At 40.0% G+C, this 114,588-nt stretch overlaps 1 protein-coding gene across 4 annotated transcripts; it reads right to left on the bottom strand.

The window, feature by feature from the left end:
* Positions 1-23,879: 23,879 nt before the first annotated feature.
* PARVA (parvin alpha) lies at positions 23,880-113,322 on the bottom strand. 4 transcript variants are annotated; one of them, XM_065592224.1, is made up of 13 exons: positions 113,051-113,322; positions 56,777-56,866; positions 56,607-56,677; positions 55,362-55,464; positions 52,588-52,728; positions 50,186-50,301; positions 40,501-40,559; positions 39,392-39,411; positions 37,923-37,984; positions 36,928-36,996; positions 34,216-34,317; positions 33,296-33,368; positions 23,880-27,398 (listed from the first exon to the last, which is right to left on the bottom strand). In XM_065592224.1, exons 2-13 carry the CDS (start codon positions 56,781-56,783, stop codon positions 27,322-27,324), a joined length of 900 nt encoding a protein of 299 aa, XP_065448296.1. In that variant the 5' UTR covers positions 56,784-56,866; positions 113,051-113,322; the 3' UTR covers positions 23,880-27,321. The 4 variants fall into 4 exon arrangements, with proteins under 4 accessions (XP_065448296.1, XP_005311082.2, XP_005311083.2 ...); XM_005311025.5 differs by lacking the exon at positions 113,051-113,322 and adding an exon at positions 112,464-112,960; XM_005311026.5 differs by lacking the exon at positions 113,051-113,322 and adding an exon at positions 69,565-69,915.
* Positions 113,323-114,588: the final 1,266 nt, after the last annotated feature.

The following is a 114,588-nucleotide window of genomic DNA, read 5'->3' as shown; positions in this document are numbered from 1 at the left end:
CGCCCACTGTAACCCCTGGGTCCTTTTCTGCAGAACTGTTGCCTAGCCACTCGGTTCCTAGTCTGAAGCAGTGTATGGGATTCTTCCATCCTAAGTGCAGGACTATGCACTTGTCCTTGTTGAACCTCATCAGATTTCTCTTGGCCCAATCTTCTAATTTGTCTAGGTCCCTCTATATCCTATCCCTACCCTCCAGCGTATCTACCACTCCTCTCAGTTTAGTGTCATCTGCAAACTTGCTGAAGGTGCAGTCCATGCCATCTTCCAGATCATTAATGAAGATATTGAACAAAACGAGCCCCAGGACCGACCATCGGGGCACTCCACTTGATACCAGCTGCCAACTAGACATGGAGCCATTGATCACTACCCGTTGAGCCTGATGATCTAGCCAGCTTTCTATCCACCTTATAGTCCATTCACCCAGCCCATACTTCTTTAATTTGCTGACTATGGAAAACTAAAGATACTGAAATGAAATTGCCCATGCTGCATAGTTTTTGGCAGAACTATTGAATTACACTCCTGGTGTGCTGCTAATGCAAGAGTCAGACAGTGACTGATATAAGCGTACGTAGTGACCCTCATGTGCTCTCTGCACTTAAAGAAACATGGGTTTTTTGGGGGGGAGGAGGGAAGGTGGGGAACATTTTACTCCATTATCATCCTGGATACTTAGAAGGGGAATGAAGAAGTTGAAACATTAAAGAACAGCGGGGTTTTCCTAGGATTACTTAGTGCAAATACATTAGATTTCCTTGACAAAAAATTTGAAAAAATATAAGCCATGAATACTAGATATGGAATGACATTATGGCCCAGATTCATGGGCCTGGTGTGGCAGCTCTGTGCCAACTTTGCAGCCATAGAACCAGGAGATCTAGCTCCCCTTTGAGCAGGGGAATCCATGGGTGATGCAGATCCACCATAGTGGTCCCTATGCCACCCCCCATATACAGGCGCACATCCCTATTCCCAGGAATCCACTGGCTGCTGGAGGGGCCTGCTGGGGATGCTTTAATTTATGCTGGAGACCAGACCAGCACCTGTCTGGTTCTAGGATCCAGGCAGCATAAAGTTGGCTTAAATCTTTTCACCACCCCTTCCAGTCTTGCTTTCAACCAGACCAGAGGATATGGACCCTGTGATTGTGGCTAGTGCATTGCACAAACTGTGCAGGAAGAGTTACAAAAATATTACCATCATCTGAGAGTGATTTATACTTGATTTCTCTGTGCATCTTTTACAGAAACTAAGCAAGTTGTAAGTTATTCATGGAGAAAGCCCTAAGTTATGAATGAACTGCCAGCTGCTGTGCCAAATAGCTTGTACCAGTCATTTTTCATAATTGCATTTAGCTAAAAACAAATTTATTATTAGGACTCTTCCATGTGCTGCACTGTATGTATCTGTAGCTCAGAAACAATTATACAAAATACTAATTCCCATACACTTGCATGCTTACAGAGAGGACCTCTGATGTTCTGCGATTACAACTGTTGCACAACTGTGTTTCAGAATCTCAGCTGTCTTTAAAAAACAAATAAATCTAGTGCTCATGGTTGTGGAAAACCCCACTCAAAAACAGAACTGAACGTAAACTGAAGCAATGTCATCCTCCTGAGTCTGCAGACAGCTTGAAACAATGGTTCTAAGTGTGAACTGCTCCTTTCATCTCATGTTTCGCCCCCATGGCCTCGGAGTCCTGGATTTAGCCATTTTTCAAAGTGCCACAGAATTTAGCATTTTTTCTGTGGAACTTGCCATTTCGCTGCTGCCAGGCATCTAACATTTTGTCTCCCTGCCTTGCTGGGACCTATCTGCAACTGCCTCTTACTCTGCGGTTTTCTTCGCAAGGGGGACTTGGCTGAATTACAGACCATATTCCCTGTACTCTCCATTCATTTGAGCAACCTGCATAACTCCTTTGTGGATTTGCCCTTAGAGTAATGTGGCTATACTAAAATTATGCCATTAAAATTTGCATACCTTACCATACCTTCATATTTCTCTATGTACATCCCATATCTATTGCTGATACCATGTGATAAATTGCATATCCAAGGGATAAATGGCATTTTTCAAGCACTTTCAACCACCATGGCTATTTTTAACATTCTCTGAGCAGCTTCAAACAGCTGCCATTAAATACACAAGCCCCAAGCTGCCTAAAAATGCACCTTCCAAATGAGGACTCCTCTCCCCCCCGCCCAATGACATTGTTCTAAGGTGCAAGTTGAGCAATATTCAGCTCTAGCTCAGTGATAGAGTTACGCTTTGATAGCTCATGATCCATCAGGAATAGAAAGAGGAACCTTATCCCATTGGAAAGCCGAGATTCCCAACTTTGTGTCTTTCATTGTTGGGCCTCAGTCCCAGATTGTTTCCCATATCTGAGGCCTGGTTTGTTGAGAGTCATGTCGAGAAGGAACAAATGAACACCCACCCTGAGTTCTCCTAGCTCAAAACCTGGTTATTCGTAAAATATCTCCTTACATATTTGAACAAGGGCTTCCAAAATATGATTAACATATTATAAGCTATTTTTACGAGAGATACAATTATATAAGATTTATATTCAGCTATTGCGACTTTCATGTCAACTGTACTATGCTTAAGGCTACTGTATCTGCTTTCCGAATTTTCTGAGACAGCTAAAGACACAGGCCCCGGGAAACAGCAAGAGGGACAAGTGCCCGTTATTGTATATGGAAAATGAATCCTTCTGTCAACTCCAGACCAAGCTCAGATTAATATGGATTTACAATGAACATCACCAGTGATTCAAGCAGGGTTGTAATTGTTTTGCAGCTAATCCAAAACTTTCTTCTACACAGACATAACCTAATTCTAACTTAGCGAGACAGAACAGCTTGACACATTTGTTATCTAAAGACCACTTCAGCCAAAGAACATAATGAAAAAGCATGGGAACTTGACTCAGGAGCAAAGACTCTTCTTTAATACTTGTTCCAAAAATAAAAATGAAAAAGGGCTTTTATTCCCTCCTCCCCCTTGTTGCTTCTTATTCTTGAGGCTGTAATTTTGCCCCAAGGACTGCTTCAAAAAACAAAAACAAAAAACAAACAAAAAAAACCCAACCCACATTTTCTTCTATGGGATTGGCTAACACATCTCAGCCTAGTGGAAATACAGCCTGCTGGGGAAAGGGACATACTTCTTATTCTTTTCTTGCTCAATTAGTGATAATGACTTCTAGCAACCTTAGTAGACAGTTAACACTCGCCTTGTCTTAGGGCTTGTCTATACTTACGCGCTGGTTCGGCGGCAGGCAATCGAACTTCTGGGTTCGATTTATCGCGTCTTGTGTGGACGCGATAAATCGAACCCAGAAGTGCTCCCCGTCGACTCCGGTAATCCTGCTCGGCGCGAGGAGTACGCGGAGTCGACGGGGGAGCCTGCCTGCTGCGTCTGGACCGCGGTAAGTTCGAACTAAGGTACGTCGACTTCAGCTACGTTATTCATGTAGCTGAAGTTGCGTACCTTAGTTCGAATTGGGGCATTAGTGTAGACCAGGCCTTAGTGTGGCTATTAATAGCTAGACTGTGCCTTTGCTCAGTGTTCTGAGTAGGGAGTAGCAAGTAGGTGCACTATTACATGAGCTTCCCCTGGGAGGAATTGTGGGTGAAATCCTGACCCTATTGAAGTCAATGACAAAACTCCTGTTGACTTCAGTAGAACCAGGATTTGACCTGTTACTCTTGCTCATGGTTAGGTGGGGGTATTATTTGCTATTCTATTCCATTCCATTCCATATCAGCTCTTTCACCACCCTCATCACCATAGTGACTGTCCAAGCACCCGCTATACACCTTTGCTAAGTGTAGCATGTTCCCCCATCTGTCTCACTGGTGTGCATGAGGCACCTTAGCCAAGACCCTGCCCACTCCCTGCTTCTCTCCACCTTGTGGGCAGAGCAGTACCAAACATGGAGCCCCTGCTCTCCCCAATACCTGCCTAATGTAGCTCTGCAGGGGTTATGGAGATGGGGTTTTTTATCCCCTTCCCTCCCTGTATTAAGGCCAGGCACAATCTGTCTTTCTATTGCTAAGAATTACTTAGATAATCATTCTTAAGAGTTATAATTGTAAACTTCTTTATTTAAACCTATAAAAACCATTAGTGAGTAAACAGGTATGGATACTCCTGTTATATCATGACAAATACAATTAAGAGTCCCCTCCTTAATTTGAGCCGATTTCAAAGAAGTTAAAAGTTAAAATCAAAGAACAAAGCCTTGCATCCTTCAAGGTTTTCCTTGTGCACTGCATTATGAATCCACCATGGGCTTCTGTGAATATTTGAACAATGTGCAGTCAGGTCAATTTCCCTGAATCAAGAGAACTGGCTTGAATCTACAATCCTTATTAATGCAAAACCAGCATTGCTGACCCACAGGGTACAAAAATACTGAGTCAGGCCCAAAAAAATCATGAGCTTGGCTTAAAACTCATGATTTAAAAAAAAAGAGTCTATGTGGGATTCTTTTTCTTTGCCTTCCAGTTTCTGAACCTTTAGGATGCACTTGCTTCATGTTTCCAAGCTTTTCTCTGAAACCATGAGGGCTAGAAATGTACTTTTTAAAACAATTGAAAGTTGAGATTCCCAAGTAGTCTTTAGATTCCAGCAGCTGGGCATTTAACAACCAAACCAACCAACCAACCAAAGTGAGACATGCAATAATATAATGGGAGTTGGCAACACTGCAAAACTTCCCTTGACCTCAATGAGGATTGCCCCTGGAGTTTGTGTCCAGTACAGTACAGGAGCGGCTGTGGTCTAGTGATATGTGAGGGAGTTTTGCATTTGGACCAAGGGTAGAGAATATGGCCTGATGAATATTCTTCCAATTCTTCATTTGCTTTGCTGTGTTTGGAGCAAAGCTGTTTAAGAGTCTCAGGATTTCAATTTAAAAAATAACAACAGACTTTATGAAGAGCAAGGGATTAATCAGACTAAGTTACACAGAAACTAAAGAGGGAGTTCTGTGGTTCCCAGGATTGCAGCCCGCCAGCAAAGCTCTTCAGCAGCATATCAAATTACAAACTCATCATCAGAACAACTAGCTCATTGGCTGATCCCTGAGGTCATGACACCATTGCTGATTGCTTGTGAAAGCAGTAGCCATATGCATGCTAAGAGCCAGGTACAACTACGTTAGCAGGATTGCTAGGAGTAGCAAGTCCAATGAACCTACCAGCTCATGTATTTGTAATATCATGCCTGATTCCCCACTGCCTGGGCACCTTCTGTAGTCATTTACACCTGTATAAAATAAGTGCAAGTGAGTATAAAAAGCTACCATCAGGGAGTGGAGAATTCTGATTCGGTAGCATTTTACACTCACTATACACTCAGTGGTCTCAATCTGCCGGGCACAGCTGGGTTTGTTTTCTGTATTTTGTACAATACTAATCGCACTTTGGGTACCCAAATAATAGTAATAATATATAACGAACAAAAATAAATAATAATGTGCTAAGCCAAATTGCTGAGAAATGAAGGCAATGTATGAACATTCAGATTACCTTGTGTATGCAATTAACTGACAACGGCAATCCATCCCAAAGTGATGTATCAAAAAGAAGCAGGTATTACGTGTAAGAGATGTATAGCAACTGAAAGAAAACACTCAGCATTTTAATCTGAACAATCCACTTATGTTCTCATTTTACATTAATATGCTTCTTGTTACCAAGTCACCAGGACTGATAGCATCAGATAAAGCAATTTAAGGGATACAGAAAATGTTATAGACCAAAAAGGCATATATACTTTAAAGTTACTTCATCAATTAAACATACATTAAAATAAACAAGGAAATAAAACCTTTATCAAGTCTGACTCAGTTTAAAAACAGTATGAAACTGGGGGCTTTGGCAGCTGAGCCAGGCTCTGTAACTTTATCCAGTCTTGACCAAAAGAAAGGAAAAAGTCACTTGAGTCCATGTAGAAACTAACAAAAATACAATTACCAGAATTGTTACTGCACAGAAAATAAAGTATGAGTCCTTCTCCTTCTTTCATATAATAGCAATGAGCATATAGATAACTTTTCATCTTCAAAACACTTTACAAACATTATCTAATTAGTCCTCACGATACCCCAAAAGGCAGGGAAGTAAATGTTACAATCTCCACTGCATAGAATCATTCAAGGCTACAGAGCTTGTCAATGGCAAATTTAGGATTGAAACTCAAGACTTCCTGATTTTGAATCCTGTGGTACCCCCCTCTCATTAGTTGCTATGAAATTGGTGGGTGTGGAAGTTGCCTTTTAATTGCTGTGGACATTTATGTCCATAAGAAATTGTAAGTGGTTGTATAAGCTTCTCCACATTGTCCAGCCTATGTGCCTCAACCCTCATCCAGGGGGACCACATCTAGGTGTGCAAAAGTAGCTTAGTTTCCATGTCCATACAGTTCTAATTAATTAGTAGCAATTGTGATGGCATTTGTGTATTGTGGGTTGGGTGGTTGCCATTAAATGTTAACATTTGCCAAGTTACCACATAATGGTATATGGAAAAACCATGTTACTTGACACCTTTATGTAGTAACTGTTGGGAAATGTGACTTTTAATGGAAACGACTCCGCCTTCAACACAAAAATCTGTCTAAGATACTTATTATATACACTAATGTCCTACAGCATCCCTCTGAGGCAGGGAAATATCCTCATTTATCCCTATTTTAAAGATGGAAGATTGAAATCAATGGAAGTTAGCAGACTAACTCCTTTTGAGCGTTCAGCCCTAAGTGACATGCCCAAAGTCACAGAAGAAGGCTATGGCAGAGCAGGGAATTGCATTTACCTCCCAGAGTCCCAAGCTAGTGCTCTAACCACTGCTCCATCCTTCCTCTCTAAAACCACCATCAATTACAACTGTCTGGACTTAACCAACCAAACTTATTTCTAAACATTTCAGTGATATTAACTGACTTGACTTCTCAATTCTGAAACCAGGAACAAACCTGAATGAGAAAAATATCTGAGCTGATTGACACTATAAAATAAGATTGGTGCTGTAATTAAATGTGGAGCACAGTCTAATGATGCAGGTTTGGCTAATTAGTCTTGCTAGTTTTAATAGTCTGGGTTGGAGGGAGCAGAACTTTGTAGAGGCAGGTGTCATATGTACTTTGAGTCTCTGACGCACAGGTTTGTCTCAGTAACTTAAAACCCCGTAGATCAGAAAGGCTTCTTATCTGAAAAATATGAACAAGAGAGGGCAAGTGTTCCATGTGGATACATAGGGCAATAGTGATCATGTCCAGGATTTTTCTTAAACCAAGCCATTTGTGTCTGTGAATACCTGCACATCTATATACACACTGATAAAGGGCTGCACTGATAACCTTGAGGTTTGAATGGTCTCCAGGGTATCTCACAGCAAAACAGTATAATCTGCATTACAACACATTGTCATGCCTTAGCAAATATACTAGAGTATAGACTGCAAAAAAGCCAGCTGTCAAATGGTCACCACAAGATGCCAAGTCACCCAGTAATCGGATTCTAATATTCCATCTGTTTAAATGCCTATCAACATGTATCTGTTCTCCCTAGACATGTTTGTAAAGTTTTATTTTCTCTTGCTTCTTTCCTCCTGTTATTCTTAACCTTACCTTTTTAGGGCACACTGCCCAGAACGAGTCTGCTACAGGCTCATATTGCGGAGTCCCATTTCAGCTGATGTTCTGACTCACCCTGGAAAGATTACTCTGTTCCCCTTCTCATTCAGTAGCATGTGTTCCTTTTTTCTTTTATTTTGTGATCTAAAACCCTGGAGCCAAATCCACCCCTAACAAATTCCATTGAAGTCCACAGAATGACATCAGGGGTTGATTTGTCCCTTGAATTTAATATCATTGAAGTCCCTTATCCAGTATGAAATAGTAAGTGTCATACATATTATTGTTGTTAAATGTGCCAGCCGTCACTGAAAAGTATTGATTCTTCTTATTCTGCATATTGGTACATTTAATCTATATATTGCATTTATATTATGCAAAGAAAGAAAATTCATTCTACTATTCAAGATAGCTCTCTACTGAGACAGCTATCAGCATGCTGTAGTATTGCTAATGTCCTGGTTTAATGAGATATCCAAACTTATAAAAACATTCACCTCTTAAATGATTTACTAAACAGTCTAAAATACATGTAACTACCATGTACTATTGCCATCTAGTGGAAAGGTAAGTAAGAACACAGGTTTCCTTTAATTTAATGAATAAAACTTATCATCCATGATTGTCAATGATGATTATTTTAGATAATTAGGACACCTTTGAAAGACATATTGTAAAATTAATAAATCTCCTAATGGTTACCTTGCTCTTTTCTAATGGAAATCAATAGTCCCAAGTCTATTTCTCAGTATGGTTATAGAAAAAGTGTTTTTTGAAAACTAACTGACATGCAGTTTCTCATCTCAAACTGCAGAAACTTAGCTTGTCCTCCTCTCTTTGATTAAATATAGCATTCACTAATCTAAATTTAAATACAGAATGTTAGTGGATTCACATGGTCTCATGGATGTATTTCAAAAACACAACTATGCAAAAGGGAGGTGGTTAGACAGCAAAAACAGAAATCACATTGTACCTGTGCAGTTTCTCACTGGTTAGTTAAAAAGAATAAAAATAATGCAATTGCATGGAATTAAAAGCATATGCAGGATTTGGGAAGGGTGGTGGATTAAGCCTTGATAGGGAGTTCTTGCACAGTAAAAAAGGGGGGAAAGCTGCAGGTCAGGCTGAGATATTATAGTTTGTTGCAGAAGTTCCTTTAATGAAGCTGCATCTGCTGTAACTTTCAAAGAAGACAGCAGAACTCAATAACTTAACAGCTGTTCTTTGGATGCAAACTGCCATCTTCATCACTGATTTTAGATAAAGAGATGAGCATGTTACAGATACACTGTATCCTATATTTTTACTAGATTCTTGATCATTTACAGTTCACCCTAAAACTCCCACACATTTGTTTCTTAATGTCCATCGTGATCCATTAAACCTCACTGCAGCAATGTTCCCATAGGAATGTGGCCTTTTGCCAGCCTTTCTCATGAACATTTCATTAATCTTCTTGGCTCTCGTATGAACTACAAAACATTATTGGTTAGCAGTTTAACTGTTTTGCTTCCACATGTGCCAAAAATGTGAAAGTCACCAGGCTTTCATTTTTTAAAAAGTGAAGCAAATTATATAGTAACTAAACTGGGATTTTACTTTTAACAAGACAGTCTCAAGAAAGGTATAGATATCTTGTTGCTGAGCTGAATGTATGTGTCATACTTAAAAAATCAGTCTGAAAATGCATGCAATTTCCCCAAGTATTCAGATCATGATCAAATGTGAAGATCTACAGTCTTACAATAGGCAAAATATGTTTTACCTATAGTTTCATTTTACCATGTTACTTTATTCTCTCTGACTTCTTTAATACTATAGGCCATATCCCCTACTCACCTCAGAGGAGCACTTTTAATAAAATGTCCAACACTTCTTTTTTTTTTAAGTTCTACTGCATACTACACTCTGGGCCTGATCCAAAGCCCACTGAAGTCAGTGGAAAGACTCCCATTGACTTCAGTGCACGTTGGATCAGGCCCTTTGTGAGGAAGGGCCGGTTGGGATGGGGACATGGCTGGCCAAGCAGGCGGGAGAGTTGGGTTCATCAAAGGGCTCAATTCTAACTCCAGATACATATTGCTTTGGGGGTTGGGGAGCATCACAGAGGTATCTGTGGGCAAAACTTGGTCCTGTCAGTGACATGATATGGCCATATATGTAGATGAGTGACATTACTATGATACCCTTAATGTCTGCATTGCCTAACTTTTGAGTGTGCAAAATTTTAACCTCTACAGTGATCCATGTCTTCGAGCTAACCTACATAAAAAGTTCAAGTAAATTTTCAAACCCCCATTTTGAAATGTCACCTATTTTTTTTGTTTCTACAGCCATATGAAAGTGAGGTCTTTATACCCTGCCCTTTAAATTCCTAATGAATCTGAAGCACATTCTGGGAGTCGGGGAAAGATGAGGCAAGCTCAGCAAGACGACATGGCCGGCCAGGGGTTCGTTGAAGATGAGTGAGAGGGAGCTGGCTGACATAAAGGGAAAGATAGGCCCAGGGAAAGGGAGAAAGTTGGTTGAACTGAGAAAGAATTAAGAAGGGTGAGAGGGAGAAGGATTCAACATGGAGAAATGAGAAAGGAACGGAGTGCACTTAAGTGATCAAACCTTTGAAATGCAGCCAAATTCCTGCACTTCTGAGGTTTTTCCAACACTAGTCTGGTTTGAAATTGTTCAAGAGTATAAAGGGAAGAAAGATGAAGCAATAATTTCTAGAGATTGGGCAGTCCCTAGCTTGCGTATCTTCCTGGGAGCGAGGGTACAAATGTTTGGCCAAATACTGACTAACTTGGGGTTTCACAATGTATAGTAGGCTAGAATTTTGCCCTTTTCTTAAATAAGCCTAAGGAGAAGAAAATCATCATGAAAATTATGTTGCAGAAAATGGTGCTTGCAGTAGGAATACATTAATTTAATTCTGTCTTTAGAAATGGTGGTGTGGAAAACAGTGGGGGAATGTCACTGGCTTGTCTGTAGGGTTGTGACAGCTGGGAGGTGGATGATGGCAAAAGGAGGGCTGCCAGCTCGGATGTGTAGCAAGTTAGGGAGGCAGTGGAAAGGTTTTAATGTCACTTGAAAAAGCGTAGCAGTAATGTCTTTTGCTGGGATCTGATTGAGGCCCTTTTTTGGGAGGGTGGGCATCGCTGTATGGTTTTGACAGTGAGGAACGTGGTTGGGCACTTCTCCAGGCCTCTAGAAAGTGAGGCAGACCAGAGTGGCAATAGGAAGGTTTGAGCCTGTAGAGGGCTTGGAAATAGGGTTTGTTTGGGGGAGGAGGTGCTGGAAGCAAACAGGAGAGGTTTGGTGGAGTTGCTCCCACAGTTAGCAGGAGGGCTAGCCAGGTGAGAGGTGGGAAGAGTCAGGGGGTAGCAGGTAGGTCTTGGCAGCTAGGGAGTGGGGACCATCACTCAGAAGGCAATGGGAAGATTTAGGCAACTCTGTCGTCCTGGGGTTGAGTATAGCTCTCTGTAGGGGTTAAAACCATCCCCGAGCCAACAAATATTTAATTTGTCATTTGAAATCAGTGTTCTGCATGTAGCTTGGAAAGGACGGTAAATGGTAGTCATAGCGATAAAATAGGAAATATTAATTTAGGTAAAGCTATACTGCTATATTCACTTGCAATCTGTGTGATTAGGAGGAGTCATTAGCAGGGCCAGCTCCAGGCACCAGCCGAGCAAGCTGGTGCTTGGGGCGGCAGATTGTTCGAGGCGGCATTCTGCCCAATCCTAGGGCGGCACGGCCGCTTTTTTTTTGTTTGTTCTTGTTCCACTCTGGCCGCCCTGTAGGGGGCAGTGGCGTGGAGAACCAGAGCGCCCTGCAGGGCAGTCCTCTTCCTTCCCTCCCTGCTGACCAGAGCGGAGCCCTCGCCACATGCGGCAGGAGGCAGCACAGCGGGAGGGGCCGTGTGGCAGTGCCCCTGCTGTAGCCCTGGCCGCTCCCTTCTCTCTCTCTTCCGCCCGCTCCCTCCCCTTCCCCCCCCCAGCCGGTCCCCCTGCACCCGCGCTCTGGCCGCGCCGCAGGTTTTTTTTGCTTGGGGCAGCCAAAAAGCCAGAGCCGGCCCTGGTCATTAGAGTATAACTGACCTAATTCCTTATTTTTACTTCATAACTGAAAACAACTCAAGGGAGTCCTGAACACACAGACCTGCTGCAACCCACACCATAATTGGACTGGCTGGTTAAACTGCTGGTTTACTAAAATTGCATTCTGATTAATTTACAGATTTTTTATTTCCAAATGGGCAAAGCCCTCTTTACTGTAATTCACAGAGCCTCACCCTGAGAATTATGGCATAACAAGAAAGTGTCTCAGGCAGCCACTACTATCCCCAAAGCAAGAAGTTATAAATAAACATACAACAGGACTCTGCCAGAGTGAAAGCCAAGATCAAGGCCGAGTGTCAGAATACTCCCTGAAAGGAATGATGGTATGTAGTACATCCTGCATATTCCATCAATAGCGATGCTAGATTGAAGGTAACAGGATACCATGTACTGGGTATGCTAGTGCAGGCATGTTACTGAATCCTAGGACAATCTAATACAATGTCATGTTAATTAGAAAATGCTGAGTAATACTGGACTAATAGAGAAAGGTAAGTGCTATCAAATGACAATGTGGCAAAAGATTAATAAAAGAGAAGCTGTGTTTGAAATTGTAGGGATATTAAAGAAGGTACTAACAGTGATTCCCCCAAGTGACAGTGACCCCCTCATAATTTGGCCCCCACACTTTAAAATCCAACAGTTTCACCAAGTACAAAAATCTCTTAGGTCTTCTGTTAAAACTTGTAAGCTACTGTCTGTAGAAACCATTGATTATATCTATCCTATGAAAGATATTTTACTACTATGTAAAACTTACAAACAAGTTAACTGACTTTGTTCTTAAAGTAATTGATACAATGTAAACAAACACTATAAGCTGTTAAGTGACTTTCACTTCATTCAATGGCTCCTAGGACAGACCCCCACCCCCTGTGATTAAAGGGCCGGGAGTCTCAAATGAATTAGCACACACTCTGAAAGTGGTGGAGACAGTAAATTAAAATATGGTTAAGGAACGGAATGTATGCTGATGAATGCTTGATATACATGGATGGTTAGGGAGGTGCCAGCCTAGAAAAGGAGTATCCATCGGCTGAAGAATGTGTCAAGTGGATGACCAGAAACCCCCGGAGGGTAAACTGGGACCCACCCCATCACCTGGAAGGATGAGAAACACAAACTTTGGACAGTGTGGAGCCACCAGGAATGTGCCACTTTGGACAGGAATGTGCCATCTGCTGATTGAGTCAGCAACAGCAGGATGAAACAGCTCCCATAAACTAACATAGGAACTAATTCCTATAAGAATGGACTCTAAAGACTGATGACTTTGAGTCTCTGGTTCTGCTGCCAGCCTCCAGGAGCATCAGGTGCATCTGACACAGACTCAGCTCCATCCTCATGACCAAGATACCTGGCCAGTAACTTGGCATGAGCAACTTCTAGGCTGGTAACTATAACACCTATACAGAACTTGAATGAATGATTGTGTAAATGAATCTCTCTCTCTCTCTCTCTCTCTCTCTCTCTCTCTCTGGGGAGGGATAGGGATAGCTCAGTGGTTTGAGCATTGGCCTGTTAAACCCAGGGTTGTGAGTTCAATCCTTGAGGGGGCCACTTAGGGATCTGGGGCAAAATCAGTACTTGGTCCTGCTAGTGAAGGCAGGGGGCTGGACTTGATGACCCTTTGGGGGAGGGATAGCTCAGTGGTTTGAGCATTGGCCTGCTAAACCCAGGGTTGTGAGTTCAATCCTTGAGGGGGCCACTTAGGGATCTGGGGCAAAATCAGTACTTGGTCCTGCTAGTGAAGGCAGGGGGCTGGACTTGATGACCTTTCAAGGTCCCTTCCAGTTCTAGGAGATGGGATATCTCCATTAATTTAATATATATGTATGTGTGTATGTATAAGAAATAAGTAGTCAAACAACGTTGTTTACTTTTATCTTTTGCTTTATCAGTATATTTACAATAAATGTGGCATCTTTGCCTTATCCCTCTTAATAAAATCCTGCTGGTTTTTATTCTATTGGTATAACAAAATAACAGGGATGTCTCTATTCCCTGGGACAAATCTTGTACTTCTCACTCAAAGGAATTCATTTAATGGGAAATTTTGTCTAAATAAGGATAGAAGGATTTGGCCCTAGGTGTTTTGCAGTTTTCATTGTTGGTTGTGGTTTAAATCCTCATACCAGCAGCCAACACAAGAAGCTGGGTACTGAGAAAACGAACGAAGCTGCATGTGTGGGGGAGGGGGGCAGAAGTTAGGGGCTTGATGTGGAAATTACTGGGTGAGGTTCTTTGGCCTGTGTTAGGCAGGAGGTTGGACTAGATGATCACAGTGATCCTTTCAGACTTTACAAATCTATGAATCCTAGTGGGATCCAAGTGGATGGAGCAGCTGTGGGGGCAGGCTAGAGACTAGTTCGGCATATTGGCTGAAATTGCCCCTTAATATGTCTTCTCTAGGAGGCAGACTCCTAAAAGGATCTGAAGAGTGATAGATCCCCTGAGTCCATGCCATCCCTGCCAGGCCCACCTAGAGCAAGGCACTGTGCTGTACCTGGGGGCGTGAACCTTCTTTGTGGTCTCCCTAATCCTAGCTTCTGCCTTAAAGTGTGAGCACGTGGGACCTCTATGACCAGCGAGGAGAGGACAGAAAGTGCCCTTGTTATTAAGTGCACGCTACCAGAAAAACACCTGAGGGGCTGAATGAGAGGTTTGCCTGTGGCCTATAAGGAGGCAGAGCTGTCTCAGACAAACCCATACATCATTATCTTCTATTTACATAGTGCCCTTCACATAGTGCTCTGCAAACTATACATTACATAGGGAACCACTTCCCTCAGGCCCAATTCATAGGTTGGCCATTCTTTAAAATATAAAATAAAATATCAGCATGATTTCTGGGCAACTTAGACAAGCAAGCCTTAAACAGCTCAGGGGGAAAAAATCCACTGCAATTAATAGAGAATGAAATGCACAGTCTAGTTAGCAGCACAAGGAACTTCAGAAATTAACATTAACATCATCAAAGTACACATACCTCAAAATCAGTGCAAGTGTTTGAGAGACCACTGCACACATGGCCCCCACTGCACAGATATCTGGGTCTTGCCTCTGGATAAATGGCTCTGCTACTTTTGGTGGTGACTGTGAAACTCTAATTGTAGTCAATGCTGACCGACAGCTAGGCTTTCACATATACACTGGAGGACTAGAGAGATCCTGGCTCTGAGACACAAAGTCTCTGAAGAGAAGCACTTGGAAACTCTCCAAAGGAATGATGCTAAATTCTGATATGCACCTCTAATTTTTTTGTTTTGATGAAAGATCTGTAATGTCATTAGTTAGGCAGTGGGGAGGTAGTTAATGTTTTATTAGAAGCAGGCAGGCAGAGTTCTAGGAAAGAGATCTTGATTTACTATTCTGCATGGCCAGTGTTACATGCAAGGGCTCTAGATTTTGAGAGCTAAGGGCCTGCACTCAGCTTGCATTCCTTAGTCGAGCTGTGTGAATAACCCCCATTTTTGGCTGACCCGAAAATGAATTTTTTCAAAAATTTTGGTAAGTTGAAAAGTAAAAAATAAATAAATGAATAAATACAAATAAAATTGTTTCAGGTCAAGAAAAATGTTTTGTTCCACACAAAATGATTTTTGGTGACTCAAAAAGTAAAAATTGTTTCGGGTCAAGCAAAATGTTTTGTTTTGTTTTTTGATTTGCCAAAACTTTTGAAAAAAATTGTGTTTGGGTTAACTCAAAATTAACCATTCCATTTAGGTTTTGAGTGGGTTGTGTGACGGGTTGGATCACAGAAACCCCCTTGGGAGCTGCCATCCGATGTGCAAAGACTACCTCTGCTCCTGTTTTCCCTGCCAGCTCAGGACTCCAGCACCCTGTCTTGCTGAGCCGGACACTCCCGTCTGGCTCCAGACACAGACCCAGGGTCTGAATCACTTGTCCCAAAGCTGCAAGTTTACCTGAAAACAGCTCACAGTAGTGTGCTTGTCTTTAGCACTAAGATGCCCAACTCCCAACGGGGTCTAAACCCAGATAAATACATTTTACCCTGCATAAAGCTTATGCAGGGCAAACTCATAAATTGTTCGCCCTCTATAACACTGATCGAGAGATATGCACAGTTGTTTGCTCCCTCAGGTATTAATACATACTCTGAGTAAATTACTAAATAAAGTGATTTTATTAAATACAGAAAATAGGATTTAAGTGGTTCCAAGTAGTAACAGACAGAACAAAGTAAGTCACCAAGCAAAATAAAATAAAATGCGCAAATCTATACCTAATCAAACTGAATACAGATAATCTCACCCTCAGAGATGCTTCAGTAAGTTTTTTCTCAGACTGGACACCTTCCAGTCCTGGGCACAATTCTTTCCCCTGGTACAGCTCTTGTTCCAGCTCAGGTGATAGCTAGGGGATTCTTCATGATGGCTCCTCCCTCCCCTTGTTCTCTTCCACCCCTTTATATATCTTTTGCATAAGGCGGGAACCCTTTGTCCCTCTGGGTTTCCACCCCCCCTCACTGGAAAAGCACCAGGTTAAAGATGGATTCCAGTTCAGGTGACATGATCACATGTCACTGCAAGACTTCATTACTCACTTGCCAGCACACACATATACAGGAAGACTCACAGGTAAATACAGCCATCTGCAGACAATGGGAGTCATCAAGATTCCAAACCATCCTTAATGGCCCACACTTTACATAATTACAATAGGCCCTCAGAGTTATATTTTATATTTCTAGTTTTAGATAGAAGAGTGGTACATTTCTACAAATAGGATGATCACACTCAGTAGATTATGAGCTTTGTAATGATACCTTACAATAGACCTTTTGCATGAAGCATATCCCAGTTACATTATATTCACTTATATTTTTATAAAACCATATAGACTGCACAGCACAACGTCACAGGTTGTTTATGTTTTTTATAGAAAATGTCAAAATTCAACATTTTGACTTTTTCAGATTTTTTAAAAATATGAATAATTCAGCAAAACCAACATGAATTTGTGAAATGTTTTGGTGTTACCAAATCTGCATTTTTCATTGAAAAAAAAATGCAACTGAAAAATGCTGCCAAGCTTTATTCCAGAGCTCTTTGGGGCTATACCAAATTAAGTCCCTCTTAAAACTTGACCCCCCTTCTTCAGTGCCACTCATCCTAATACAATTAAGACATGAAACCTGCCCAAGTGGAAGACTTTCTTGTGTTATTGTTCACAAGATAGCTACTTGAGCTATCTAGGTTCTTTTCTAGATGATGAGCGTACCTTCACTGTGATATATGAGCACTTCACTAATTATAAAGCATACACACAGAGATATATTTCTCTCTCTTTTCCCTGGACTATGTTTATTTTAAATATTTTCAGGATTGTTCTAAATATTTTTCTTTACAGATGGTGTTACTGTGGGAAGCCTCAGTCAAGTATCTGTGGGCCTAGTTCTCATTTATAGTGAGGCCTGCTCTGGGAGTAGAAATATAATTTATGCCTACTTTAGGGCCCCTTTACACTGCTAGAGGGACATAAAGGGGATATAGAGTAAAAGGATTCAGGCCTTGGGTTTTGCAATTTGCTCCGAAAGTGCTAAGGTCTGTGAGGTAGTTAATTGTCCTTTGTTAGAAATGACCTCCTTAATTCTATTAGTGCTTTAGTTCTATTAGTCTTAATTCTGTTGACAAATTATGGTCAGTTATGTTTTAGATTTCCATCTTCACATCTGATGAGTTTGCTTGGGTTTCAGATGTTATTGGTACAGTATTGTCTTTTTAGGAGAGTGCATTCTCACCCAGTTCAATGCCACAATAGGGGTTTATTTTAGCAACATCCTGTCCTCTTAAATCTTTTCAGCCCATCTTTAAAAAGAAAGATATAGCTATTTATGAAAGCAGCCTAAATTCCAGAGCAACTTTGTTATAAGAAGTGTGATGATAATTGTTACCTGGCTAAAACGGTGGTTTTTGCTTTTTGACTCCTCTATGGAAATGTCACTCCTAAGGACTGTTTTTTCCATATGCCAACAAAGTTTGGGTTCCTTTAAAGGACACTGCAGGAACTTCCAGGCTAATAAGCACCTGGAATAATAATAATTGTTCTTTCAAGGGATGCTAGGTGAAAAACAGTTCTGCCTATCTGACATAGCCTTTTTATTTTTTGCAACAGGTATACTATAAGATTTTCTACATTTGTTCTCTATAAATACAAGATCTTGTGTATAAAAGACAAGAAAAAACTAAATTCTAATAAGCCAAATTCTCCAGTCCACACTCTATCAAAAATCCCATGGGTTTCAACAGGAAGACCATAAGACTTGATCCAATGTACTGAAATTATGCAGAGAAAATGCATTTCTTTATTTTATGAATATTACTGAACTCACCCCTGCTTTTGTTTCGTAAACCTAGAAAATGGGAATTAATTATACTGGTTTAACTCAAACTCACTGACATGTAAGGACAATCAATTTGGAAGGCAAACTGTTGCAGCTCCTTCCCCGCTCCCCCATCCCCGGTCTTTCTGGGAATCAGTTTTTGTAACGTGATCTCATAAAAATTTATTGTAGGCTATAACTGATATACTATATTTCACTCGTGAAGAGCAGTGGTGTGGAGGTCAAGTAAATTAAAACCAGAATGTTAATGTGGTAGACTCTGATTTACAATAATGTACATGAAAATAAAGGGGTTAATTTGTCTTGATAATGAAGTAAAGCTGCTATTGTGGAGGAAAAAATGAAGCTAGACATTATGACACTGTCTGAGCTGAGCACTTGCTCCTGACACAGTAGATTGCTATTATGCAATTAAGAGTCCACAGCTGCTTTAATTTTGTCCTTTCTCTGTCCTCAAGTGCCATTTAAAACACCGGTTCAGAAGTATCCGGAGGTTTAGAAGCTTTGAGACACCAGAAGTTAATAACTTAATAGCTTTAATATGCTTTTTTAAACGATATTATTTAATTGTTTTGATCTCTTAGACATTCATGCATGTAGGTGCAGTTCCAGCACCAATCTGAATAGAACCCACCAGGGCATCATCACGAGTGCAGTGGCAGTATTAGACATCCCCCAAGCTGCTACAATGCACCCCAGCCTATATGCAAGTGTAGAACCCCACAGTGATCCCCACGTTGCTGGGGATTCCCTCTGAGCCAGCTGCATGGCAACTTCTCTACTTTCTATAGGTAGCATTGACACTCCCCACTATCCCAAAGCAACCTGGTCATCTGGGTGCACATCTGCGTTGCTGGCTGGATGCATTGTCTCTCCAGCTCCTTATGTTGGGCAGCATAGAGTACCAATGAGAACCCCAGGAACGTTCCCTCAAGTCAGCAGCATTGCCAACCCTCTGCTTTTCCATGGGGACTAGAATTTCACAGGAACCTTGGTATTTTCCTCTCTCCAGTTTCCCGTTTTGCACTGATGTATCCACCACAGCACAGGGAGGTCCAATGGCTATTGCACTGGACTAGGCCTCTGGAGACCTGGATTCTGTTCCCAGCTCTTCCACTGACCTGCTGGGTGATGTTAGGGAAGTTACTTTGCTTCGTTTCTCCTCCCACACCTTCTTTAAGATTATAAGCCCTTCAAGGCAGGGACTGTCTCTGTGTTTGTGGAGTGGCTAACACAATGAGGCCTCTAGGCACCACCATAACACAAATATTAATAAGCACACACCAAACAAACAGCTCACCAGTCAACCACACGGAGTGAATCATATCTGCCTAAAACTTAATATTAAAGTTGAAGGTGTTGCCAACATTCTGTTATTATGCAGATGATTTGCTCTCTTGATCACTAAATCCCAGATCCTAAATAGGACTTAGGTGCCTAAGTATCTTTGAGAATCTGGATCAAAGAGCCTCACACACAGAAAGCATCCCTTGCGCTGTTTCTTCAGCCAGCATGCAGACAAAACTCCTAATGACTTCAAATCACTTCCCTGAATGACTTCAGGGTTGGGTAAAAATAATAGATGGTATGTATCCCTCTGAGCTAATTTATGAAATAACTATTGAGGATACTTTGAAGGGAGCAGGTCTTAAAGGTAACCCAGTACCCAGTAAGTATGGTGCTGTGATGGCCACATTAGGGCCTTAAATCCTAAATATAAGGTGAAAATCCACATACCACATCTCTTGCTAACATACATATTTCTGTGTAACATGGGATCTTACTTATACAGGGTTCAATCCTGCAAATCAATCAAAGGGACTACTCAAATGTTTGAAGTTAAGCATGTGCTTACATGCTTTTCTGGATTGGGGTGAGAATGCTCAGCACCTTGCAAGATTGAGCCTATACACAAAATTATCTGCTATTCTCTTGTACCAGAGGAACTGTGTTGGTATCTGATGGGAAAAAACAATGAGGATTGTTTTTAGAAAATATATTGCATGAACATCTTAGTCGCAGGGTTTTTTCCTTATGTAATTTAATAGAATAATATGTTCACCTAATATAATACTTTGCCTAATAAATCAGAAAAATGACTATAATTGGTGCAGTTAGTTATTCTAAGCATCAGAAGTTCTGAGCAGTGAATTGTGTTTATTAGTGACAGCTGAAAACTTTTGAGTCTCAAAATGTAATAAAATAGTATATTTCTTTAAAAATAATTGTGGTAGCACACAATAGAGTGGTATTAATTTTCACCAAATTTGAGTGGTGCAAGTATCAAAGAAAGAAGATATCAGGTATTCAGTGTAAATCAATTGAATCAGGTAAAAATTAGACTGAATATCAGGGCATTTCTAACCTGAGGTCTGTTAGAATGTGGCATAGTTTCATAAGGGAGGTCGCACAAGCCCATTGTTGGATTCTTTTAAATTTGATTTGGAAATAGAATGGAGGGACAAATCCTGCACTGACTGGTGGATGGAATAAGTGACTTTATAAGAATTTCCCACCACCAGTTTCTTTGCAAAGACTTTAGGAAAAGGCCATACAGATTTGTGATTTTGTTACTATCACTCTGTATTCACCCTTGTGGCTAAAATCACAACCCTGCAGTCCTTTCACAAACACTTCTAAGTCATGCAATTCAGATACAGTTTAATTGCTTGACTGTGGTACAGATGTGTTAGCATTAAAATGACCTACTTTATTGAGAAAGCAATTTAATATAACAGCATGCAAATGGTAAACAATGCTGCATTAAAACTACTGTGTATATATAAGTATCACAACAAAGTTTCATTACAAAAATTAGGTCCCCAAAGCTTTCTTAACAATGCTGAAGAAGAGCTCTGTGTAAGCTCAAAAGCTTGTCTCACCACCAGAGTTGTTCCAATAAAAGATATTACCTCACTCACCTTGTCTCGCTAATATCCTGGGACCAATCCAGCTACAACAACAATGCATTAACCAACTACAGTTACTTTATGTACTGGAAAGGTTTAACTGCAATAGTTTACATATGTTGCTGACACACTATTGAATAACACAACTGAAATATTTCACAGACTATGATATAATACTTCACTGTGAAAGTGTCTAATATGCCAACAATAACCAGGAGAGGCAGGGTGTGCTTTGCCTACACTATTTTGAGTCAGGTACAGCCTTTTCTGTACCCGCTGCTGCTAATAGGCTCAAGCATATGTTTACATGTCTGTTTTATCAACCCACTTTCAGCTGTCACCAACCTTCACAGATAATAATAATAAACACCAAGCACACCCACAAGGAGATAATTGGGAGTGGGGAAAATGCACACAGAGGGCTTGGAGTTCCAGGGATATACAACCACGTAACCTTGCTACTTTTTGCTTCATAAATCATCTTTAGCACAGACAGTAACATGCAATTCTGATTTTCAGGTGTGATTTTTATTGTGTATCTTAATAGATCTTTCAGAAAAAGCACAAGAAATATTGGTAATGTAGTGTCTCTCTTATTTACAGAGTACATAAAATACATGTTTATAAAAGCCATTAAATCTGCAGTTGACGGCATGTGGGTTAATTTATATAAACCAGCACAATTAGATATATATTTTATGAAGCAAGAATTGCAACTCTTTTTTTGTGTGTTGCACATTTAATTATTGTGATCTTGAATTTTATAACCAAACAATGAAATGGGACTAATAATACTGGAAAGCATAGAATTATTAAAACTATTAGACTGCAGACAGGTTGAATATGACAAAGTTGTTTTTAACTAATAGATTCAGGGCAAACAAGCACAGATTTAGACTCAGATACAAAGAATTTAGCCCTCACAAATGTTAAATGATCAGAGGGCATTAGAAAGCAGAACATTTGTGATTCTGATATATTTATTATTTTGGCTCCAATATCTACTTACAATAGACTATTTTGCATGTGAACAAATTTTTTAAAAATCGTATTCTAACCTAATTTTCACTTTACATGAAACATTTAATCTGTGACTGCATTAACTTTAGAAAAATGCAACAATAGTTCTCACGATAAGATGATAAAAGACCACTAGGTAATGCTGTAGAGAAGGCTACAAGTATTATTCAAGGCACTATTCTACTCTGGGATGTTCAGCACATTCAGAGGCTTTGAGTGAAGACAACATTATGAGAGGAGATCAAAAATAAACAAATAAAAAAGGTCTAAAGCTAATATGTACTATATCTAATATTCATACATATTTCTGCCTAATGAAATAAAACCCATCACATTTTAAAGCCATTCCGTTTAACAACATTTGTGGCTTGGAGTAGTATCTGCTAAGTGAATCTGAAATATGAATTTAAAAACATGTCCCTGCAAAATCAATGGACAATGCAAAGGTCAGTCACACTGATCAAGCATCATTTGTCTTAATTAATACAGCTTGTCTGAACATAAAAAATACCCAAAGCCTATCTTGAGACCCTGCTGTAAAACAGAAGGGACCAATGCTCTGCTGGTACATCTCCAATTACTTCAGTGGAGATACACCAGCAGAGAATTTGTTCCAAAGAGTAAACATAAGTAGACTTTACTTAGAATGTTAGGGCCGTATCCAGCAGTTGCTGGTCCACAGAAGTTCCATGAGCTTTCCTGAGCTATGAAGATGTACAGGCTGCTGCTCCCTCTTTTGAGAGAGAGAAGTACCTAGCAACTAAGGAATGCTGAGGATTAGGCATTCTGTGAGCACCCCTTTTCATGGACAGTCCATTTGCAATATATAGCAACCCATCTCTATGGACATGATATTGGAGAAACAGAAGAACTCACTCAGCCCTGACATCTTTTCACAGGCTCATTCTTCCCTGGCTGACTGAATGTCAGTCAGATGGAAAAAAAAATTGGAGAAGCCATAGCCTTAAGATCTTAGAACCTCAGTTGGTGACAACTCCATTTTGGAGGTCTCTTCTGAGAAATAGAGACTACTTGGCTTAGACACTTGCCCTTTCTCATTGTCAGACAAAAAGTAACTGGGGAGGGGAGGCTCCACCAGGACTCTGCCTATTGCAGAGGGCTCCCCTCTACAAACAACCCGAAGGTCATTATGGGGATGGGGAAGACCCACACAGCACTGCTGCATGGCTGTGATGGGAGATAGATGAATTAAGAATTGGGAAGCAGAGCACTCTCTGCTCTCCTAGCATTTGTTAAAACCCATGGTAAAGATTTTTCTTTCTTTCTTTTTTGATCCCTCATGGCACATCAATATTCTCTCAGCCTTCTGTGGTCCGAGAAACCTGTGGACCTTCATGTCACAGAAAGCCAGAGATTATTTTGCTGGATCGGGCCCACTGAATTTCAATGTAATCTTAAAACATTGTCCTTTAAAATTGCTACCATTGATGTGGAAATATTTAATCATTTACAAGAATTATAAATAAAGCCATAATTGACCTAAAACTTAAATCACCTCTAAGCCAATGGGACAAATTCAAGTTCAGTTACACTGCTGTAAATCAGGAGTAACTGCACTGTTAACTAAGAGCAAAATTTTACCCAATTAGCTTCACATAAGTAAGGTGCAGGCCAAATATTACTTGATAAAGAGAAAACTGACTACAGTAATATTCCATTTTTCTATTTTTTCTATATTAAAAGCAATAAATATTAGATATCTATAGATTAGATTTCATATTCATTTTATAGGCTATTTAAATCTATATAATCAGAAATATAAGCAGTAATCCATTGGCCTGTAATACATGTGTGTGTGTGTGTGTGTGTAAACTATTATACTGTTCTAGGTTTATACTACTTGTGTTCTCAGATAGTTATATAAGATTTTAGTTTACAAAAATTCTTGCTATAAAACAGATGTTCATATAAAAGTTTAAATTTTGTTTTGAAAAACAATGAGATTTTATAGTCTTAAGTGTCCAACAATTACTGTACTGTAAGTATTTCACAATTCTATCCATTGATTTGTTTTAGATGGAATTTACTGACACAAAAAATTGGCCAATTACTTCATTAGCAGAGCAACCCATAATAAGAATTAGGACGAATGCACAGATGCAGGAAACGACTAGTTTTGCTGTCCATAATCTTTCTTCTGTGCACAGAGAGCTAACTGTCTTCCTAAAAAAGCGCTCTCCTGAAAACAAAGGCAATTAAAAATATATGCTTTGCTCATATAATATGTTCAGTGTGTGTGAGAGTGCCATGTCTTTCCAGCTGAATTAAATCTGTAAAAAATAAAATAAAGAACTGAGCTGTGGCATTCTAGCAGTTACTAGCCTATAGACTTGTAGATGGACAAAATAAATGCCAAATAACCAAAGGAGGGAAATCTGAAACTTCCTGACAAAGTATGAAAACATACTGTAACTATGGGTATGTACAGAAGAACACTTCTGGCTGACTTTCAAAAAAACCCACCGCAGGATGAGTTCCTATTGTTTATCTCCTCAAAAGGTCAATAATACTGAGATCTAGAACGACATTAACTAATCAGATAACATATACAAATTAGAGCATTTTGACTGGGAGCAAAAAGTCCAATTATTTACCTCTTAAAAAAAAAGAAAATATTTTTTCTTTTCTAAACCTCTCACTTCATAAGCCCTTTAGAAACTCCGTTTAAAAGGAAAAGCTGCCATGCATTTGAAAACCATTACTAAAATGTAGGGATATCCAGATAGTCTTTGGACATTCAGAAAGTAAGTAACAATACAGATATTGAATACTTGGTTCAGTGAACATCCTGGTTTATTGTTCCTTGAATTAAATATTGACGTTATCTTTGCCTCAGTCAATATTTACCTCTCAGAGTAATGAATCTCAATAAGCACCTCAACCAAAGTTAATATCAGCTTATTATTTTACATCACTTAGTATCCATGGAAGAACATCATTGCTTGATTTAACACTAATGACTGCACTGAAAAACAAATGAGCAAAAACTGCAAAATAAAATATTTAGCGCTTTAGATAATGAGTAACATAAACCTGTTATGAATAATTCTTACCAGCATTGCATTTCTTCAGATAAACTGATTCAAGAGACCACAGGCATGGTTCTCCTTTCACCTATACTAATTTTACACTGGTGTAATTCATAGAGTTTGAGGCCAGAAGGGACCACTATGGCCATCTAGTCTGACCTGCAGCATAACACCGGCCAAAAATTTTACCCGGTAATTCCAGCCCTAAAAGATTTTTTTTTTTCTTTTCAACTATTTAAGTGAACACTACTGAGCCCAATAACATGTGGCTGAGTCGGAGCATCTCTCTTAGAAAGACATCTAAATCTTGATTTTAAAACTCTAAGTAATTATTAATTTACTACTCTCCTTGGTAACCACTGGTTTCAATGGCACTGTTCCTGATTTAGACTCATGCAATGTGATCTACTAGCATGGACACCTATGCCTATCCAATTGAGGACTGATAGAGGTGCGAGAGGAGAAGCAGGCCCCATGTCTCCTGTGTGTCTTACAACTGAAAATGTAAAATCATCACAGCTCATGAGTGTCATGATTCGAGCGGAAAAATAATTCTTGTTCATCTAAAACTTCCACAGAATCTTGTATTGTAACAATCTCAGCAAGTCTGAGTTAATGCCAAAAAATGCATTAGAATGTGAAGGGTGGAGGACTGTTTCCAGAAAATAACAATCATACTTTTGCGTGATGTACATTGTACAACAAAACAATTAAATCATGAACTAACCAAGGGGATAGACACTGCCTCCTTTTATGTAAATAAATCTAAACTAGCAACATACAAGGCCTGCAGCTCAATGTATAAAATAGACTAGAGAGAAAAACAGGCACTATTTTATTTTCTATTTAATTTATAGAATTTCTTTCTAAAGTAAAGGCAAAATATCAAAGTAAAAAAAATAAGTTGTTTATCCCGTATTTTTTAGGCTACAGTATTTAAGTGCTATCCCATCTAATAGTTTTACAAATATTACAGTATGACACACTACAAACTTTACTTTTCTTGATCACTCTTTACCACTTTTATTAAAATGTGTATGCTCAAACACGCCTCACTACTCTTACACGATATTAGACTTTTGGCCTAATTTTTCAAAAGTGAATAGTGATCTTGCATGCTTCCATTTTTGGGTGCCTAACTTGAAGCAACCTAAAGAGGTCTGATTTTCAGTAAGTATTGAGCACCCACTTTCTGAAAATCAGGCTTCTTTAAGGCCTTTAGTTGGGAACCCACTTTTTTTTTAAATGTAGGCTTTAATTATTAATTCCTTGTGCCCTTCCAACATACTGCATAATTTATACTAATTGTATTTTTCTAAACTGTTCATTTTAAGTAAAAACAATTCCCTTACTTCAGTTTCTACTGTCCCTGGGCGTCTTTGTAGGATAGATCCTATACTTAAGAAGAGGCTGTATTATAAGGTTTTGACACTACTGAATTTTGTACTTTGCAGTAAAGGTCTTCTCATTGCACAGAATCAAGCATACAAGCTGTAAAGAGTGCTGTTCCGACTGATCGACAATGCACATTTAAATCAGAACATCACATCATTACGAGTCTGAAGGAATAAGTAGTCATATCAGTTAGTACCCAGAAAATTTAAGCTTTGATTTATACAACAACATAAAATAGTTAACCGGGTTTAGTGCCTTTTACAGATTTGTCTTCTTAACTCCAGTGTGAACCATCACATCCTACTTATCCTTCCATACACATTCAGTAAGTTAGCAGGATCCCCTGGTGCATCCATCTTATTATGGATAGAAGACATTGTCTTCTCTCAGATTAGAAAAATAACTGATTTCCCCCCCCCCAATTATTATTTAATATACAGCTGAAGATAACCTCCTACAATTGGTTCTAAAGTCCAATTTAATTAAAGCTATCAAGTCTATCGCTTGTTGCTCTGAGTATTTTAAATAGACTAGAGAAATATTAATCAGAGATGGAATTCCCCAGAAGGTACCTAGTTATCTTCCTTCAAACTTTTTACTTCATCATTTCACTTGGTTTAATATAGCCCTAATTTTAAGCATATGGTATAATAAGCGTAGCAAGAATAATCAGTTCAAAACACTTCTGAGAAATGATTCAGCTCCTTTAAAAAATACAAATGCAAAGGGATGACCATGAAGTATACGATTGTTTGTTGTGATGGGTTGCTTTGTTAACAGACGTTCATCTGTCCCAAATAAATTCCTCACTCCACATTCCGGTATTTGGTAAACAAATTGTACAGCACTCTCAGTGTGGACTTCAAGTCACAATTTACAATATCTAGAAAAGAAGGGGAAAAGGGAAAATCAGCTCTTTTCATGACATCCAGGAAGCCCCAGAAAAAATGCCCATCCTTCTTGCATGCAAGTACATTCTTCTCTCCTCAGTCTCTTCCCCAAATACACAATCACAAACGTAGGAAGCGCGGGTATGGAAGATGGACAAATATAAGAACAATTTTTGACCAGGCCATCAACCCAGCCACAATTTTACAGCCACACTTAATTGTAGGTGCAGATGAATACAGAACACACAACTTCCTGATTTGCAAATACTGTCAGCTAGTTAGATGTCTACATGCAAAAAATTAGCACTCGTGATTATTTGTACCTACAAAATTGCACCCACATTTGATTGTGGGTGAAAAGTTGCAGGTACAAATCTGGAAGCAGTTTTTTTTTTTAAATTGACACTCAGGGCCTGATCTTCCAGTCGGACTGTTCAGATATGGAGGGGCTGCAGGATTGGGTCCATACTGAATAAAACATATTCTGTTAGATATTTATTTAGCAAGAAAATTAAAGCACTTCGACATTCTTAAGGTGAGATTTTTCTAAAGCATCTTGGGAGTTCGGTGTACAAATGCCTCTGAAAGTTGTTGCTGAAGATCTCACATCCCCAGTCCTTAAAAAGTTAGGAACATGGTCAAGTAGATGGCTGAATTGGAGCCTCAACCGATATATATCTAAGCTTAAAAAAAACCCACCTTTGCGAAACAAGAGAGCTAATGAATGTCCACTCTGTATCCGAGAGAGGTTGTTGAGAAAGTCAATGTTATTGTGACAGAATATATATCAAATTAAATGACCCGAATCACTGCTCTGGTCCGTGTAAACAAGTCATCTTCAAAGCATGCAGGCAGTCCTAGCAAATTATGTAATTATCAAAATAATATTGCCATTCTAGTAGTTCTATTGCAGTCTTGTATGTGATTCTGAAGATTACACAACAAATGTCTACGCTCTAATGGTCCAATCCAGCCAAACCCATGCATGGTTTTCCAAGCTATGCAAACTGTAGAAGGCTGTGGACATTGGCTACATGGCAAGGCAGCTGCAGAAGCCATACAGAAAAAAGCTTCATTTCCAGATTTGAGTAATTATGGAGCCTCCTGAGTTTCATGAAGGGACTATTCCACCTAATGGAATTAATGCATCCCTAGGCCCCTTCACTTTGTGGCCCCTTGGAAGACACAGATAGGTTCCAGGAGCTAATAGGCAAGGCTATAAAATGTAAAAAATCCCAAAGCTGCTGGGAATCAAGAGAAGGGCATTTCTACACAGCCCAGATTGCTACAGTTATGGTCTGCCTTTCTACCTCTAAAAAGGGGAGGTTCCCCCATCAAGCCTGGAGCTGGGAATCTTGGAGTCACATGACCCCCTTTATTCCCTTATAGAGGAGTCCTACAGAACTTAATGGAAAACTTTGAACAAATATTTTCAAACCACCCCATAAAATGTATCTGAAAATTTCGTAATCTCTATGGAATTCTACAGGATTACTCCTGAGGGCATTTAAGTGAAGGGAGCTCAGTGGATGGTGGTCTGGGTGCAGGGGTTGGGGTCTGGAGACAGGGGGTCCTGAGGCAGGGGGGCTCCAGATGCAGGGATTGTGGTTCAGTGGGGTGAGATTTGGGTATGGAGGGCTAGGGGAGTTCTGGAAGTACACAGTGAGGCTTGGCAGGGGTGTCTGACTATGGGAGGTCTGGATGCATGGGTGTAGGGTGGATGGGGGAGCAGCTCCCGGTACAGTGACCTCTCCCACCACAGTTAAGAAGCGATGGGGGCAGGAAGCAGGTGAGGATGCTGAGCTTCCTGCAGCTAGGGGAGGTTTCCGGGGGTGGGTCTGAGGCAGTCCCAGACACTCCTTGCAAGGAAAGAGGAAGTCGTGTCCTCTCCTGCCTCCAGCCCAGCTGGGTCTAGCAGCTGACCCCAGCTCAGGTTAGGAGCCACTGGCTGGAGTGTCCCTAGCCCCGCGGTGATTTGCCTTTCCGCCAGCTGCTTCGGGTGCATGAAATGATGTACCTGCTCTGCTAGAGAGTGGTGTGTGACTGCTCTTGCAGCTTCTCTTTGCTCCCCTTTCAGAAAGTCATTTTTCTGCGGGGAAGCAAAGAAATCTGTGGGGGACATGATTCTGCACATGTGCAGTGGTGCAGAATTCCCCCAGGAGTACAGGATGGTTAAAAAAAACCCTCTAGAAAGACTAATCATTTCTATTCACTTCCATAACACTGAATAGAACTCTATTATATTTCTATAGAAACATAATTTTATCAAATTCTTCTCATAATAGCTCATTTCCATGGCTAGTTTCTAAAATGGAGTGTCACCCAGAAGGAGCTTGCACTCGACAATGCTTTAAAATTCTTCACTCAGTCATGGATGAGGAGACACAGGCCGAGTGCAAAAATTCCTATGAGTCCTAGCGGAACTGATGGAAGTCCAACCAGGATCTGGACTATGAGCCATGGAGTTTATCTTCTGCCGGAGTGTGCCCCTTAAATATTAGAGTTGGATGTCCTGAAAAGCTGGCTGCATTCTGGAGACCACAATTTAATTGTGTTTGTGTTCACATTTTAAATTACACCCGCACCAAGTTTCTGCCTGCATTTGTGCTGTAACCGAAGGCCAACAGCCTTGCACCATGCAAGAACTTGCAAGCTCAAGGCTTTCATTAAAGACTGATGAACAGAGTTTATGAAATCACTTCTGCTATATGCAGTTAGGGCCATTTTAGAAAGAAAATCATAATGACTAGTAAAGAAAACAATGATGGCCAAAATTGGGAACCTAAATTTAGGCTCTTCGGTCCATATTCACTTCAATGCAAGCTGTGCTCCTAAATCATTTAGGTGCTTTTGAAAATCCCATCCTTAGGTACGTAAACATGGACTTCAGAGTCTAACTTTAGGCTTTTTTTTCTGAAAATGTTGGCTGATGACATTTAGCATCATATCTGTAGACATCTCTTGAATACAAAGTAGTAGTAAAAGATAAAATTAAAGGGGCCCTTTTAAGCTCTTTCATTGTATATAATTGCAAATAATATATTGCAAATAACAAAAATAAATGGGTGGCCCTGAAAAAGTTAATACCATGCAGATATGCTAATTTATTTACCATATTCACTATTTTTTTCTACATATGTTTTTCATATTCTGCAGCATTTATTCATCAGAAATTTCATAGAAGCTGTGTAGGAATTTTAAGACTATTTAGTATACACATTTATAGTAAGATACTTTCCAATGCTCTTTTGCTCTCTGGAAATTTTAGGCATGGGCATTGTGCCCAATGTAATAACACATAAAACAGATGCATTTTTCCATTCACATTGGGCAGGAAGTTTCATATTAAGCATTTCAATAAATGCACAAGAAATGGCATATATATATATATCTCATATATATAAATCAAGCCATAGGGACATTTCTTGTGCATTTCTTGTGCATTTTTCCATTCACATTGGGCAGGAAGTTTCATATTAAGCATTTCAATATATATATATATATATGCCATTTCTTGTGCATTTATTGAAATGCTTAATATGAAACTTCCTGCCCAATGTGAATGGAAAAATGCACAAGAAATGCACAAGAAATGTCTCTATGGCTTGATTTATATTGGAAAAATTAGCTGTCCCCTAGAGCAGTAAATACCTGAAAAATTAAAATGCCATAAGAATTTTAGACCTCCACCAGGAGTGGGAGATCACAGCTACTCTCTGTTTTACATGAAACCCTGGATTTCACTATTTCCACCACCTTACTTTGATTGCCCAAACATAAGGCCTTGTGATATAGTCACCGTCAATGTAGCTAAAGTAGGCCTGCACGCAATAGTCCCAGCCATCACACGAAGTGAAAAACTCTGATCAATATTGCCAGATTAAGGCATAGGCCTAAAGGTCTGTGCCCGCAACCCCAGCTCCTGAGGCCTATGATTATGTCAGAATTTCAGCTTTTTTGTTTGTTTGTTTTGTAAAGTAAGGGCTTGTCTGTAGTTGAAATGCTATCGCGGCACAGCTGCAGCTGTTCCAATGTTGTGCTTCAATATAAACAGTACCTATGCCGACACGAGGGTTTCTCCGGTCAGCGTAGGTAATCCACCTCCCTGAGAGATGGTAGCTAGGTCAATGGAAGATTTCTTCTGTCAACCTAACACTGTCTACAGTGGGAGTTAGACTGGCTTAACTATGGTAGTCAGGGATGTGGATTTTTCACACCCCTGAGCAATGTAGCTGGGTCGACCTAACTTTTTAGTGTAGACTAGGACTGAGCCTCTAGCTGTTATCATTACAAAGAAATAGTTGAAAAGGTGACCATAGCATACATGCTCTAGTGATAGGTTTCAGAGTAGCAGCCATGTTAGTCTGTATCCGCAAAAAGAACAGGAGTACTTGTGGCACCTTAGAGACGAACAAATTTATTAGAGCATAAGCTTTCGTGCACTTTCCGAAGAAGTGGGCTGTAGTCCACAAAAGCTTATGCTCTAATAAATTTGTTAGTCTCTAAGGTGCCACAAGTACTCCTGTTCTTTATGCTCTAGTGATGTCAGCCTTAGTCTGCAGACAACCTGCAATGATAGGTGTGAAAAGTCCGAACTGTCCCATTCATCTCTATGGGGTGTTACTTCCACACCATACTGTGCTGGAAATGTCCAGCCAACACCACCCAGAAAAGGATTGCGTGTGTGTCGGCAGAGTGCAGTAAGCCCAGCAAACAGATACCCCAACAGCCTGAGTGTAAGTACTGGGGCAGGGCCCTGCTGCCATTCCTGCCTTTTTGAGGGACCCTTGCTCTTCCAAGGGAAGCATGTGTGTATATAAGCAGTGAGGGGTGGGAAGGGGGAGAAGGGAGCTGCCACTCCTGAGAGAATAAGAGGGGCCCAAGTTGCTGTCCCTGTTTCTCTGGGAAGGGAGAGGAAGTCCCTGCCACACTACTCATACTGGGAGATGGAACCATGGCTGGGGCGGGGCTACAGGAGTGGCGCCACAGAGGCACTCCATGTCATATCATGGGGTGCCTCAGGCTCTGGATTGCCTCAATCCAGCCTTGTGAGTGGGACTTAAACCCATGTTTTTATATGAGAGTGCAAGGGTGAAATTCCGGTTCTACTAAAATCAATGGCGAAACTCTCACCATCTTCAGTGGGGCTCAGCTTTCCCCCAAGTCTCAACCTCTTGCCTATAAATTTAGCAGCAGAAATACATAAGACACAAGTCTGAAAATTCACCAGTATAAAAAGTCATCTCATGAAGATGAGGGAACATTGGATCAGATAAATGCAAAATATTTTGAATTTTCACAATTAAATACTGTGTTCAAAGGCAACTCAATGAACATTTGATATTTGTCTTTTCCTACCACAATGAATAAGTCTTCGACACAACCCTTATGAATTATGTTGCACATTTTGGAGGGTTTAGCAGGCGAAGGTGAAATGGGAGGGAGTAGGGTTATCCAGATGTGTGGGCAATACAATTCACAAATAATTTTTCATATTATTAATATCATCATCTGTTCAGTACAGGTGTTCATGATGGATAAGTCCTACCCTGGCCAGAGCAGAATTATCACCTGTTGTGTCCTTTGCAGAAGCACTTTTACTGGCAAAGGCAGGAATTGTCAAGGAGGGGCTGAGGAACACATGCTGAAAGGACTATGCTGCTTCTCTGAGGATCAGCATACACCCCCATGTAGCACTTGATGCTGATTGAAAGAGAGCTAGACACATACCCTAACCACAGATTGCCTGAGCACTACAGACAGACTTGCCTCTCTACTTTTGTCATTTAAGAGGTTCCTTGTACCCTCATCCCACCCGCAACACCACTGCACAGGATAGGATTTCATCCTTAAACTGATAAAAAGATTAATAATAAATAAAGTAGGATACCTTCTGGCCTCGGTTTTGGTTTTTCCAACCCTCCATCTTGCATTAGCTCAAATGAAAAGGACACATTAATGACCTGGTGATATAATGAACACATTCATTATTGTACATTATTTCCTGCCCAGTGTACATGGTCAGCATAGGCTGCGTTTAAGGCTACAGAGCCAAATCCTCAGATGGTGTAAGTTGTCATGGGTCCATACATCAGAGGATCTAGTCCATAGAAACCAGAGAACTAATCATTATTCCAAGTATTTTTTGGTCAGAAATCAAAATATTTGCAAATGGGATTGTCCTGATCGGAATAGGATTTGGGCTCAACTGTCCACTGAGAGACAAGTTAGCTTGGTAAATTACTTAAAAATTAACAAAAATAAAATAGTAAAAATTGAACACTATACAGTCCAGGTACAAATAGACAGCTGAATTGCCTTGGATGAGCATAGAGAATGTGTGTGAAGACTAAGGGCAGTGTTTGGTCTTAAAATTGTATATTGTGCATATAAGGGAATATGCCTTCATATTTTTAAACTATGTGAAATCTTGCAAATGTCCAGTTTTTGTTGTTCATAATTTGATTCCGCCAGCACTCAGCCACAGACGTCCTATTTAAGTCAGTGGTAATACTGAGTATTGCTCAATGGCAGCACTGCAATGGCTGCCAACAAACAGTTAATATTTCCTAGAAACCAGACAGTTAACACAATTTCCTCCTCTACTCAGATGAGGCAATAACCATAGTATCTCAAATACTACTGTGTAGTAAATGCTGGCAATGCTGAATTTTTAATGGTGACCACTGTAGTTCCTTTTTTTTTTTAACCTAGGTAGAGTACATCAGTCTTATGTAAAAAGGTTTGTATGGTGTATTACAGGAAGTGTTTTTCTTTATATAAAAATATAAAATCCAACAACAGAATTACCTTTTGTTCAAAACTATCAGGAGTCAAGAAAAAGCTGTGCAGAGGCACAAAATAGCCCTCCAGGAGACCCATTAGCAGCACTAGGTACACACCGTCTGCAAACTGTAAGAGACCATGATATGTCTGAGTATATATTCTAAAATCATATAATTATTTTGCCTGAGAAGCAAGATACCCTTTGCCTAATAAAGCCTGCTGGTGACACTACTAACCTAAACATTTTTAATTACATCAAAAGATTTAATTTATGTGACTTCTTATGCTTATATCAGGTATTACACTGTGTTATGCCTTCATGGCTAAACTGATCTGAGACTGACATAAACAAGTGGGCGTATAAACACCCTGGAAAGAGGTTGTGGCCAGCAGAGACCTGCAGTTATGGGCATCTTGTCATTGAAGGCTGAGTAGATTTGGTAACTGGGAAGTGGATTCATCACTGGAGGAACAGGGGGTTGTGAGCCCATTTCTGTAGTGTGGGAGCCTTGGGATGGCTGGTCTATGGAACACACTTTCAATTCAAGTATCAGAGGGGTAGCCGTGTTAGTCTGAATCTGTAAAAAGCAACAGAGGGTCCTGTGGCACCTTTGAGACTAACAGAAGTACTGGGAGCATAAGCTTTCGTGGGTAAGAACCTCACTTCTTCAGATGCAAGAAGTGAGGTTCTTACCCACGAAAGCTTATGCTCCCAGTACTTCTGTTAGTCTCAAAGGTGCCACAGGACCCTCTGTTGCTTTTTACAGATTCAGACTAACACGGCTACCCCTCTGATACTTGAATTGAAAGTGTGTTCCATAGACCAGCCATCCCAAGGCTCCCACACTACAGAAATGGGCTCACAACCCCCAAGTCTTGCATCTGAAGAAGTGAGGTTCTTACCCACGAAAGCTTATGCTCCCAGTACTTCTGTTAGTCTCAAAGGTGCCACAGGACCCTCTGTTACTTTCAATTCAGATTCTGCTGGCCCTGTGGCAGAGGCACAGCCGTCTCTTCCGAACTGTTTGTGATATGGCACATAGCCCCAGAGCAGAAGCAAGTAGAAATGAATATGTCATCTAATGATTGCACAAGAAATCTCAATATATTGGAAAAAGAGGAGGGGAATAAAGAAACAAAAGGGTTGTCCAGAGATCAGTAAAGTCCATATTAACCTATTTTTCAGTGTACACAATTATAGGTAGACGGCATCCATCTAACTGCTATGGTGCATCCTTATTTCATTATGCACCATAACTTCACACATTATGCACATGGTTTTCATACATGTTACTTTTAAATTTTAAAACATGTTTCTCAAAAATTTCAGAACAAAATCACATTCCTCAAAGAACAATAAGCATGTCAAGCTTTTTAAAAACATGGTTTTGAGTTCCTTGAGATGACACGAATTCTGTATTTTTTAAAAAAGAAATGTATTCTTTTCACACTTGTGTAACACAAAAGCAGATTAATGGATTTTTTTCTGAACCTGGGCTGAGACCAGGCATGAGCAAATTTTTGCCCAAAGGCAACATTTCAGAGAAAGTCATGAATGACTGTGAAGAGAGGTTTAGAATAGAATGGCCATCTCAATCTTATCTATACATCACGACTATCAATGCTAGAACATAGCCTCACTTAATCAAATTCTGTTTATCCAATTCCCCAGGTTATCTGAAGCAGCTCAGTGTCTCCCTGAAGCTGCTCATCATCTCTCTGCTGTTGGAAATACAATCAACCTTTCAGCTTAGCGAAATCCAGTTTCAATGAATTTTTTAGGGGTCTCTAGGGACGTTGATTAATGAGGGTTCTTCAGTAAGAAAACAATGGAATAAACAAACACACTTAGAAACAAAGCCATATTTCTGAAAGCCTTTATATGTCTTCTCCCATCTAGTTCTTAATTTCACCTGTGCAAAATCCATACCTATTAGAGACTTGTAGACAGTTATACAAGGGGTTCTGAGACTTTTTCGTAAAAAGAGTCATGTCTTAAAGGAAAAAATGCCCTATGGACTTCTCCCCTCTCACTAGTGATCATGCAGACCACCTTCCTTCCTATCGCATCATGTAACTTCCTTGTGGCAACTGCAGCAATTGTTTATATAGAAAAAGAATACTAGGGAAATATTTAATGTATTTTTAGCTTCTTTCGATGCATTCTAGCGACTGGAAACAAGGAGGAGGAGCCAGCACCATGTCACACTGTGGAGCTCTCAGGCTTAGAACCCAGTGATGCAACTGCTTATACACTCAATAACTTTATGTGTGTAAGCAGTCTCTGTGAGAAGTGTCACAGCAGTCCCATGAGATTATTCATTTGAGTTAAGTAAAGATAGCTGGAATGCAATTGCCCAAGTTGGAATTTGATCAGAATACCAGGGCGAAGATTCTGCAAAAACTGCTATGGAATCTCTAATGACCAAAATTGTTCTGGACCCTCCTTATATAGTGTACAGCTAACATTAATTAATATTAATGGTAAAGGAAGTACAAATCTTTTGAGGGAATGTGCTCCAGAAATTCAGTTACTACTAGAATAGCTCATTGTCTTTGCAGTATAGTCTTTATCTTCACATGAAAGCCCTATATAAAATTAAGCAATTCAGAGAGGTTCCTGGGTGAAATATTTTCTTTGAAGATGGTTTAATAAGACTCCAGTGAAACTTTTGAACAAGTTATGATACGTGTATAGTATGGTGCAATTGTCCTCCCACGGCTATGAATTCTTACCTGGGTTTCCAGTTCTGTAACCTCCAAATTCAGTTTATTCAGGTGCTTGTTCACAAAAGTGATGAGGGTCTGAAAAATAAGAACATGTCGATCAAGGCACACTTTTTAAAGCAGCAGTTTCAACTTTTCCCATAAGTTAGACTTGCACGTGCACAGTGTTTAGAGCTGATTTCTAAATGTTTTAAAGTTACAAACAGAAACCTGCGATTTTTAAAGTATTTTACTCCTAGATTGATTGGTTTTCTGAGAGAGGAACAGAACTGACATGAACACTAATCAGATAATTAAAACACATTGTTATAATGTGATTCTTCTTCAGAAAGCTTAAAAAAAAGATTTGTAGCAGTCTAGAGAGTTGTGTTATTAGACTAGGCTTCAATCTGATAGCAGCTGAAATACATGGGGGCAGATAATCCGCTGATGTAAATTGGCATTTCTCAATTGGCTTCAGCGGAGATAAGGATCGACCTATTGAGTTTTCTTTTACATTACATATAGGGTACGTTTACGCTGTAATTAAAAACCCCTGGCTGACCCATGCCAGCTAACTTGGGCTTGCAGGGCACAGGCTAAGGGGCTGTTTAACTGCAGTGAAGACATTTGGGCTCGGCCTGGAGCCCAGGCTGTAGGACCCTGCAAGGTAGGAGGGTCCCAGAGCTCGGGCTGCAGCCCAAAACCAAATGTCTACACAACAATTAAACAGCCCTTTAGCCATGAGCTCAAGTCAGCTGGCACTGGCCGGTTGCGGGTGTCTAACTGCAGTGTAGACATACCCAGAGTTACATGACAAAGTTCTTTACAATGGAGACATCTATATATCTCCCCTATTCTATCTTCTGAAGCAAAATTAATGTTGATGAAAGCAATAAATGTAACACTCAGAATTTATAATCACAGGATTATGACTTTCATTTTCAGTGTAAAGTTTATTTTTATTACATTAAATATGTTAATGTGCTACTTAATTGTATTTCAGAAATAAAGCACTTTCCAACCTTTTTTACAACATTGAGCTTGTCTGGAGCATGGTCAAATAAAGTGTCAAATGCATCCCGTTCTGAAAAAATAGTCAAATCTGTTAACATAGCAAGCAACAGCTATCCAAGTGCATAATAAACACTAATTAAAGAGCATGAATGATGAGACCAACAGCATCAGCAGAATCTTTTAATGTAGTTTCTTTTTACTGCAATTACTGTATATTCTGATTGTTCGTCTCTTTCTATAATCTCCTAGAAACTATTACTGTCTTTTGCCAGTAACATAGATTTTCCCTGGGATTTGGGCTGCTTAATGAAGTGATCTGAACAATGAACTGTAATTTTCTCCCTGAGAATTAACAACGATCAATATCTACCTGTATAAATACCTTGATAACTAGGCATAGGTAGATAGTGAACCAAATGAATTCATGAACAATGTGAACTTGCACCTTCAGTCACTGAGAGAGCAACATTTGTAACAAAGTGCATGGGATGCTTGCATTACATTGTGATCTTGGTTCGTTACCACATTATAACAAGTCCTCATGTCACAGTTGTAAAATGATGCTTGATATAGATGATTTTGTGCCACCGTGAAATGTGTCCTGTGACATTTTAATGTCCCAGGTTGCAGGACAACCCCACTGAAATTAGCGTAATCTCTGAAAGACCAGGACAGATAGCCAACCTACCAGAGGTGGGAGGACTGAGGTAACAGTGGACTCACCTTCTGAAAAGAAAAAGAGACCTTGAATCATCCCCAAGTTACTCCATTTTGGCTAGTAATTGGGGTGGCACAAAATGACTCCACAGAGAGCTGCTTTTGCCCTCCCTAAACAGAAAGAGCTAGAATGATAACTTTACTCAGTCCCATTGACTTCAATGGTGATTTTACATGGAGTAAGGTTCTACTCAATATGAGTAAGAGTATCACAGCCTGACCCAAAAAGCATCTCCATGACCAGCGTTTTTGAACTCAGCTGTGAATAAATTATGTAAGCCAGAATAACATTGTTCTGGTTTTAGTCTCAGTGACATTAAAGGTGCAATCTCAGGATAAAATCATAACAACTCTTTCAATTAAAAGAGACTAAGCGTCTCCATTGCAAGCAAAGAGGAGCATAGCATCAAATGCTCTAAAAGGAATGGCAGTTGTATTATGGAACATCATCTTTCATTCATGTTGGGAACCTCTAATCATTAATATTTTTATATTGAAGTTCTAGGGTGAACTCACCAATCACCTGTAAAATAGCATTTGCTGAGAGGCATAAGAAATAATTTGTTTTAAAAATGGCTATGCTGACATCAATGTTTCTCTTATTTGTTAACTGCCATCCCAATCTACAACACATTCATTTATATATTTATCAAGGCAGCTGCAAATCCTGGCCTGACTTATGGTTTGACTGAACGGATCAGCTGCAGGAGAATTAATTCATGTACACTCAAGAAAATGATAATAATCAAATGAAACTTACCATACCTTCCTGATAATGCCCTATAGTAAAAAGCAAAACACAATTATTATGTATCTCATTTACTTTACTTCATGCTTTTCTTTAAGATGGACAAGAAAACTGCATATATGGCCTTAGCTCTGTGGAAACTGGAGTAGGTTAATAGAGTTCAATGGAGCGCTACCCATTTACCCACTTGAGACTCTGGCTCATAGCATCTTGAATCAACTAACATAGTCTTGCTGGCTTCAATAAAGGTTCATGGTGATACCAAATAGTACACTTCTTACTGCTGAGCCAAATCAACAGCCTTCTCTTGTGGAGAAGGTTTTTGCTATGTTTATTTCATGAACTCTTTTCCCTTTGCCCCAAATATCCAGTTGTCATGGCCACTACAATAAAGTGCTAGCCAAAACAACAATGCCTAGACTAGGTTCTTAAGGACTGCAGAGTTTTGTTTCATTTGATCCTTCATATAAATATCACACTTGTAATAAACCCATAATAATGAGAATTAATAATGAGTCATTAGCCTGAACACTCCTCACTCTATTAGAAAGTAGAATTTTCTGCTGTTGCTTCTTGCTGGACTTGAATAATGTTTCCACTGTACATTGCAGTGTGAGATCACATGTAAATGTTTTACCATGGTCACTTATGCTTCTTCAGAGCCTAATGGCGAATGAAATATTGGGGAACAGTTTTTTCTTTTCTGAGATAATTTAGCACTTCATCAACTAAACTGTGAAAGGTAAAAGCCTAAGACATACCCCTCTTCTTGTCTGTTTGAAAAACGTATTCAGACAATTTTGAATCTATAGTATTTGAAACAGGATGCAATATAGATTTCTTGAAATGCACAAATTTCATACATCGTTGCTCTACCTTTCCTTTAGTCTCAGTCTTTTGGAGATTTGCCGTTACTTTGTCATTAGTAATTCCAACTCGGTAATGTTACATTTTGAGAGGCATGTTTGAAAGCCTTGTAAAGACTAAACTATAATCACTAGCTGAAGCATGATCCCTCCTGGAACCCCAATAATGAAATCTAAATATCACCAAATGGTTGAATTTTTGAGACACATCTGTGTTCAATTACTGAACTGCTGGCAACAGTGGTGTTGACATACTCAGTGTTACCAGTTATTTCCTCTAGGATTTGTCGGGACTGGAGGATTCCTTCTCGTTTCTGGAAAAAAAAAATGGGTTTTTGTTTAGTTTAGTACAGTTTAATGTTTACGGTACTATAAAAATTATCTATGATCTACAAATATCATCAGATAAACATAAAAATAAAAATCTACATTTTTTTTCAAACTTGACTGTATTATTTTATTTCCATTTGTATGTATTCCACAGAATTTAGTCCAGATAACTCACTTGTTAAAATAAAAAGTTAAGAATGCCACCAATGGTATAATACTAAGAGACTTGAAATGTCACTTTGTGTAACAGAGAACCTAAGGACTAAACGATCTGTTTCTTCCCCTTTCTCCATTTTTCTTCCCTCACTTTTCTGTCTAAGGCTCCAGTTCAGCAAAGCACATGAAACAGCTTAAGCACACAAATCGGAGGTTCGCTGAAGAGAGCCGGTGTGCTGAATTGCAGCCTATGTTGAAAAAGCAGCCCAGGCAAAGGGTGCCCCCGTAGTCCCAGTTTTTGCAATCCTTTCCTCCCATTCTAGCTATCCTTTCTTTCCCTGTTCTCTTTCTTCATCCTTATTATTATTTTTATTTCAAACTTGCCATTTTTCGCTCCTCTCTGCCTTAGAGGCTGTGTTTGTTTGGGAAGAAACTCCAAAATGAAGGACAATATACAGGGCCTGATCCAAATTCCAAGTCAGTGTTAGTTTTACTTCAATGTTTTATGGATCAGGCCAATATACAGGAAGATCCTTGCATGTGCTAATTTATAGATTCATAGATTCTAGGACTGGAAGGGACCTCGAGAGGTCATCGAGTCCAGTCCCCTGTCCACATGGCAGGACCAAATACTGTCTAGACCATCCCTGATAGACATTTATCTAACCTACTCTTAAATATCTCCAGAGATGGAGATTCCACAACCTCCTTAGGCAATTTATTCCAGTGTTTAACCACCCTGACAGTTAGGAACTTTTTCCTAATGTCCAACCTAGACCTCCCTTGCTGCAGTTTAAACCCATTGCTTCTTGTTCTATCCTTAGAGGCTAAGGTGAACAAGTTTTCTCCCTCCTCCTTATGACACCCTTTTAGATACCTGAAAACTGCTATCATGTCCCCTCTCAGTCTTCTCTTTTCCAAACTAAACAAACCCAATTCCTTCAGCCTTCCTTCATAGGTCATGTTCTCAAGACCTTTAATCATTCTTGTTGCTCTTCTTTGGACCCTTTCCAATTTCTCCACATCTTTCTTGAAATGCGGTGCCCAGAACTGGACACAATACTCCAGCTGAGGCCTAACCAGAACAGAGCAGAAGAATGACTTCTCATGTCTTGCTCACAACACACCTGTTAATACATCCCAGAATCATGTTTACTTTTTTTGCAACAGCATCACACTGTTGACTCATATTTAGCTTGTGGTCCACTATAACCCCTAGATCCCTTTCTGCCGTACTCCTTCCTAGACCGTCTCTTCCCATTCTTCCTAAGTGGAGCACTTTGCATTTGTCTTTGTTAAACTTCATCCTGTTTAACTCAGACCATTTCTCCAATTTGTCCAGATCATTTTGAATTATGACCCTGTCCTCCAAAGCAGTTGCAATCCCTCCCAGTTTGGTATCATACGCAAACTTAATAAGCGTACTTTCTATGCCAATATCTAAGTCGTTGATGAAGATATTGAACAGAGCCGGTCCCAAAACAGATCCCTGCGGAACCCCACTCGTTTTGCCTTTCCAGCAGGATTGGGAACCATTAATAACAACTCTCTGAGTACGGTTATCCAGCCAGTTATGCACCCACCTTATAGTAGCCTCATCTAAATTGTATTTGCCTAGTTTATCGATAAGAATATCATGCGAGACCATATCAAATGCCTTACTAAAGTCTAGGTATACCACATCCACAGCTTCTCCCTTATCCACAAGACTCGTTATCCTATCGAAGAAAGCTATCAGATTGGTTTGACATGATTTGTTCTTTACAAATCCATGCTGGCTGTTCCCTATCACCTTACCACCTTCCAAGTGTTTGCAGATGATTTCCTTAATTACTTGCTCCATTATCTTCCCTGGCACAGAAGTTAAACTAACTGGTCTGTAGTTTCCTGGATTGTTTTTATTTCCCTTTTTATAGATGGGCACTATATTTGCCCTTTTCCAGTTTTCTGGAATCTCTCCCATCTCCCATGATTTTCCAAAGATAATAGCTAGAGGCTCAGATACCTCCTCTATTAGCTCCTTGAGTATTCTAGGATGCATTTCATCAGGCCCTGGTGACTTGCAGGCATCTAACTTTTCTACGTGATTTTTCACTTTTTTTTTATTTTATCTGCTAAACCTACCCCCTTCCCTTTAGCATTCACGATGTTAGGCATTCCTTCAGACTTCTCGGTGAAGACCGAAACAAAGAAGTCATTAAGCATCTCCGCCATTTCCAAGTTTCCTGTTACTGTTTCTCCCTCTTCACTGAGCAGTGGGCCTACCCTGTCTTTGGTCTTCCTCTTGCTTCTTGATAAAAAGTCTTCTTGTTTCCCTTTATTCCTGTAGCTAGTTTGAGTTCATTTTGTGACTTTGCCTTTCTAATCTTGTCCCTGCATTCCTGTGTTGTTTGCCTATATTCATCCTTTGTAATCTGTCCTAGTTTCCATTTTTTATATGACTCCTTTTTATTTTTTAGATCATGCAAGATCTCGTGGTTAAGCCAAGGTGGTCTTTTGCCACATTTTCTATCTTTCCTAACCAGCGGAATAGCTTGCTTTTGGGCCCTTAATAGTATCCCTTTGAAAAACTGCCAACTCTCCTCAGTTGTTTTTCCCCTCAGTCTTGATTCCCATGGGACCTTACCTATCAGCTCTCTGAGCTTACCAAAATCCGCCTTCCTGAAATCCATTGTTTCTATTTTGCTGTTCTCCCTTCTACCCTTCCTTAGAATTGCAAACTCTATGATTTCATGATCACTTTCACCCAAGCTGCCTTCTACTTTCAATTCTCAACGAGTTCCTCCCTATTTGTTAAAATCAAGTCTAGAACAGCTTCCCCCCAGTAGCTTTTTCAACCTTCTGAAATAAAAAGTTGTCTGCAATGCAGTCCAAGAATTTGTTGGATAGTCTGTGCCCCGCTGTGTTATTTTCCCAACATATATCCGGATAGTTGAAGTCCCCCATCACCACCAAATCTCGGGCTTTGGATGATTTTGTTAGTTGTTTAAAAAAAGCCTCATCCACCTCTTCCACATGGTTAGGTGGCCTGTAGTAGACTCCTAGCATGACATCACCCTTGTTTTTTTACCCCTTTTAGCCTAACCCAGAGACTCTCAACACTTCCATCTCCTATGTCCATCTCTACCTCAGTCCAAGTGTGTACATTTTTAATATATAAGGCAACACCTCCTCCCTTTTCCCCCTGTCTATCCTTCCTGAGCAAGCTGTACCCACCCAGTTAGTGGTCAATGCTGTATACTGGCTAAGGAGTTGACTGACTGTCAGAGAGTCTGAGTTAGTTGGCAAAAGAAGCAGCCTCAGTCTCCTCAGTTCCTTCCCTTACATTGATCACCGCCATTTTGGCCTTGGACTACACATTTCAGGAATGTATTGCCTCTCTCGGTGTTCTCTTTGTTAACTTTCATCAATGGTGGTCGTCAAATTTTGTAGTACAAAAAGAAAAATCAGGCAAGCTCTGAGTGTTACACCATTCTCCACTCTCCATCACACAAGGCAGTGTCAAAGTAATTTTATACTTGTCCTAAGATCACACACATCACCACTACACGAAAGAGTCTAGAGGAGAACAACTTCAAAGAACACTGATTATTCCCCCTCTAAAAAGAGGGGTACAGTGGTCATGGTGGCTACTTAGGAATGAGGCAGTGGTATCTGTGAAGCAGGTGTGCTACTACTCCCTTGCTTGAAGAGAAGAGATGCATGGGCAACCCCAATGCAGAGTCCTGCTGCTCAGACTGCGTGGTGGGATGAGGATTTGGCTTGGTTTGATTATATTACTATCAACTGACATTATACAAATATATAAAATTTAGTTTTGTGGAGAAAGTCATATATCATAGAATATCAGGATTGGAAGGGACCTCAAGAGGTCATCTAGTCCAGCCCCCTGCTCAAAGCAGGACCAATCCCCAGACAGATTTTTGCCTCAGATCCCTAAATGGCCCCCTCAAGGATTGAACTCACAACCCTGGGTTTAACAGGGCAATGCTCAAACCACTGAGATAACCCTCCCCCAGGTTTGTATGTTCCAGGTTTGTTTGTTTTGTAACTATAGATTTAAATAAGTACTAAATAAGTTCTAATTTCTGGTTGAAAGTACCAATTGCACTTAGCTTAAAACTTCATATTGGGGGAAGAGTTGTTACACATTAAAAAACTGCAAACAAAGAAACAAACTGTAGTGTTTGTAGACTTGTATATGTCTCTTAATTAAACATGGCTCAGAAAATGGCTGCTGAGACATGCAGCACTGTGTAAATTACTGAAAAACCACATTTTTTCTGTGTAATGCCCCAATTATTTAGGGCTGGGTTGAAACCTTAAAATGCAGCCGGAGTAAGGGGCAGTATATGGCTGTATTGCCCCAGGAACTGAGGAGGAACATGACTGTGACGCAGTTGCAATCTGGCTCCTCACCCTTGCTCCAGGGCAGAAAAAAACCTTTTTTGCTGGCACAATTTATGGCCCTCTCTGTGCTAGAGCTGAGGTGCAGTGATGCATTATGAGGGGAGAGGGGGAACAGAGCCCAGGCTTTGCCCAGTGTCTGCACCTGAGGGGAGTAGCAGCATAAAAGATGGCAGTTGTTCATCCCTCTTTGTAGGATGGTGATGCAGGGGGATAATCAGGGTCCTTGTACTCCCTGTGCAGGTATGCAAAATAATCTAAGACATGACCAAACAACATTCTCTAGTACAGTATAAGAACAAGTACTTCACTAACTAGAAAATTCCTATTAATGTTAATGGGAGTTCTGAATCTAAATCCCCCATTAACTAATGGGAAAAGAGACATCAGGCAATCTCCAGGAATTCATCCAACCAAACTTGGCAACCCTACAAATGTAGCAATTGGAGAATGGACCTCTGAAAAAGTAATTTAAGAACTTTAAACATGTAGACTCCTTATATAGCACTTGTGTACATTAATAGCTGATCCTGATGGAGAAGTCATTTGTCATTGTGTAGATTGCTTTGAATTAAATGGAAAGTGACACAATATTTAAAAAAAATGGTGGCAGGAGCAATTTTATTGACTCAGAGTTAACCATCCAAAATGGTATTTCAAATAAACAAAGATGTTTCAAAACCTACCCCCATTTCCCAGTAACGCCATTAAAAAGGCTACTACGAATTCCACAGGACGACACAAAATTTAAAAAAAAAAAACTTGTTTTCAAACTCTATGCTGCCTTTGACGGATGTGACCTGTCAGCTCTTCCATATAAATAGAGCTGGTTGGGCTTTGGAATTTCCATTGCACATTATATTCTGATGATTTAAAGAAATTGTTTCAAATGGGAACAAAACCCCCAAAATTTGAAATTATCAGCAAAACAAAATTTTAAAAATATTTTGATTAGGGATCATCAAAAAAGTTCATATCAATAGTGTTGAAAGTTTTAATTTTGACATTATTGTTTTGATTAATTTAATTTGACTTTTAAATTATATTAAAATACTGTAAAATATGTTATATGTATGTCATACATTTACAGTGATGTCTAAATATAATATTAAAATTAAGTCAAATTAAATTAATTGAAACATTTCTACTTTGTTGAATCAAAATATTTTTGCCATTCTCCCATCAAAATCTATACATTCCCACTGAACATTCTGAGTTCTACAAAACTCCGTTATTTGACATAAAATGGAAATAAGCTTGTACCCCTGATATCAACTCATACATTTTTTATCACAGTTCATTGCTGAAATGAAGGCCAAAGTTCATCCTCTTCTATTGAAGACACAGGGAATTAGGTATCAGTTCAGAGACTTCCTTTCAAATAGGGATGTGTGTTCACACCAATGAATTTTAACATACAAGCTACCCTTTGGAAGTTAATGCATTTACAGTTCTGCTGGCGCTAATCAGTAATAACTGTAAGGTTGCATTCCAGGCTACGCAAGCTCCAGCTAGTCACAGATCCTTCTTGTTATAAAAGCCATTTCTGTATTAAAACATATCTTGGAGGGTGGGGGAGAAGATATCTGAAAATAAAAGTGGTTGTGTTGTCTATCATTTGCTGTTTTCCCCTTTCCCAGACTGAGCATTTTGGCAGTGTTTTCTTTACTGTGGCCCAAGGCTGCAGTGCATACTCAGACAAAACTCCCACTAAGTCAATAGGAATTTTGCCTATGCAAGAACTGCAGGATTAGGCCCCATAAATTGAACTTGGTGATGTCTGCTCTTATAATCTGCCCCATGACGCTGAAGTACGGAACCATTCTGTAGCCTCAGAGAATGAATATATCTTTGGAAGTGCTCTTGGGTCCAGGTGATTTAATGAGAGCCTGTAGGCAACGCTGCTTTAAAACTCTTCACTTCTTCCCAGAGTTTCAGAGTTGGTAGAGCTTCCAAGCACCCAATGAACCATGTTTAGGATGGTGCAATACTCTCTGCTCTTTGTGCCCAGACCATGTCCCATAGGGTTCTAGAATGGAACAGTTCCTACACTAAGGGGAATGCAGGGCCACCAATGTACTTGGGCACTATGCATGGGCACCAGGTTTCTTATGCTCTTCCCACAACCCTTGCATGCAAGCTAGGCACAATGTACTCCATAATCATTTGAATATTATACAGAGTAAAGAAATGCAAAATTAAGGCATGATCCAGGTCTCCTGAACACTCACACTCCCTTCAGTGGAAATTTAACAGTACTCTCACTGCATGTAAAAAAAAGATACCTATACTGTCAATAAAAAAAATCTACAGGAGAGAAAGGAGAATAATATACAGAAATGAACCAGGGAAGATCCAAGTGAATCATTTTTCAGAAACCGGCTTATAATCTAGATTTTTAATTACTCTAATTGCTAACAGCTTTTGTGCAAAACAAAGGAAGGAAATCTAGGTTAAAATTACTCTTTCATAAGCACTGTCCTGATTACCTGTTGGGTTTTATCATGTTATTTATGTCAGGAACAAATTTGTATTTCAGTAAACTAACCCCAGCCAACACTGCAACACTATGTTGTGTGTATAAAATCGATAACAAAAACCTGAAACACATTCAGGGTTTTTTAAATGTATTTTTTCTCCAATTCCCACTCCCACCTCCACTCACACACATTCCCTCTATCTTTATCAAATTGCAAACAGTGGCATTTAAAAAACAGGCCTTTTATAGCCTATTGAGCTTTCCTTGCCATGACCTTATTTTACAGAATATATCAGGGTTTGAAGCTACTAGGCTTTCTAATGTAAACAGTGAAAAAAGGCCTAAGGCTGCATTTATTGTTCCTTGAAACTTCCATTTCACTCAAATGGGCATTTCAGGTCCATAAGGAATTTAGAATCAGGCTCACTGTGTATAAAATAACCACATGGATAAAAAAACAAAGATGAATTATTCGAAAAATACTGGGCAGATCCTTAGCTGCTGGAAATCGAGGCAGCTGCATTGACTTCAGTGGAATTACACTGATTTACACTGGATCTGGCTCAGTGGGGCTACATCTCCTCCCACATTGCACTGATTCTATCTCAGTGAAACTACACTGGCCACAGTGCACTTACTCCTGATTTACAGCAGTGTAAGAGAGGAGAAACATGCACATTGACCCAGTCCTGCTTGGTCTGTGCTGGAACAAAACCTGGTTCTCATTCTGCCCCCTACTTAACAATGCTTTTCAGGGTATATCTATAGTGCAGTCACAGGGTATGATTAAAGCTTGTGTAGGGATACTCAGGTACCAGAGCAGCGAAGCCACAGTAGCATGTACTTCAGCATGAGCTAGCTCCCTGAGTAATTACCCAGGGTTCTATGCAGGCTTATACAGCCTGAACTGAAGCCCGTGTTGCTGCTGCTGCTTCACTGCTCTGGGATCCAAGCTAGGTAGATTAAAGCTTGCATGCACACAGACATGTATTAGGTTCACTTTTCAAGAAACTCATCAATCAATTTCAAAAACATTTCCAGGAGTTAAGTTACGTTTATCTTTACCTGGACAACAACTTGAATGGACACATGGTCAGGGAGTCTGGTGCTCAAAATTATTATGAATGGAACCAAAAGAGATGAAGAATCGCTACAAGGCTTTTTGCATGAATCAGTTGTGATGGCAGAAAAGACATACCCTTATAGTCATGTAGCTCCACTGACTTGAGTAGAATTACTCCTGATTTACACCATTGTGCTACATAAGAGGAGAAACAAGCCCACTGACTTCAATGGGAGTTTTGTCAGAATAAAGAGGAATGCAAGATTTGGCTCCTTATGGATATATTTTTCACATTTTTTCCCTCTCCCCATTTGGTCCTTTTCCTAAGGATGACCTGATAGATACATTCTTGGCTTCTTGGATGGTGGTTATTAGCACTTTGAGATAAACTCATCCTTTTAATATTTGTATAACATCCACATCAGGAAGAGAAAGTGTTTGATTGAAAGTAATTTTCCTCTGAAGCCTTACACTCATCAGTGCAGTCTCACCATGGGTCACTTTGATCATATTTGGAGAAAGCCCACCAACTGGAATTTTAAAGCCAACGAGCAGGATTATCAGCTTTCAGCAATCTATCTGCCAGAAGTTCCCCCTGAGCTTTCTTTATTAGTAAATTACAAAATTTGAAAACTTTTCTGACATGTGAATGGTGGAAATAAGAGTTGTTAATTTTTTAGATTTGCCTAATAGATCTTCAAGTCATGCATATTTGAAGAGAGTCTAAATAATGCCTTCTTGCAAAGAGATACTGCAGAAGAGCCCAAGGCAAGCAACATAAACAAACAAACAAACAAACAAACAAACAAACAAACAAAAAAGGTAAAGGCTACTAAGCTGTGAAAAATAAAGGCAGAACAGATTTGTAGACAATGGCAAGAAGCAGAACAAAATATAGCAAGCACAAATAGAATTGAGTCTAGTAGGAAAAAAATAACAAACAGAAGAGCCTGGAAAGTTTAGGCAGATTGGGCTCTAATATGGAGTGTGATTGGCACAGAAAAATCCAGTTGATGGTTTCTTTATGAAAAAGCCAAAACTTGTAATCAGACTAGATTAGTGTATATAAGGCTGAAAAAGAATATTTATTCACCTAACTTGGATTTGGATTTAATAAAGGGTGACAATTCATCACTCAGTGCAAGGGCTGATTTAAATATCTGCACTAGGAAGAAGCAGTGAGAAGATCGTCAGAAATGAGATAAATATTAACTCTAGAGATCATACTGTGTGATAAACAGACAAATACATTCCAACAATAATATTTAATACATCTTAATGTCATAGTCTGGCCACTTTGCAATCAAAATAAGATATTCTGAGGCACGGCTCAATCTGGTATAACACTCGTTCTTTTGCCTTTTGCTTAAAGCACTGTCAGCCAGCAAAACACACGTGTGCACACATAACATGCACTTGCACATACGTGTATTAGGTTCATTCTTCAACAAACTCACCAATCAATTTCAAAATCATTTCCAGGAGCTGAGTTATGTTTCTCTTACCTGGACAACAACAACCTGAATGGACACATGGTCTGGGAGTCTGATTGGTGCCCGAAAATATTGTGACAATGCAACCAAAAGACGAAGTATTGCTACAAGACTTTTTGCATGAACAGCTGAAATAGATATTAAAAACACAAGTTACATAAGGAAAAGTAACTAAGGAAAATATTTATTTTTGTTTGCAGGAACACCAGGGAATATGGGATACTTTTTCCCTTGGCATCTGGACTCACTAGAGGCTGCTATCAGGGTACCTTTTCTTCAACTGCCTTCCTGCTTTCCATAAATCAGCTAGTGGTAGAAATGCAGTGCAAAAAATTTTTTTTGCTTTTGCAATATGTCTGGATGCCATTGGCCTGGGAAGGTGGAAATCTAAACCTGATCCAAAGCCAGATTTTATGTACGGCCGCTGAAACAGCTGTCTATGCACTCCTTTGCTGGTCCTTTACCCTCTTTATTTCAATATGAATTTATGAACTATCAGAAAGATATTTTTGTATTCATAACATGCACTTTATTCATTTTTAAGTGTCACAATGTCTGCAGGATGATAAATGAGCCTATTTTGGCTGAAGCCTTGAAGCAATAACTTACTAAACTCAGTGACTCAAACATTCCTCATGAACTTGTTATAGTTCTTCTTGTTATTTTAGCTTTTTCTCAGCAGGTTTCATATGGGTAGTTAACACTAGCAAGAATTACAAGATATCAAAGGACTTACTGTAGGTAAGCCGTAATCAAGTATCAACCCACTGACATCAAAGGGGAATCTATTTCTAACTTTAGTACTTCCTTTCTTATTATTTTTGCTTGTGTCCAGATTTGCACTGCATTTTTAGGCTTCCTTAGGGCAATGCTCTAAAATGATGGTTGACAGCTACAAAACAATGCTGTACATTTTCCATACATAAACTGACCAATAACTACTAAGTTATTACACAAGTAAAATGGTAAGAGAGTCAATGAAATGTTCTCCTCCGTCATTTCTAATCTAAGTCACAAACATGTGCCAGAGATTTCTCTGCAAAAACACCACATGATTTGGCACAGAAGGCAAATGTTGTTGGGGATACTACTGTCAAGAATGAGGTGCTTTGGCAGAGCTGGATAAGGAAGACTGACTTGCACCTTACTTGCACTACAATTGGCCTGAGCCACTGCTGTTAATCTCCTACCTTAGCACTAAAACTCACAAACACCCGTAACACATTAAAACAAAGACAAGTCAATCACAGGGCCATCCTGCCCCCACCCCTACATCCTGCAGTATAGGAGCAGGACCGGCTCCAGGGTTTTTGCCGCCCCAAGCGGCGAGGAAAAAAAAAAAAAAAAGCCGCTATCACAATTGCGATCGGCGGCACTCCGGCGGCAGCTCCACCGCACCGCTTTCTTCTTCGGCGGGAATTCGGCGGCAGGACCCGCTGCCAAACTGCCGCCAAACAGCCCGACGTGCCGCCCCTTCCCCTTGGCCGCCCCAAGCACCTGCTTGCTGGGCTGGTGCCTGGAGCTGGCCCTCTTTAGGAGCCAGGAGGGAATGGAAGAAAACTATAGGGCAAAAAGTATGATAGGATGAGCTGGAAAGGTAGCTATACTTAATGTTCACCCTGCCTCCTCATACCTACCTCTTTTACCTCCATAGATCTGTGTTGACAATGGACTTTGGGGATGAAAGGGAACGTGGCTCAGGGTGGGGGAAGAAGATAGAAAAAAACCTGCTATAAACCTATTGGCCAACATTTTTAAGAATGACCTTGTGATTCTGGGTGTCCACTTGAGACACTTTAAAGGGACCTGGTTTTCAGAAAGAGCTGAGGTGAAATACAGGCCCCTTTAAAGGATCACAGGATGGGCAAAATCATCCTGTAGCCCCCTCCTGCATTCCTAGCTGTTAATATGTCTTTTTTTTTTAATACATTAAAGGCTGGGGGTGAAATCCTGACCCCACTAACATCAATAGAAGTTTTTGCAATTGACTTCAGTAGAGCCAAATTTTCACCCTAAATATATTCAGTGGGCTTTGATCCAATCTAGCTGTATGCAATTTGTATGCAAGCACATTACCTGCACATAATGTGCAAAAGGATATCTGTGTGCCTAAATATTGCCGTTATGCATGCTGCATGCATACATATGGTAAATGCAGCTGCAAACAGGTAGGCAGGCACATTTCAGTGCACAGATGTCATGTTTTGAAAATCTGGCTCTGAAAGGTTGAGCATCAGTAGAGAATGAAGAGAGAAGTTGCTGAATTCACTCTCATCCTCCCCATACTGTGCAGCTACCACCAGGAAGGGCAGGAATTGGTGGAATTACTATTCTATGTTCATGAATTGCAGTGGGGAACTATACTATCTATACGATCAACAAACGAGCATTCCATTGTGAAACATGCAACTCACAGTCAACAGTCCACTTGATGTTCCTTGGAGGAAGTTTAAGGGTTTCATTAATCTTTTCAAGAACTGTCTGTAACTTCTGCTTCTGAGCAATTTCAGACTGTGTGACTTCAGCAACATTCAGTTTTTCACTCTCAAGTTTCTCTGAAGTGATAATGGAAGAAAAAAAACAACAGCAGCCAGTCTACTCCTTAATCCTAGGTACCATGAGTAATATATGTGAAGACATTCTGTTCCAATGGATTTTTGGAAGATATCAGTCATCATAGTTTTAAAATTAACCCTTGATTTTTCAACCTGTTCAGCGAAGGATACTCTTTTTCCCTTAAGGGGATTTCCAGTCTCATTTTGGAATCCTAACAATATCACCCACATTTTCCCCTTATTTCCCCTAACTTTTTAGTCTAAAGTAGTGAAGGGTTGGATGCAACTCCTTCTAGAGCATATCTCAGGGTTAAACATGCTGATGCTGCCTCCACAGCTCTACCACGAGGGATCTTCTGCACAGAAGTGAATTGCGCTACAGAGCAACAAGCCCAATAGAGACAAATATCATGCTTAAAAAGGTTTGATTCGTCCACTCCAGACCAACAGCTTCTCCCGCAGTGAATTACTGCCTTAAGAAATATGAATAAAAGCCAGGTGTGAACCAATGGAAGTGAGTCCATACAGGGATTTGCAGTGGTTTAAGTAAATCAATTTTTAAAACTAATTTTGGAAACTATTGCAAGTCGTGTGTATAGACAAGGACTTTAATTAATTTAATGCACAGTAGGTCTGTGTAATGAGAAAATGGCACACATATATTTTCAAGTTTAGTGATGATTAAAGATATTTTATCAACCCAATTTTAACAAAATGTATTGGTTAATTTAAATAGTGTTCTTTCATCCATAATTTATGAAATTATCTAATAATTTGGATGTGCATAAGGGTTTAGATGACTGTATGATTTCCATCCATAAATATAATTTCCAATCCTGGAATATCTGAATGCAAAGTTTTTACTGAGCAGAAATTTGTCAGAAGCAATTGTTATTTAAAAAAAAGATAAATATTGCTATTAATAATATTTATCACTCCTATGCTGTAGTTCTTTTCATGTGCAAATTGCTTTATCAGCATTAATTGATTAATCCTCACAACATTCCTGTGAAGTAGGCAAGTATAATTATCCACATTTTACAGTTTTAGAAACTGATACAGTGAAATTAAGTACAGAGAAAATAAGTGGCTTGCCCAAGAGCAAAAATTATAACCCAGGAGCTTCTGACTCCCAGTCATTGCTCTGAATGTTTCATCCTAAACTCTCACATTGTATTATCAATGGAGACGTAATTTCAAAACAAACTTATTGAAGGTGCTTTTGAAAATGATAGTAAGCAATGGGAAAAAATCCAATGGGCCCAATTGTCCGAATTCAGGAATAACTGTACTGATGTCAGTGGAACTGCACGGGTGTAAGTGAGAGCAGAATCAGGCTCCATTACCATTATTAGCAAAGACAATGCTTGATAATGTTTTTGTTAAACTGCCAGGCTCCTCCCAACCACTGATTAACAGTTAAAGATAATTTAGCAATAAAACCACCCTGATACCACCACCACAAATAAAACACTTAATCACCCATCAGTTTAGTTTCACAAAAGAAATATTCAGTTTGTGAGTTTAACTTGCGTCCATTGACGTCAATGGCAAATCTTCCAATGGGAGAAGGCATGGAGCTTAACAGCCCACTCCTGAAAGGATCCACATGAAGTCAATGGGCCTCTTGCATGAGCACTGGGAGATCCGGGCCTTAAATCTTCATAGGGCTGATCCAAAGCCCGTTAAAGTTGGTGGAAGGATTCCTCTTGACTTCAACAGGCTCTGGATCAAGCCCAGGTAAATGAAATATTAATATCTATAGTAAATTAATTAGATTGTGTCTGATGTATGTTTTTGGGTTGCACAGAAGTCAGTGGGGCTCTGCCCACATGGATCCAATACAGGAACAGAGCTATATTAATTGAATCACAATGTGCTCAATTTCTTAATCATTCATAGAGGCAAAATCTCTTTATGGACCTGGTCTGCCTGACCATTATTAGAACTGCTCATAAAATGTTTCAAGATAAGTTTCAGATACTGGATTTTACTGTAATCACCAAGAAAGTGGGTTCCAAGCCAACAGCTAAGTTACATGCCAGCTCTGCTTTCATAGTCTTTTCTTTCTCCCTTTCTCAGTTGAAGCTCAGTTTGCAGCCCACTGGGTATCATTACCTCACTAACATTAAATCAGACCTCAAATCAGATAGAAACTTCAACTTTCCAGAGGGACTTTGAGATTTGAATAAACTAAACTCTGGAACCAGCACAGATTAAAAACATCCACCATTGTAATGGAAATATCCTCGCTTTCAAACTTGGTTTCCACTTGTCACATAGTTGAGTTTCTACAGCACACACGCAGATAATACATTGCAGATAATACATTTAATTGGAGAGAGATTTGCTGCCAAGACTAGAACCCTGCCTCCAGCACCCCAGGTATGCATTATATTCTTTTTATCAACTACAGTGTAACACACAGTACAATGTAGTTGAGAAAACTGTGATTTCTCTATATTACAGGATACAGCCTATTGCTCAAGGGTCTTAGAACACTGGGCTATTTTTATATCATTTTAGTGCAACAAATGTAAAATGATACCAAGCCTCTTCTAACTAGGAATGAGTGGCCCACTTATTGAAAGTGCACCAACAGCATGCATATATATACATATATAGTTTCTTACCAAATAATTTCTGTAATACTTGTCCATCATACATGTCTTCAGCAAGGTCCTTCACAATGATCCTTTCTCCTACCAATACATCATTAATCCAGTCAATTAATACCTATATGAGGAACACAAAATTTGTCAGGATTCTGCATTGTGTATTTACAATGTAAAACATGTCATTTTATACAACGACAGCAAACACTCAGCAAAGAGCACCAGTGCTGCAATGGCAACTGTTGTGGAGTTCCAACAGGAGCAAATAGGAGAGACTCAGGCATAGAAGGGGATAAGAAATTTTTGCTGGTTACACCAATGGTGATTGAGTGCATGACACAGAGAAGATATTGATCTAACCCTTCTTGGAAGGAAGGGTCAGGGTAGCACAGAGCTCTGAGTATGGGACTAATGCAAGCCCTTTTAGGCCAATGCCTTTTCATTGATTTCAATGGGATTTGTACCAGGCCCCTAGTGGGAGGAGAAAGTTACTGAAGTCAGCCTCTAAAAAAGCTACCTACTGATGCTCCTGGTATAAGATAGAGAAAGAAGCTACAGAGGAAATCAGAGCAGTCTTATGATTAGAGGGGGATTGGGATTCAGGACTCCTGGGTTCTATCCTAGACTCCTGGGTTCTATCCTAGCTACTAGCTTTGTACCATTGGGTAAATCACTTAACCGCTTTGTACCTCATCTAAAAATTGATACTTTACCTACTGAATTAGAACATGTGCTGTCGCATTTTGAGGTTCAACCCAAATCAGCAAGAACTTGTGTCACCACCTGCCCTGTGGCACTGAGTGCTCACAGCCCAGACACCAACAGCCAGCAGACACTTCCCTGAGTGTCTGTGTACTGTGAAGTCCTGGTTTAGTACTTTGACCCCAGCAACCTGCCTACAACAAAGCAGTCCCACCCTGGCATCTACCAACCTGGGTTACTACTTGCAGGGTGGCCCCAACACACTCCCAGTCCCAAATTTCCACAAAACTGCCTGCTTGGTCTCCTGCATTTGTCTACTGGCTGTTGGTGTCAGGGCTGCAAGCCACAGCAGCAAAGCATTTAGGCACCCAGAGATACGGGGCAGGTGGTGACAGAAGCCCTCACTGGTTTGGATTGAACCCCAGAATATCACATGTGCGCTGTTAATTGCTCGTACAGTATTCTGAAGTGTTCAGATGAAAGAAGTCAGGTCAAAGGAAAAAAATAGTTTAGCTTTCTTTTTACAGTGAAATCTGAAAGTGTGTGCATGCTTTCCATTACCTTTATTAGCTCTTGTAATTTGGGGTCACTTCTTGAATTTGGATCAATCATTGTTCGGACTTCATTTTCCTCTATGAGTTTAAAAAAAAGTTATTACAAAAATTATACATTTATAACATTATAGTTTACATCAGGCTCTTATGTTAAGATGTAAAATTATTGTGAATTACCCAGCATCGTGTCCTCAGGATCTAGTTCAAATGGAATTGGACTGAGAGGTAAATTAATGGCATTTATTCCTTCTTCCTGTAGTTCAGACACTAGAAAATGAAAAAGAATAGCTTGGTCAAATTTCAGTCCACTTTTACTTACTATTTCTCTCCTGTTAACAGCTTCTTTAATTATATTAATTTATTTGTAAGAACATGAACCCATTGCCTAAGCCTCAGGGCAACAAAAATAAGAGGCACAATCCAACAAAACCTTACTCACATGAGTAGTTCTAACATGAGTAATTACACTGAGGTCAGTTTGCAGGATCAGGTTCACTCCTTGTCAAGTTTGAAAAGGATCAGCTTACATTTCTTATGGTTAACGAACTGGTACTTAACACTAACAAACCATTTGGGCTAAGTGAAATAATCATTTCCATCAGCTACACTACTTTGATCTGTGCTCTTTTCCAGTCTGATGATGAAGCAGAATCAGGACAGGGTGCTCCTGAAGGTACACTCACAGTGCATTAAGAAATGGGGGATGGCACTTTTCTCCCTGAATCAGTACTGATCCAGTGCCCCAACACTGTGCTACTAAAGGTGTTGGCCCAGTTTCTGAGATGTACCCGAAGAGCACTGGACACAACTGGGGTAGAAACAGCAAATGACCCCTTTGCAGCCCCGGTCCTAGGGATGGCCTGTTCACCAGCACAGTTTTGAACAGGTCTGTTGCCAACATACCTCTAGGGGCAGTTTTACCAGCCAGAGATCACCAGGTTGCCACAATGCTCATGTCAAGATCCCCTTTTCCCCATACATGCTCCTATGCCAGGGCACAGAGATCATAAAGGAGCACTATAACAATCCGAATCCACTGGAGTATTCCTTCAACGCTGAAGGAATCATCCACTTGCTGAATCAGCCAGATTTAGGTCTGCTTAGCTCCTGGGGACCACTGCAAATCAGATTAGATTCAAGAACTAGGCCCACTGTCTTTTGGATGAGAAGTAACAAAGTCATCAGCACCTGTGGTCATTAACTTTCCAATGCACTTTCACAAGAACAGGTTGTTACCCGGTCCTCCTGGCCAGAGTTTAATCTGGCTAACTTAATTCTACCTGCCTAAATTCCTCCTGAAGTTTCAACTGGACACAGTATTCCTCGTCCTAAACCAGGGATCGGCAACCTTTGGCTCGCGACCCACCAGTAAGCACCCTGGCGGGCCGGGCTGGTTTGTTTACCTGCGCATCCTCAGGTTCGGCCGGTCGCAACTCCCACTGGCTGCGGTTCACCGTCCTAGGCCAGTGGGGGCTGCAGGAAGCAGCACGGGCCGAGTGGGAGCCGCAATCGGCCGAACCTGCGGACACGGCAGGTAAACAAACCGGCTCAGCTCACCAGGGTGCTTACCCTGGTAGGCTGTGTGCCAAAAGTTGCCAATCCCTGTCCTAAACCAATGTGTAGAATTTATGTTCGCAGACAGAGTTGCCATCTTCCACTTCAGAGGTGGCACATTCCAGCTGTGGTCAGTTCAGTTTCAAAAAAAGCTGTGTGGGGGGGGGAGGAGGAGGAAGAGGAGAGACAGACAACAGTCAAGAGGTCCCAAATTCTACTCCCAGCCCTGCAGTGGGTCTGTGGCCTTGGGCAAATAATTTCACCTCTCTGCTTCAACTTCCTGGGTACAATGGGGCTAATAATACTTACCTACTGACTTCACAGGGAGATTGTGAGCATTGATTTGAAAACATTTATGAAGTGCAAGTATTATTATTGCTCTATCATTTGGGAAATGTTTTGGGACCCTTTGGAGGAATGGTACTGTACACATAGGACGATACTATTAAGACTATAGCAATGATGACTGTTGCAATGCTTATTACACTAAAGTGCACAAAAGGAACTTAGAAGAAGCAGACATCTTTGATATTAAATTAGTAACTTTACTCCATACTCTTACCCTGCTTGTGTGTGTGTGTGTGTGTGTTATATTTTACAGACATATAGAGTGGCTCTGAGTGGCTATTTTAACAGTAAAATAATGCTGACAATAATAGTTCTTTGGATTATTGGATATTGTCCGAAACTGAAGGCTGAGAACAACGGAGCAATCTAATTTCTCACGTGACTCCACTGAATTTAGAAGAATTACACCAAGGCTGATTTTGACACAGCATGCACAATCTCAGTAATTGTTTATACATAAAGGCAATTGTTTTTTTTAACTGCTCATGTCCCCCTGGAGACAATCACTATTGATTTTATTATCCCATTTGATTTTTATGTTCTAAGGTCTTTATGGGCATAAAAACGTCAGTGAATATAAGACTTCCACACAGAGACCTCTGTGTACTGAAATCTTTATGCCCATGAAGGATTTCAGCACACTGTTTTCTAGGTAGAAAACTTTATTCACATACATTCTGATAAGAGAGTATAGTGAATAAAATCTGGTATCAGAGTCTCAGGAAGGTAAGAGCAACCCCCACTCAAACAAACAAAAAACCCCAGCTAATGTTAGTCATATGGCTGATGTCTAACCAATTTAATTATGAATAAAATCTGTAAGGTTTGGTAATTAACTTCAATAAAGACAGGATTTCACTGATAGGCACTGATCCTGCATATACAAGTGAGTAATCCCATTGAACTCAATGACACTATTCACATGCTAAAATTACTCAGATATGTTGTAAATTTGCAATCTTGAGGCTACAGTGTATACCTGCACATGAAATGTGACTCGTCTCTCACTTGTATTGGTTATACACAAGTGTAATTTCAATGACAATGAAGTTACTCCTTATTTTGTGCGCACACACATACACAAACATATAGAATTAATATTGAAATGACCATTCAAAAAAGTACATATCCTGTCACGTTGTGTGTGCTGAGAGCGAAATGTATTGCATAATATAGCAATGGGGTTTCTAAGAATTTCCATTACAGACCACTACTATATGTTTAGGAGATTATAGTTCAACACAAGAATTCGATTTAGGTTATGGCTTTGCATACCACATAATATTTCAACGGAGGAGACCATTTTAAAATTGTATTTTATTAATTTATGTGTTTTAATTAATTTTCATAAAGAATCACTAAAGTAGCTCTAGCACTTTAATAAAAACAGAGGCACACAGGTTTGAGGGAACTTTTGTGATTTAATAGTGACATTTCACAAGTGAATGAGACATAAATTAGCCCAATGTCCTGTAGTATTGTGAGGAAGAAATTAAACCAGAGGAGAGACTGGGGTTTAGAAATGAGATGCTGCTTATGAACAGTGAGGTTTTTGTTTTTTTTAAAGTGTAAAGATTTTTATTACATTCTTAAATACACAGACCTGATTCTCTGACACAAAATAGCTGAGTTATGCCACCCTAGTGGTGCAACACTGCTCTAAAGCCACTGGATCTGACCACTGGAAGATTTCTGCACCCACTCCTCCCAGTCCCATGGCAAAGGAGGCCTGGCTGAAGAAAAGAGACCATAACTAAGGCATCCTGCTTTGCAGCAATCCCCAGATGCCAGAATGGGATCTTTGACAGCTGGGCTAAAGTAGAACACATCCACCAGGCTCTGCTATTTTATATTGAAGACTGGCTGAGTCATTGGAGCAGCATCAGGGCATGAGTGCAAAATGTACATCGACAACGCTGCCTCCTCTTGCTGTGCTGATTGCTGCCCAACTGCAGCCAAGGATCTAGGCTAATTCTCCTCTCAGTTACATTAATGTAAAATCAGGAGTAACTTTACCGACTTCAATGGATTTATGCCAGTTTTATGCTTGTGTAACTAGGAGGAGATTCAGTCCCTATATTCACAAAGTTGCTTATATGGTCATTGTGCTGGGTGGAGGTCACGGTTGAATATACTGCTGCTGTGAGATCACTGAAGTCGGTGGAGTTACACTTGGCCCAGAGAAATCTCTTCTCATACTGACAGTTTGCAATTCCCAGTTAAAACTCCTGCTAAGGAATGGATAGTTTCCTCCTCAGACTTCTGATTATCCCCCATATGCCAAATTCATTGCTAGAGTAAGTAGGCACTGCTCTACAGATATCAGTGGCCAATCAGTTGCATCCAATTATGCCCACAGTGATTTTGGCCCCAGAGCTGTGGAGCTCAATGGCTTAGATCAACAGCAGCCATCGCAGCTATTTACAGCTGGATAGAGTTCTTAACAGTTTAGAAAATCTAGCATTAGAAGGTCATAAACCTATGTTAACAAATCCACGTGAGTGCTATGAGCCAAATTTTACTCTTTGATGCATGTATCCAACTGCCATTGAAATCAGTGGAAGCTGATGAGCACATATGAAAGTGGAGTACTCCCCGCACAGTTTAAATTGGCTTAATTCCTCTAATACATGCACCCTGTTGCTCCACACAGCATTTATTAGACAGTTTCATTTGGAGTTTTATGTATTTATTTTCTCTGTCGAAAGTATTAGACTGTTCTGTTTAGTATGAAGGGTTTTATGGTATTCAGACTTGTAGTCAAACTTCTCTTACAATATAATATAACTGAGCTCAGAAATGCGATGTCATTTGATATGCTCTCTGTGGTTTGATATACAGTACATGCTACAAAAGAATCACAGAACAAATATGTCATGAGGTAGCATTAAAAGTGTTCTCCTCTGTATGCTGCAGCTCTTTCTTTCCAGTGTTACTGATTCTGCACTTACAAAATTAAATCAAGTGTCACAAGAACAAAGGCTGGATTCTGGGAGTGTGCCACTGACTTCGCTGGGAGTAGGTTTGGACTCTAATGTTCGAAGAGCTAAAGTTGGAAGGGTTAGTACAACATTGCCAACCTCAATGTTCAAAATCATAGGTCAGGTCCCAAACAATCATGAGGGTGTTTTATTTATCTTAAAAAAAAATAAAATTGGGGTTCTTTTTATTTGCTCTCTAGGGTTTGAGCTTTTAGGGTTCACATTTTCAAGCTTCCCTTTATAATTATGAGGGCTAGAAATGTACTTTTATTTCCTTGACAAAAGCTGAGATTCGGCTGCCTTCACATGATTCCAGGAACTGGGGCTTTACGAAAAAATACCCCAGTAGTAATCATGAGCGTTGGCAACACTGTCAGAGTTCATTCATACTCAGGATGGTTATGGGCTTCATATGCAGCATGCCTATCTCAAACTATTCTTGCTTGTTGTAGAAATAATTCAAAAACAGTTAGCTGCACAGTTGCCACTGCCAGACTCAGGGTTGCATACACACAGGGTTGCAACACATATGTACCAAATATATACCCTGTGCCCTAAGCTCCGTCCTTAAACTAGAGATGGTCAGAAAACCAGTCAAGTAATTTCAGCTTTTCATGGGAAAGATGTAAATAAATCAAAATGAAAATGTTAGTTTCATTTCAACTTAAAATGTCATTTTGTTTTGGTTTTTGGAAACCAAAAACATTTTGTTTTCCATTTTTGGAGTTTCCTCCTTATCCCCTTTTCCTCTCTTTTTTGGTTTGGAAAAAAGTAAGAAAGTAGGAGAAAATGGGAGGGAAACCTATTTTCTCACTGTTTTCTGATTTTTTTTCCAGTTGAAAAACAGTAAAAGTAAAAAACTTGGTTTCCCCCCACTTTCTCATAGTTTCTTTTTTAAAAACCTTCTCCACTCTTAAATTAACAAAGGGAGAGAAGGGTGAGAAAACCATCCCCGGAAAATCCCCAAAGTTTTCAGGAGAGCCAAAATTAAATGGCTCACTTTGCCCTCCTATTCTCCCTGCTGATGTGCAGGTTTTCTGGGGAGCATCTATGGCCCTAGGGGCTCGATCCTGTAAACACCTGTGCATGGGAACAGCTTTACTTATCTGAGCCATTCCATTGACTTCAAAGTCTTTGATGGATCAGGCACTAAGAATGCAGTTTTAATGTTTTTTGTTGAAGACTAACAAGTGATAAACAGTCTGGGTCACATCCTCATCTGGTGTAAATCAACATAGCTCCATTGAAGTCTATGAGGGTTCACTGATTTACATCAAGTGAGGGCCTATCCCATCATTACTGAAATGATGCAGTGAATATGTAGATGTTTACATGTTTGCAGAGTATGACATGGCATCCACCAGAAATTTGATATTCACAGCAGAAAACAACATAAGCATACACAAAGGGGCCTTTTTATATGGGGATCATGGTCAAAAGTGTTTTCAGAACATAAACCTTAAGTTGTAAATGTTACTCCCCATTCATTCTCAGAGACATAACAAATGAGGGAAGAAAAGCAGAGATATACTTGCAGTTGAAAATGTTTTTCAGGAAATGATCTGCAGAGGAATATCATTCTCATTCCATTAACTGCTGACTCCAAGCCAACCATTTGTAAAAGTAAATATGCAAACTGGGCTACAACGTGTCTCACTTTAATGTTCCTGCATTAATAACCACTCTCTAAAAAGGATCCATTTTCTTTGGATGTTTAATTTCTCCATTAAACAAAACCTAGCAGAAAAGACATGTGGGTGGTGGGGGGAGGGAATCCTACAATTTAATTCTCTTGTATATAGTACAAATTAATTGAACTTTTCTTAGATGTCTAAAGCTATTCAGTGGTACTTAAATACTTTGTTTGATGGTATCTGACTTCCCCCATGCAATAAATAGAAAAAACACAGATTAGACATCATGAATAAGAGAACTTATGAAGGATCAAAGGACTCCTTACAAAATCACTTGTACTTTTCCTTAACCATGTGACACTCAGCCCCACTAAACTTTGCATGCTTCCAAATTTCTGTTTGGGATAAAGGACCCTTCTCAGCATTCCCTTGTGATTTATAACAGGTAAGAAATGATGCAGTGTCAATCTAATGTAGGTGCCAATGATTCCATTCATTCCTTTGGAGTCTCTCAACACATCTATTAAATCATGTCATCTCATGTACGGGTTTTCAATATGCTTGAAAAAAACGTGAGGTGGGGTAGGGAAGACAGGTAGATAAGAATCCAAATTACTTTTTAATTCCCCCCCTCCCGCCCCGAAGGACAAATAGTACCAATCAGAAATTTTACGACTTCTCCAGATTTCTATCAGAACATACCATGACTAATAAAGTGTCTGGTCTAGATGGAAGCTCCTGGAAATAGCCTCAATTTTTAATGCCTTGTTGGCTCTTACGCAATTCAGCAGTGGCAGGGGACAGATGTAAGTTATTATTTGGTCTGCTAGTGATACCACTGCATGAAAAATTAATGTCATAATCGAGACAAATCTATTGCCAAGTAGGACTTATAGTTCTCACTATGCTGCACGCCACATCCACTCAGAACTTCATGGTGACAGCAATGATAGAACTCACATCCGCTCCCCAAAAGCATAGGCTTCTACCACTTGAGCTAAAAGAAAATCTCAGGTAGCCGCCTGCAGTATAGAGTCATAAACAGAGTCAGGAGCAGCCAATAGAAGGCAACCAGTTCATTACACTTACACTATTTGGTTTCCAAAAACTGAGTTAAATTGGGAGGGGGCGGGGAGAGAGTTTATTATATGGGATTGATTTTCCCCTAATGTTCTCTGAATTACCAAGCAATTTATCCAACATCAACAAGAAGCGTTCATGCAGAAAAGACAAAACCAAAGATTTGTTCCAAAAAATCTTTTTCAGTTCAAAAAGTTCTGTCTATTCCTCAGAGAAATCACAAAAATAGTTCTCAGGAATGTAAGGGCACACATTTGTTCTACTAGTAGCGTGACAATGATTTGCTGAATCTATTGCTCATTTCTCCTTGTGTACACAAGCCTCGTTTTCTGAAAGAGAAAAAGTAATGTTAACCCTACTATATTCCCATCATCTGCCTCACTTTTTTTTCAAATGGATTTAGGGAAATGATTGCATATATGTTACATTTGCAAGGGAACTAAAGCTCCTTTTCCAAGACAAATACATAGTGTTTGCACAAAACAAAAGGACTGTAGTTCTGAAATTGCAGCTCCTGGAGCTGCTTCTATCATAATGGACAAACATCTGGTGGTGTTCAAGAAACGTCTTCTTGACAGAAGACCAGGAGTTATGTAGAACTTCCAGATATTTTTACAACCAATGGGAACAAAACAAACACACTTTTCTGCCATGAGGGTCTTCAAGTTCTTCTCCTTTCTGATTTCTTTGGTATAAAGTTAACCATGATAAAACAGGTGGATGATACCAAACTGGAGGAGTCTCAAACAGAAAGGAAGATAAGATCAATGTGACCTGGAGAGATTAGAACAGAGAAGGATACAGCAGACAGGTGTGATTTATTATTAGTAGCCTGCTACACATGCTCATATCCTTCACTCATCCTTCGTCTAGTTGAACATCTAACTGGGGTCTCACGTTTCAGCAATATGATCCCCTTAAATGGGCACCGATTAGTGGACTTACACTGTGAATCAAGTTTTAAAAATCACTTTACATGCATTTAATTTTTGTAAAATGTAATATTTTTGTGTAATCTCCTATGACCTGCCTGCTCTCTACAATTCTCTGGAGAGTCAGGACCTACAGTTTGGGAATCATGATCTCAGACAAGCCACTATGTTTGAAGATACTGAATTAACTGCCGTGTGCTGACGGGAAGAATATATGTATTGGTCTCTTCCTTCTCATCCTTCTCAGGGTAATTCAATGTGAGATCCTGCCTAACAAGTTAGTTCCTGTTTCAAAATTCTTAGTTCAGGCAACTGGTGACTTCTCTTCCACCTCACTGCCACTACCATTTATTCTTATTTACATAGCCTAAGTGCTTCAGGAATTCCCAATTTGATTTTTTATTTTCTTACAGCCAGCAGGTTCTATAATCCATTAACACTTTCTGAATCAACTAGACTTTAGGATTCTATTTTGTAATTTACAAGAAAAGTACATGTCTACATGTTTTAATGTGAGAGAGATAACATATAGTTTCTATCAAAGTATGTTCATTTTAAGGCCCAGAAACCTTGACAGTGTTTTAGATAGGAAAGCCATTGGAAACCTGCATGTTGATAAACCAGACAGATTATAAGCAATTATTACTGTAGCTTCATTGTTGAGAGGCCATGCTGCCTAGTGGTTAGAACAGTACAGGGAGTCGGGTATTCTGGGCTCTATTCTTCTTTGCAGCTTTGGACATCTTTACTCTTCCGCAGAAGAGGCATAATACTACTTACCTTTGGCACAGTGGTGTCATGAGGCTCAGTTAATGTGTGTATAGTTAGAGCATTCAGTTCCTTTAATGAATGGTGCTGCATTAGTGCAAGATGTTGTTAAGAGTAGTATACAGAAAGTATGTAACTTAAAATGTAAAAAAAGTTGGAGCATGTGTTAAAAGATGATGACACAGAAATACTTATACTAAGGACTCAATTGCTTTATACACCTGACAAGGCCAAGAATGCCTCATTTTCAGTTGCCTTTTTGGTGCACTTTGTGAAGAAATCCAAAGTTTGTAAAAACTCATAAGAGAAAGCAGCATGTCAGAACTGAGCTAGAATCTCATTAGCTGGGAATTTCCCTGGCACAAATTTCTCATCCAGCATAGCTCCCATCCTTGTAGTCCACAAGCTAAGGAGCATTTCAGGGATTGGAAGGGCATGGCAGGAGCACATTAGGGCTCCGGCAATTCCTGGCTAGTGGAAAGCCCCTTGAGGGCCCTAGTCATATGACATAGATTAGAACAGCCAAAATGCTCTCTAATTTATGCCCCAGCTGTAGAACCAGCTCCAGAAATCAGGGAGCTGCAGCTAGATCTTTTGTGTCCCCCTCCTTCACAGCTATACTAGGATTACCATATCTAACAAATAAAAAAAGAGGACCCTCCACAGGCCCTGGCCCCGCCCGTTTCCCCACCCCAGCCCCGCACCTTCCCCGCCCTAACTCCGCCCTCTCCTCCCTCCCACTCCCAGCCACACGAAAAGGGTTGCCCGAGCGCTACCGGCTTCACGGTTTGCCGGGCAGCCCCCAGATCCTGCGCCCCCGGCCGGCGCTTCCCCAGCGCAGCTGGAGCCCGGGAAGGGAAGCACCCAGCCGGGGGCGCAGGATCTGGGGGCTGCCTGGCAAACCGTGAAGCCGGTAGCGCTCGGGCTTCGGGCAGCCCCCTTGCCTCCGGACCCTGCGCCCCCAGCCGGGCACTTCCCCTCCCGGGCTCCGGCGGCGCAGGGTCCAGAGGCATGGGGGCTGCCCGAAGCCGGTAGCGCTCGGCTCTTAAACAGAGCCGAAGAGTCGGGGGAGGAGCAGAGCAGCCGCGGCCGGAGGCTCTGCTCCTCCCCTGACTCTTTGGCTCTGTTTAAGAGCCGAGCTGCCCCAGCGCTACCGGCTTCGGGCAGCCCCCATGCCTCCGGACCCTGTGCCGCCGGATCCCGGGAGGGGAAGTGCCTGGCCGGCGGCTGGGGTCCGGAGGCAAGGGGGCTGCCTGAAGCCCATAGCGCTCGGGCAGCTCGGCTCTTAAACAGAGCCGAAGAGTCAGGGGAGGAGCAGAGCCGCCGCGGGAGGGGAAGTGCCTGGGCGGCATTTTCCCGGACATGTTCGGCTTTTTGGCAATTCCCCCCGGACGGGGGTTTGAGTGCCAAAAAGCTGGCCATATCTGGGAAAAAGAGGACATATGGTAACCCTAAGCTATACCTAATGTGTACTAGCCACAGCTGAGACTCTGGGCCAGCAGTTCTCAACCCACGGGCCGCATGTGGCACAATTAGCACACAGCTGCAGCCCAGCTCAGCTGTGTGCTAAAGGCCGGCCCAAGTGCTAGGGTTCGCCAGGTTCCCGGCTGCCTGGCGCGGCACAGTCAGGGACCTGGAGTCTGGGGCAGCCGGCCCACCTGGCGGGGGCAGGGGCCAATGGTCAGGGCAGCCAGCCCATCCCGCAGGAGTGGAGGCCCAGGGTCATGGCAACTAGCCCTCCCCACGGGATCCAGGGCTCCCAGTCGGCCCCGCAGGCCCGGGGCGGACAGCCAGACATGCTCGCATGGCACGGGTCTGGGGTCAGGGTCCAGGTTGCCACTGCCATGCCACCCAGCCCCTGCAGCCCACGTAACACACTGTGGGCTGCATATGCGGCCCACAATGTGTAATAATTTGAGAACCACTGGTCTGGGCCATTGTTACTCTTTTCAATCAGTAATAAGGTTTTTATGCTTTGCTTTTAAAATTAAACTGAAAATTTAAAAAGAAGATATTCTCAGAAAACTTGGAGGCAGAGCAAGGTGCAAGTGGTACAGCTGGGAAACCAATACAAGAGTCCAGGACCTGGCCTGGGGAAACTGAGTTACTCTTCAATTAATAGAGGGAATGAGCCAGCACTTCCCATTTTAACCTCTCAACACACTTTACCAAAGTTAATTAATTTAGCTTCAACATCCCAGGGAAGTAGGAAATTATTACTATGCCCCTTTTACAGATGGGAGAAAGTGATGCACAAAGAGATTAAGAGATACATTTTGAGTTGGGTCAAGACTCAGCCTCTCTATGGAGATAATCTGTACTCATAGAAGGGAAGCTGGGCATTTAAAAATCTATCCCTAGTGACTTGCCTGTAGTCACACAGAAATAGCACCCAAACCTCTTGATTCCCATCCCAGTCCTATGCCATAATCACAAGACCATCCTACCTCCTACATCTCAGCTCTGGGAATTTTCATCATGCCCTATGAATCGCTCTTCATAAACCCTTCATACATCCTCTTGTGCATTCCCAATCTGCAGTAATTTCTTTCTAAACCCAACCGCCTGCTCTAGCTTCCAGTTGCCTCTTCCCAAGGAAGTGGTGTACTGGTGTTATTCGTTTGAGTACAGTATTAGCATGTTGTTAAATTAGAAAACAAGTGGTACACAATATCAGCAACAGCATTATAGGAATAAACTGTCTTGTGAACCGCACATACTTTGCTGTTGTTCTTTCCAAGATACTTTGAACAAGAAGTAGCTCATACAATCACTTGCTACCATCCAGCAGGGCTATAGCACTAGAAATAGCTCCCTACAACATACTGTCTGTTAAATGTACTTCACTCACACTCCTCAACATCCAGCTACTTTTTTCAACATCCAGAATATTGAGACTCATAGTAACTCTAGTGCAGATTCAAAGTTTTGCCACTTTGCATTGGATGAACATTAAAATCTGAGTAAATAATCTTAAATGGATTTTCCTGTACAGCATTAACACAAATTCAGAGGTTTCCGAACATAATTTTCAACCTGCAGATGTTAAAGCCATAAATATTGATTTAATTTCAATAGCAGCTTATTTAAACTGCATTATGTACCAAAAGGGCTTGTGGATTGAAAACAACAATTACTTACAGCTATTCGTATTAAGAAATATTTAGTAAAGTGAAAATAATACAAAAAACTAAAGTACTCTTTTCCACACAACCCATCTGAAAATCCTAATTTGAAACATGCTTTTGACTAAACTAAACAATTTATCCCCATGTAGAAATTCAGACTCTGAAGTTTATTTCACATTGGTTCAGATATTACTAAGAGCCTGATCCTGCACTCACTGAAGTTAATAGTAACACTTGCATTGACCATCAGTGGGTCTAGAATCATGCCCTAGTTAATATCTCATATTGTAGAAATATTTTAGACCCAGAATAACATTTAAAATGAACAAACTACAAAATTGTCTTCCACTGTTAACTGGTGGGAGCTTCACAATGCAAAGTCTGACCAAGGCAACAGGACACTAATCACCCGCCCTCAATTTTAAAATATTAGAAAACAAAAATTAACACCCCTTACAAAAATATAAGTGCAGAAAGTAATACTCAGACACCATAGAAATCAACATGAAAAACAATGACGAGTAGTGTAGGATCTCCTACCTTTAGGGCAAAGGGCTCCACAGCCCATTGTACACTGTCCAAGTCACCCTCATTTTATCTGCACAAGGAGAACTAGCTGTCTGTAAGGTATTTCAAGTCCCTTTCCTTGTAGGCCCCCTTTTTGTTGCTGTTCTGTGAAGCTGTATTCGTAGCTGTAGAGCTTGTTTTCCAACAGAACGCTCCTGATACATCTCTCAGCTCAGTGCATCACTTCAGAACAAATGACTGACTGCCTATATAATTTAATATGATGCCACATGAGACTCATAGACCATCTGCAAAACAAACTAAATCTGCCTTTCGCAGCTTGGCAAGTTGTTGTCTGGAGAGCTAAGATGCAGCTTTGACTATATCTTTTGTTACCTGTCATATGATCGAATGAAAGACTCGAATGGCGTCTGTAAGGCATGTAATTTCATGCAATCTCAGAGTCAAGTTCTAATGCTGAATAACTGGTATTATATCCCCCATACAATTTGGGATAGAACCCTGGTTATCCTAAAAGGATGGAGTAGAGCAGAATGAAGACATGGCAACAGGAAATGAAACACCTTGTTTTTTGCCTGTATTGGTTTTGAAAAATCAGAGGTGCAGAATGATAAAAAACTAAAAATGGTTGAAGAGTGAAAATCAACATAAGCAGCCAAATCATTAAAATATATTTCCAGAATTGAGATGCAAGTGTAATATGGTACAAGGGAAGTTCAAATTCCACTCCTACCCACTGTGCCTCTTCTCCATCTATATGTCCTACTCCCACTGAAATAGATGACAAAACTCCAACAGGAGGAGGATCAGGCCCTAAAATTGAAACAATCACATAAAGTTGGAAGGCAAGGAGTGAGAATGCATGAGACATCAACAGGACAGCAAAACAACTGGGAAAGGAAAACATATAACTCTCTTCCCCTCTAGGGTGATTGTGGCTTAGTAGAGGACCAGATGAAATAATAATCAGTTTTGACTTGGTGTCAAAACTGAATTGCTATGAAGATATTAGAAAAGGAGCTGTAAAAGTTCCTGAACGCCTGTTTCCACTTGGAGCACAAGGAGGAAATGACAAATGACTGGCTCCATCCTGAGCAGCAGAAAGTGGTTACCTTTCTAGTTTCCATTTAAACTTCATAAGAATTACAACTGCCAAAGTCATAAATGGACACTGCGGAGTGCTTCTTACTCAGGGTTATTCAGCTGTGCTACAAACCACCACTCACCCTTGGTCCTGGTTCTGAAGTGACCCATCATAGAAAAAATACAAGTACTCTATAAAAGGCTCTTGCATTGCACCCATCACGGTGTAGCCATGGGGGAGCTTTAGGTGGGGCACTTAACTCACATATGTTCCTTAATGAAAACAATGTGGTTGATGGGCTGTTCACTGAGTTCCAGCCTCCCTCCTGGAAGTTCTGCTGCTGTGTAGCCCTCTACAATAATGAGGGCTATCCACCTGGCATACTGCATCAGCACCCGCTTCCGCACAGAGCAGGAAGGTGGGAGTGCTGCCTTGTTGAATAACACCAGTTAATTGTGGAAAAAATGGGATGAAATACCAAAAGTTTTCTCGGTCTTTCATCTTTAAAACACTGCTTGTACCTACTGTAGTTCCAGGAGGACCCTGTCTAACTAAACTAATGTACCTGGGTGTAGTTACAGTACTATTCAGTGGGCAAGAATGAGAGCTTTGTAATAACTGAAGTGGGGTTGTTTTCTGAGTGGGATAACATTTGCAGGAGTCTAGTTAGTTAGGAAGTTTAGAATTCATGGTCTGAAGCACATGCTTGGGGGTGGGAAGCAAAGTTTTGTAAGCACACCCTCCTGTCAATCCATTTTCGCTTCCCACAAACAACTTCAAATAGGATTTCACTTCTACTTCCTGTAATCTAGGAGAAATTAATCATTTTATTAGTCTCAGATTCAGAAAATGTGCTTCCGCTTGCCCTAAGCAGAAATCATTGCAGAAAAGAACAGCATATTGGTGAGATTCTTTGGGCCTAGGCTACCCAAACTGTCATAAAGGGATGATTTTCAGCCCCACAATTTTCAGCTTTATGAAAATAGGAAGTTTAGCAAAGGGCGGAGGGAAATTTTTTTCAAGTGGTTTTGGCCATCAATATAGGAAACAATTTAAAGTCAACATGATATTGATAGCTTAATTTGTGAAAATGGATAAATACCATATCTGCCACATAGCACATTAACCCATTTAACAAATAAATACAGAAATAGCACTGCAATGCTTGGTTAAAAGGTTTTGGTTCAGAGAGGAGGAAATTTAATTAAAGCATATAATGTCAATTACTGTCATTTGTAATTGTATTATGCCTCCCTAGAAATAATACAGACACAGAATTCTAAAGTTACCTGCATGTTTGATGTAAATGAGATAAAATTATCTAGGTCCTGAGAAAATCCAGATAGTAGTAGAAAAAATGCATGTTTGTCTAACCTCATATGTCATAAAATTTGATGATTTATGGACCATCTTTAAATCGTTGATTATATGAGAAGTGATGTGCTTCCAATTTAAACAGATAAGCCAACAAACCCAGCATTTGGCTTCAGAAATTTATGTTTAAAAAACTTGATGTTATGCCAGTATATTTTAAAAATACTAAGCCAAATTCTGTTACATCAATTTGCACCAGTAAATAATTTGGCCTTCTGTTTATATTAATAAAATCTATCAAAAAATTACAGGGCCTGATCCTGGATGCTGTTCTTTCTTCTTTGCTCTACCCTGTACAAAATGGACAGTGAGCTAGTTGTGTGCAGGGAAATCCCCAGGTAACAAAGCCAGAGTAGTCAGCTCTGCATCACTACCTCTCCCTGCACACTACGCATAAGAGGCATCAGCATCTGTACCAGGGGTGGCCAACCTGTGGCTCCAGAGCCACATGGGGCTCTTCAGAAGTTAATATAGGCACCTTGTATAGGCACCGACTCCTTGTATAGGCACCGACTCCAGGGTTGGAACTACAGGCTCCAACTTTCCAATGTGCCTGGGGGTGCTCACTGCTCAACCCCTGGCTCTGCCACAAGCCCTGCCCCCACTCCACCCCTTCCCGCCCCCTCCCCTGAGCCTGCCATGCTCACTCCTCCCCCCTCCCTCCCAGAGCCTCCTGCACGCCACAAAACAGCTGATCGGGAGGTGCGGGGAGGAAGGGGGAGGTACTGATCGGCGGGGTTGCCGGTGGGTGGGAGATGCTGGGAGTGGGGGGGGGAGGGGGAGATGGTTGGGGGACTGCTGATGTGTTACTGTGGCTCTTTGGCAAGGTACATTGGTAAATTTTGGCTCCTTCTCAGACTCAGATTGGCCACCCCTGATCTATACGTAGCTGTTATACAGCACTTTTTCATCCATAGATCTCAAAGAAGGTCAAAGTACCATTATTGCCATTTTAAGATGGGGAAACTGAGACACGGAGTGGTGAAAGAACTTGCCCAAGGCCACCCAAAACACCACTGGTACAGGCAGGAACTGAACCCCAATCCATTGCCCTCTCCACTAGGCCACACTATCTGTCTCACTATTTCATGGAAGTTACTGCAAGTGAACGTTAAGAAGCCTTGAGGTGTCTCCAGTTTTTATTAGGAGCCCTGCAACTTGCCATCAGGACTGAAGGGTGAAAAACTAATGGAAAGTCCCCCATACTCTACCACTCCCAGGCATCCCTACTGCTGCACCCTGGAGGACGATAGTTTCCTTAACACTATAGTATTACGAAGTGTGGTATTTAAAACACAACAGAATAATATAAGAGAAGCTGTTGTTGTTTTTAAAGTAAAAGCCAGTCAGGCTATTTCTTATAGTCTCTAAGTCCCCTGTATTCTGCCTGTCAAACTCCCCTTCAGGAATTTTAAGGGTGCGTAGATCACAAAAAGATGCAGATTCACTTAAAAATATCTGAAGCTAATCTACTTGAATGGAAAAAGACAGGAATCTTGTCAAAGGGGAAAAAAGAACACACACTGTATAAATAAGAAGAAGCAAGAGGCTAAAATGACCCTTTCATAAAGAAAGATGCCTCAGTGGTCTCATAGACCCTGCTCTGCTGACAGTAGAGTGTTGTGCCCTCTAGCTCCACACCCTGGAATATCTCTTCTTGCTGCTAACATATCCCCTCTCCCAGGGAGGGTGGGGGAGCAGATGGTGTAAAACCTGCCATGGTGGTTTTATGAGTTCCAGTAGGGTTGGTTTAAAGTTATTTTGCACCATTCTAGCAGCCAGTGCAAAGGGCGCTTAAGCACGGTCAAGAATCTGGCCTAGAAAACACAATGCGCTAGATATTCAAAATTCTCTTCGCAATAGCTAAGAGTGAAAGGATAGGGTAGCATTTTTAAAAGCTCTCAACAAAACTCAGATTTCAATGGGATAAAAGTCAGGCGAACATTGAGGGCTTTGGAAAAACCCATTTTCACCGGGAATCTTAAGAGGGAGTCAAATCCACGCATGAATCATACTGAAACAGATTAGCATTTTGCAAAAAGGAGTGGACAATTGTCAGGGTTGTATTTTTAGAAGTGCAAATATAACAAATCTTCAAAGAAAATTTAGGGAAAATGGCAAGTGTTACATTGGCAAGTATCATTCAAGCTCAGCAATTCTAGAGGACTGAAGCCCAGGACAGCAAAACATTAAGAACAACAGATTGGCCATACTGGGTCAGACCAGTGTCCATCTAGCCCAGTATCCAGTCTTCCAACAGTGGCTGATGCCAGATACTCCATAGGGAATGAACAAAACAGGGCAATTTATAGAGTGATCCATCCCCTATCATCCAGACCTGGTTTCTGGCAGTCAACAGTTAAAGGACAATGGGTTGCGTCCCTGGCCATCTTGACTATTAGCCATTGATGGAGATATTCTCCATGAACTTACCTAATTATTTTTGAACCCAGTTATACTTTTGGCCTTCTCAACATCCCCTGCCAACAAGTTCCACAGGTTGACTGTGCACTCTTGCAGGAGTAATTTCTTGTGTGTTTTTTTAATTTTAAACATCTGCTGCCTGTTCATTTGATTGGGTGACCCCCTTCATTCTTGTGTTATGTGAAGGAGTAAATAACACTTCCTTATTCACTTTCTCCACATCAGTCATGGTTTTATAGACCTTTATCATATGTCCCCTTATTCATCTCTTTTCTAAGATGAACAGTCCCAGTCTTTTTAATCTCTCCTCATATGGAAGCTGTTCCATACCCCTATTCATTTTTGTTGCCCTTCTCTGTATGTTTTTCCAATTCTAATATTTTTTTTTTTTAGAGATGGGGCAATCAGAACTGCATGCAGTATTCACGGTGTGGCCATACCATGGATTTATATAGTGGCATTATGATATTTTGTGTTTTATTATCTATCCCTTTCTTAATGGTTCCTAACATTCTGTTAGCTCACTGAGCAAATATTTTCAGAGAACTATCCGCAATGACTCCTAAATCTCTTTCTTGAGTGGTAAAAGTTGATTTTGCATGTGTAGTTGGGATTACGTTTTCCACTTTATATTTATCAACATTGAATTTCATTTGCCATTTTGTTGTCCAGTCACACAGTGAGCTCCCTTTGTAACACTTTGCAGTCAGCTTTGGACTTAACTATCTTGACTAATTTTATATCGTCTGCAAACTTAGCCACCTTACTGTTTACCCCTATGAAAACTGACCAATTATTCCTACCCTTTGTTTCCTATCTTGTAACCAGTTACTGATCCATGACAGTACCTTATCCCATGATTGCTTACTCTGCTTAAGAGCCTTTGGTGAGAGACCTTGTCAAAGGCTTTCTGAAAAAGTCCAAGTACACGATATGCACTGGATCACTCTTATCTACATTTGTTGACCCTCTCAAAGAATTCTAATAGTTTGGTGATACATGATTTCCCTTTACAAAAGCTGTGTTGACTCTTCCCCAACACAGCCTGTTCATCTATGTGTCTGATAATTCTGTTCTTTACTGTAGTTTCAATCAATCTGCTTGGTACTGAAGTTAGACTTAACAACCGGTAGCTGCCAGGATCATCTCTGGAGCCTTTTTAAAAAACTGGCATTACATTAGCTGTTCACCACCCATCTGGTACAGAGGCTGATTTAAGGAACAGGTTACATACCTGTTAGTAGTTCTCATCTTTGAGTTCTTTCATATTTGAGTTTCTTCAGAACTCTTGGGTGAATACCATCTGGTTCTGGTGACTTTTTACTGTTTAATTTATCATTATATTGTCTACTGAAATAAATGACCACTAATACAACATGATTCACTCATATCAAAAATGACTTCAGATTAAGAGACAGACTCTCAGTGGGTTGACAGATCCACAGCTATGCAATTGTTATTTGTTGTGCCTCTTGCAAAGGTCCATGTGTGAATAAATATATGACAAGACCACCAACTTTCATCTTGCAAGCAGCTTGGGAAGTCTAAACACACAGGATGAAAGAATCTCATTCGTTATTATATTTATATTCACGTCTCCAGGTGCCTTACATTCATAGAGATACTCCCAATCCTTACCACAAAATCTGCTTATAAGCTTTTCAACTTGAAAAGCACAACAATATAACTCCCCACTCCAATCCAGTATCTCCCATTGCCGGCTATTAAATCAGGCCATATGCTGGTCTAAAGCTTGACTAACCAGATATACTTATATTGAGAAATGAAGTAGTTTAGAATTATCACTGTTTCATAAGTAAGGAAATTGAGGCACAAAGGGCTTGACTCTGACCTTACTAATGCCAGTGGAAAGGGAGAGAAACTACACTGAAGTCAACAGAGTTCCAATGGTGTAAAACTAGTATGGAGATCAGAATCAGTCCTAAAGAGATTAACTGCCAGATACTGCCATCCTTACTCAAATAAGCAGTATCTTCCTCCAGTGTTACAGTTCCTACTGATTTCAATGGGGCCACTTGCGAAGTAAGGTACTATTCAGTGAGAGTATGTCTAGCAGAATCTGGCACTAGGTAATTTGCTCAGTGTTCGAGATTATGAAAAATTGCAGTGTAATTACTCCTGATTTACACTGGTGTGAGTGAGGTCAGAATCAGGCTCAAGGTCTGTGTGATGCAGCCAGGAATAGAGCCTAAGCCTCTTGACCCTCAGACTTGTACTTGAACAAGACCATCTTTCTTTTCTTGTCCCTTTCTTGTTACTTTCTCTCTGCCTTCTCTTTGTCTCTTTGTTACTTAACTTGGACTCCAATTTCCTTCATCTCAGGATCCTATCTGCTAAACTGCACTATATACTCCACTTCTTTTTTGTTCTCTCTCACTCTCTCTCTAGAATATTACCTAGCTGGCAATAAGTTTCCTGTGAGAGACTACTTTCCTGTCACACAGTAAGCAATTTACTGACAACCACTGTTCTCATACAGTTATGCACCTAGACAGTGAATTGGTTAGCAGTTCCATATGTCAGAGTTGCTACAGTTTTCTGGAAAATTGTATTACTTTGGATAAATAAAAAAAGCTAACAGCAGCAGGAAAAAAATCATAAAAATGTAGCCAAATTTGTTTCATCCTGCCTGCATCAGCAAATTTGGTCAATGACCTCTCTATATGAGTCATGCAAGAGCTTTAAAACTTTCAGTGATTTATATATTCAGGATAGGAAGTTCAAGGCTTACATTTTTATTCCCTAACCATACATTATTTCTCTCTACAAACAATTTCTTGATAATTACCTCTGCCCTGAAATATATAGGCATAATTTTTTCTGCTTCATGATGCATATTAACCAAAACCACTCATCTCAATAACAGTCTCTATGTTTTTGGCTGATTGCAGCAGATGTGTAGGATATTCCTGGAACCCTAACTGGTGGATGCTTTCATTATAGTCTTAGTCATGGAAACAGGCTTCTACCAATAGTGGCATAGTTTGTGAAAAGGTAATTCTGAAAGGAAAAAAAAAACTCTTTTCATTTTTACAGGGTACCAAAAATAAAAAGTATCTCTTTCCTCTATTCTACAATATTTTAAAAATAAAATAATACTACCGAATAGCTCTTATCATCAGCAGATCTCGAAGCACTTTGCAAAGGAAGGTAAGTATTATTATCCCCCTTTTACAGATAGGAAAACTGACTAAGCAGTGAAGTACCTTGGCCAATAACACCCAGCAGGCAAGCGGCAGAGATAGAAATAGAACCCAGCTCTCCTTTTGAGTCCCAGTCCAGTGCGTTAGTCATAAGGCCACAGTGCCTCTCCAGGAGGGCTTTCATTCCCAAGCTTAAATTTAGAGTCGCAGAACTTTTGAAGAAGAAAAACCACCAGAATACAAGATAGAAACTAGTAAAACAAAGTCTCTCTCAAGTCACGTGCAGAGAGAATATTTTGTTACCAGTTCGAGTAAAAATAAGCACAAGTGGCTTTTTAGATTATGTGGTAAATATATATAATGCTGCTTTCCTTTCTACCAGACCTAGTGGTTAACTCTCACTAAGGCAACTCTGAATCAAGGATTACCTTGACTTTTGGAGAGTTATATAGATGCTTTATGGAGCCAATTTGGCTGATTTCATAAGTTTATCATGCTTTTTAACTGATGTCACATACATTTGGGATTGGGGAGATAGAAGGATGACCCTATGACACACAGTATAAAACTTGTACTTGTCCTAAGTATTTAAATACTGAACTGTAACCCCAAAAAGTTTTATGCCAGGGTTCAGAGCACAGAGCCCTTTTAAAGATCAACAGGTACATTTAGTTTATTGAAAAAGTGAATGATTCAGTTTTGGAACCTCAAAGGCCGTATAAAGGCAAAAATGAACATGTTTTGTAGAGAGCTGAGCTAAGAAAGTTGTGTTTTTTCTAAACCTTATAAGCTGGGGTTTGATTTTGTAAAACCAGGGGCAGATTCAGATCTATTTCCATTTGGTCTGAACCACCATGTTTAGAGAGGAGGAGGTGAGAAATTCAAAAAAAGCATGATGCTTTTATCACCCATAAAAAGCAAAGCAGGTATTCTTTATTTTGGAAAGTCTCATTCATAGGTTTTGCCAGACCTGGTATGGTTCAGCTCCTGAGTTCTATTTTATTTAAACCATCAAAGTCTCATATAAGGGTGTGAAGAAATGTTACCAGTTTGGACCCATCTCTAGTTTTAACATCATTCCCTTTCCTTTGTGGACTAGGCATGAGGGAAGCAGGACGCCACAGAACAAGGGAAAAAATTAAATTCCCTTTACTATGACTCTGCTGTGCAGGTTATTATCTTTCTACCCCTCTAATTGAACATTTCTCTAGCGACAGAGTAAGTAATTACTGTGTTGATCTTCAGTTGTAACCAGGGCTTTGGAGAGGAGCCCGGAGCTGGAACGTGGAGCAGCTCCAGAGCAGTGGAGCTGCAGGTTTTTGCCTGGAGCTGAAGAGGAGCCGGAGCACAGCTCCAAAGCCCTGGTTGTTAGTGACTAAGCCAGTAGTTCTCAAACTTTTGTACTGGTGACCCCTTTCACTTAGCCTCTGAATGCGACCCCCCCCCCTTATAAATTAAAAACACTTTTTCATATATTTAACACCATTATAAATGCTGGAGGCAAAGCGAGGTTTGGGGTGGAGGCTGATAGCTTGCAACCCCCCATGTAATAACCTCGTGACCCCCCGAGGGGTCCCGACCCTCAGTTTGAGAACCCTTGGACTAAGCCATCATACTGAGGGTATATCTTTCCCCTTTCTTTTCTGCCAGTCCTAGTATATTAAAATCCTTTCTATTAAGCTGTGTGATGATACTTATTGTGAACCCACCAGATGCTAGTGTCTACATGGCCTAGAAGCTAACACGCCTTCAGCACTTGCCCCTGAGCTTGTAGTATACCTGGCATACTACCAAATATCTGAGAAAGTTTGGTGTGCTATAGAAATGGCTCTATAAGGCACGCTAACTACAGTAATTCTCTGTTCATCCTCTCACCTATCAGCTCTAGATAACGAAGGTGATTTATTTTCTTAGGTCTGTAGTCCACTAAAACTTTCCTGCACCCAATGGACCAGCCGGAGACTCCTATGGGCTGGGTGTAACAGAAAATTTCTCTCCTGGTGCCATCCTTCTGGAGCTACATGATTTTTTTAAAAAAATCAATTACCTAACAGGCATCCAGATTAAACTACAGAAACTTTGTGCCAACCCTTGCAAAACCCTGCTTTAAAATTCACTACATTTCCAGGTCTAAGAAATTAAAACCAGAACACCCAAAACCCTGGAGTGATTCCAATCTTTTCTGACAACACTAATTTGAACAAGTTAAAAAGCAGGAGAAAGATATCAGCCTTGCACAACTGTCATGAAAAATACCCAGTCCAAGCACAAAATCCAGTTGTCCGTACTTTTCTCCGGTAATTATGACAATATGGTCAAATCTGGGGTTTTGTTTTGAAACCGTCACTGCTTATCAGATTTTACAATGTACTATTGCAAAATGTTGCATACATATAAACTAGCTGATTTTAGTTTTTTTAATGGCCAGCTCTCCAAACTCAACCAGGAATCACTAAAGCTAGCTGTTTTCATTCTGGCTTGTCCATTTTTAGCAGTAATAAAGAATCTGCCAGCCATATCCTGCCCTCAATTTCACTTCAGCAATCCCAAAAGGGTTTCACAGATAACAGAGGGTAGAATTTTGCCCTGCAATATTAATTTAGTAAAAAAGTCTGTTGATGATATATTAGCCTGAATAGCATCAAACTCCTTCTCCCAGAGCTGCAGTGCTAGCAGAAGTAGAAAAGTAAAACATCATTTTTGTCACTGAAGTAAGCAGATATGACTCTCAGAGCAGCAGATCCGTTGTGTATGAAAACACCACGTTTACAAGTTTCAGAGTAGCAGCCGGGTCACTTTTCAGAGTAGAACTACAATCTAAGCCTCCCAATATCACTTTGAGGTATGGATTTGTCACAACCCCCATTTTACAGATGAGGATAACAGACAAAGAGAGGATTTTCCCAGAACCCCACATCAGAGTGAGGATTAGAATTTAGGAGTTCCTGGCTCCCAGACCCATGCTTTAGTCCACTAAACCATGCTGCCATTCAAGTCTAAAACTTATTTTTACTTGTGATCTACAATAACTTAATCCAAGTATTAGAGACGGGCATACTAACTCTCTATAGTCCGCAATTTAGCCCCATTTTAAATATGTATTTATTGTTGTATTTTCTATCTGAAAAGCAAAAACCTATTTTCTTCTCCACAGGGAAAATTGCTAACTCTTTTGTTTTTATGTTAGTAACTTATATTGCATAGTTTGGAGTTTAATCTCAAACTTCCTGAGATTCCTTCAGTGTAATGGATATTTCTCCTGCAGAACAATTTTTAAATACAATTTGTATTAATTATGTATGTGTCCATTTCACAGTGTTAGAGCTATGGGGCCAAGTTCCACGCTCGGCTACTCCACGCATCTGGAAGTCATTGAAGTTTCACTTATGTAACAAAGGCTCAATGTGTTCTCAGAATGAAGATCAAAAGCACTGACTGAGATAGGAAACACTTCTAAGATCTTTTATTTAAGTCTAGGTGTAATAAAGGAGAGTGTTGCTGTCAACAAGGTCAAAGAAAGCTGCCATCTTGTTTTCAACCATAGGCTAAAGGGATACAAGCCAAGACATTTAATTTATAAAAACAAATTGGAGTTTTTCAGTTTCTGGGCCTACAAGTGATGAATGGGTTTATGGCCCTCTCTGCTCCCAGGGGGGCATGCGGCAAGAGGGGTTGCACTCTGTTGCAGTAGCACCTGCATGCAAATGCAGTGGTGTCAGCTTTAGAGCTCCGAAGGGAACCACTTGCCAGAAGTAAATGCCGTTTGACAGCAGCTCCTAATAAGAGGAAGGAAATGAGGGAGAGAGAGAAAAGTGATAGGAAATAAAAGGACTTTATAAAAAGGGGTTTATTGCTTTCATTTGTGGCGATTTTCCTTTGTTCTGTTTAAGCACTGTACCTTCCAATTTCAGATACAGCACAAAAGAGATACTTGTCTAAAAAAAGTTTGTTTCTATCTGGGATTGCCTTTCAAGACACGGCACAAACTCAGTAATACATTATTAGGAGTAACAATGGACTAGCTCTAATTAACTTGGCACAGCCTTTGCTTATGATACCAATCAAATCAATATTAAGGGGGAGTGCACACTCTCTCATTACAGCACAAAATGGGTGCCAATCTCTTCAGGAAGATTTTTGGGTCAGAAACTGTGTTTGAGGTCAGCATATTTGACTTCTCCTCCTCTCTTTTTAAACAGGATGAAAAAATATATATAATTATGTGCTATTTAGTACCCGGATAAAATATACATTCAGGCTGCCTACGTTGTATGACTGAAACTAATCCAATATGAAGAAGTCTCAGTTTAAAAAAAAATAAAGATTTTAGTAGCTCACAGAGCTCAAATTAAATACTTAAATAGGTAACACTAGATATTTCTCATGCTGCCTCACATTTCTCTATTTATTTTTATCTGCAGGATCAGGCGTGTTAGAGAGGGAGGCCTGGTAAGAATTGCCTCAGCCATCATTCTTGGTTACTTACATCTGTGGTCAATTTTCCACACTTTCTTCCATAAAAGGTAAACGAGGCACTGTACTTGCAACAGGATAATCTAAACAATATGAACAATGTTACTGTTAAAGACCATCTGGTTCATCAAGCACAGCTCCAGACTGTTAACTCCTTGAGTAAAATGGGGAATCATGTAGCATGCATTTGTCTATACACAATTCATTTTTAAACTGATAAATGTTAGAGCTCCCGAGACACAACAGATTCAGCGTGCAGGGAAATTCAGTCTCTCTTTTTATACTCCATAGATCTTTCATATACTGTAATCTGGGCTAGCGAGCAACTTTTATATGTAACATTTTCTACAAAAAGTCTCAAGGCTCTTGTGTAAGCTTCTATCAATCAGTTCTACATTTGGCTTTTGGGGGTGGGTTGTTGTTTTTTTTTGGTCTCGTAATCCACTTAAAAACTAAGGACCTGATCCTGCAAAGGTTTAAGCACACAGCTTTTACCCATGTGAGTAAAATTATATGCTTCAGTCAATAAAGAAACAGGCCTTGAAAAACTAAATGATTTTTAAAAAATAAAAGTAATAAGGCAAAGTAGGGTCACAAGAAAGTAAAAAAAAAAAAATGTAATCTAAATCCCAGCCCAGTCTTTTGCTGTTGTATCTACAATTCCTTACCTTTTCAAAATCCATCAGCCCTTTGTTCTTTTGGCATTAGATGGATGTGCACGTCAACAAGAAAAGCGCCCCCCAGGAAAAGGAGCAAAGCAAGAATTAAAATGACTTGGGAGAACAGAATGGAGGAAGAAGGTAACAAAAGGGGAGAGAGAGATAGTACTTTAAATATTCAAGAGGCAGTGTAATCTAGCATATTGAACACAGGACTGAGGGTATGCCTATATTGCAACTGTGATTACACTACATGTAGGAACGCCCTTAGCTAGCACTGATCAAGCTAGCTCTCTAAAAATAGCTATGGAGGCATGGGCAGCAGTACTGGCTAGCAGTCTGAGTACAAGCCTGCCTGGGACCCTGGATATGTACTTGAGCAGCTAGCCTATGCCACTGCCTGTGCTGCTGCAGCTTGGCTGCTATTTTTAGCGAGCTAGCTTGATCAAAGCTGGCTCAGGTGTGCCAACATGCTGCAATCACACCTACCGTGTAGAGAAATACTCAGCTCTAGAAACACCTGAGTTCTAGGGCTGGCTCTTTCATAGACTTAAGCGGTGTCGCAATAAACAGGTCACTGTGTTTCAGCTTCCCCACATGTAAAATGGCAATAATACTTATACACATCACAAAGGTATTGTTACAAATAATTAAAAGTCTGTAAAGTACTTTGAAGATGTAAGACCCAAGGCTGTGCTAGCCAACATTGACTTCAGTGGAAGTCTGCTGAACATTAGCTTCAGAGTAGAACAGGCACAACCCAGAGTCATGTGAGAGTTAAATGGTATTATATATGGCCAGTTTACATGTGTTAAATGTGCCCATTTACCTTCTGCAAACAACACAACAGATGCTGTGTGTGTTACATCAAAGCCAAAAGATACTTTTGTAAACTGACACTCACCACTACGGAGTGGCTTCTTTTCACAAGGCATAATTTACAGTAACTGTGCATGGAGTGGGTTAAATATTGGTCTCCGTTACAGCTGTGCAATCCCCTGTTGCCTGACTGTAACTGAGAACAGGATTTGGCTCCATAAGTTCCTCTCTCCCCTCTTCCCCCCCGACCCCTTCAAATTTTAATGACAGGGTGAAAAAAATAATTTATTGAACTAGAAAATTTAAATACTTCTTTTTCAGTCTTTTTAAAATTTCATTCTAAAAATATTTTTTGGAAGGAGAAAAGATTAAGCAAAAAAAGACTAAGCAGAGTTGGAGTTTTTCTTTGAAAGTAAACACACAAAAGGAGATTTTCATATTCCTTTGGTTTCTGGTTTTAATTCCATGAGCACTTTAAACAGAAGCATTGCTATATCTAATTTCTAGGTAGAGCACACACATTTCCAAACCCACCGCTCCAACAAATTCTTCCACCCCCACAATGCAGCATGTGTTCATAAACTCCTTTTCAACGTTACTATGATCTGAGTCTCATTTTCATTGACGCCATTATATAAAAGACGATTGGACTTTGCTAGATTTTTAGTTTCCAAAAAATTGTTAGAGGGAGGAAGTATTGGGTTTTATTTATTTATTTTTCCCTTTAGAAATCACTTAGCGTATGCTCATGACTCACCATAGTGGGGAAAAACAGGAGTTACTGTACACAAGCTGTGTCAGACAGTTTTATGATTAATAGGGTTAAAAAGTTAGATTCACATTTAAAACTTAGGTTTGTCACCTTGAAACAATTAAGCCTAGCTGGTAAGCATCAATTATAAAACTATTTACAGACCCAGCAAAATTTAAGAGATTTACAATATAAACAGTATTTCATTACAAAACAATCATTGTAGGTCACTCACCAAAAGGATAAAATTCCTCCTATGGAACATAAGATTTACCAGGATGAACTTTTTCAGAGTTATTCTGGTTTTAAAGTACAAAATGTTACAGTATAGCAATATACTTATTATGCCTTTCTTGATAACACAATGAAGGCATCCTAATTGCTTGTTGTACCTAATTTGAACCCCTCCTCTCAGCTCATAGCTAACATCGATTTTGGGGAATGAAGAGAAGAACTCATTCTCTCTAAATCAGCAAGGATTCTCTTACATCATCTCCTGGTAGAATAGCATCATGTACATAACAGAAGTTCAAAAACATACTAATAATTCTGTATCTCTGAGAGAAAGAATTGTTTAAAACTTATTTTCTAGTAATCTGCCTTCATTCTCTGGAAGGTAAAATTCAATGATAAAAACCATTACATACACCACAGACAACTGCTGAATTCTAGTTAAGACCATTCCACTGGAATAATGCAAACACATGCTGAATGACAAGTTCAGACACTCTAACAGCATTCTACAAAGCCTTAACTTACATACTCAAACTCTTTAGACTTAAATCCTGGCAGACACTAACACTGGGTGTTAAGGTTACCATTTTCAATTTGGCCCAAAACTAAATTCCTGGATTTACAAAGTATTTCTTGAGCCACTTCCACTCTTTAATTCTAGAACAATCCTCTTGCAATAATATTTAGCATTTTTCATCTGTAGAGCCGAAAGTGCTTCACAAAGGTGAATAAGCATTATCATCTCCATATTATACATCTGGAAACTGAGGCACAGACTGGTTAAGTACCCACAATTACACAACAATTTAGTGGCAGAGCCAACAATAGAATGCAGAACCTCATTCCAGGCCTCGTGTCTCTATGCTGGACCTATGAACTCCTCACTACCCCATTACCTCAAACTGTCTGAAATCAGAAAGATACTCACTGCACTAAAGTAAAAGATGAATTTAATACCAAGAAATGTAAATCATAGTGTAATTTGACTAATTAGATATTGTATGGCACAAAAGGAATGTTATATATTAATTTATATATATAAAAAGTTTAAAATTTATGTCAATGAGTTTAACCCTCAATTGTTATGTACTGTAAAAATTCAAGTGACAAATAGATTTGATACCCAAGTTGTGCTGCTGGTGAAAGACTCCAGTGAAAACTGGCGGCTGTTAGAATAACAATTGACTTAAACTGAATTGTGAGCATGTGACCAGCCTTTTTACTTTAGAGACAGAAATTAGTATTCTTTCCTGTGAAAATATTCCAACCATGACAATAATTCTCACTAATTATTATTGCTCTCCAATGAGTGCTGTTGCATATTATGAAAATAATCTCCTGACAAAAGTAGCCAGTTGGCCCAATTCACGGTCCCAATTCTATGTCTGATGGCCAAAAGTATGGCTGGAAGGGAAAGTGTCACAAGCCTCCAGCAACCCCTACTCTGACTCTGTCTGGAGCTTCCAGACCCACCCACCCTGCACCCAGATCACCCCCCACTGAGCTCCCTTCACTCAAACCCCCACCCTCCTGCACCACCCTGAGCCCCCACATGCAGACCCCCACACCACTGATCCCCAATTAGCTGCACCAAGACTCCCACCCCATCAAGCCCCACTCACCAGCACCCAGACCCACTGAGTCTGAGCCCCAACCACTTTCAGCTAGAAGCCCCTGCAGAGTCCCATTGCCCCTGCACCTGGAACACACCCACCATGAGCCTCTGTGCATCCAGATCTCCCCAGACCTAGACCCCCACTGAGCTGCCTGCACCCAGATTGTCCCACACACCTGGCTCCCCCCACATTGAGCCCCTCCACACTTGGATTCTGCCTGGTTGAGCCGGCCTGCCCCACACCTGGTGCAGCTGGCGCAGAGAAGCAGGGCCTCCAAGTGTTTCTGGGGCACACCCAGGTCTCATGTTGTGTCAGGGTCAGGTGCAGCTTCACCACTGAGTCCATGTCCCGGGTGTGGGGAGGCTGCAGGGTGATCTCCCACCTTCATACAACCAGTGGCCTGTGCTCCCCACTGCCATGCTGGAGCCTCTGCATTTATTTATTTAAAAATAAAATGTGCAGAATTTTGCAGAATTTTAAAATATTGTGCACAGAATTTTTAATTTTTTGGTGCAGAATGCCCCCTGGAGTATTGTATGTATGATCTTGGAAGCATCAAGGGCCTAATCTTTAGACCATGTACAGTTATATCGTGTTGAAAAATGCCACAGGAGGCCCCAATACAGATATAAAAAGTAGTTTGACTAGGAGCCCTAAATAATTAAGTCCCTTTTCATTTCAGGAAATGCAGCTCTGTTCAAGGACTGGCCAGGGAGGAATATAAGACCATAATACAAGCAGCCACCCTTTCTTCCTCTCCTTCCCTGGAGGCTGAGATTATCACCTTCACACAATGCTCACAAGCCTCTTTCCAAATCTCTGTCTTGTCTATGACAATACAAAGCATTATTCACAAGGCCATGGAACCACTCTGTACACCAAGTGAATAATCAGCATTAAAAGCATCTAAAAAAAATTGTTTATATAAAAACCCATTTTCTCTCTAGTTTCTATCGTGAGTTAGAGTAACATCATACTGTACACCACTAAAAGTGTTTGTTTCATAAACATGTTCTGGTATTCAGATGTAGAAACTGTTACAAATAGAAACTATTCAGAGTTATTTTCTTGGTATAAACACACCATTCTCATTGGTTGCTTTGTAATTCAGCAATTATGTCACGATCTTTGTACATGCCTGGAAATAAACGACCTGTGCCCTTTCAGAATTAAGTGTGAAGCTAAAGCAGATTACTTATTTATTCCTGTCCTTTTATGGAGACTGATGTTACAAAAATGGGTGGCAAGTTCCTGTAAAAGAGCTCCCTGGAGGCAAAAATTGCACATGCTGACCTGCACTCTGTGATAATTGGCACTAAAGCAATATATAGAATGTTATTTTTTCCTCCAAAGGTTACAATGATCTATGTTTACCACTCCTAATGCTTGGTGAAGTAAAAGGGACAGAGGACTCCCCTAAAGAGAGAATGGCATGGACTGAATGGAAGACACAATTGAAGAAGGGAAAACTGTTGTAGCTGACTGTTTTGTCTCTAGGTCTTGGCATTTGTTATTTAAGTTAAATGGAAACTTTTCAGCCTTGAAGTAGACTGACTCATCCTCTCTAAACTTCTAATTTCCTGTAAACGATACATTAGTTTTTGGCAAGGTTCATGTTGCACAGTACTTCCATCAAAAAGGCAGTTCTCAAACTCTTATGTTTTTAACAATGCCTTTTGTGGCACAACTTTGATCAGGATAGAATTTATAGATACTGATCCAACTTATGCTCCAATTTCTCACTGAATTTGTCCTATGTACCATAACTCAGGGCAGAATCTGTTTCATTCTGTTCTTGAATGTTCTCCTCAAATGAATTTGTAGGGCTAATTCCTACTGTAGGTCACCCCTAAACAATCCTACTGCCGTGGCAAGAGCATAGCAGAGGGCAGAATTTGGTCCCTAACGTGCAGCATAAGTGTAATTCAACTGTAAAAATGTGAAAATATTTACACTTCTCAATAAACCATATTATATAGACTTAGACTTTCCTGGTTTCAGATTGGCTGAAAATAGCAATGCGATAAGTAAAGGCTACTGTTTGTCACTTGCAGCTGTTGCTATTTGTTAACTTCCAGTTTCCTGTGAATGTTTGCCCAGAGTCACCACAGAGTGGTGTCTGACATGTGCCAGTATTTCCCTATATTCAAAATAGAAAATAACTGTGGCATCTCCAGTACCACTGTATGGTAATTGTGCGTAAATGCTGACTTTTTAATAGTGACCGCTATAATTCCGCTTCTACCATCCACAAGATAAAGTTATTTAACAATAAGAAAACAATGTTTTAGTGTAAGCATCAGCAGTTATATGTATTCAGTGTACACAAAGCTTTTACAACAAAAGAACTTTCTAAAGTCCTGGGGTGACTTCAAAAACATGTGTGCCCTGATGCCAGCTGGCACAATCAAAAGAGTTTTTCCTTTAAATTATTTTATTGAATGTGTGTGCCTTGCAATGTGCCAGAATAGCAGCTATGGAGACTGGAATCCTCCGTTTATCCACAATCTAGGAATAGCATGGAGAGCAACAGAACAAGTTCCCTTATCTTAATATGCTGCAACCTTGACTTTCAAGAAGGTCAAATAGGATGAGGTTTCCATGCTCATTCAGTACCAGGGGGCCAATTACTGAAGCTTATTGAAGTTCTATGATGTATCTGATAGGGGCTAACCCAATACCACCATACTAACTTAATACAAACAAAAAATACAGACCTCAGATGGTTTTAGTTACTATGGCCAGGTTAGAACTGACAACCTATAGGCACAATGTGCTATATTCCCTAAATTATTCCCTGTACCAGATAGCACTTAATGAAAATGTGTGGTGGTGTTTTTTGGTTTTTTTTTTACAGCAAATAAAGCCCAAAGTGTCTTATTTTATTTTCTAGGTGAAGTGGAAGAAGTATATTTGAATATCTTGTGTTACTAAGCTTTGAGGTTAAACAATGTGAACATTAGTAGTAAACATTAACTTCTGCTGGCTTCGTATTTCGAATGAAATTATGGCAAAATCCACATTACTATTAATTATTTTCTGTAATAAATGTGAATTCAAATATGGATTTGGATTCTCAGTCACCACCAGATTTAATATCTCTGAAAGAAAATAGACCTCATCTTATCTATTACTGATTTCTATGGTGAGTTAACCTTAAAACAAGAAGTGAAAAAATAATTTTCAAATAATAATACATTAGATTAATTTATTCTATCAAAGAATGTAATTTCATCAGGAATTAGGGCCTGATTCTGCCATCCTCACTCATGTTCAATAAATCAAAATCAGAGTTCTAAAGAAGTAATCCTATTGGTTTCATGAGATATTTAAAAATTGGTACGAGCAAAAAGGTAGAATTGAGTTTTTATATGTTATTTAAAATTACTTGACTTTTTTTTTACATCTATGCATTGTTTATAATCAGTTCTCTGCAAGTATTTTACAATCAGGCTATGTTGTTTAGTTATGACTGGCCTGACAAGTCATATAGTATACCCTTTTCTGTTTCTTGATCAAATGGTTATGCAAGTACTTCAGGTGAAGTTTAAAATCCAGGCCATCTCGTCGTTACCCATGCACATGACTTAGAAATTTTCTATTTTCAGGCATTTATGCCGGTAAAACCTGTTTACAGAGAGTGAGAGCATAGCTAAAGCAAATTATTTTTAAAAGTTTGAGAGAAAAGTTTGAGAGAATACTTTCAGAACATTTGCTCAACTCTATTGAATACTAATCACATCAAAAATCTTCCTGGGACCCATGTCTCCCACCATTACTCATGTAAAGTAGTACCTTATCATAGGCCTGATCCAAAACCCACTGAAGTCAACAGGATCCTTTTCACTGACTTGAGAGCATCAGGATTTGGAGTAGGCCTGGTGCAAGTAATTCCACAGAAATCAATGCATGCAAGGATGGCAGAATCAGGCCCTTAAAAAGAATTCATAGCTTCATTAGAGCACAATATTCTTTGCTGCTAAAACAGAGGTTCCCAAAGTGGGCGATACCGCCCCCTGGGGGGCGCTGGAACGATCCAGGGGGGCAGTAGTAGCCTCGGGTGCAATTGGGGGGCGTTGAATAAAAATAAGGGAGCGGTGGAAGCATAAAGAAAGAATATAAGAAAATTTTGAAAAACCGTTCGTACATGTTTCATCTGTTGTGTAACATAGAGTTAAAGTTGTAGTGATTACTTTATTTTCCAAATAAATTCACAAATTATAACCGATCAGGTGTCAAGTCCGCCAACACCTCTTAACAAGCAAGTGTTGGCAGGCGAGCGTGTCGCGCATTGTCGGGAAGTCCAGCATGCATCGGCAGGAATATGTGCGTGTAATGACTTGTTTACAATACGATACTATAAATAGGCGACATGTATGAAATCTAATTTAGATTGTTTCTTAATTGTGTAAAAAGCAGTTAACAATAGTGCAAATAAGTATTTAAAATTTTTTATTCATATTCAATACCTTCGATCTTTACGGATTACGGATCACATACAAAGCAAATTGTATTATTGTTGTTTCAATAAAACAGCAATTTACACGTGAGTATTTTTATACATTTTCTTACATATCTACCGTACGTTTCTGTGTCTCTAGTGCTTACTAATAATAAAATCGTAGCAGGCTTGTGTCGGTACAGTACTATTTGAAGTGTACAGTCAATATATTTGTCATATTTTTTATTACAATATTAACGAAAACGGGAATGAAATCGTAAAAAAACTGTTAACTATTAACATTTATTTATATCTATCGAATCATCTGTGTTATTGGTAAATAAGGCATGTGTTAATAAGGAACAATTATTTAAATAAGGGCAAACTAAATTAAAACTATTAACTGATTTTTAATTGCATATTGATTATTTTTAATTAATTATTTCTTGATAAATTTAGTTTGATATTTGACCGTTTAATATCAAATACATATATCTAATGCTGAGCAAAGAACAAAACCCAGTTTATTAGTTTCATTAGTATTTTAGTTTGGTTGTCTTTTGCCATCTTACGCAAAAACCACTGTATACCTGATGTCGTGGGCGATATTCTAATAACATCTTTCTTTACTATATTGTAGGACGTAGGTAGAAATATAGATACATAAAAGAACACAAATTTGTCACTGCATCTTTCTGTTTGTTCACTTAAAGAAGGTAGATTTCCAGGGGGGCGCTGAGTAATTTTTTTTCTGAAAAGGGGGGCGCTGAGTAATTTTTTTTCTGAAAAGGGGGCGGTAGGCCAAATAAGTTTGGGAACCTCTGTCCTAAAACAATGTGGCCTATACATTTCATGACAGTGCTGTGTCCTAATTTCTTGTTGAGCAAATTGTTCTTCAGCATTTCAGAAAGGACTCATTCCTGCATCACTGAAGTCAACGGCAGTTTTGCCACTGACTTGAGTGAGTATAGGAAGCAGCGCCAAGAGTGACTGAACGCTCAGGGAGAAATCAGAGCCATGACCTACTTCTTTCCTTAATTCTCATTACAATTATTTTTATTTATACTTTAATTTCCTCTCTTTTTAAACATGTGTAATGTCTTGCTGCAACGCTACTCTACTCCTCTTACAACATTCTCATGCTCTAACATGATACATATTTATGGCTCAATCCTGAAAGTGCTGAGCATGCTGGATCAGGCCAGAGAAGTACTTAAGCACGTGAATAGTTCAATTGATTTGCCTACTCACATGCTTATTATTAAGCATGGAATTAAATGCTTTGCTGAATTGAGCCAGGGTGCTTAGCATTTACAGGATTGAGTCATTTCTCAGCTATGTAGGGAATTCTCTCTGTTTTCCTTCCCCTAAGCACAAACTTCCCAGAAGTGACCCTACTTGCTTATACAAGACTGAAATTCACAAATCCTTATCTACTAGGGATTTATTACTCAAACAGGAGTGCTAGGACTTGAATTGTAGGATCAAATGAAGCAGAGCCTGTATACTAGGCATCTAGGGGTTAAGTTAATTTGCTAGTGCCCTTGCTGTTTCTTGCTGTCAGACACTATGCATCCACGCTTTAAATTCTGAAAAGAACACCGACCTTTAATCTGTGGTATTAGTTCCTTTGACAAAATGGAAGATTATGTCTTTTTCCCACAAGCCTTCATGCAAAGCTTAGCCACCTTCCATCTGGTCTGGCTAATTAAATGTAAGTTAACATTAAGTTAAGAGCCAGTTCCAACCCACAGACCTCCTATTCTGCAACTGCAGATCTATTAATTGGCCAAACTATCAAAGTATTTAATTCCAATTTTTGATTACTTCTATTTTCTTCTCTCTCTCATGAAAACAGTGAAATGTTTTTGAATACATATTTTCAGTTCCTGAACACAAAACACTAAGACATGCTAATAAGAACTTAAGCGACCAAAAAAGGCCAGATTTTTTTTCAAATTTGACAAATTAATATTAAGAAAGTAGCATCAGAGTATTCTGAAGGTTTTACCTACCATGCACAAGATATTTAATTCCATTTAATTCAATGGAGCTGTGCCCACCTACACCACCTGATGATCTGACCCTATATATATTTTAATGTTAGTGGACCACTTCTTACAGTCTTTATTCACACAAAACTCCTTCTGAAGTCAATGGGAGTTCTGCCTGAGCAAGAGACAAGAGGATTAGGCCCGTATTTCAGGATCGTGTGTTATTGTTTTAACCTCAAAAGTTAACTTTTGATAAAATTAACATAACAAAATGTGTCTACAAAGAATATTGAAAGTCTAAGTGGTGCATGTGCTTTTTGTTTTTAGTCTCAATTTCTGATATTTCTTTTTCTTTCTTATGCATATGTCTTTATAATAGATTTTCAAGGTGAACAAATATGAACTGTTTCATGTTTCTAAAATAAACAAACACATAAATAAATGATTAAACTAGTTTCATCAATTTAAAAAAAAAAACCCCACCCTCATCAACAAAAGAATCCGCTTTTAAATTTCAGGATCTTCACTAAATAAGTCATCTCAAAATTTGTATCTTAATTCTCCTTTGTGATGCTGTGCAAGGCAAACAGCATCTTAACAAAGAAATACTCTTTAGTTATTATTTTTTCTTATGTAGCACAATGCCTGTCACAAAGCAGTACCCTAAACTACATTTTTTTCTTTCTGACTGAGTCACACAAGGAAATGGAATGCCAGAAAAAAATTGCAGCCCAGCTCTTATTCAAAAAATAAACAATTCAGGAATAAACATAGTTAAATTCAGTTTCCTGTACGGATACAACCTCCATCAAATGGAACAAATAAAACAGATAATTTAAAAAAATGAAAAACGGTGAAAGTGACAGGCAGCATTAACTAGAAGCCAGGTGGGAGTCAGGAGACTAGAATTCTGTTCCCAGCTATACCACTGCCTGAGGTCAGACAGGAAGCCAGGTCACTGCACCTCTTTCTGCCTCAGTTTCTCCATTTGCAAAATGGAAATAACACTTACCACCCCACTACCCATTTTAAAGTGTTTTGAGATGCCTAGAATAAAATTTTCTAAAATAGAGATAGCAGGAAACTAGTTCATCTCTCAAAAGACATTGAAAACAAAATACTGTAAATACTTTGGCATGCTGGACTAATAATACTGAGTTGATACTTTTGGCTAAATTTGCTAAGCTATTCTAATTTCTCACTCAACCTGTTTTATTCTATTTTTACAAAATCTGAACTTTTGGAAGAAAACACGTTTGAACCCTTGCAAAACAACACTCATCTAAACAGAACTATAGTCTGCACTAATCCTCTTCACAATTGTTTGCATCAGAGTTTTACCCACTTATCAAATTCATTCCACACTCCTGCTCCAATTCTGTAGAGTTCTGTTCGGTAGTTTCTACAGTATCCACTGAGATTCTATTCTTTACATTTAGCAATCACCTTTTATTCAGAAGAACTAGATCAGCTCATAATATTTTATGGAACACAGTAATCGTTCCCTTAACAATGAAATATGAGGATCCCCGGGATGAAATACAGTGCAAATTTACCAGCCCTACTCTCTCTTTTGGACTGGATGTACTGCACTTCCAAAAAAAAAGAAACAACCACCCATTAAAATCAAATCCAAATTAAAAAAATACCATATCTGCATTAGAAAGAAATGCAGTCCTCTGTTCAGACACACTCTTGGTCAATATCTGTGAACTCATTCCTGGAACTTATTCCAATTCATCCCAGCCTTCCTTGTGATCTGGCTACTGGAGCCACCTTGTGCCCTACTAAGCACCTGCATCCTGCAATCCTTGTAGGGAAGCCCAGTATACATTCCAGTATGGTATGCATCAAAAACAATCTCTATGAAGACATTTATTCAGATGCTACATGATAAGCCATTTCATTTATGTTTATTATTTTTAAAGCTGCTTAAGAAAAGAGAGAGAAATATAAGAAAGGAGTCATTTTGATTTTATTTTTTTCCAAGCCAATCCATAAATCTGACGAATTTAGGAAAGTGTCTAAGAAAAAGATAACTTGAGAGAGTTTGGGCCAGATCCTTAGCTGCTGTAAGTTGTCATAGCTTCACTGATTTCCAGTTCATATTCGCTGGGGATCTTAGTATTCAAAACTACAACAAAACTGGTAGGACTTTGAGACTATAAGCCACATTACTATATAATAAACATGTAGCACTGTACTAAACATTCCCCATCCAATACATGAAAGGCTCCTTCCTGAATCTATAGCATCTAACCTTAGTCTGATGCACAGCACGGAGCCTTAAAATGGTTACATTTTATGTACTACTGCTTAGCCTTGGACTCCAACTACAAAATTCAGATCTAGATTTCAGACATCCCCCCACCAAAAAGTGTTGCGATTTTAGTTTGACTCATTATAAAATATGGGTCATATGCATAAAAAGGATCTGACCTACTCTCCAGGGGCGTTGGGATCTGAAGTTTTGGTTCTGAGCCACCTTTACCATACTTATGTTTCCTTTATTTTGTTTTAATTGGCTCTTTTGAAATAGCAATTGTACTTTTTTTCTGAACCACGTTAAATTTCCCTCCCTTCCCATTGCAAGGATCATACTTTCTATTCCTATTGGCATCAAAAAGGAGAAATAGTCTCTCCCACTGGTAAAATTCATATGGGATTTTCATAGTACCTGAAGCATGTGTTGTCAGAGAAGCCTAAAAAGTAGAGGCCATAAAAATAGAACTACTTGCAACAAAAGGCTCCCTGGCCACCTAATTTGTCATATTCATGCAGTCTGAAAACAGGTTGGACAAATCATTGTTTGAATCCAATGCTGAAATATATTATACTGCATTTGTCCTGGCACTCAAACATTATCATTTTTTTGCCTGATAGTAACTGTAGCTCCTGTAATGTCATTATTTTAATTAATAACACTCTGAAGCATTGACAGCATTGCCTCATTTGCTCCAGAGTCTAGCATCTCCTGTATATTAGTGCTCTTTTGCATCTATATTCCACTATTAATATTTGCTGACTTAGGTCCAGAAAAAACATTATTCTTAACTCTAAAGCTGGACAAGAAACTTAAGAAAAAACACACGTACTTTGACAAAATGTTATGCTTTTCTCACACACACATAAACCCAAGGCAAAATGGAAAAATGGACTCTCGCCCTGCCAACCTATTCAGCCCGTTACGCAGGTGTGGAAGCTTATTTTGGCTAACTCCAAAGAGGCAGAGATACAAAAGAGAAATTTCTCTCCCCTTCCACACTACATGTACCCAAGGCGCGTCTATGCCAAATTCAATGAAGCACCAAACATTCTCTTTCGTTAATCCAACTCAGAGCTGCATTAGTAATGGCAGAGCAATTTAGAAATTTCTCTGTGAGAAATTCTGACTTTTAACATTCACGCTTGATGCACATACATGGTCTCTTGGCTGCCTACACTCATGTCCATCTATTTTCATGGCATGAAGCCTGTTCATTTGGCTAACCAGAGCAGTGGGGCTTTTGGACATAAGTGAGCTAGAGCTGAGTTATACAGACAAGCTACATACTCTGTAGAAATAACCAAGGGTAAAAGAAGCACAGAAGATACGACTGCTTCAGTTTTTCCATTGACATAATTAGACTGATACAGTGACTTTCAAACATCAGCAACTTGCCAGGCACTGGAAAGAAACCTGCATGTTTCCCCTAAGATGTATGGGCTGCTGGAGTGTTAAGTCCTACATCCAAGAGCCCACAGGTCAATATCTGTATTCTATTCTATGTTGAGTCCCATTCAATGTCTCTGGTGTGCACTGCTATTTTTTCTACAGCTGAAATATGGGAAAATACTACTTGCTCATAAGCAGTCAAGAAAATAGTGCTGAAATGCACAGTCTCAGACTTTCAAGAGTAATATAGAAAAATATGTCTCTGCAGTTTAGATTATACTGATTCCCCCATTCCATGTTTCTAATGCAATCGACATGCACATAAATCTGTTTTGTGTACGTCTTTGTGTATTGACACAATCACTGATGTCATCAAGATGGATTTGAGAATAGTAATCAAAAGGTCTCTCTCACTGTAGAGGCAGCAGAGGGAGGCTTATATTGTTTGTGTATGAATGCCAGAGATGAAGCAATGTACTTTCCTCATTTTACATGCATTTTCCATTAAAAAAAATGTGTTAAGAGAACTTTTTCAGTTGCATGTTTAAACACTTAAAAAGTCAGGAAATTATAATCTTACGGTTGTATGCGTAACCTTAACTCTGCTCCCTTTTTGTATGCATGACCATACAAGCTTTAATTACATGATCACATGCTGTTTCTAGCACAGTATAACATTTTCTTTGTAAAACATTATATGTGCCTGGGCAATACTATGTAATTTTTTGCATTCTTGTATAAGTTACTTGCACTGTTGATTGTCATAAATATCCAGTATCTCTCTATTGACAGATATTTATCAGATTTTAATAATGTAGTTAGACACACGTATTATTCTTTTCATTTTCAACAACACCACAGCCTGCCGTAGTGGAAGTCAGGGAGTGAGGACATTCACAATGAAATTAACTTGGCTAAAAATAAGTGGGTTGTCTATAATGGCAAATGTTCACTATTATTTTGTGTTGTTATGCTTATCTGTAGCATATTGTGTAAAAAACAGTTTACTATGTTCTTTTTTTATATGGATGGCTTTCACATGCCCTGTTTTGTCAAGGGACTTCACCTCAATGAGAGCTATTTTCATAACAAATTTCAATGTTATTTATACTAACACCTTTAGCATTAAAGTTATTTATACATGATTGAGAGAGAGAACTTATCAACAGTCCCTTTATTCTTAAAAATGTTTGAGTTGATAATCAGTCTTTCCAGATAAATTTACTTTTTGGCAGAGTTTTATAGTTTTATTCCAGAAGGGTCCACCAGATCATCTAGGCTTACCTCCTGTATATCACAGGCCACCAACACTAGCCAGCACCCACACAGTAAACCCAAAAACTGACATGAGGCCAAAGTATGACAGCCCACAGAAGACTAGACTATGATGTGCCACAGGCAGAGAAAATAGGAGGACCAAGGGAAGAGAATAGGAGGGACCAAGGACTGAAAAAAGTTCAGAAAGGTGTATGTTTCAGAAAGTTTTAAGTGACTGAAAACACGCATATGCAGTGTTGTTTTAGCTATGTTGTTACCAGAATATTAGAGAGAGAAGGTGGGTGTGGTGATATCTTTTGTAAGCAGGGTCTGAATGAGTTCTCCCTTGACAGCTAGCTGGGAGTGGGAGAGACTTCAGGAGCAAACTGTATTTACATGAACACACCTACTCTGCCAAGATATCCAGCAGATAGAGCTGTGTTGCTCAAAGTGATCAACTTTGGCTGGTGTTAGGTTACAAATGACTTTAGTTCTGAATGCATGGGTTAAGAAATGTTATCAATGTTGTTGTTTTTATTGCATGAATAAAGTGGAGCAGAACTGAGCTTAACCCCAAATGAGGGGGTTACCCTCAACTTAAAGGACCTCGTTAAGCCAGGGGCTCAAATGCCAGACTCCTGTGACTGTAAGCGGGATGGGGACAGGTGTCCCAGACAGGAGGTGTGGACTCTCCCTAAGGGTCCCCAGTCTGGTTTAACCTGTTCCTCCCCACCGTTCAAAGGTAGAGCTAAATAGGCTCCATTAGGAGGCTTTGTTATTTAAACCTTTAAATGAGAGCTGAAATCATTTGTGGTGGGACAGTGTTTCTGCCCGGCCAGCGGAGAGAAGCAGTCGGCCGGCGGGAGCAGCCAGCCAGAGCGAGCAAGTGCTCAGATGGCAGAACAAGCAAGGTGCCTTGTTCTCCGGGTGGGAGGTGAACTCACAGATGCACCTCTGAACCCTGGGTCCTCACTGACCAAGGACAACCACTGTGAGTGGGGCATGGTGAGGGAACCAGAAAGGGGCACTGAAAAGGAACTTTTGCTTGTAGAACTCAAAAACCTGAGGCAGAAGGCTCTGCCCCACGCACTCTGGGGGTGAGTGTCCTGCTCACAGCTTTACGATTATGAATCCTGCTTGTGTCATTTTCCCTAATGTCAGGTGACTTCCCTCCTTTCATTACAAGTTTCTTTTTTTACACTCAGACTCTGTACTTGTGAGTAAGTTTTGCCTCTCAGAGGTGCCCAGCGGTGGTGTGTAATTTTTTTCTGAACCACTTTAAATTTCCCTCCCTAAATCCAGTTCTGTGTTGTACTGTTGAAAAGGAACCCCTAGATATTGAACCCAGCCCTCATTGCTACCGACTCCACTGGCAGAAGGGTTACACTTTTATTGGACCAACTTCTGTTTTTGAGAGAGACAAGCTTTTGCACTTACACAGAGTTCTTCTTCAGGTGGTCAGAATGGAAACTGTTATACAGTTTTAACCACAGTGCTCTCTACAACAACCACTATAATATAGAATCCAGAAGATATTCTTTGTACCCATGATAAAGTGCTGTACATAAAATTTCAGCCCTAAACTGCACTATTAGAAAAAATCCATTTAAATAATACCATATTGGCTCTTCCGCATTGAAGAGGCTCTAATAATTTCTGACAACCCTGCAGCCACCTCACCTGATCATCATAAAGCAGAACGTTGAAACTGGATCACTGTTTTTTAATTACCTGCTCCTGCTCTGCTTGCTGGGACTGACAATAGCTAACTCTGCATGTATACCCTGCAGAAAGACGTTGTAGTAGGAAGTCTCTATGCGTTCCTCCCTAATTGTTCCTTCGTGAGGGACAGGAATCCCCCCCTCACCCTGGAAAAGGTCATGGGGCATGTCATAAACTGCGTGGTTCTGGGAAGGGCGGGGATCAGAAGCCAGGCAGGATCTTCTAAAGACAGACTGTGCCTCCACAGCATGTCTGAGTGCACCTTGCCCAGTTCCCTGCCAGAACAGTTCCAGCAGAGCCATGTTACCCCCTGGGAGTTCTATAAAAAGAGATATTACAGCATCAGATTGTATCCTTCTCTAATAAATCCCCACTGGACTGAAAAGCGTATAGCTACTCCCCCAGCCCACCCTGTCTCTGCTCACCACTCTGAACCTAATGTCCCAGGGTGGGAAATGGCGCCTTTGAAGTGTCTAACATGCCCCCCACACCCTTACTAAACACTTCTTTATTTACATGTGAGAGGGCATAAAGTTGCCTTAACAGATAGATCTGGGAGGGTTAATCCTACCCAACGGAACTACTTGCAGAGTACACTACCATTCAATGCACGCTGAAAATGGCAGAGTCAGGCCTATGTAAGCAGACATCAAATAAATCACTAGGGCTTAACTTGGCTTAAAAATGCCCAAAATGATTCACATAAATGTCATGGTATTAGAATCACAGGTGTTCCATTTTCCTTCTTAAAAATAATTATCTAAGAACACTGAAAACAGGGGATGTTTGACTGCCATTGAAACACTATAAAACACCTATTGTGAACATTAATAAGAAGTCTAAAAAGGAGAAATCAAATATTAGAGCTAAACAATATCATTGCTCATGACAAACGTGTTTTCTTGAATTTCACATTTAACATCAATGTTTCATGAGCACATACACTATTATTTCACAATGTCATTTCCTAAATATAGTTAACAGTACTACACAATTAACAGAGCAGAACATTTAGGACATTGAAGTGTCTTATTCAACCCAATTTTGGCCTTACAGCTCTTTGTCTAATTTTGATTTCTTTAATATTTTGAGTGAATTTAGCAATTGTCTGAGCCTAGAATCTGGTGCAGGAATAATGCAAGCAGATGCTGTGTAATCTTCCCAACACAGTTTTGCCAAATACAACCCACTCTTGACCTACAGCATCCTTGTTTTTCTGCTCCTATGATTCCCCTGGCCTGAGCACAGGTTGCCAACCATGTGCAACTGTGCCAAGTTGTGTGGTGAACTAGGGACTTGCTTAAGACCACTGATCAGATTTGGCTCACATTTGAGTCAGTCAAGGTGAGTTAATTCACTCTCTTACCTACTCCTTCCCTCTTCCCTTCTCAAAAGAGATAAGGACACTGATCAAGTAACACAATACACGAATAAGTATTAGTTGAGACATTAAATAGAAAAGGTTGTACTTTATTCATTAAGAGCTAGTCAGTTTCCCCCTTTACACATAGTGGGAAAGGAGTGAGGAACCTCTGCTATCTTATACAGATACATAAATTACAGCCCTTGCACTCAAAGGAGCACAGGGATGGCTCTGAGTTGGGAAATGGGAGAGAGAGTAGGCAGAGAGTAGCCCCAAAAGCTTCCCGTCTCCCACTAAATTCAGGCCAGGAGCATCTGTAAGATGGGAAGCTCTGGGAAGTATTTGCCTTCTGGGTTTCATACTGGAACAGGATGGTACAATAGTGCTCCAGTGCAGAGCTGCAGCTAAAGCCATGATTTAGCCCTAAATAGTTCCAGTTACTGTGGGTGTTTTTGGTTCCTGGGTCCACTAGGGGAAGACACTAAGCTTAACAGTGCAGCCTTGACTCAATGGGTATGTCTATTCTGCAATTTAACACCCCCAGCTGGCCCACGTCAGCTGACTCAGGCTTGTGGAGCTCCAGAAGGGTCTCAGAACCCAGGGTCCAACATGCCAGAACAAATGAAATAATAAATAAAAGGTTTGTCTATCTAAACTTCAGGCAACTCTGCCATCCATTGGTGAGAAATTTAGGAGGCCTGACACTAATTAAACTGCTTTGCCAGGGGCAGGGTGAGAAAAGGGGGTTACCCTGCATTGTATTACATTGTCTTCAAAGTCATCAAACAAAGTAAAGAACCACACAAAAAATAAGCTGCCTTTCAGGGATACCAGCCTAGTGGGACTCTCAAAACTTTAGACTACAGACGCTCCCCGCATTACGCAAGACCCGACTTATGCAAATTCGCACTTACGGAAAAAGTTCCATAAGTCAGAAATAGGATTTTCGAGTTGCGGAAATTTTTGCGTAACGTAGGGGTATACGTTTCCAACTTATGCAAAATGCGAGTTACGCAAGGCTTTCCGGAACGGAACGATTACGTAAGTCAGGGGGGTGTCTGTAGTAGTCTTGGGAAGCTGGGGAGTTTCTTGAGGATTTAGGTCCTCCCAGTGTATTATTCATTCATTCATTCATTCATTCATTCTAGAGCCCTGGAGATCTTTTCCATTGATAAGGCTGAAGATGAGAAAACCTCAAGGATTCCTCACCTTCAAGACAGATTCCTGAAACTATAAGAAAACTGTAGTGGTATTTTCTTTTGCTCTGAATCTAAAATTAAAGGTTATCCTGACTACAGGGACTCATTGTATTGTGGAAAGACTGTAATGAAACCAAGATAATTTTCTATTTATTATGTTGGGGTGGTTTTATTCAGCTAGATTTACATTAATCCTTGAGGTCCAGATGTGTATCTTTTGTCAAATAGTTCTGGGATAGCAATACTGCTAAATCCAAAGGAATGAATGAAAACTCACACTGAAATAAAAACACAAGAGTCTGAGCTGTTTTTTGGCTGTGCCTTTCCTTCCGATTATTGCTTTGACTTTTAATTTTGAAACATCGATGTTAATTTTAAACTGTTGGAGGCTGTTCCCCCATTTGATTAATGATGATGTTAAACAACACTTTAGGCTAATCCTTTCTACCTTTCATCTGGATAATTGCTATGTATCTAGTTCCTTTCACCTGGGACTGAGGTGAAATTAGTTGGAGTGATCAGGAGGTGTGCCCTTTGTCATATCTGGCCACAGCCTATGGCCTGACCCATTTTCATTGTTGATCACAGTACCTTCCCTGTTCTGAGATGTTTGTATCTTCAGACATAGGGCTCGGGCCTGCCAATGCATATAACACAACATTGCTATTCTCATTGCACTATGACTGGCAGCATTTGCACGATCAGATCTATAATTTGTGGACAGTTGCTGTTTAAATAATAATTATTTATTATTTGTATTACTGTAGCACCTAGGACCCCTAGTCATGGACCAGGCCCCCATTATGCTAGGTGCTAGAAAACTCAGAACAAAAAAGACAGTCCTTGAAGGTAGTATCTGGCACAAGTGAATGATGCTCCCAAGAATGCTGAATCCTTCTTAACTCAGGCTTTCACAATACTAATTTTACCATGTGTAATTTTAACCATACTTAGTAATAATAGGGCTCTGCTGAATTCAGCACCTAACACAGAATGCTTTAAAAAACTGTATATTTACACTTCCTTTAATCTACTCTATGGAAATTTCTGTTTTATTCTGTTTCGGCAGCAATAAGAACAGAAGATGAAGAAATTATTTCAGGGTAAAAAAAAAAGTGGGAAAAGGACATTTTTTGCAGCAAGCAACTTGCCCAGTTAACCTGGGACTGACTCAGTTCCAAAAAGAATTTAGTGGCTCTGAGCCTGCATGCCAATTTTCATAGAAAACACAAGCACAAAGTTTCCAGGAACTCTTTTCCACAAAAGAGACTTATTGAGAAGTCAAGAGGGATTAAACCGGGACTTATGCAAAAACAGTTCAATGCATGAAAAAGACTCTGAATCAAAAGGTAAATCGGACAAAAAAATAAATAAATACAAATGTGGCATGGGGAAATCACATTCTGTTTGAAAAGGCAGCTCACGTATCCCACAAGCATCTTAGTCCTGAGATACCTCAATAGGCAGCTCCATGCATGTGTCAAATTCCTGATGCTGCCCTTAGAAGAAGAATGTACTGTACCTGGGTTGAGTGATTCTCCCTCAGTAGGACACGCAGGGATACTTTGATGATGAGTGGCAATGGTCAAGGAAGTAAGTGAATTGTTCTTGTCTGTGGCTTTCCAAGTGTGTTGTTTTCCAATTGCACTGGTACTATTTGCTCCTTAGGATCCAGAGACATCTGACCAGGTGCAAGCACAACCCTCAAAGGGACCCTCTGCACCCAGAATTAGACCCCTACCCGCACCCATCACATTGGTGGCAGTGGTTCCCTTGGACTTAGGGGGACTATGGACTATAGCATGCAAATTGTGGGTGTAGGACAGCTAGATGGTAAGATCTCAAAGGACAGCAGGAGGGTGTTTCTCCACTAGTGATTCCATGTATAATTTGCTGTTTTTGTACTAACCTTTCCTCGTTAGTTTCAAGTCTCTGGTATCCAGCAGATGCTGCTTCACTGGCTGCCTTAGTAAGGACATAGCAAGGTACAGACGTATGCTTATTTCATAGGGGTAGCATCTCTCACATATGAGCCTTAGGGGACTGTCCCAATTTCTAACCTTTTTTTTACTTTTGTTTCATCACATACTGTCTCTTTTATAGGGTTAGACAACAACTAAAAACAACTTGAGGGAAAGAATCAGGATTCTAAAAGTTAAATAATGTTACTGAGTTTTGGGGTTTTTTTTTTTTTAAATAGTAAGCAAATACTTTTAAAAGACTGCAGTACTGTCAAAAATCATAAGCCAGGTGCCAAAAACCTAGGAGATTATTTTTAAATGTTACGATTTTTAAGTCAAATAATGAAGGGTTCTTTTTATTGGCCTTCTGGTTTCTGAACATCTAGGGTGCACTTTCAGGTCACTCTTTCAAGCTTTTGTCTGCAATCATCAGAGCTAGAAACATACTTTACAAAAATGAAAGGTGAGAATCTCTTATAACCACAAGACTCCAGGAGCTGAAGCTGCAAGAGAACACCAAATATTGCTAGATTCACAATAAAATTTTGAAGAGTTGGCAATACTGAGACTAAAAGGTGCTGAAATGTCAGAAATATTCTAATTTAAATTTTACAAAGCCTCAGAGAGGGGAGTAAAAAGATAGAAAGATATTTAAATACTTAGAAGATAATGTTGAAGAATCTTAGATTATAAATTCCCTGGGGCAGGGACTGTATTCACTGTGTGCATGTGTTTACAGTGCTTAGCACAAATACAAATGATAATGTGTTTTTTAAACTTTTTAAATAATTAAAAACAGAAGTTCTATTTAACAGTGTCCTGTTTATTGCTGAGAGCAGTACTAGTGCAAACAGGTCAGGAAGTGAAGGCAGAGCAGAAAACATCCAAATACCACTTCAGCTCCTCTTGGAACTACCTGCCACTAGTGGGAAACAGCTTGGCGGGAGACAGAGCCAGCATTCCAAACTGTCAGAGTTGTCACCGACGGTGGGCAGGAGCAATGTGAGACTGCACCGGGAGGGCAAGTGGCACCATTGCAGGTGCTGCACTTGTATTTCCTGTCCACACTGGCACAGAATAATTACTTCTGCAGTTTTGCTGTCTTATGCTGAACAATTGCTTCAATGCAAGCAGCACATACCTGGTACTCCCTGCCATTAAAGGTATAGTGGTGGCTGTCACTTAGGGTACGTCTTCACTACCCGCCATATCGGCGGGTAGCAATCGATTTATCCGGGATCGATATATCGCGTCTCGTTAAGACGCAATATATCAATCCCCGAACGTGCTCACCGTCGACTCCAGAACTCCACCAGAGCGAGCGGCGATAGCGCAGACGACGGGAGAGCCGCGGCCGTTGATCCCGCGCTGTGTGGACCCCAGGTAATTCGATCCAAGATACTTTGACTTCAGCTACGCTATTCACGTAGCTGAAGTTGCATATTTTGGATCGATCCCCCCCAGTGTAGACCGGCCCTTATAAACAGTTGATACATATTTTCTGAGACAAACTCACAGACTGAAGTCTTTATCTGGGTAGAATTTCTTTTCCTTATAAATATTGTAGATATGTTCAGAAAGGTCTATAGGAGCAAAGAGATAAGAAATAAAAGTAATTTGACTCTTAGGGGTGAGGCAATCTGGATTCTCCTCTTTCACTATTCTTCTTATCATTTCTTTCCTCCTTATTTTCAGTTGTTCCTGCTACTTTAATCAACTCACTGTATTTTCCATTTCTCAGTGCCTGCTCCAACCCATTTCATTTTTCACAGGTGATATCACCTGACACCCAGGACCACATCTGGCTGTACATAAGGAAGAAGAGAATGTGCATAAATGTAGTACACCAGGGAGAGGAAGGTTATACTCACATAGTACACTTCAAATGCTATGCATTAACTTCAATATCCTGAGGAAATATACCATGTCAGATCTCTGAAACACAAGCATACTGCAATTCTAATGCGATGATAAGGCCTAGAGACAAAATACTGATGTTTCATTCACAAACTTTACCTACTTTCCCATACAGAATAAGAAGGTCTTGATACGTACCTATTCCTCTTCCCAGTGTGTATCCCATTTCAAATCTAACATTAGCCAAGAGTAGAAGTAAAAACCCATTTAAACTTTCTTAGAATCCCTACTCAATCCCTTCAAATGAAGCACAAAGTAGAGATGAACAAACCTTAATCCCATATTTCTGTAGAATTTACAAAAATGGGGACAGATTCTGCAACCCTTGCTCAGGCTAAATAGTACTTAGTCATGCAAATAGGCCCACTAACTACACTAAGACCGCTTGCATGAGTACTAAATGTGTATTTAACTTGAAGAGGATTGCAGAATTGGGTTAATAAAAAGTAGTACTCAGGTCTCAAAAAGAAACAGAAAATTGTTTGTACTCTAAAGAATAAATTTCTTCCATGATGGGCCATATATATCAAGAGCAGAGCATTCCTTTGTCCTTCAATCAGCCATATGACACAGCATTTTAGTTACTGACTTTTTATTAAAGGTATACATTTCAGATAATTTAAAATATCTGAAAAGCTCACACCATCGCATGCTTGCAGTCAATTTTATTTTTTTATTTCTAACTACATTACACTCAGGAACCCAACCTGATATCAGCTTAAAGGCTGGGAATTTTGGGGATGTTAGCAAGAAATAGGAAAATCTAAAACATATACTCTAACATCATTAACTTCCCTTAGAAGTCAGTAGAAATACAAGCTCCTCTGACCCCTAGCACTGAAGTGAAAACAAAATAAAAAATACAGAAAAATGAGGGAGATAATGTCACAAAAGTGGAAGCTGCAGGAAAATTCATTCTAACTCTTACACCATCAGCACCAAATAAGCTAGATAGAAGAGAGGCCAAATTACTTAAAATTGATGCCATATCAACTGGAAGTCTGACTGAGCCCATACATTGAACCGTAATTGCTCTCCGTCCAATTCATGGGCCCAAACTGTCTGTTTTGCATCTGCTCCCATGCCAATTTAAGCAATTTTGAACTTTGCTCTGCCTTGCTGAATGTATCACAGATTTATTAGAGTGTCAGGGTCCAATTTTTAAGATTCTCCACTAAGGTAGGCTATTATGAGGTGTGAAATTTTTATGTCCATCAGCCCAGGCCAGGAACATTCAGGAAGAACAATCATATGTGACCTTACTGAACTCACCATGAAATACTCATAAGATAATAATGGAATACACCAGAAAATAAAAAAGGAAGAGATCATTTTGTTCTCTTCTTCCACTACCTTAAAGATTTGCTAGAAAGTAGTCTTGAACACTATGAAGAGCTTACAAAAGTGTTTCTAATTGGTAAAAAGCATTACTGCAAGTAAAATGGGTTTTATAGGCCAGCTAAGGTATTTATCCATTAGTTATACGATTGAACCTGCTCCAGTTTCATATATGGGATGAATTAAACTTTTAAATATTTATTTAAGGGCTTGATCCTGCTCCAATTAACCTAAACTGGATAGGATCATATTATTTCTTGTATTAAGTGAAAATTAGTTATTTCACCTGTAAGCATGTATTAAAATATTATCCTTATGTTACAAGAACAAGTTATAATACATTTTACACAGATTTAGGCATTTGATTTTTATGTCACTGGATACAACAGTTAACAGAAAGTATAACCTTTTTATTACAAGAGTTTTTATCTTATCAGAGAAGCAGCCTTTTTAGCTCCAACATTAAGAGTTTAGTTATCCATCCTTAAGCTACACCAATGGCCAATGACAAATTGCCAGTCAAATACAGTACAAGAGCCCATGTGAGAGGAAGTATCAGAGGGGTAGCCGTGTTAGTCTGAATCTGTAAAAAGCAACAGAGGGTCCTGTGGCACCTTTGAGACTAACAGAAGTACTGGGAGCATAAGCTTTCGTGGGTAAGAACCTCACTTCTTCAGATGCAAGAGGAAATGATGTTAACACATTGTATAAAGCAAACTACATTTCTCATCTCCAAAATGTAGGTGCTCTAAAATTGTTTTAAAAATTATTTCAGTGACAATATATTTTACATATAAACATTTCCTTATTGTGGCACTAACATCTGTTCAGACCATAGCTGAAATCAGCTTTATTAGGTAGGAGCATCTCAGGTTATTCGCTTGATTTTGATCCTGGCATGGTACTTTATAGTCTGTCAAGTATTTCTTTATTTTGAATAACGTGTATTATTCCTTGCTCTGCCACTAAACTTGCAGTGTAGCTTTGGAGAAGTCACTTAACTTGTTTAGATCATTCAGTTTCCTCATCTATAAAATAGGGATAATACCAACCTTTGCAAACAGCTTTCGAGTCCTTGAAGGAAAAGTTCACTAAATGCAAAATATTCATATAAAGGAATTTTATATTGGTATTCTAAACAAATTATTTTCCTGCATTTGGAATGATGTAGGTTTTACTATTGCTTTCACAAGCAGTTTTCTTAGTTTATTTTTATATAACTCTTCACCGTATACAGACATTTTAAATGCCAACTGGACTTTGATTTGGCAGACTATTTGAGCACTGCCTTTATTGTTATAATTTGTAAAAGAGTTCAATATTGTCTTGACTGTGTCAAAGGACTTTTTGATGACACAATTGTGAAGTCACATTTGGATATGTATGATGTATTATTTACAATCGTTATCTAAACACTTAATACAAAAAGTTTTAATATGTAACAGCCTATCATAATACCTACAATAGGTAAAATATATTTTCTTTAATCATTCAGAACTACTGCTAATTTTTAATCTTTATTGTGAAGAGCCAGGGGAAATAATTTAAAATGTCTTGCCCTCGATGTAACAATATGATGTATACAAAGATATAAACATATTACGTAACGAGAAAGATAAAGAGTGGGATTTTCAAAAGCATCTATGTGAGCAGAACTCCCATTGACACTTAAAGAAAATAAACTCTTTCTTTAACTGCTATATCCCAGTGCTAGAAGCCTGGATAATAAAGTGGAAGAAATGTTAAATCATGAGAATAAACTGACATGGTTGATATTACAGAAATCTGGTGGGAGAATTTGCATGACTGGAATATTAAAATCACTGTTTAGAGAGGGTAAAAGGGGAGATGGGTGGCACTCTCCAGCAAAGATACCATTACTTGTTTTAGATGATTGACATCTTGGAATCACAGGATCTTAAATGTTTATGGATCAATGTTTTAAATGATACGGTACAAAATTAGATATTGGTGAGTGTTTGACAGACCACTAAATTGGACTAGAGAACAGGACAAATGGCTTCTTAAGAATCTACTTCAAATGTGTAGAAAGAAAAAACATGTAAGCAAAGGGAACTTCAACTTAGGGGACATATGCTGGAGGTCTCATGCTGCCAGCAGTAAAAAAAATCATTGGATTTTCTATAAATTATAGGGAATTTTCTAACACAAGTAGTATTGTACCCAACAAAGGGTATTTCAATATTACACCTCATTTTGACTGACAAAGATGACTTGATCAAGTAAATAAAAGTGATGGCTTAGGTGCAAGTGATTGTAACCTAATTACATTTGTTTTGTGCAAACAGAATACAGGCCCAGCCAGTAATATAAATACTTGGAGGTTTAAAGGGGTCCAATTACTAAAGCTAAAAATAATTATGAGCAGAATTGATTGAGATAAAACATCTAAACAGAAAAGTAGGATTGAAAATTAGCAATCGTTTCAGAACACTTACAAATCGATATATAACAAATGGGGGGAAAAGTTGTAGTTAATGGCAAGTAACAAGTCAGAAATTAAGAAATGTGGACAACTGATAAGGGAAGCTGAATGTAACAGCTAAATATCTATGGCCAGTAGGCTTATTGAAAATAAGGAATTATTAAAAAAATTATCAGGAAAAAGGGGAGTCTTAACTGTACAGATGCAGATGATAAAATTGTCCATAATGGTGAGGGAAAATTCAGTATGTATTTCAAAGATGTATTTGGCACAAAGCTGGATATCGTATTCATGTCATATATTGAGAGTGAAATATTTCCTATTCCAACATTAACTAACAGAAAGAAAGAGTGAGAATGACTCTACAGCCTGGTGGTTAGGGCACTTACTTAGAAGGTGGAAGACCGAGAGTCCAGTTCCCCTACTCCAATGACTATTTAATTATTTAGCAAAAGTGGAACAGCTTCAATAGGAGAAAGAGAGAGACCTGCATCAGAATATCCCATAGGCCAGTGGTTACGGCACTCTCATGAGAGGTGGGAGACCCCTGTTTAAATTCTTTCTCCTCATCAGGCAAAGGGCAAAACTGAATCTCAGTTTCCCACATCCCAGGTTTACAGCCGAGCAGGGGTTTTGAGGATCTCAATGGAACGTAAATTTTGGGCTTCGGCTCCGAAGTGAGGAGGTAAGTACCTGAGTCCATTTGTGGATCTGGGCTAAAGTGACTCATCAGTAAAGTCAGAAATAGAACCCAAAACTCCCAGTCCCCTGCTTTAATCACGATACCAGGCTCACACAAAATCTGACAGGGGAAAAGGTGGTCTCTTCTTTTAATATTCTAGACTTTTAAAAAAAGTCTAATCATGAGTTACTTTGAGAGAGGGTCACAGACTACAAGAAAACTTTAAAGAGAGAAAAAGATTTTACTTTGTTTTGAGATCAATATCATCAAACATGTTTAGTAAAATGTGCACTATGTCAAATGAAATCATTTGTAAAGCTGTAAACAGTGAAAAATATGATTCAGACAAAAAATCCCCACTGTAGTAAGAATCATTCGTGTGTACAATATATACCACAAATATATTTAGGTCCTTTAATCTCATGCATTTCTTTAAATATTTTTTTCTTTAATAAATGAGAAAAATAAAGGAAATTAACTGTATAATTTTGTTGACATAAAGCAACAGAAACAAAGAAATGTTAAGGTAAGTATAACACTGTTATTTCCTCCTGTTATGCTTCGATACTCCACCAACCTCTCAGATCAACATGCAACTGTACATAAAGTAATCTGTGCTGCCACATCTTGCCATAACAGGGCAAGTCAAGGAGCGTATGATCATCCTTAGTGTTGAACTTGCTTTTTTCAGTTAGTGTTACAACCTACATTTTAAATATACTGGTCCAGATTCTGGTTTGTGGCTGATTTGCACAGAGCACAGTTCAGGGCACGGGTGCTCAAAACTGACTTTTGCACTATTTCTGCTGGGGCCCTGCAAGAAGTTAGAGATGCCTAAGGTCTGCTCCAGCTTATGCCAGATTGCTACAAGGGAACAAAACCAAAAGCAGAGGTTTGGTGTGGCCCGGGACAACCTGCCAATGCACCTTTTCCTCCAGCCATGGGAGGATCACCCTTATACCAGAGTAGCTACAAGAACTACAGTGAGAAGAGTTGTATAAGCTGGATAGCTGCATAAACAGGACAGATCTGCATAGAAAGGTATCCTCCATGCACTAGTAAAGACAGCTTTAGGGCCCTTTCACATTGGTGGCATAGCAGAATGTGGCCATATAGCTGATTCAGACCCATTATGTGTATGTTATTTTTATTTTATTTTTAAGTGTTCATCCAACATCTTCCCTTGCTTCACCTAAATCTGATCCTACATTCCTGGAAAACCCCACCACCCACAAGTCTTTAATTTGTGCATCTCCCAAACAGCCACTTAGGAATCATTTCATTAGAATATTAGTAAGAAAGCTCAGTGAGAAGTCCTTGCCATCCTTTTCATGATTTTTACTTGTTTTATAGGAAACTGATTATTCAGCCCAAATACATTATTCCCCCACACAGTCCCCTTTGGCTCCTTATTCTTTCGTAATTGTAATCGCTAGATTCTCCAATCAGCTCTGAAATGAAGATAAAAATGAAGCTTAAGGTACATTTCAAAAACTCTACAAATTCCACTCCCTGAACGCCGCAAGCAGCTCCAGCAATGTAAACACACAAATCGCCCTCTAGGCTTGCCTTGTCCAGCTGCCAACTGCACATTTTCCCAGGGAACATAAATTGAGATGCACACACACACGCACACACACACTGCTTTATACCCATTCTGGGAAGAAATTCCTCCCAGCACAGCACCACCGAGGAGCGCGCAAAGAGGCCCTGTCACCCCAGAGTCTGCATTAAAGACAACCCTTGTCTTATTAGCCAGAGCACGAGTTTAACCGGCTTGCCAGCCTCCGCCAAACGAGACCGCCCGGCCCCAGCGGCTTAGGGCGAGCAAAGCAAGCCAGAGGCTACGCATAGTTAAGGACCGATGATGCGCTCGGAGGTGCAGAAGGCAGGAGCAGGGAGGGGGCATTGGCGTGGGGGGAGGGCACTGGGAGCGCGCTCAGGTTGGAGGGGGGGGAGGATGAGCCCTAGAGGAGCCGATCCCCCGCCCCCGCTTGGGGCTCCAGCATTTTTCTGGAGCGTGACGCGTTCCACAGGAAAAAACAGCGCGAGCCGCAGCCCGGGCGCACCCAGCCCCTCAGCCCCCTGGCCCGGCCGCAGCCTCCCGCCCCGCTGCGGGGCAGAGCGCGCCGAGCGCCACGGTCCCGTCCGCCCCGCTCCTGCTCCAAGGGGAGCGCAGGGCAAAGCGCGCGGGGAGGTGGGTGGGGGGCGCGGCTACTCCCTCCTGCTTCTCCTCCACACCCCACCCCAGCGAGCCCTCTGAGTCGGCCCCTCTCCCCTCCCCAGGGCCGCCCAGCCCAGGGCGCTGCCAGGAGCCGGGCCAACCTGGCCCTTTTACCTTCTTTGGCTTTTTTCCTCCGGGCCAGGGTCCCGCCAAGTTTGCCCAAGAAGGAGTCATCTTTCTTCCGCGACGGGGGCGACTTGGGGGTGGTGGGGGACTTGGGGGTCGAGGGGGATTTCGGGGGAGAGGTTGCCATGCCGCGCCCGAGTTCAGGGCTGAGGGGAGGCAGGTTTGAAACCCAGCTGGAGCGAGAGGCTGCTCCCTGCTCCAAACGGAAGCGGAATTATTTCAAGCATTTCAAGCAGCTCCTGCTCTCTCCTTCCCTCCCGCCCTCCCGCACTGCGCCACGGAAGGCCGCTCTGTGCGCTCCCCGCTCACTCAGCCCCTGCTGCACGCCAGGAACTTCAGCCTCTACCCGCCATGTACTGCCCCATGCCAACCCAGCTCCTGGGGGCAGCGGGCCGGGCTGGGCCGGGCGGTTGGCTTGTTTACTGCCGTAGGGATTCCAGGATCTGCACTAGGAGCTTAGCTTTCAGAAGAGGGTGATCTACCCCCCCCCCTTTCCAGGCAGGTGCATCCTATTGAGATGGACCCGGCTGATATTAAGTGCATGAACTGTGCCCTCAGCCGGGCAGGGGACTTACCTTTGCTTCTCTGTAGAGATGTTGACACTATGAATAATAAATTTGACACCCCCAAGGGATCAGATTCTGATCTCTCAAAGCAAGATCAGGCCAGGTTTCTCTACTTTAACACTTGGCCCAGGCCAGTACCCACATGGCCCCAAGGCTGGTGGGCACAAAATGGTAGCTAAAAGCCACCTTGACATGCCCTTCTTTCCTACTGAAAGGTGCACCAAGTGCTCCTCAGCCACAACTCAGGGTTCTCTTCCATCCTATTTAGATCCTTATACTGTGCTCATCAGGTTGGGATTTGGGCCACAAACAGGCCCTTATCCTTTAAGCATATAGGTGCTTAACTTTACAGATGACATGAGATTAGTCCCCTTTAAACCAAAAGAACTACTCAGCTGCTTGAAGTGTTTGCAGGGTCATGGTCCAAATTACTAAATGCTACTATCAGTATTCCTAAATTCTGAAAGTGGGTGGAAAAGATTACATTTTAAGGTGAATGTTTCCACGATATCTGACCAATTCTCACCAAGAAAGACAACAAGCTAATAAGAAAACACTATCAAGCTTTCTGCAAGTGAATACTCAAGTTTCCAAATGAGCTTTCATCTCATAAACCAAGGGTTGGCAACCTTTCAGAAGTGGTGTGCCGAGGCTTCATTTATTCACTCTAATTTAAAGTTTTGCGTGCCAGTAATACATTTTAACTTTTTTTGGTTGGTCTCTTTCTATAAATCTATAATATATAACTAAACTATTGTTGTATGTAAAGTAAATGAGGTTTTTAAAATGTTTAAGAAGCTTCATTTAAAATTAAATTAAAATGCAGAGGCCCCCGGACCGGTGGCCAGGACCCAGGAAGTGTAAGTGCCACTGAAAATCAGCTCACCATAGGTTGCCTACCCCGTCGTAAACTATATTTCTCCACCCACTCCCCTCTGTTGCATCCATCACCATAGTAGGTGGGTACAATATACTTCACTGATAAGAAAGAAACATAAAACTGCAACATATATTACATATACAGTAAGAAAAAGAACAAAAGAAAGAAAAGTCAGTAATGTGACAAATATATGTATATGAAAAAGAAACACTGCTTTCTAGTATATTTCCCATTAAGGAGAAGCACTGCGTCCCTGTTTTCTTAATTGATTTGTAAACAAGTAGCCTGGAAGAAAAAGTATATAAAAACCACACAGTTTACCATGATTGGCAGTCTGTTCAGGAGAGGCCCAGGAGTAGGACAGCATTAGTGTCATCTGGATGTGCTACTTTCACTTACCACTTAATCACTTGATTAACAATTTAGGCAAAAAGCCACACACACTTCATGCAAATATCTGGCTATCCATTAGGCATAATAAGTGAAATGAAATTACCATGAGGATATTTCTAAATCAGTTAATAATTGTGTTTACAAGTCAGTAACAGTGAGTATCCAATGAGAGACAGACATAAATGAGTATTTACTGTATACTGTTTGCACATGCCCTAGAGAACAACATTATACAGCCATACAGTACCATTGTTCTAAAAGTGGCATTGGCTTG

The sequence above is a fragment of the Chrysemys picta genome, chromosome 4 (genome assembly GCF_011386835.1).
Source record: "Chrysemys picta bellii isolate R12L10 chromosome 4, ASM1138683v2, whole genome shotgun sequence".
Taxonomy (NCBI): Eukaryota; Metazoa; Chordata; order Testudines; family Emydidae; genus Chrysemys; species Chrysemys picta.
The sequence above is the reverse complement of the archived record's forward strand: the minus strand, read 5'-3'. Positions and strand labels throughout refer to the sequence as shown.

Excerpts from the sequence above, each read along its gene's own strand:
- PARVA (XM_005311025.5), bottom strand. The coding sequence starts at position 112,602 with ATGGCAACCTCTCCCCCGAAATCCCCCTCGACCCCCAAGTCCCCCACC. Across the intron at positions 37,985-39,391 it reads GGCATTATCAGGAAGGTATG|AACGGGATGCATTTGACACT; the intron begins GTAAGTTTCATT and ends CTATTTTTTCAG. Across the intron at positions 34,318-36,927 it reads TTACAGAACTGGAAACCCAG|TTTGCAGACGGTGTGTACCT; the intron begins GTAAGAATTCAT and ends GGTCTCTTACAG.